This window comes from Pieris napi, chromosome 13 (assembly GCF_905475465.1).
Source record: "Pieris napi chromosome 13, ilPieNapi1.2, whole genome shotgun sequence".
Lineage (NCBI taxonomy): Eukaryota > Metazoa > Arthropoda > Insecta > Lepidoptera > Pieridae > Pieris > Pieris napi.
In genome coordinates, this window is record NC_062246.1 from 898,312 (window position 1) to 1,019,640 (window position 121,329).

Sequence of the window (121,329 nt, forward strand, 5' to 3'; positions counted from 1 at the left end):
CAGTAACCAATACGGACCCCCGTTCGATTGGCCGTGCTGAATATGTTTCTACCGATGTTTCCCCTTATTTTATACATGTTCAACGTATTCAAAGTTCACCTGACGATGGGACTATTCTCCATCCAATAACATTTGGCAATTTTTTAAAGCAGAACAAATTTAATAATATTATTCCCGGAAGTGTAAAGCGTATAGGAAGAAACAGGTGCGTAGTTGGCTTTTCCGATTATAAAGACGCCAATAATTTTCTTAACTGCAATCTTTTGGAAACGAAAAAGTTAAAAGCCTTCATTCCCACTTTCAGCGTAACAAGAATGGGTCTAGTTCGCGGGGTCCCTGTAGATTGGAGTGTAGAGGAAGTTCAACAAAATGTATCCGTACCTATAGGCTGCGGCAAAATACTTAAAATAAGACGTTTGAATCGCAAGGTAAAAATTAATGACTCGGTTTCTTGGAAACCCTCTGAATCAGTTGTATTAACATTTGATGGGCAAGTTTTACCAAAAAGGATTTTCATGTGTTATAATGCTCTTCCAGTAGAAATATATATTTATCCTACCATACAATGCTATAAATGCTGCCGTTATGGTCATACCAAAGTTCAATGTCGTTCTAAGACTCCAATATGTTATAACTGTGGAGGTCAACATGCAGGTGTATCATGTGACAGGTCAGATAAAGATCCTCTGTACTGTGTAATGTGTGAAGTCGAAGGGTCCCATTCAGCGATAGATAAGTCATGTCCAGAATTTGTGAGACAGACAGAAATCAAAGTTAAAATGGCTCAGAGCTGCATGTCTTATGCCGAAGCCAGTAAATATTTTTCTTCTATTAAGCCTTCATACGCAGATGCATTAAGTTCAACAATTCCGGAAGTACCAAAACCCGTATATTCTTCCGCATCGAAGTCTGTATCTCGTGATAATTCTACTAATGCCTCAAATAAAAAGACAATATTCTTAAAACCTCGCTCTCCTCGTAAACCACAACATGGTTATGATCGTGTTGCTCATTATAATGTTTTAAAAGATTTCCAAGTTCCAGAGCCTAAAAATGGCAGTGCTCTGGTTGGACACAAAAATAAAGAAGAAGAAAAATCTGATGTATTAGAAATGATACTAGCATTATTAACTAGTTTAATAAACTCAAACTTATTGAAACCGTCCCACGTTGCCTCTATTAATGAAAAAATTAAATCAGTTAATGTTATTAAAAATAATGGATTCCAAGATAATTCAATGGAATTGCAGGAGTGTTGTTCCAAAGAAACATGATTTGATATATTTGATAAATAAACATTCTCCCGTTGTTGTTGCGTTATCTGAAACGTGGTTGAAGCCAGGGTACCTATTAAGGATCCCAGGATATACCTGCTTGCGTGATGATAGATTTGATGGCCATGGTGGCGTAGCGTTACTTGTCAGGAACTCAATTAATTTTTCTGAAATAGCGTTTTCTTCATTAATCTCTAATGAAGCCATTAATATTGTCGGCATAAAAATTGATAATATTTCTATAGTTTCCATTTACCTAGCTCGTTCCTCTTTTGTTATTCTCAATAGCGTTAATAATTTACTTTCTTCACTTAGTCGTCCATTCCTTCTATTGGGTGACTTTAACTCTCATCACCAAATGTTTGGTTGTGGCACTACTGACTCCAATGGTGTACGTTTAGTTGAAATATTAGATTTACATAATTTGTGTTTACTTAATACTGGCTCACCAACCAGACGTACAAAGCCTAATGAAAAGCTTAGCGCGGTTGACTTATCAATTTGTACTCCAGATCTTGCTTCTTCTCGTTCTTGGTACACTTCATCATCTACTTTTGGCAGTGATCATTTCCCGATTATCATATCCTCACCTATTAGACGCTCTCCTTATCAAAAACGACAACCTCGTGTGAAATATAAATTAAATAATGCTGATTGGCTTGCATTTAAAATCCTTGTCGAATCTAAAATAAATGATTTGCCTGAATTAGTTAGCGGTGGTGAGACCAATTCCTCTAAAGCTTTGGCTACATGTTTAATAGAATCTGCCGATCAGATTTTTTCTGTCAAACGAAATCCGTCTAATAAGATTCCTTTTCCTCCATGGTGGGATAGAGAATGTATGGTTGCTGTAAGCAGAAGAAAGGAAGCTGAGAGAGTCTATGCTGAGGACATGTCCAATGAAAATTTAGATATTCTCAATGAAGTTATTAGTACCACACGTAAATTCCTCAGAGATAAAAAGCAGGCAGGCTGGAAAAATTTTTGTACTTCTTTATCTCCTTCTACGTGCCCTTCAGAAGTTTGGACAAGTATTAAACGTTTTCGATCTGCTTTCAAAGAATCTTTATCATCGTCTTCACTTCCCCCTTTTTTAACAAATGCCTTTTTAGACAGATTAGCTCCTCCATCAGCTGCTGAATCGATCTACTTTCCTTTTGAATCGTCTTTGATAGATGACAGTTCCTCTTTAAACTCTCCTTTTTCATTACATGAATTGAAAGGTGTGCTTTCACATGTTAAAGATTCATCTCCTGGTCAGGATGGTATTATGTACTCATTTTTATCTCATCTTGGTGATACTGCCTTAATGTATTTTTTAAATTTAATAAACTCCGTCATGGTCACAGGTAATATTCCTGAAACATGGAAGTCTCAAGAAGTTATAGCGATTAAAAAACCTAACAAACCTACCAATGATGTTGCCTCATATAGACCTATTGCGTTGTCCTCCGTTTTAACTAAAATTGCTGAACATCTTGTGAAGAATCGTTTGGAATGGTTTATAGAAAACAATAATTTAATAGCCAATAGTCAATACGGTTTTCGGAAGTCAAAATCTACAATAGACAATTTAGCTATATTGACCACAGATATTCGCATAGCTTTTTCGCGTGATGAAGATATTGTTGCTGCCTTTTTGGACATCTCTGCCGCCTATGATAATGTGAACATTTCTATTCTACAACGCAAATTATTAGAGCTACAGGTTCCTACGTTATTAATACGTTTTATCATCAATTTACTATCATGCAGATACATATCATTAATCGTTCAGAAAGATGGTAATATTACCGAGTTAAAGCGTACAGTTTTTAAAGGCATTCCCCAAGGTTCGGTACTAAGCCCACTTTTATATAATATTTACACGTATGATTTAGAATTATCTATAAATTCCCATATAAATGTGCTACAATATGCAGATGATCTTCTTTTTTATTCCGTTGATAAATCTGTGGTTAAGGCTTGCAATTCCATGTCTAGTTCACTTAATTGTCTTAATATCTGGTTAGTTAAAAATGGCCTAGATCTATCAGTTTCCAAAAGTTCTATAGTCGTATTTTCCAAAAAACGCACAACTCCTATAATAAATGTGACCTTCAATGGTCAATCTTTGCCACTCCAAACAAAAATTAAATTTTTAGGAGTTATATTGGATTCAAAATTGTCTGGACTTGCCCATTATGAACATGTTGTTATGAAATGTGCACAGCTGCTTAACATCATGAAATGCCTTTCAGGTGTATGGTGGGGTGCTCATCCGTTTTCTATGAAACTTGTGTATAACGCTCTTATAAGATCTGTTTTAGATTATGGCACATTTCTCTTAGATGGAGGAAGTGTCTTGGGAAGTAAAAAACTTGATGTCATTCAGTCAAAAGCTTTGAGAATTGTGACAGGAGTAATGAAATCAAGCCCATCCAATGCTTTACAAGTAGAATGCTGCGATCCTCCTTTAAAATTAAGAAGGCAATTTTTAAGTGATCGATTCTTGTTCAAATCTATGCAGTTTTCTAACCACCCTCTACATGGAAGGCTGCATGAATTGAACAATATTATTTATACATCCCGTTACTGGCGTCACAAATCATTACCATGTCTAATAATAAGCTTTCGTAAATTTTTAACATTACACAGCCGCATTCATCGATCTCCATCATTACCCATATTTATGACACAATTCAATTCTTTAATTCTTGATCCGGATATAAGATATAATATAGGCGTCCGTAAGCAAGATATTCTGGAAACAAATATTCGTTTCATGAGTAGCGTTGAGGAACAAAATTGGGAAGGTTGGGATTATATTTTTACAGATGCCTCTAAAATCTCTGTTGATGATTGTGTTGGAGTTGGTCTAATTCATTGGCAACATAAAATAATTCAAAAGATTAAACTTCCTCCTGAATCCTCGGTTTTTACTGGAGAGTGTTTTGCTCTTTTAAAAGCTTTAGAACTAGTTATTTTATTAAAATCTAAAAGTACAATCATATTTTCAGACTCAAAAAGTGCACTACAATCTCTTGAAAAATTTCCTTTCCAAATGAAACTTTGTTATCCTATTATTTGCGAAATACGTGATAAGCTTTTAATATGTTCTCAAAGAAATTACACCGTTATCTTTGCATGGATTCCAAGTCACAGTGGAATTAAAGGAAACGAGAAAGCCGATGAGCTTGCTAAAGAAGCTATAAAGGATGGAGACATAGTCCCATACATTAATTATTGTCATGATTTAGCTGCTCTCCCGAAAACCCATCTTTGGGAGTCATGGAATGATGTTTGGTTGAGAAGCAGCAAGTTCAAAGGCAAACATTATGCTGAAATTCAACCCAGGATCCCCAGTAGACCATGGTTCTTTGAGATTAAAAGTTCTAAAACTGTCACTTCTATCATTTCCAGAATGCGTTTAGGACATGTTTGTACACCTCATCATTTAGCAAGGCTTCGTATTATTGATAGTAATATTTGTGAGTGTGGAGAAGATATTGGTGACCTTGACCATATTTTCTTTTCTTGTTCCCAATATGACCGTACCTCCTTTCTGAATTCTTTACAATCACTTCATGTTCCGTTTCCGACTAAAATCTCCTGCCTTTTGCTTTATCCTTTATTGTATTATAATGTATTATCTTCTTTCATAATCTATAATAATATTAAGATGTAATATGTTTATGTACATATTTTATTTTTAACCAGCTTATCCCTTTATTTCCTTCTGATGTCTTTGTTTATTTTTTTTCGCGTGTAGTTTCCCAACCTTTTACTTGAAACTGGCATAAAGTTGAAGCTGTTGCCATAATATTAAAAAAAAAAAAAAAAAAAAACGTTAGTCCATTTGACATTGACATATGAATAAATTCTGTAATTTCTAGTTTCTGCTTTCTGGCCGCCGCTGAATTCCAAACTTTGGCAGAGTTTAGTGTTAACTCAATTATTATTTTTATGCGAAAACAACTTAGATACTGTGATAAGATAACAATTATTCGTGTCCCGATAAGTTTATAATCCTTAAATCGGGACCACGCCTTCGCTTCAATTAGTTTACAATCAGCTGTTGAAGTTTACGAGCGTCCTAAGTTTTTATTCATAAGAAATATTATTTATTTTCGACTGATAATTTATAAAATTTGTGCTAAGAATGTCAGTGTTGAATAATTTTACTGTGTCGATTGCGAAAGGATTGCGCCGTAAGTATTATCAATTTAGTATCTATTTCAAAGTCGCCAAGTGTTTACAAAGTAAATAACTTAAACTTACTGACCATGTCTATATGCACCTATAACTACATATTTAGTTTTAATGCTTTATCTTCTTTATAATTTTACATCCTAAAAACATATCTCAGGTTATTTTTGTATTTGTAAAACCTTGTGCTGCATCTGTACTAACTATTATGTTGACAATGCCAGAATGGACAAGAAAATTAAATAAAGTGTAACAACTTTTTCTTGTACTCTAATTAAAATTCTGGGTTTTATCGCATTTAACTGGTTTGTTATTCTTCATGTTTTATCTGCACTTAAGATATATGAAAAACAACCCCTTTATCATTTTATATCTAAATAAATAAAAATTTTTTTAATGAACCAATTATTTTTATTAAAACAGTAAGTTTATTTATTGCTTATTATCCTGGAAAATGTTAGAATTTTAGATCAAGCATTACTGGTTAACCAATATTTTTAATTAATTATTAAATGTATTAATGAAAATGACCTCTTTTTCCCATTCATTATGATAATAAAAATGACATTGTTTTCATAAAATGGTCTTATTATTTCAGATAAATTATTACATATGACTTGCTAATATCCAGTCACCTTACTGACCTTATGAGAAGATCATACCAATAATTACTTCTATGCTTCTATTAATAATTTACGTTTTAATAATATTAACAGAAATCATACATTTGCTTATCAATTAATGTGTTAATAACATATTTCCTGTAACCTACTGCATATCTTAGAATTTTCATAACATCATAATAATTAGTCAATAACAATATGCATTTTTATCAAATGCAATCTACTATTATCCTTCACATCTTTGTTTTCGTAGTGGTGATTGATTTTTTTTTTTCTAGAATATACATTGGTTTTATGTCGACAGAGCACTGCATGTAAGGCTTAACTTACATTCAATATAAATTGTATATATATTATATTGGTAAATGTTTCTACTAAAACCAAACAAAGTTGGTTTTAAATATCGACATCAATTTTATAGATTCATAAAACACTTTAAAAACTGGACCTTATTTCAGGAATCCTTCATTAAAATAAAATAAGTTGACCTTTTCATACAAAACAACTGTCCATTCAAGTGAAATGTAGAATATCAACAAACCTGTTATCTATCGCTAAAAATAAAGACACATACAATGTAGTTTATCAAGATGCATTCCATTGACATTGCAGCCTATAAATTTATATAAATAGACAGTGGTTATTTCATAGCCCTAGAATAGTTTGTGACATTGCCTGTATACAAGAAAAATAAATGTTTAATATATTTCTATATACATATCAAATTTCATAATTGGTTGTGTAATTATAGGTACATAATAGAAATGTATTAACGCAGTATTCATAATAAGTTAAGATTGAATTTTAGAAAGATGAGAATCTGAAAGCATCCACGACAAAATAGAACCGTGTGAACAGAAAACTTATATTTTGCCATGTTACGCATATCTTAGAATTTCTAGATTGTTCATTAATCATTAAAACATGATGTTATAATCGCGTGAATGTGCATGAACTGATTAAATACACAATAGATAAAATAGATTAAATTAGGGTACAAACTTTGATACAAATATTGATTGATAACTTATCTTTATTATACTGACTTTGACCAAGAAATTTGTTATGAAAGAAAAGTATTTTTATTCAAACTTAAATTAGACTTGTCTAACTAAATTCTGGTACAAAATTCATCTTTTGTAAGAGTATGTACAGTGACGTACCCTATTTAACATAATTTTAAATTTATCCGACGTTTCGCGTCCGTTACAGCGTGCGTGGTCACGGTGACTGAAGACAAAAGATGTTGGATGTCAAAAAGTAACGCGAAACGTCGGATAAATTTAAAATTATGTTAAATAGTTGTAAATTTATAATAATACATAACTTCAATCCGGTTAAACAGTTTTTTCTTTAAATGTGTAAAGGTTATGTAAATCAAAGACAATACTAGGTTTCTTATTAATTAACCTTAAATTTAAAATAAAGAATCTCCAGTGAATCGAAACTGAGATAGAGAAATGAAACTTTATGCTTTCCACAATATCAAGGTGACTAGATCATATGATGTTGGAATTGACATTAGAATGAACAAAGATAGAATCAACTATAAGAGAAAGGTCTTAAAATATCCTTATATTTGATGGTTATCTTCATCAGCAGTTTTCCAATATCAGACAATAACCACAAAATGTTCCCTCATCGCTGTCCCACTGACCGTATGCTATCGTGTGTAAATTTCCACGAGGCCCTTTTACTAAATCAAGTTATAAGTGGTAAGAATCCACGGAGGGCAGAGTTGGATGATAACAACTGGAATAACACTTGTGTGATAATGCACTATAACAATTATTTAACTTCGAATATAGATTAAATATTATTTAATTTTATCGCTCTCTGTTGTGACGTTTTTCAAATCTCACAAAACAAACTAGTTGAGTTTAATACTATTGAAACAGCATTTATCAGGTATATTGTAAGTAAATAAAACTTCGTGTATATATAAATACAATTTATTACATTATAAGTCGACGTTTCGAGTGACAAGAAGTCTTGGTCAGCGAACGAACTCTGTAAAGAATAACTTTATGCAGCCATCTGAATGCACAATCGTCTTAGACAGGCACGGCAACTACTACACTACCATCCGGCTTTCCTCATATTAAAGAAGATTTCCGCGAGAGAACTGTCAATGTTGGGTATTGATTATAGTAAAAATATTAATATAACTAACATTTAAAGATTAACCTCCTTATTCATTAAAAATCAATAAGTCTAATTTGAATTAAAAAAGGGTAAAATATTTCGTAAAAATCGAAAACAACTGACAATAAGTTTCATACTTATAACATTCTATCGTAAAACATCGTGAATGTATCAATGAATTCATTGATTCCAGGGCTAAGAAGCAAAGAAGTACCAGCCCGTCGTCAGCATGCATCTAAAGAACAAAAGCTCAAAATGGAAAAATGCCTCATTGTTTCAAAGGTCACGAGATATGAATATGAAAAGTATGTTGTATTTGGTGTTCAGTTTGTGTTTATATCTATAACGCTTTATATTGGTTGGGCTGTTCAAGTATTACGTAAACAGATTTACTGCAATTTATTCCTCTTGTCAGCAAAAGTAAGAAAGAAAAATAATAGTACATAAACGTATTAATTGTTTGTAGGAATCCTCGAAAATTCATTTCGTTTCAAGCATTGCCTATGCTATGTGTGGGTAATATGTGTAAAAAAAGTAATGTTACTGTTGACGTAATCTCCAAATAAGTAAATCAAAGTTCTCCCCCCTCACCCCCCTATAGTGCTTGCGTATTATTTGAACGGCCCTTAGTGGAATTTTTAATAGTGTCTTAAATAGTTAATGATACTGTCTAAAATTAACAAATTTTTAATTATTTTCGATAATGTTCTTGCTACCAGGAAACCGCTTCAAATAAAAAAAAAGAATTAAGGGCTACTTTTTCTCCTGGTGATATTACATCTTGTATGTAAAATATATAAAAATAAAATATATTATAAATTATAAATTTATAATATTAAAATTATATATAAAATTCTCGTGTCGCGGTGTTTGTGGTTAAACACCTCCGAAACGACTTGACCGATGCTGTTAACGGTAGTCCAACCCTAGTTTTTCTTTTTAATTTTTAGATAATTTATTTTTATTTTTTTATGATACAACATTAAAAAATACATACAACCCCTAATTTTCACCCCTATACGATCAACCCCTATTTTTTATTATAAATGATAAACATGGAAAAACGACGTTTGCCGGATCAGCTAGTATACTATATGTATTGTATATTTTATATTTAATTTCAGGCACAGCCACGACAACATATCGAATTGGGAGCTAGAGAAGATACTACGAAATCGTGGATCCGACTATGACTCTATGGTATCGAATCATAAAGAACAGAAATCCTTTGAAGAGGGAGTGGCCAAGGCGTTAAAAGAAATGGGAGTTAAAGTTGAAATGGCTAGTAGGTACGTGTTATATTGTCTTTGGGAGGGTTCAAGTATTACGTAACGAATATTTTTCCTTCTGTAAAACGTTACGATGCGGGGCGAGGATTGAATTACGCGTTATTGTTAATATTATTTTCTACTTACACCACATAATAGTAACTAAAGAGTCACTAGGTGGTCATGAAACGTTTTACTAGACTTGGGTACAGTACTGTACTTGGGTACTGAAAAACGTTACGGCGAGTTCATGGGGGGGGGGGGGTCAATAATCCCGTATACATAGAGCGCGCGCGCGCGCTAATGTTCGATGGTTTGCCGCGCTTAGTTTATACGCACCTTTAGATTAGTTCTGTTGCGAGTATTATACTGGTGAAAGTCACCATTTGTTTTAAAATCGTTTTTATTTTTTTTTACATACAACGAGCCTTCAAAAATATATTGACCAGATAGTGTCATAATATTTAATTCCTTAAAATTATCAGTACGAAGTGAGCACGATCAATTGAAACAATAAACATTTATAACACAAGTTAATGGACAAGGTCACCGCGTGTTTGTTCACGATAACACAGTGATATAGATTTTGCAATATCAATTTGCTATTTTTTTATCAAATACCTCTTATTATCAGTTAAATCGTCTTTATTAACGCACTGTAATTGGTGCTATTTCGTGTATATATGACCTATATTATATAAATAAAAGTGGATATATTTTTGCTATCGCAATATATATCAATTACGCGTCACGTTGTTTGTCCGCTATGGACTCCTAAACTATTTAACCGATTTCAATCAAATTTTCATACCGTGTGCTGGTCTAACTTAAAAGATAGGATAGCTTACACATATGTATAATTCTACTGTATGTGTGTATGTAACTCCTCTTAAACGGCTGGACCGATTTGAATTATTTTTGTATGCGTTTGGGTGGAGCACTGGATGGTTTAGATTCACAAATCAGCCCGTCAGATGGCGCTGCAGTCGGTACTTTCATACTTTGTTTATTATCCTAATCGCTTGAAATATCATGCAGGAAAATATACTATAGGCTTCAGAAGACTGGACATTTATTTTATTTCAAAGTAAATATAGCCCTGTAAAACCCAAATAATGTAGTATTTTAATTAACAAAATACAAATTTTCCTTCTAATCAAAGTATAGATATAAATAAAAACATTTATTCGAGTATAATAAGTATTACATAGAGTTAATGTTATTATTGAATTTAATATTAGTATTCTTCCAGTTGTCTCTTATATTCGCTACTATTTTCCCATCTTTCTTCGCTATTTCTTTTATTTCATCATCTCAGGGTTCCGGTGGCCGTCCTCTTTTTTTCTTTCCACTGGGCATGTTAAGTAAGAGTCTTTTTGAGCCATCTGTCATAACAAACGCGGGCAATGTGACTGACCTATTTCCACTTTAAGGACCTACCCGGCCGCCAAACTCCAAAAAATTACATTGTGTCTTTCCATTTTTCGTCCTCGTTTCTTGAAGTAGGGCGAATGGAAAAAATATATGGTGGAGTTGAGTAGTTAATGTATCCATTTTGAAAGATCGATTCACGATTTAAATACCTTCGCTCGATAGAAAAAAAATCCAAACAGCCAATTTTGGACACTTCAAATCCATTTTATGACGAAAATGTATATAGAACATGATTTTGAAATTTTATACGATATATTTTATCGCAAGCCAAATAATCCATTTCAGAAAAAAAATTTGATAAAATTACATTAATTTAATATTTAACATAACTAATTGTTATTACGGGCCGGCGCGCCTCAGTGCTCCAGCTCTCCACTGCGCCCCGCAGTCCACCCCGAGACACTGACACAGCTATTCGTGCTGGGATAGGGCCTTAACTTTTTTGAGTGTTACGACGTGTTATTTTTGTAAGGTTTCGTTGTTTTGTTTTCTCTTTGTCTTTTCAACCGAAGAATAGAACGCCCCATTTGGCATACTCCAATCTTCTTTATCAGCCCCTTATTATAACAACAACTACGAACTACGTAATTTTACTGCGTAATTTATAGATAGATGATAAATTTGCGATTATTCGATTAATTTTAATATCACCATTATCATCATTACAGTTAATTTACCGCGCATACATCTTATATAGATTTTCAAAGTGGCGTAAAAGGCCAGCAACGCATTCGCGAGCCTACTGGCATTGAGAGTGTCCATGGGTGGCGGTATCCTCATACGTTTACTTACTAGCGTTTGGCCCCTGTTCTATATAAAAAAAGCCGCAATGTTGTAATAAATTGGCAAAATTTCATATAAAATACTTTCACAATTCTAGAATCTAAATTTATTTTGATTACTGACAAAGGCAGCTATATTGGGGTCTGTTCAGACTTACTACTGTATTACTGGGATAGAGTTAGCTACCGATTGACTTGAATCATGTCTTATTTTAGGTTAACATATAACGAAGAAATGATAAATTGGTGCGACGCAGTTGTTCCGTGTGGTGGTGATGGGACCTTCCTACTCGCCGCTTCAAGGGTCAGGGACGCTAAGTAAGTCTTATCTAATGATATAGTATTTATGTAATCATATATCGTACACATTAACAATAGTTTGTAGTAAACGTCGTATCAAATTTAAATTTAAATCTATTTTTTGCCAATTTTTTTTGTAAAGACTAGATGTCTTTTATTAATAATTTATTAGGTTACCGACGAAGTTTTTTTAGCAGCCTATTTTTAGGATTTCTAAAGCTAAACGGCAGTATAGGTATAATATCAAATTAAATCAAAATTGTTTATTCACATGGGTAACACATTCATAAGTCTACTTGTTTACTTATATGAATAAAGTACTTTTGAGTTTGAGTTACAATGTACTCTTATGAACGTCAAAAATAGAAATACATATTAAATGCTTCTAATTTTACATTTACTGCCAGTTCTCTAACCACGGACGAGAAGAAATGGCAATAAACTCTCCGCCACTCTTTTTAATCGCCAACGCTTGTAAGGAGCTGCAACTATTACACCATGTTCCACATGACATAATAAATAATAATAAAATAAATTAAAAACAAAGAGCTCTATCAGCAGGAGGCATGGTGAAATAGGAGCACGAACTTACATTCTCGTGGGAACAACACGCAACATTACAATACATTGGGAGGTCCCAGTGCAATTTTTGCTTCATCATTTCTTTTTTTCTTCGTGTGTAGATTACAGTCAGTAGTTTTATTATTAAAAAAATAATTATTTGTGAGGGGTTCAAGTGAACAGGCGCTAAGTTAGCACCTGGTAGATAGTACATATCCCCAGAGCTAGAGCTTTCTTCGCTCAACGATTAACTATCGCAATACAGTGAGGAAATGCTGCCAGCTATAAGTGTGCACTACTACAGGGATCAAAATTTTTAATGGTTTTATCAATACTATGTTCTATTTTTATATTTATAATATAAAATATATTTAAAAATGGTTGTCCTTTAGTAAATACAACTTGAATGTTTTCAGTAAACCAGTGATAGGTTTCAACAGCGCGCCGCATAAGTCCGTGGGACGCCTGTGCCTGCCCACCTGGTGTTCCAATGATCTCAAGGGTGCGCTACAAGCTTTAAAGGAGGTCAGATTTTTTATACTTTTAGAATTGTTTGGCCGTTGCATTCAATAAAGTCAGTTATTAATTGTTAATAAATGAGAACGCACCCATCATATATTTTCGTGTTGTCAAACTGTCAATGTTAATTTTCTTATGTCGTCTCTCTCTTGTGTTGTGATTTTTCTGTGTGTCATTACGTAAATTGTGTGTTTTTTAATTCATGCATTCAATTCTAGCCTAGCTTAAGACTAATAAGTAGTTTAGTCTAACCTAATTTACTAATAAGGAGAAAGGTAAATTGTGTGTGATTACGTACGTTTATAATTTAGCTAATTGAGAATCTATTAAACTGAAATCATTTGTTAAAATGATAACTTAATATATTTCAGGGCAAGTTTCGTTGGATGCGTCGTTCTCGGATACGTACGACGATCACGAGCGACCAGAAACTGTTGGATTCGATCACGCCCGTTGATTTGCACACTCTGCACTTTTGTAGGTGAGTATTTCAAATTAAATATTGTTGTTACTTATTTATTAAATACTTTTTTATATAGAAAAATGATGATTTTATCTGATTAGACACAGTGGTACAAACTTCCCAGAGTTTTAAATATAATATTTTGAATGGGCATTTTTATCGCTTTTAAATGTGTCAAGTTAAAATTTCGTTCGTTCGTTCGTTACAGAAAAACCTTAAAAACGGACCGCCATCTGAAAAGAAAAGACAAGATAGTACTAGTACTTAGTGTTCGCTTTGTAATCTATGACACAAAATTATAAAATATACTTGAAGAAGTAGAACTTCCAAATTTACTATTATAATCTAGAGTTTAAAAGAAGGTTTTAACTGTAACTTTAAGTTAGATAACTCCACATAGGAAATAATTAATATTTTGACGAAATTTATTTTAACTTCGGTTTCAATTCAAGAAACGGACGAAAAGAGTTGGAAAAATAAACTCTTTTTTTTAAAAGTTAAAATTTTTCATATCAAAATATATATAACTCAAGGAAACATCGTTTCGTCTTAATATGATTTATTTCTTAGCCTACCTTTTTAGTAGCTACATACCAACATATGGAACATATTGCTATGCTATCCCATGCAAACTGTTCGCTTTCCGAAAATCTAAGTACTATGTGATATAAAATTTTATATTTTTCAAATTTTTCTCTACACAAATAAATTTAAAAAAAATTTGATTGTTCTAGCCGTCTTTAAGTGTCGCGATTAGCAACATATTTCGTGATTTATTTATATTTATATAAATTAAAATTGATAATTCCAGATATCCACCCGTGTCCAACCAAGAAGACAGTCACGAAGCGGCGACGAGACTTAAAGACCCTCAGGAGGAGAGTAAATGTAGTTTAGCCACAAAGGTGCTGCCGTTTTTAGCTCTAAATGAGGTAAATTTATTATAGCTGTACTATTAATAATTTAATTAAATCTCAAATAAATAAATGACTTAAATTTAATCTTATTCAATTTTATAATATTGAGAATGTTAATTACAATATAATAATAATATAGCCTTTATATTTCGAAACTGTGATCTTTGATCTTTAATATATTTTCACTCCAGTAGATCTCGGAGTCCGGAGTGCCTCTTAGTACTCTCCTCTAACCCTTTCCACTGTTCTCTTTGTGACTCTTCTCCAGTTGTAGCCTGCTGTTCATTTGAGTTCATCCTCCCATCTTTTGCGTTGTCTCTTCTTCGTTTTCCGTCTCTATATTTTGCTCCATTTCATTTGCTCTATCTTAGAATGTCACACTCGTTCTAGCTCTTATGTCTGTGTTTCTATGCTTGTCTTATTTTCTTATTCTGAGCATGCTTCTTTTTTTGGTCTTTGGCAAGGTAGAATACAGGTGTTGAAGACTTTGTTCTTTATGTTTTTGTTGAAATCTGTTGTTTTCAGTGACCAATATCTTTTCCATCCATTTGCTATTCTTCTTTTGATCTCTTTGGTTATATCAGTTGGAGAGATTTGCCTATACAATATAGCTTAAGAATGGGCTTTTAATGAAAATTAATTATCATGCATAGTGTTTGGTAACAATATTAATAAATGATGTGTGGTGAAGGTACCACTAGTCTAAGCCCCTAATTAGGTTCCAATTTGAGCCTATGAACTCAACTTCTAGTGAATTATTATTTCCGTTAGTTGTTTTTTCATATTAGATTTGATTATTTGTTAAGACCATTTATTTAAAACATTTAGATATGATTTTTGATACAAAATGCGTTCTACTGAGACACGTGGTGCCTACTGATTTATAGATATTCTACAGGTATTTATAGGGGAGAGTGTGACGTCACGGGTGTCTCTTCTCCGCCTGAAGATAGATGATGGGAAATGGGCTCATACTAAGAGTTCCGGACTCTGCGTTACAACCGGAACCGGAAGTACGTCGTGGCATTACAGGTACGTTTCAATTTGAAGTTCTTGTTTCATGATTTCGTCAATACATATATTTCTAAATGAATCAGTGGCGCTAAAACCTTTTTAATTCTAGGCCTCAGTCTGTACGATGTTCATACTGTTCACGATCATTTGTCAATGTAATAGGCAAGTAAGTGATCAGCCTCCTGTGCCTGACACAAGCCGTCGACTTTTGGGTCTTAGGCAAGTCGGTTTTCTCACGATGATTTCCTTCACCTTTCGAGAGAATGTTAAATGCGCACATAGAAAGTTCATCAGTGCACAGCCGGGGATCAAACCTACGACCTCAGGGATAATAGTCCCAGGCTAAACCCAGGTCAACGCTGCTCATTCAAATATTTAAAAGTATCAAAAGTTAACTTTTCTATAGAACTAATACAAAATTATATATCTCAAATTAATTTTAATATTTAAATGGCTTTATTGTGTTGTGCTAAATGATTTTTATAGAAACACATTTTCAGCCTAAAACATTAATTAAAATGAGTATTTTTTTATCTCTCTCTCTTTCGTATCCAATAATTAATATTGGTTAAATTTAAACGTAAAGTGTTTAAAAAAAGCTTCCCTAGGTATAAAATAAGAATGTATTTATAGTATAGAATAGTATATTTCATTACGAGTGCGGAAAGCTTGTCATTGCAAAGAGTTCCGACAAATGTCTACCCGAGCCGAGGCGCAGCCGAAGGTGAGGGTTGACAGTCGGAACAAGTTGCAATGATGGTTCCGCACGTGTACTGAACGACTATTTTTAATACAGTTGCGAAAAAATTAAGCAATTTAATAAAATAATAAAAACACAATAAACTCAACTAACTAATCATTTATTTCTTATAAAAGTTATAATTCACATATACATTGAAATTGGTACAGTTTTTTATACTAACTGGGGAAGTTTTAGGTTGCATATTTACTGTTTGAGACAAACTATTATTAATTTCGTATGATTGTTCATGTATGTTTGTCAAAGGTGTTATACAATGGCGTTTGCTAGTTGATGGAATTGGATCTGATAAATTATCATTATCAACGAAGGTAGATGGACGAACGTTCTCTTCAGTATTGTCATGTGAAGGAGATTGACTGGACTTTAAATTAATGGATTGTGTGATTTTTTTCCCAGTTTCTAGTTTGTTGTTTAATGAATCAGCAATATAGCCTTCTGCAACTTTGTCTGACTTCCAACCTCCTAGTCGCTTTAAGGACGTCAAATTGGCTCCTGAATCCGCCAATAATGTAGCAGAGGTCCTCCTGAAGCTGTGCCCAGTATAATACTCAGCATCCGGCAGACCAAGAAACGTAGCTATTTCTTTTGGCATATTACCAAATTTGTTAAATATCTATATAAATAAAATATCGTCGAAATTACTCATTTTGTACAACAAACAACTAAACTCGCAAGAACAATTTTGGAAAATGGCGCCAACCGTAAAAGAATATAATCAGAGTTTTTTTTTTTCACCCATTCTGGGTAGGCAAAGGGAACTATGCCCATACAGCCAAATCTTCAGTAGAATTTTTTTATTGATATGAAATGAAAATGAAATTTAAACAGATGAAATGAAATGAAACCCAACCTAACTCATTGAATCAAATCATTAAATCAGATATTGAAACAAATTAGTAGCTTCTTTAAAGAAATATATGCATGAATCATACACACTTCTATGTTTTTTTTTAGTAAAAACTTCGTGGTTGGTTTTTTCTTTTTAATAGACATTATTTTGACAGTTGGGAAAGAGAACGCACGAGTTCGGAAATGGTAAAGAAAAAGCACGAGTGTGTAATAGCCCACATCCCGAACGCTATACGTCCCTGCAATACGCCACTTTTTGAGCAACTGTATTAAAAAAATGTTTTCAGCATAAACTGCCTCAGAACCCACTCAGTACTGGAGTTGATGAAGATCCTCCACGAAGAGTACGGAGTCGATCTTGACACGTCTCTGGAGAAGGCTCGCGAGGTCACCGAGAAGTACAACACCAAGTTAATGTTTCCCCCAGGTTGCTTTGTTTTTTCATTAAAATTATTGAAGTGAAACTTCTTTAGGAGCGTGAGGGTAAATTTTTATGTGCAGCGTTTTCGTCGAAGAAAAGGAAGAGAGCGATTGACAGAGAGTGAGAAGGGTGAAAACCTTATAAAAATTATATTTTTAAAATTAAAATTTCGTAAAGAGAATTTTTGAAATATTAGTTATTTTATGCAAAATAATTGATTGAAATCGTAAATGACGAATTGTAAATTATAATGCCGCGTGTTTTTATTATCGAAGAAATAAATTTAAAATTAAATTTATTATTTTTTTTTAAAAATTCGACACTTAATATTTTCATGAAATTCATGAAATTCCTAACATATCTTCCTTTTCCTCCTCTCTCTAAGTCTCGGAAATCTAAAGTTTTAGATTTGTATAATTATGAACAAGACTTTAAAAAGTTGCCAAAGAAGTTTCACTTCTGACATGTGTGCTTTGTATGCACGCATTTTTTTCACTATATACTAGTTTTTATTTAGTAATTACTTAATTAAAAATAACTCTTGGCAAACTTTCCACGAATGTTAGGGTTAGGTACCCGATAGTTGCTAATATATGTATATGTAAATTAAAAAATACATAATAAAAAAGCTTTAAATATATACCTAGATGTACAGAACCTCTAATTTTGTAATCATTTTGATTGCACATTAAATAATACTCGTCAACCGGAAAAATACATTCCATATAATTGTTAAACAGATTTATAAATATTTTTTTCTCTTTCGAATCCCAGACTCCGAGCAATTAGCGTACTCCGTCCGCGAGTACATAACCTTCGAGGAATGGCCAGCCCCTCGAGGCCTCCGGGTCAGGGACAGGGCCGAAGCCGTCACCGTTCGGAGCCACTGCACTGATGCCGGTGAGTTTAATATTTAAAACCAAAATAACTTAATATATATTATACTTAATTAATATAATAACGTATAGGTATGTTAACTAAAGCTGGCGGCTTCAACACATTTACACTTTGTGCTTGTGTAGTGTCTGTGAATAAGCGCGAGACGTGATGTCAAACTGAAATACAAACATAAATACATCATGAATAGACTGTCCGTCGTGTATGAGTGGACTAAAATGTATAGCATGGCTAAAAAATCATATTTTGAAACATACTGTTATTATTATTATTATTATACTGTATGTGAAATTGCATTAGTGTGAGTACTGTGAACCCGCCAGCTTACGATAACCGACCTATATAATATTGATATTTAAAATTTATTTTTAGGCTTGGTAATAGATGGGAGCGTATCATTCCCATTCAACGACGGCACTCAAGCGCTGTTGGAGATTCATCCCGAAGACTCGCTCATGACAGTTCAAATGGATGACGCGTTGCCTTTTTAATTTATTACATTTAATATATGTAAATCAAAAATCTATCTTTAATACCGAGCTGTAGCAAAAACTATACGTACAATCGAATAGTTAACGCATTTTTGCAATTAAACTGACGTACAAGATGTGAGTATTTATTAATATTCATAAAGAATCAATATAGAATATCGTATGGAAGTATACGAACACATGCTAACGGAAAACTATCATGTGTACAAAAATGTACGTTAGTGTATTTCGAATAGTGTTCTAATACTATTCGAAAACGAATGTCATGTTTTAGATGCACATAAACTTACATAGCTGCGTTAACTATGCAAATATTATTATTTTGTCACATTAAAAAGGGTTTAGAATAATTGTTGGAAGATATCTTTGAATCAAGGTGGTTCCAGATTATAACAATTATTATTATTTCCAATGTGACTGACTACAATAAAAGTAGTTCAAAAGTTAAAAAGCTTTGCTTTCAAAAATTAAATAAATTAGTTTCTAAATTATCTTGTGATATTGTTTTTCGAGCTTCTGAATTGTATTAATTCTAAGGACTGTTAATACTTACCTAGTGTTGAACTATGCAGTAAGACTGAGTTTTTTATTTCTCTTAGGTATAAGTAAATAGTTAATCAAGATGAATGTTGATCAAACGTTAGTTATTTTATATATTAAATAAAAGCAAGTAATATTGTTATCCATTTATCATAGATTTTATTATTCTATATGAAAAACATTTATATGTGGGTACATTAATAAATATGTTGTCTACCCACTTAGATTACATGATAGTCTTTATATACTTGATAATTTCCGTCGAATCTTGTACCTTTGAGAATCATAATGCAGCATTATTTTATTTAAGAATTTATTTATAAATAGTGTATCAAAAATAAGATCTTGCAATTATTTATTTATAAATTATTTTTCAGTATATTGTTTTATATGCGAAATAAATATACGTAAAAGTTTGTTTATATTTTCTCCCCATTTTTCCTAAAAAATGCTCAATTTTTCAGTTTATTTTTAAAATAAACAGCGTGCACAAGTACAAAAAAAGTTTCTTTTTTAAATTTCTATATTTGGTTTACTTCGTTCGGCTTTTATGCAAGAGCGTTTAATAAATATAACTACAACTAGTATCTTTAAAGGGACAAAATGTATTTAATATTGTATTGATGTATAAAATAGTACCTTAAATTAAAGTACAAAGCTGAATTTTTAATATTTTATTAGGGATAACTTTAGAAATCTCGCCATCCACTTACGACAGTTGGTACCCCCTGCCAGACCCCCCTAAACTTTAATAAATGATAATTATACTTTCGTTATAGTTAATCTAAATTTTTGGGAAAATGTTACTTGGGGACCTATGAAAAAATGTTACCTCAATAGCCGGACAGTTTTAATGGTTTTAACACCTTGCCAGATACATTGAAAGTCCGCTGTAGGTGCGAGCGCGAGTACTTAATTGATTGCTATCTTTAAAAATATTCAATAAAAAAAAATTATGATGGCCATTTTTTATAATACGATAGTCGAACTTTTAGAAAAACTCATTTGAAATTTTTACTTCCGGTTTTGGACGTCAAATTTTTTTATTTTTCAAAATTTATTTTCTAATCAAGAAGGGAAAAGAAAGATCTATACGAATTGCAAAGCGTGATATAAAAAAATCTAAATTTAAATTAGTAATATTTTTAAAGGCCCATAACTTGAAAAATAAACATTAAAAAATGTCAGATATTTGCGTTAAGGTGGGAACTGACCAACGTTACGAGGTGTAATGTAACATGTAATGTAATGTTACACAGCGAGCATTCGTGCAGTCAGTACGTCGTGTTAAGGTCGATTTACATCAAACGAGCGAATGCTCATTCTATCCCCACTACATCAAATTCTTCTAGTGTAAACAGGCGTAGAGCATTCTTTCGTTGTTCTTAGTGCGTTCGCAAAGATTCTATAGAATATTCTAAGAGTGCTCGTTCGCTTGATGTAAACGGCGCAAGAGCGCGTGAACAGTTGCTTAGAGCGTTCTAGCGTGTTCGGACGTGCTCGCGCCACTGAGCGGTCTTTTCAAAGCGTTCTTGTGTTCTAGCGATTATTTACGTATCTTATCGATTAAATTATGGATTGGTCTCAAGAAAAATGTTTATTAATGATAGAAGCCTACCGCAATTTCAGATGCCTGTGGGATCCGACGTATGAAAACTATAAAAATACAACTTACAAACAAGATGCTTGGCGGGAAATCGCAAAAAAACTGGAATGTAATGTTGAAGAGTTAAAAAAAAAGATGGACTCGCTTCTTGCATCTTACCGCCGGGAAAGGCAAAAAACAATGAGTACGAAGTCAGGCAGCAGTGCCGATTGTATTTATAATTCTAAATGGTTTGCATTTAAAAGCATGCACTTTTTGATGGACAAATATAAACCGAGGAAAACAATTGATTTTGATTCTTTTATTTTTGAGTTTTCGCGACAAAATAATAAATGCAGCACTTGCAATAATGATATCGCTGTCAGAGTCAGACATAACGAAGCACTACCAATACTAACCACAGAATTGGCACGAATGAGCAAAGAACATTCGATCTAGCTTTTGTTTACACTAAAAGATTACGAAAGAATGCTCTTCTTCTAGCTCTATGTTCGTTTGATGTAAATCGATACCTCTAGCTTTCGTTTACACTAAAAGATTACGAAAGAATGCTCTTGTTCTAGCTCTATGTTCGTTTGATGTAAATCGATACCTCTAGCTTTCGTTTACACTAAAAGATTACGAAAGAATGCTCTTGTTCTAGCTCTAGCTCTATGTTCGTTTGATGTAAATCGATACCTCTAGCTGTCGTTTACACTAAAAGATTACGAAAGAATGCTCTTGTTCTAGCTCTATGTTCGTTTGATGTAAATCGATACCTCTAGCTTTCGTTTACACTAAAAGATTACGAAAGAATGCTCTTGTTCTAGCTCTAGCTCTATGTTCGTTTGATGTAAATCGATACCTCTAGCTTTCGTTTACACTAAAAGATTACGAAAGAATGCTCTTGTTCTAGCTCTATGTTCGTTTGATGTAAATCGATACCTCTAGCTTTCGTTTACACTAAAAGATTACGAAAGAATGCTCTTCTTCTAGCTCTAGCTCTATGTTCGTTTGATGTAAATCGATACCTCTAGCTTTCGTTTACACTAAAAGATTACGAAAGAATGCTCTTGTTCTAGCTCTAGCTCTATGTTCGTTTGATGTAAATCGATACCTCTAGCTTTCGTTTACACTAAAAGATTACGAAAGAATGCTCTTCTTCTAGCTCTAGCTCTATGTTCGTTTGATGTAAATCGATACCTCTAGCTTTCGTTTACACTAAAAGATTACGAAAGAATGCTCTTGTTCTAGCTCTATGTTCGTTTGATGTAAATCGATACCTCTAGCTTTCGTTTACACTAAAAGATTACGAAAGAATGCTCTTCTTCTAGCTCTAGCTCTATGTTCGTTTGATGTAAATCGATACCTCTAGCTTTCGTTTACACTAAAAGATTACGAAAGAATGCTCTTGTTCTAGCTCTATGTTCGTTTGATGTAAATCGATACCTCTAGCTTTCGTTTACACTAAAAGATTACGAAAGAATGCTCTTCTTCTAGCTCTAGCTCTATGTTCGTTTGATGTAAATCGATACCTCTAGCTTTCGTTTACACTAAAAGATTACGAAAGAATGCTCTTGTTCTAGCTCTATGTTCGTTTGATGTAAATCGATACCTCTAGCTTTCGTTTACACTAAAAGATTACGAAAGAATGCTCTTCTTCTAGCTCTAGCTCTATGTTCGTTTGATGTAAATCGATACCTCTAGCTTTCGTTTACACTAAAAGATTACGAAAGAATGCTCTTGTTCTAGCTCTAGCTCTATGTTCGTTTGATGTAAATCGATACCTCTAGCTTTCGTTTACACTAAAAGATTACGAAAGAATGCTCTTCTTCTAGCTCTATGTTCGTTTGATGTAAATCGATACCTCTAGCTTTCGTTTACACTAAAAGATTACGAAAGAATGCTCTTGTTCTAGCTCTAGCTCTATGTTCGTTTGATGTAAATCGATACCTCTAGCTTTCGTTTACACTAAAAGATTACGAAAGAATGCTCTTCTTCTAGCTCTAGCTCTATGTTCGTTTGATGTAAATCGATACCTCTAGCTTTCGTTTACACTAAAAGATTACGAAAGAATGCTCTTGTTCTAGCTCTATGTTCGTTTGATGTAAATCGATACCTCTAGCTTTCGTTTACACTAAAAGATTACGAAAGAATGCTCTTGTTCTAGCTCTAGCTCTATGTTCGTTTGATGTAAATCGATACCTCTAGCTTTCGTTTACACTAATAGATTACGAAAGAATGCTCTTGTTCTAGCTCTCGCTCTATATTCGTTTGATGTAAATCGACCTTTACGGGGAAACCAGCGAGCAACGAGCCGCTCGTTGCTCGCTTTGAGTGCTCCACCCGGCTGTCGGTTTTTTGGCGAATCCTTTGACTGTTACGCGGTTCAGTAATTACGCGTCGCACGACGCGAGTGATCATGATTATCATTTTCTATAAATTGTGTCTTTTTTAAAGTACTTTTGGTCCAATAAAATACAACAGTTCTTCAAAATTGAGACCTGCGTACAAAGTTTTTATACTGTCCAGTAATCATTTGGTTTTTAATATTGCAATCAATAACAAACCACTTCATACGCCTGTGTTTTTAAATAAGTTTTATGTCCAGTAACATTTTTTCTTCTTCTTAATTTGGATGAAACAATAATTAAATAGAATTAAAGATATCAACGTTATCACTATCACATCTCGTGAACACCGGCAGCGAAAGTGGAGCACAGAGTTTTGACGAGCATGTTACGCCGATTTTAGAACACAGCGTAACATGCTCGATGCGAATGCTACATTACACCTCGTAACTTTGGTCAGTTCCCACCTTTAGAGGTATAACAACCCGAATATAAACAAAATCTACGACCTCAATTTTTTTTCGCCGCCCGCTGCCCCATCATAAACCAGTTTCAAACAGGATACTGAGAAGATCCCTTCTGATAGTCATGTTAATAAACTTTGTTCAGAGAAAGGGGATTTATTTTATGAGTTAGTCAAATAAAATGAGTTTTTTTCTAAATGTTTTATTGTAATATCATAAGCAGATTAAGCAGATTCAGTCTTAGGAAAAAGTCCTCTAATACTCAGGTCATAAACCACTTCCTCTATTTTCTTTACATCATACTTGAGAGCGTCGAAGCGCTTGCGCAGGTGATCATTCTTCAAATTTAATAACCTGTCAAATAAATTTACTGGATAAAAGCAAGTTATAATAATAAACTTATGCTTAAAATACCTTGACTGTATCTTAGTAAACTGAACAATTCATTTTTCCTCAAGGGTATTTCAAAGTATTACAATAAAAAACTTGCGTTATTCATTATTCAACTATTGACATGTAAAGTATATACTTTAAGCTAAATTTCTTACCTGAATCCAGCATTAAGTTCCATAACAAATTTTGATATCTGTATTGGCTTGTTGTAGTCCCCACGGGTTACCGAGTTCACAGCCAACCGTGACTATAATTGATACATTTTTAGTTCATTTAATCGTCTATAATAAGAGAGATATACATACTTTCATATGTTGCACACAATTAACATTTTCTGTTACTCATTGAATATGTACTGATACTCTATTTTATTTTTTAAACATCACATGAAAAATGAATATACAAATCAAGTACATAGAAGATCGTATGATCAAACTTTTAAAGTGGCACCAACTTTGGAGATATATTTTTAAATTTGTAGTTGAAAATGAATTGTGCACTTACCAATTCAGTACATAGATTAAGAAGTCCCACTAAATAATCATCAATGTCTAAATGAAAGCCATTCTTTGACTCCTCTGCACTTACTAAAAAAAAAAATTTATTGTTAAAAACATTCTTTTTTGCAACAAGGCTTTTATTGAAAAAAAGAATAACATTAATTTTATTTATCTGGTACTTACTACCCAATACAGAAGCCACAGTCTCGAGGGTTGCCAATATACCCTTCTCCAACCAAATTGTGAGAGAAATAAGATAGCAGTAACGTTGTGTCATGTAGCGCCAGTGATCATGGTATCTGGAAGAATTAGAAGTATACTTTGATTTCAATTGCTACCAAAAATAATTTAATTAGTGTTCCTAAACTGATTCATATGAACATATCCTTCACTTTAGATATTGTGTTCATGCTATGATGAATTTAGGTGCAGTTTTGTTAGTTATAGCAGTGTAAGTAGATTTAGTCTTTAAAAATAATGAAACATTGCTATTCTTAAAAAATATTCAAATTCCTTCTAAGTACAATGTTTATTTAAAGTAATAGTTAGAAAAACAAAATTAATGGGCATAGCTAGTAACAAACAAAAATAATTTAGATTTAATAACAACTAGCTGACCTGGCTAACTTCGTTCCGTCCTACAACCTTATAATATCGTTGTTACTTTAATTTAACTTATTTTAGGATTTTATTAATGTTAAGTATTACATTAATACAACTCTTTTGCAAATACAGAAATGTTTTATTGCTTGCCATTGCGAAAGAAGAATGGCAGTTTTACACATTAGGGCATCTTCTCTCTATAGTATAGCGGCACTTTCTGATATCCAACATCTTTTGATCAGGATCAAAGCATGGTTATGCATCTCCTCATTCACCTCAAGATCGGAATTTCTTGAACTGACACGAATTCGACGTAAAATGATGCGTAGTTTTGTCAACAGATGGCACCATATGATTTTTGCATTCGTAATTTAGTTAATTAATTAATTGTTATTCGATAACTTATCCGATATTTTATTGCTTATTCTGCTATTCGGGACGGAAACAAATCCAACAAATCAAAAACCATGGCAATCGGTCCAGCCGTTCTCGAGTTATAAGTGTTGTAACAAACACGACTTTCTTTTATATATATAGATATCTGTTCTTCCACAGCCATTCAATTTTATAATAAAACTAGCAGACCAGCCAAGCGTGGCTAAGGTTGTTGTTATATTATATAGTAGTAAACTATTCAAGGGAAATGGTAGGAGAACTTAAGTGAAAGGTAGATAGCTTATGTGAAACGTATGTACTTTTAACACAGCACCATTTGTTAGAATTGTATCAAATAATAAACAAATATTTGCAATAAAATAATATTGCGGGTATAAATTGAGATGTAAGCTATCCTATCTTTTAAGTTAGATCAAACTACACACGGTGTGCAAATTTGATTGATATCGGTTCGGTAGTTTAGGAGTGACACGTAATATATATATTAAGATGTAAGTGTACATAGTAGCAGTTGTTTTTACAAGCTTTTAAACAAAAATATCTCAATTTAAAAGAATAATACATACTTATAGTAATCCCCTGATGGAACCACTTCCTTCAACTTGCTGTAGCCAGTATTTGCCTTTTCAAATAACTTACGAGCTATTAAACATGCTGCAGAAACTACAACAATAATAGGTTATTAAAAAAAATTTTAATAAGCCAAGCGGTTGAGTTTATATTTACCATTGCTCAGGTTGTGAATAATAGATAAGTTAGTAAATAAGATAAATAAAACTATTAAAAAATTTGAGACCAGAACTATTGATAATAAAGGTATTAAGAATACCTTTGAACAGTAGCAAGTACTTGAGTACAATACAATATAAATTTAATTGACTTACTGGCAGACTCATCATGGTGTATCACTTGCAATACTGTTGTGATTTCCCTTGATACTTGGTCCACATCTTTGCAGATATTGCGGATTTTCTGCAAGTTATAATTATTTGGTAATAAATTTTTACTAAGGCGATAAGTGACTACTCTGTTAATGAAATAGTAACAAAGTAAATTTTCTACAAAATGCGCCGGCATAAAACGCAAGTATTATGAAATTACAACTAACTTCACGTATTTCTTGTTCTTCATCTAGACTTTTTTGGAAATCACCGAATATGGTATTTATTATGTCCCGTGAGCTCATTGTTTTGACTTCTAGGTTCTTCAAATAATTACAAATAATTTATTTGTAATGAATTTAGAATTATGATTATTTGGAGCTCTAGAGTCTATACTCTATATTCTATAAGTCTATAGTCGTATTTTTAATTAGACGAAGCCAACCAGTGTTGCCAACTCGGATTTTGAAAATTACGTAGGTCAGATTAAACAATTACGTAGATTTAGCAAAAATTGTATAGGAAAAGTTCGTAGATCTACGTACTTTTTTTTATGAGTGAAATGAAGAGGGTAGGGTTGGTAAAACTGAATAAAAAGAGTGTTATTTTTTTGAAATGGAAATAAAAAAAAATATATTCATTATTATTTTCTGGTAAATTAAATTTGTACATGTTTTTATTAAAAAGTTTAATATGATCTTGCGTTGGCCCAGGATTACTTTTCAGATCACTTTTTGTAAAATGTAACCCTGTGAGGGTTTCAGTAGACTGAGGTCCGTTTCTGATGTTAGTTTTCATCAAGTTTATTAAAGAAAAACGTCGTTCAACATTTGCGCTACTATGAGGTAATGTTAATAACTTTTGTGTAAATTGGGCTAGGAGGGGAAACTGCTGAGTTGCATCTCATTTTTTTTATTTTGGCAATATGACGCCAAAAGTCATCTGCTTTGAATATCTGATCCTCTTGAAATGGTAGATTTGTGTTTCTTAAAGTTCTCCATTCCCGGTCTGATTGTTTTTAACTTTTTTTTTTCGAAAGTAATAGATATTATGCCTATTCAGCCTAATGAATTTGGATATTGTGCAAAATTTTCAATTTGATTAAAAATACGTAGATTCTGTGACTGAAGTTCGTAGGTTTTCAGAAAAGGCCTAAAATACGTAGATCTACGTAAAAAGACGTAGAGTTGGCAACGCTGAAGCCAACGCCTAACTGACACTTGACAGTAGCTAATGTCACTTTGTAAAATAATGTTGCCATATTTAAAGTAATAGTGATGCGTTCAGTTCTTGTTCAATCAGATGAATGAACAATGAGTGTGAATAGTCAATCATTTTAAACAATAAAAAAATATTATTTCTATTTTAAAATTGTATAAAAGTGCTCTGATATAAGTTAGGTACTAGTACTATGTAACTACAATCAGTTTTTTGACGTCTTATTACAAAGCGCGGCGCGGCGACTAGTGCCATCACCGATCATTAATTCAGGGTTTTTACTTTGTCACAACACTATTTTTATTTCATTAAAAACTGACAACACCGTAAACGTCAGTTAACTTCGTCTAAAGGCCGATTTACATTATCTTAGTGTTTAGGAGAGTGCTTTAGTTGAAACATGTAAACGCTACTTGCTTTAGTAAACGCTACGCTAAAGAACTTGCCTTTCAAAGCACTCTCCTAAACACTAAGATAATGTAAATCGGCCTTAATTAAAAATTCGACTATAGACTCTAGCCTCTAAATTCTAACAGCTAACTTGAAATGAAAGTTGAAACTTCTGCTTTTGGCAATTGGCATACCGCACAGGGCACAAGCTAGAAACTAGAAAGATTTTTGACTTCTTGACAGAGATTTACTTACATCCTTTTTTGGACCTTATATTTATAATTTGTATTTACAATTTTCAAACAACACAACAAAATATATATTTTTAAATAATTAAAATTATTAAAAAGAAAATTAAAACAAATTTTAAAAGTTTGGTCACTGTGGCAGTGTACAAGTGAACGCTGGCAGCATTTCCTCGCATTACTTATTTGTTGACCCAGGAAAGCACCAGTTCTAGGGTCACCACTCACCAGTATTATCTACCAGGCGCCAACTTAAATCTTTAATTAACGCTTGCGCACTTGAACCCCTCAAGTGTCCCTACTCCAAAGGGAATAAAATCGAAGGTGGAGGAAAACTTATATTTGTGCCGTTTATTAGTTTCTACCTACTCTGCGGCCGCCCCAGCTATTTTGCTTGTCCGAAGTATGTGAGACGGGGCAAACGTGTCCACACAAGTAGCATCCCATACTAAAGCCCGTCCCATCTTCAAAGGGATCAACAACATTCCATCCAGCCACTTGCCATCGTCTCTTGCGATGCCGGTTGGCTCCAACATTGCTGGAACATTGTCGAAGGCAAGAGAGCGGCGTCGGCGTATAATGTCGTTAAACAATCTGTATTGTACCTATCTGTATTCTGTTCGAAGAAGAATGTCATCAATAATCGCCATATTTATGTAAGATATATCATATCAATTGTCAAATGTCAAGGACTATTTTCTCTTATGACATAGCTGGTGTCGGTGATATTCGATATAATATGTCATAGAGATTTTAAAAATAAAATGGCCGGCGAAGTAGAACTTGCTAAAACTGCAGCTCCTGGAGGCGATACTATATTTGGAAAAATTTTGAGAAAGGAAATCCCTGCCAAATTTGTTTATGAAGATGATCAGGTACATATTTAATATTTTGCGTTCTTTCAGTTCAGTGAAAAATCTATTTGGGAAAGACATTCATAACTTATTAACATTCTAGAGTTATCTTATTAAAATAAAACTAAAGTAAAACAACGTGTCATTTATCCTGTGTGTAATCTGTGAATTAAATAACCAGTGACGATACAACCTTTTTTTTAAAATACTTTAACTTGAGATTTCTGTGCCTTGATCATTTGTTTTTCTATTTTGATAAAGGACTTCTTGGGTCTTAGACGTGCCGGTTTCCTTACCATGTTTTCCTTCACCGTTCGAATGAGTGTTAAATGCTCACATAGACAGAAAGTGTATTGGTGCACACCCGGAATTCGAACCTACGATCTCCGGTAGATCAACATCATACTATATACATCTCATCTACAGGAGAGTCGGAAGCCACTAGGCAAACACTGTTTAAATTGTGTGAATTCAGTACTTTTATAATAGCCTTTTTTGACAGTGTGTAGCATTCCACGATGTGAACCCGCAGGCACCCACACACATACTAGTTATTCCCCGAAAACCAATCACGCAGCTGTCACAGGCAGAAGATAGCGATGAGCAACTACTTGGTAATTTTGTACTAATTATTTAAAAAAATTAATAGCAGGCAGGCAGTTTTGGCTATAAAGTCGAGCCAACCTTAAAACAATATAGATTCTTTGTTGCATTCAATCTTAATTTAAGGCTTTTTGGTATGAGATGTCATATCAGAAAAATACATAAGGTTTCTATTTAAATAATATAAAGTTAGTCTAAACAAAAGCATTTTAACTAGTCTCATTGCAATAACTATAATTAGTATTGTTTTTGTCAGGTCATCTCCTGACAACGGCGCGTAAAGTTGCTGCTCAGGAAGGCCTTGACAAAGCTGGATTCCGACTTGTCATCAATGATGGCAAAAATGGTGCACAGAGTGTATACCATTTGCATGTGCATATCTTAGGAGGAAGGCAGATGCACTGGCCCCCTGGATAATTGTGTTAAATAAAGTTTTATTAATCTAGTTTATTATTATTTTTTAAATGCCTTACAATATAGCTAGTTTTTTTAATTTTCTGTGGTATTTTTTACCTAAATAATTTTGGTTTGCAAAGTACATCATACTGTAAATCTAATTATGTTTAGATTGATGGCCAATTTTTGGAAAATATATTTTTATGATACAATATATAGTTCTGGCTAAAGGAAACCGACTATGAAAGGCTTATAAACATTGAGATATTTTATACAAAAGTTAAATCAAACAAATATTTATACAGTAGAACCTCGATAAGCTAAAGTCCAAGGGAAACACAAAATATTTTAAGTTATAGAGGTTTTAAGTTATCAAGGTTTCCATTCTTGGCAGACTGATTTGCTAACGCTCGCACTTTCGCCGCATATTTAAAGGCTAAATCATACCGTTTCTTAAAATTATGTAACCAGCCATTGCTGGGTTTAAAATTTTTGATTTTCAGAGAATTAGCGAACTCTTCAGCTTTTTCTTTCAGTATGGGTCCACTAACACTGATGTTTTTGTTTCGACACTGTTTAAACCACGTAAACAAACATTGTTCTAAATTAGGGAATTCGGCAATTTTTCGTCTTTTACATTGAAGACTTTCTCCTGATTCTTGTTTCTTCAAGATTTCAGCTTCTTTTTTAATGATGATAGACAATGTACTCTCATGTATTCCAAACTGAGCCGCAACTTCTTTCCTTTTCAATCCATTTTTCACTGCTTCTATAGCTTTTAATTTATCAGCGTAGGTGAGGGTTGTTAGTTTTCTTTTTGGACTCATTTTAAGACAGTTTTATCACACAGTAAGTAAAGCGATGTTTCCAGGACAACGATCAAAAAACTTATGATGCAAGTAAGTCGTTGTCACAAAGCTAACCGCCGCAAAGCTTTGAAGAATTTAGATAAAGCAAACAATAGGTAATGTATTGTTTACGTTAACAATACATAGTAAACACGTGCAAGCAATAAATACCGAAACCATTTGTTTTGACACTCTTTCAAAATGACTCAATCACAAACAATTTTATGTTATAGAGGTTGTGGAAACATTTCTTTTAGTTACTGAGGGCCTATACAGAGATTATTTATTTAAGTTATAGAGGTTGCGTATTTTAAGTTATAGAGGTTTTGGGCTCTGATGGGAAGGGAACATAGTATTTTTTGAAGTAACAGAGGTTTTTATGTTACCGAGGTTTAAGTTATCGAGGTTCTACTGTATATTGAGTAATTTTAGAAAGGGTTTCTCCTAGTAAATCATGTTAGAAAAGAAAGAAATAAAAGTGCAAGTAGTTATCAAATTAGGTATATTTCAAAAAAACAATATTTACAGTTAGGCGAAAAAACAAGAATCTCATTTTTACCCACTGCAATTTAACACAAAAGATAGACAACGATATAAGAAACAATTTTAAGTACTAGAAAGGAAAATTTGTACTAGGAATAAAAAAAATAACTTATCACAAAATACTGATTTTAGACGCAAAATACAAATCAGATAAAACTATTTTGTAATGGTGAATTAGCAGACATATACAGCCTTGTTACATTAACTACAATAAATAAAATAAAACCTTTTTTACAAAATCAAATCCTTCACAGATAATCTTAAATTGAAATTCATTATACATAATATTCAGTTTGTATATTATATTACAAATGAGAATATCTACAGTATGTAAATATAGTTTTGACAACTAGCCCGCTTTAAAATTAAAATGCAATATATTATTAATTTATATACAATACACATCACAGTCTTTATTATATTAATATACATTTAGTAAATCGTCAAAGGATTGCTTTATTAATTACTTAACAGTATGTTTAACATTTAAAAAATGCATTCTGGCATTTCATGGTTTTGGTGCATTATAACTATTCAGGAGTAGCTTTTATTTACCATAAACAATAAGGATATATTTTTATTTTTGCTTTTGAAAGCCAAGAAAATTAAAAAATCAAATTGTACATATTATAATTAATTCTAGAAGTCCTATTCACATGAAGTTTATTTACTACAAACACACCTAAGATGTGTTTGACAAGGACTGGCATTTTTGCGCTTGTTTACACCAGACTACTGGATTTTTTTCTTGAGTTTATGGCCTGGTATCTAGATTTACTGGAAATTAAACTAGGACTTCCACAGAGTAAGTTATATGTCATAACATGGTGATACAAATTTAAATGTCAGCTGCTCGAATCATGACGTGAACGTCATTCTAACGCGAATGTAGTTAAAACAATACTTCATTTAAATAGCTTGATGGAATGTTATTTAAAAAAATGCATAAATCTAAAAAAAACAATTTTTATAAATTACAATTTCCAAATAACCCGCGATTATTTCCGGAAGTGGTCCATCATCACACTGTACTATTAAGTTCCTGACACATTTGATTGGCCTGTATATTCTGATATACATTTAAGTTTAAAAGGCTCAATAGATCATTTTATCAATAAATGATGAGCCGTTACCAGTGTTAGCCCCAATTTGGGTCGTATTTTGTCCATTCATAGCTCGGGGCCAAATATACACGACGTCCTTTAATAAAACATGTCACAATACCACGGTAAGCCGTCCGAGGTATTCCGCTCTGAAACAAATTTTGATATAAATATACAATAATAGACCAGTGCCGATAATTTTTGAAACCAAAAAAAATTACAGTAGGATGAAACCCATTAGAAAAGGAGGGGAATATGATCAAAATGAAAGGAAAAATAAATTACGGTCGATCTGAGGTCGGGAAGGGGTAGGGGGGGGGAGGTTTAAGGGTAAAAAACGGTTTATCTCGATTTCCGGCAAAACTAAAAGTCCTATCGAAGAAAGTTAAATGGCAAAGTTGGAGGTAATAAAAAGATCTAAAACTTTTGTATTCACACATTTTTCACATAACCTCAAAATTTATGTGAAAAATTCAAAAAACCAAGTTTTTGGTTTTTTATTTTTATCTTTAACAAAAATAATTTTTTTTTAACGAAATTTGGTGAAAACTTACCTTTCTATCTCTCAAATACACTGTAATTTATTTGATTAAAAATATTTATTTGTTCACCTTATTTTGAATTAATATCGAAAAAATACCCTAATTTTCAATCGAAAATTCTGACGTCAAAATTTCAGCTTTTTTCAAAAAGTTGGTGTGCTTTCAGTTCGTTGTTAGTTAGGTAAGTTTTCACCAAATTTCGTTAAAAAAAAAATATTTTTGTTAAAGATAAAAATAAAAAACCAAAAACTTGGTTTTTTGAATTTTTCACATAAATTTTGAGGTTATGTGAAAAATGTGTGAATACAAAAGTTTTAGATCTTTTTATTACCTCCAACTTTGCCATTTAACTTTCTTCGATAGGACTTTTAGTTTTGCCGGAAATCGAGATAAACCGTTTTTTACCCTTAAACCTCCCCCCCCCTACCCCTTCCCGACCTCAGATCGACCGTAATTTATTTTTCCTTTCATTTTGATCATATTCCCCTCCTTTTCTAATGGGTTTCATCCTACTGTGATTTTTTTCACTTTTTATTTATTTTAAAGGCTATCTGCACTGGTCTATAAGTAATAATACCCTTATAAAAACCTCTTTTACGTAAAAAAAACATAAAAAGACATACCCTAAAATCGTCCATCAACCCAAGTTTCTTAGCTGCTCGCTGGTAACTCTTAGCGTTACTGTACACGACCCGAACTGGACCAGTTCCATAGCCCATTATCACATCCTCGGCTGTGGACTCCGGCAGTGACGCAACCAGTGATGTTAGGTTGTCGTCGTATACGTCCTAAAATAACAAAAATGAAAGCTTAACTGATTTTTGATGAGCAGACTTAATGTTGTTGCTAATTAAACATTTATCAAAAACAAAAAAAACTTGTTATAAATTGTTCGCGTTACCGCGAAGACATCAAAAGAGGAATCGTGTGGCGTGGTACTACAACTCTTCTGAGGGAAAAATATATTTAGTTATGTCTATACTAATATTATAAAGATTAAAGGTTTGATTTTTTGTTTGTTTGAAATGAATAGGCTCCGAAACTACTTGACCGATTTCAAAAATTCTTTCACCGTTGGCAAGCTACACTATTCCCGAATGACATAGGCTATGTTTCATTTTCAAAAAAATTAGGGTTGCTTACTTGAATAAAACTTGAATAATCTAACCCAAGGTGTAAAAAAATAAACAAAAAACTTCCTTCAATCGTGTGCGCTGCGAAAACTATTAATGATAGAACAAAATTATGTATTACAAATTTCAGGACACATCACTATCTATTAAAATGTCGCGACAGCATGTATCTATCTTTTATAGTTACGTCACAATAAGCCTCCTGTTATTATTTTTTTTCTATTAAAATACCACCGCTAGAAAAGGCTCTTTATTCGTACCTAGGTATTGATCCTTATCAAAATAAATACCAACGTTTCACATAAGCTACAATTTAATGGCATAACCACCAAAAAAGCATGGTGGATTGGTGTTCCCCTGCCGTTTCTCTTGAATAGTTTAATACTATGTAATATAACAAAAATCTTGGCCACAGCAACGCTTGGCCGAGTCAACTAGTATTGTATAAGTAGCGATCAATGAAAGGGAGATATGTCTATTTCCTATGAGATTCCAATCTGTTTACTTACTTTATATAAAATGTTTACTTACTTTGATGAGATAAGTCAGGTTCAATTTTGTAAATTCGACAAATTCGCCATTAAGCTGCATATATCGCAAGTGGAGATCGAAGAATAGACCTTTACTCACTCCAACCTGTTTACACGAGAAGAAAACATTTAAGGATATCTTAAAATTCATACATTTTTCTAAGACAACATTGTGTTTTCGAAGAGTTTTTGTTTTCTGAAATATTTGTATTTTAATTCTAATTATACTGTTAAATGTGCTCAGTATCTCCTTTCATCACAGCGTAAACACGATTAGATAGAAAGAGACGGGAGTAATTTTAAGAGTGGAACTAGACTGTTTCAGTTTTTATGAATTGAGTTAATCTGATTTTTTTTTATACAGTACTAGACAGACATTTAGGCACAATCCTGCTGTTAAATGAGATGCGACCTACAAAAATATTCCACACAGCAAAATCCCTCGTAAAGTAAAGGTACAAACACTTTGTGTGGTTTCTGAATAAAGTTTTTACATTCATTATGGTTTCATGTAAATTAACTAAAAAAATCATTGCAAAGGATCGCCAAAATAAACCCACATTGGCTATAAAAATAATTCCTTATTTAATCTAATAACCACCGGGTAGTCTATTTATTAGCCTTCTCTCACTCACAACACTCGCAAACTTTTTCGTTGTCTTAACCCCTAAAGTGCTTACATACTACTTGAAGGGCCCCTTACACACTCACAACCACTCAAGCTTTAAATTAATTTTGTTTATTACTTTAGTTTAGTCACAGTATGTTATATTTTGTATATTTTCTATCCGCGATGAAAGATGGGGGCTTCTACACTCCTATTATGGAAGCAGCTTCAAACAAAGATACTCAATATCTGCAGCACGTCAATCAGCCAGTGAAAAGGCCAAGAAATGAATCGTTCTTATTGACGTTATTTGGTCTCGATGTATACGTATAGAGCCGAACTTGTACGTCATGCTCAACTGGTTTTTATTGTCAAACGAAAAAAGTGCTCCAATAGAAGATATTTTGTTTTGTTTTTTGCAATGTATATCACACACATCCTGTATATACTCATATATTTTAATAAATTAATGAAATACCTTTCCAAACGAGTAAGTCCTCGACACTTCGGGTCTAATACACGATCGACCTTCGGTATTCCGCGGATCTCTGAGCCAGTCGTCAAAAAACCTGAAAATAAATAATATTATATTAGCGTGAGTTAAGTTCGGCGGCGGTTGTGCAGGAATGTTCAAAAATGAAACACTTTGGTCCAAGCTATGTGTGTACTGTCTTTAATTGTTTAAAAACGTGAATATTTAAAGACCGGCAACGCACTCGCTTGTTCTGGCAGTGAATCACTTACATCACCTAGCCTAGTCACAAAAATTTTAAACTTACGCCTCAGGCCATTTAGTTTCCAACTGGTCCCAGGTCTCACTCCTCAGTATCCAGCCCAGCCCCGGGAAGAAATCAGTTCTGTGAAGGAGTTCTGGACGATTTATATCTATCAATTCCTTCTTTCCATTGTCGTTCCATGCTGATATACACCTGAAAATATTTCTTGGATTTTACATTTCTACACCGACTTCACAAAATGGAGACTAATAAATGTATGTAGAACTTGATTGGAGCATTGTTGGAGACCCAAAAAGTCTACGGCGTGTCAGCATCAGGCTGATCACCTATTTGCCTAATAGATTGACAATTGTTCATTGTTTTTTTTTTTGTAAAATTTGATACTTGTAGCTTCTGAGTGTATGTACGAATTACGAATTTTGAAAACTAAGTCATATCTATTTGTTTTTTTTTAAATTAGGTATATTCCAAGATTAGGAAGAGATTAAACTTTTCTTTTGATTTTGAAAACTTTGTTTTTAGAGTCGCCTATCCATTAAAAACAGTTAACGGTAATAAATTAGCACAAGGGGGGGTTGTGTGTGTTGTAATGTAAGGTAGGTCAACTCACCATATACTTGGATCTCTTAATAATAACGGATAGGTCCCGAGAAAATATTCAAAAAAGTCCGGTGATATATCCAAATCATCTGTAAAAAAAATTACTCAATAACCATGGGTGAACACGGTAGAAAATTTAAAATAAATTATTTACAGATTATCGACTAGATATTGACGTTGACTTGTATTCGAACTCCACGTTTAAGAATAAAAAAAAAATAATAACATTTCTCTCTCCTTATATATTGTATTATCTACTTCGTTCTGCTGTCATGTTTGTATATAATTGTTTCCAAAACAATCCAAATAAATAAACCACTTAACGGTTTTGACGTATTTGACTTTGATGTTATTAAATTATAATGACAATGACGGCTGACACTAACACCATTGCTCGTACATTAATAATAAATTGATATTACTATCAAATAGTCTGTTAATTTGTAGATCTATTAATATTGGTAAATCTAATAATCCACAAAAAAGTTTTGAACTAATTTGACTTAGATGTTATTAAATTAATTACAATGGAAGCTGATACCATCGCCATTTTTCCTGCTATTTTTTTTTAATTTACTCTGAGTTTATTACCTTCAACAATAATCACAGCTTCGTGTCCCAAATGTCGGAATATGTAATTCAAGGCGAATCGGTAATGGCGCGCAATTTTAAAATACCCTTTGAATTTAGCTTTGGCTCGTGTCAGCGGTATTTCTGAGAGGTCCGGCTGCTGCACCACCGATATCGTTGGGTCCAAATCTGTGTAAGACTTTATCATTTGGTACGTCGCATTGTGACCGCAATCCTGGAATTTTTGATCGTTTTTCTTTAGACAGAACATAACTAAGGGTGAGATCTATAGAGCGCACTTAGACTTTGCTCAGACTTAACTATAACCATCTTTACTTTTTTAAAGGATAATAAAGAAGGTATTGCATGAAATGAAACATCAATTTCTGTCTTAGCTTGAGCTTAGCTTAATCTCACCGTTAAAATGTCTATAAATATACTAAATCATAGTCTAACCTTAGTGTTTTTCGTAAGTAAAGTCTGAGCAAAGTCCAAGTGCGCACTATAGATCTCACCCTAAATATATAAAACATGAAATAAATTACAATTAATCGTCCCTAATCATTTTTTAATTTATTAAAACTTATAAGAACATAACATTGCATTAATAAGAATTAGGGATGCATCCGATACCGATACCGATACCGATATATCGGCGATACTTTGGATTTGCCGATATATCGGTATCGGCGATATTTTAATTGCCGATACAACGATACTTTTCAAATTTCGCGCTTTAAAAAAAGTAATGTAAAAGCGCATCTTGTTTGATCTGGGGCGTGGGAAACGAGGCACGGACTATCTATGCCCCTCACACCCGCTTAGTCTCCGCGTATTGCATTTCGCTAGACACTTTAGTTGGTTTTTAAGTGCTATCGCGCGAAGTATTTTTTCAATACCAAATTAAATAAAATACAGAATTACAAAAATCTTATCAATGTTAATTTTAATTATTAACAGTTATTTATTTTAATTTAACTATTACTCTTAATTTTATTTACTAAACCTTTAATCTTATTCAAAGTTTATAACTGTTTATATTTTATAATATATATTAAAAACTTTAACCAGACTTGATATATTTTACCTTAATTTAATTTGAATTCAATAAGCATTAGTATCGGTATCGGTATCGGAATCGGCGATATTTCTATAAGAGTATCGGTATCGGTATCGTATCGGCAAAAAGGCGTATCGATGCATCCCTAATAAGAATCAATAAATAAGTTTTGGCTAGGGCCACAGGTCTCGTCACTGTATCTTTCTTTAAATATAATCTACTATAGAGATGATTTTCAAGATCAGACTAACGTTAACGGGCGTAACACTTCAGGTTTTAAATTTATATTCTTATTAATATATTTATATAATTTATTGTCTGTGTTGAATTCAACTTTGAAGTCGTGTATTCGATCCCAGCTTTGCTAATGAATTTTTCTTTTCCACATTTTCGCTTATACCGAGAAGAATGTTACTAAGTGTTAACTAAGTGTTAGTTTCAAAAGGCTTAGCCCTAACACGATAAGACTCATTTATCAAGGATTCTGTATAAAATAAGAACATACTTAGCGAAGATAAATGATAGATGAAAAAAAGGTGATTTTAAATTTTTTCATTTAAAATTGTGTAACATACCTGACTAACTATAATTGGGAAAGTTTCTTTATCCGGTCTAAATTTAACTAAATTATCTAAACACCGCTTCACCGTTATTCTGTCACAAGCAATCACTAATACTGGAAGGATTGGATTTAAACCTGAAAAAAAAACAATATATGAAATGTGTTAGAAGTTATACTTCTTTGGCGTAACAAGATAAAAATGGTTTCGAAAATTGTATTCTACGTTTGTTATAAGATAAAACTAAAATGTTGACTATAGCTAGCTTCAGGGTGTCGGTTTATTGTGATTGTGACTGACATAATTTCTCCCTTACGCGGCAAAAGAAGTATAACTTCAATAATTAATCTAATCAGTTTCGCTGACTATGACTACTGTAAAGCACTCGAAACGTCAAGTTATTTCTTCACAGTTAAATATTACGTAATTACTGTAACAAATTCACTTTTGTATATAGAAGTTCTATGTAAATATGTAGTACATACTTTAATAATTCATCTCTCTACCCAGCTAAAACTCAATTAGAAAAATTTATTGGGTAAATAGGACGATTACGATTTGATTGTTTTGTACACGTGTGTACACTTTAATTAGCGAACGCCTTAGAAAATTTCCACATTGAATTTTGTATGAATTATTATATTTAAGATAACATTCTTTGTATAAATTCAAAAAACTCATATCGAAGGGAATAAAGTCACCTATTAAAAAGTGTGGCAACTACGTGTAAGCTTACTCTGTAACCTGGATAGCTATTTCAATAATAAGTTTTCGCACCACGTAATTTCAAGTTGAAATAACTACATGGACTATTATGACATAATTATTTTTTCCCAATTCCAGCTGATTGAACTAATCATTAATAATCGCTACCCGATTTATAGAGTAGCAGGTTGTGAATGTTGTTTCGAGAGGTAAATAAATTTTAATAAAGATCATGAGGAAAAGTATCAAATAAATAGTTTATGGGCGACAAATACTTGAAATTCGGTATTTCAGTCTGGATACAGGGATTTCCAGTACCAGTACCACACTATTTCATACAAACTGTACAGCAATAACTTTATAGTAAGAGCAAATACTCATTACAACCATGTTTTGCAATTCAGTATAAATTTATTAGTAAACATCTTTTATTTAAACAGGTGAAAAATTTAACAAATTTCAATTGTTTTTATCAATACCTATAGAACAATTTTAACTTATTACTTTTTCTGATAATTTATTTCTTATCTCTATGACTAATGAAAATTGTAACATATTGGGGTGATAAACTGTAAAGGTAATGTAAGAAAGTGGATTTTAGAACATATATACAGAAATGTTTTCATAAAATATTAGGCATATTTAAAACAGATGAGCAAACATTCAATTTGTATGGACAATGACCTGCATAAAACTGATGGACTAAACTATTAACATCTATGATATAACAAACTACATAGTGCTGATTATATTACTATACTCCTCTACAAAATCAGAGACCAGATTACTTGTCTCTCATAAATTTTAAACACATTAATGCAGGTATATGATAGCTGTACAGAGTCAGAGATATAGCAAAATATAAACACAATCAAGGGAAGTTTATATTGTAATTTCCTTAGTTAAATTCCGAGTCAATTTTGATTAATTGAATAGTAAAAACAATAGCATTGTTTCTAAGGATGTGTAAAGTGCTCATTTTGTAAGCATTATTGTCAGTCTAATAGTAATAGGCTAAAAGTTTAGAGATAGATTATACGGTTGGTGACGTACATCTTTCAAGTACTGCAAACATTAAAATAATAAGGACTGGCAATTAGCAAGTTGTTTTAAGAACCAAGCAATAGTAAAAAGATACATTGATCAATAATATAGCAGGAATATATGCTATTAATAACCCAAAAAACATTTTAATTTTGGAAATATCTAATCTAGATAAATATAAATTTTGTTTTATCTACCGCATGTTATCTCTTCAATTGATTAATAAATATCACCCCATATAAATAGATAATATTTATAATACCTATACATAACATTGATATTCAAAAAAATGTAACTATTTATGATAAAGCTATTGAATGTACAATTTTTTTTTAACTGATCTCAGGCTAAAAATATTTAAGTATGTATTTTATGTGATTCAACATCTTCTAATTATAACACTCTGTGCATGAATGAAAACTATTATTATAATTGTATACATATAGTATTTAAATAAAGTTATAAATACCAAAAAGCAGGATAAAAATGCTTACTAAACCTGCACATATGTGATAAATTTCATAATTATATGTATTGAATAAAAATACTTATGCTGCAGTTGAGGATCAAGATAGTGGTACTGTGATAATATCAAATATAATTGGGGCAATGTGGTGTTACAGTGATAAAATAGTTTTAAGTACCCAAATCAACACTAAATTTGTTATTGATACTAATGTACACATCTTATCAATATTTGTTTTATTTTGGCAAGATCAGGTCTGTTTACCAACTGGCGATTATGAAAAATAGCCATATAACAGACACTTTAAATGTGCAATGCTTCAAATAAAAATCATGAATTCTTGTATGAAAGATATCATCTACAATTCAATGACTCCAAATTGGAGTATCAGTTTTGATAAACCCTAGCTTTTCATTACTTGAAAATAAAATTATACTTACTTTTAATGTCAATACTACTATCCTGTTCAACCACAAATTGTTTTTCATTTTGCTTTTTCAAATGATTTTTCATTTTATTTAATAATTTGTTACTCCAACTCACATCATTATCTAACTGTACTTGTAATTTTTCCAGTTTAGTTTCCAATTCAACTAATGATTTTTTAGAACTGACTTTAGGAACCGAAAAATATGAAAGTATATAGGTAGTGTATGAAAACAGAAGCCAAGCACATATTACACATATGCCGATAATTAAAAATTTGCGTAAGTTTACACGCATTGTACACGTTTTTCTAATTATTTCAGATAAGCGTTAGAAGTTATAAACGTCCGTGTTTTGCGATATCGACACTCAATGTGGTAAATAATTATCAACATTTCACGAAAAAATATTTATCTAGGAATAGCCACATTTATTCTATTGTCTGTATATGACGATCCGATAGTTGAAATAGCACTGATATTATACACTTTTTGTGAATTTATTTTAAATATTTTTCCTACAAAATTTAAAGTTACAACCCACAAGCAAAAAAATTAATTAAACAAAATATCATTCATCACAATTCACAACACAACAATCAAAATTTGACAGCTTGCATCTCAATTCACAATTCAAATTTCAATGTTCACGAGTGACACCTAACTACTTAACTCTCAGCAATGAAAGTTGACGTCTGACAATGACACTGCCGAGTGCCGACGGCTCCCGAGCTATATAATATACGCCTAGGGATAAATTAATCATCATCATCGATATAATATACAAAAGACTTTTTGCAAAAATAAAAATGAATTCCACGTAGATCGCAATAATTATTTATATTATCTTACTTAATAGGTTAGGTGATAGATAATTTTATTATACGAAACACACCTTTCAGCAAAGCATCCTTCCTTTGTTTCCCATAGGGAAACACGGTCCAAGAACAGACTATCACTCTACAAAGACGACGATGTCATTCACAAAAATCACGAACAGAATGGAGCGTATAATATAGTACAATGTCCACCATTAAATTCCCTAATGACGCTCCCTACAATCCCGCAATGGATGAAACTGGCGGCCTAACGCCACTTTGATTAAACACATCCCAAGCCAGTGGTGCGTAAAAGCACTATTCCCGACAACGAAGACTCTCTATAGTAACTACGAAAGGAATTTGTATGAGAATCATTAGGACGTCAGATCACGTTTTGTCACGAAGACCATTTTCACACACGGTACACATTATCATTTATTAGCCATGCAACTCCAATGAAGGTTAATGGTGGCTTTAAGAAGATACGCAGTGTCCCTTGTTATTTTAAATGTTTGTTCGGTACGTAAGGTTTAATGCTAAAATGAGTGAAGTATGTCTAAACTCTCAAGTGGTTTGGTATTAATTACTATAAAAAGTCTCAAAAAATGTGGAACGCTTCACGATTTTGCGTGTCATCCTTGCGCAGGGGCCATGCTAATCTTCTCTGTATCGTTCCAATTTTAGTATATGTACTGCCGAAGCGAGTACAACATCTTATATAATGTTGTTGTATATAACGTTAAAGTATCAAATAACTCTGATAGCGCGTTTCAGAATGTAACACGCCATCTAGTTTTTACTTTAAACAAATGTTATACTAAGTCAAACCAAGCTAGTTATCCTTTACTTCGCTAGACAGCGCGATTAACACTTTAAATAATTGGAATTCACGATATGATAAATAAATTAAGATATCTTATATATTGAAAATTATTTTACATAAGGTACAAGGGCTCTATTGTCATTCAAATATACCATTTATGTACCTATAAAAACTTTAAAAAGTTTTTGCAATTTTTAACAAATATTATACAAGTTTTATTTTATATATTGTGTACTTAATGCGACGTCATTAGATATAATTATCTTAATGCTTGTTTATCATAACGCACATTCAATATTCACCACTTGTAATACCAGTTCAGTCGGTAATTGGCCACAAAGCAGGCCGATCGTGCGCATCACTGCATAAAAATGTTAAAAAATCCAAAATATGTGTACGGGGAGAGCGATCGACAGATTATCGCAACGCTCCATTTCGGAGAATATGTTTTAAAGAAAATTTGGGAACATAAGGATAATGTTGCTATGGTATGTTTTGATTTGTTTGTTGTAGATATCACTTTAGAGTTCAGACTACTGCGGTCTCTAGTTACCACACTCTAATCACTAATGTCCGGTTTTGCCGTTACGTAGGCTTTTTTGTACTTTTTGTGTACGTTGAAATACGTAAAAAGAACCATAGATTAAAAGTTTATTATTACGCGCCCTACCGTCTTCAAGATAAATTAAAAAGTTCGACCCTGCACTTTATAGCAAATATACTGATGTTTATATGTTACTACTATAGTGAATGATATTGAAGTTATTTATTTATAGTAAACATTGTTATTGTTGTCATTGTTTATTCATTCATCATCATTCATTCTTCAATCACCTTCAGATGGATACCATCTTGTAATCTAAGTTTAAATATTGTTAAAAATGGTCTTTATAAACTCTTGATTACATATTTAATGTATTATATAAAATACTATAGTCTTAGGGTCTGTTTCACAATGTACGGATAAGTTCTACATAAGTTCCAAATTAGCTATTTTTACTTATTGGTAGGATAAACACTATTGTTGCGTTTCACGTCTGTCAGATAGCGCTATTCGTCACGTAAAGTCCATCATAAGTTATGAGTCCAATGAAGTGTCAAATAGCACAATTTATCTTCCAAATAATTTATGTGTTGCATAGCTTATAAGCTTTGGTACTTTATCCATACATTGTGAAACAGACCCTTAATAAATATAAATTACGCGTCACGTTGTTAGTCCGCTATGGACTCCTAAAATACTTGACCGATTTTAATCAAATTTGCACACCGTGTGTAGTTTGATCTAACTTAAAAGATAGGATAGCTTACATATATAATTCTACTGTACTTGTGTATGTACACTGAACTCCTCTTAAACGGCTGCACCAATTTAAATGATTTTTTGTATGCGTTTGGGTGGAGCTCGGTTGTAGATTCACAAATCAGTCCGGCAGATGGCGCTGCAGTCGGTATGTCGGTCATAATTTGTTTAATATCCTAATCTTTGAATATCATGCAGGAAAACGTCTGTCGGGTTCGCTAGTTATTATATATATCCCATTTCTCATAATTACATGTATTCTTATTTTACACGATTCAATTATTTATTAACCCAAGCAGTGGCGGATTTATAGATTTGCCGCCCGTAGGCTATTAAATTTTTGCCGCCTCTAAATTTTGATATCTTAGTCCACAATCATATCAATTTTCTATCAATAAAATTCCAACTTTATAATTTGTGCTCCATCATCCTCGTTACATCAACTTTTCCCATGTAGTTATTATTATTGAGAACTATGTATGTCCTTGATTATTTTTACAGCAAAGAATTATCAAAAAATATTATTTTAAGGAAAAAATATATAAAAAATTGCAGCTGAGTACTGTTTTATCTTATTATAATTAATGCCTTTCGATTGGCATTTTCTGAAAAAGTTGGCTTTGCGAAAAAGTTATCAAATGATACTGATGTAAACATTTAATTTAAATAATTCGTGTACGAGATGAGCGCTTAAGGCCTGCTCATTTGGATTTTCCAAACTTTTTCTTACTGAAAATAAAATATTTAACTGATAAAATGTATCAATTTTCTAATGAGCAAATTGTCTCAGTTCATATTTTGTGGAGGGATTTTTTTTATTGTCAAGTCACAGTCGTCCAACTATCAGTTATTTGATTAATATGATCTCTATAAGATATTGAACTAGTTTTTTATTTAATAAAAATTAGGCCATTTTAGTCAGTATTTTTATTAGACCATCGATATTATATCGATTGAATTGGGTAAGCAGATCTCATAATTATTAGGTACACGGAGAAAAAATTATAGCAGTTATCAGTGAAGAATAATAATGTAAAAATTAGTAAATTTCGATTATAATATCGAATCGCGATATTCTAAAAGTTCATAATCATTAATGTATAATTAGTAAAGCGTTTAGGAATTGTTCATGCAGGGATGTTGAAATATTTATTAATTAGCACTGTATATGAGAATATTTAGATTTTTGTTAAATATTTTAATTTCTCTCCAATTTTCGAAAATCGTATTATGTGTGTGTATAATAATTTTTTTTTTAAATTTGTCAAATCCGAAATAAAAAAATTATGAACTAAATTTGCCGCCCCTTAAAATTTGCCGCCCTAGGCTCCAGCCTACTCACTACTCAGCCTGCTGGTAAATCCGCCACTGATTACCCAAGCATAAAAAATGCTATTGAATGCAACTTCTGTAGAGTGACAGTTTTGTCTATACACATACTTAGGCTGCTTAATATAAGTTTAACTTAAAGTATCCAACAAATAAAACGTAAACTAACCTAGCAACCGTTTGTAGGTTACTAAATACCCGTCGAATTTATAACGTCCTCCCTCTTTCGAGCTTTTTAGTCACTTAAAAGATACGCTTGTTTGAGCATTAAAGACTACTACACTTATAATATTCCTTGAAAATAGATACCATAGTTAAGATGTTATATTTTTTATCAATTTAATGTCATACTAATAAGAGGATTATAGATATTAAGTGCACGATAAGCGCGAAGGGCCAAGATACAGTTAACTGCAGTAAACACTCTACAAAGATATAAGTTGTGGTTGTGGTGTACTCTAACATAAAGGGAGACTTGACCACTGACTGGATCTGGGCTGGACTGGAGTAATTAGATCACCCGGATTGTTAAGACGTATAGTTTTTTGTCGGGAAGGAGTAATAATCTATGCTTTTACGCACCAACGGGTAGGGATGATGTTTAGCCTTGTCAGAGTGGCGTGTGGACACCAAATTCTTCCATTGGGCTATTGTAATGACTAATGAGCTCCAGGTCGTTGTGGAGATCGACGTTTCTCACATAGAAGGGTGCGCCGCTCTATAGCGTAATTTGTTATATAATTTTGAAATTGTTTATAGTTTTTGTGAACATATTTTCATTGCAAAACGGATTACACCACATAATTAAAAACGTTAATTATCTTGTTAGTTCGTAATTGATGCCAGTTAATATGACAAGAAAGGCAAGTGGAACGATAACCTCCATTATCACTTATCAATTATGGAACAAGTTAATATTTATTCATTTCGTAATCCTACAGCTAACATATATACCAAAAAACAATTATACTAAAGATATGATAAGATAGAATACATAATGTGTATACAAAAGGTTCAAACATTTACAAAAGGTATATCAATAACAATTACAGTGGAATCTCTGTAACTCGAACCTCAGAAAGTCGAAAAAAATCGCCATTCCCTTGCGCTGAACCCTTAAGTATCTCGAATTATTTAGACTTTGTAACTCGAACAAAATGTCATTTCTCTACGAAGTATTTATAATACATAATATTTATACTCTATAACTCGAATTTCAAAACGGAGACTCCGTAATTCGTAGTTAGTAAAATATAATGACGTCTTACTTGGAATTCCCTGAAATAATGGCAATAAAATCTGAAGTGAATTTTCGGGCTTGGGGCTCCTAATCTATTGTGTTTGATTTGATTGCAATTAATGAATACATTCAAACATTTTTAGAGTACAGTTTAATTAATAAATATTTAATTCTTTTTAATATGTAAAAAATATAAACAAAAAAACTTAAGTTGAATTGTTATTCAAAGTCGAATATTCAACAGTTAAATCATATGTATCTCGAAGGTCTCGTTAAGTCGAATTTTTTCGCATTTCTCTTGACATTCGAGTTATCGAGATTCTGTATTAAATACATTTAACTAAATAATACCTATTTTGGCTATGTGTGCTGGAGTACGTGAGGGTGTGAATGTGGGGTGTGCTAATGATACAGGTGATTTAGCGCTATGGATATTCTTAATAGCAAAGCTATTCTTAAGTATGCTTCCGCGATAGCTTAAACAATTCCTTATGCATGTGATACAGAACATCATAAGTAATTAATTAGCCTCTTTTGAAAGAAAATTGTCGAGACGGATAAATACCTATTATGTGTACATACTCGTATCTATATTATGTAATTAAGAAACTACCCGATCGGGGAAATTATGAATTAAATTCTTGCGTTTTTTTTTATCAAACTCTCATTAATTTGGATATGGCTGAAAAAAATATATTTTTCTTATTTTATTTCGATCACAATTTGAATTTCATCTTATTATTTGCCAGTAGCAATTAACCCTTTTTTCTAAAATAAAAAACGGGCAGGAGGCTAACCTGATGCTAAGTGATACCGCCGCCCATAGACTCTCATTGCCAGAGGGCTCGCGAGTGCGTTGCCGGCCTATTAAGAATTGGTACGCTATTTTCTTGAAGGACCCTAAATCGAATTGGTTCAGAAATACTTCAGTGAATGATCAGAGTTTTCATACCAATATAACACTATTATAATCTGAACTCGTGTTTATATTCCAGATAAATGCTTTAACAGATGAACCACTCATCTTCAGTCAAATTGCGCAGGAGGCTTTAAACATCGCTGTCTCACTCATGCGTATGGGCGTTAAAAAGGGAGACGTGATTGCAATATGCTCAGAGAACAGAGGGGAATTTTGGAGTACAGCGATTGGTATTTTTTGTACTGGAGCTGTTGTTACTACGATAAATACTATGTATACTAAAGGTAGATTTTCATTTTCATACATTGCTTTTTATATTAAAAGACTTGGGGTTTTGTGAGCAACCTAAGTGTTCTTGAAGAACTGGTCGATCTTAAAAACCGCGTACTTTAAGTTCGTACGTCTATCACCCACTTACTACGCATGCGAGTGCCACGCATTCACTCTCGCTCTGTCTCCTTCTATTCCCCCTCCCAAGAGCTTTAAACGTTTAACGCAACCTTGCTGGAAGTCGCATTAGAAGTTTCACTTCAATACAAGAAAAATCCAAACTTAGACATTTTTTAAAAGAACTTTGAACCTAACTTTATCAGCGTTTTTAATTATCGTCATTTATTGTTTACTACTTTAATCTGGGCAAATTGTTCCAATGATAACGATTGTTTTAATTGATAAGGCAACTTGACCTGTCTTTGGTTTGAAGCAAGGACACGTTCGTGTGCGTAAAATATTATCACTACATAGTATAAAACAAAGTCGCTTTCTCTGTCCCTATATTCATATGTATGCTTAAACCTTTCAAACTACGCAACGGATTTTGATGCAGGTTCTTTTTAATAGATAGAGTGATTAAAGAGGAATGTTTATATGTATAATAACATCCATTAAATAGTGCAGTAATACTGTTATTTTTGAGGTTTCTAATGTGATGACGGAAATAATTAATTTTTTTCCGCTTACATTGCACACGCCGGCTGAACCCTACGAGATTTATTAAAATAATGTACTAAGTATTATTACTATTGTATTATATATACTATTGTACACATTGAAAAGGTCTACGGAAAACTCCGCGATGGTATATGTCTATCTCTTATGGCTATCACACAATAATATTTTTTTGCCATTTACTTTTTACGACGAATAAAGGCTTAAATTTTCGAAGCGATTTTAACCTATACAGCATTAATCCTTACCAAATTAAATACCTTAAATATTTTGTTGATTTAATATAGATCTATATGGCCCTTTACACATCGTATGATTTAAATTAATATTTTCGGAGGCCGCGGTTCTCCCTATAGCACTTTGAATTTAGTATCAGTATTGCACCCGTGCGAAGCCGGAATAAATTGAAGATTTTTTTTACATAAAATATACATTTCGCGTGTATAAAAAAGCGGACGCGCATGTGTTCATATTATGTATTAATATAATCCATGTCCTTTTCAGATGAAATCAAACATGTGTTGGGAATCTCAAAACCTAAATATGTCTTTTGTTCGCCATTCACATACAAGAGGAACGGCAAAAGTTTCAAAATGCTGGAAAAAATATTTCTCTTCGGCAACGAGAGTGAAAGAAATACAATCCCTTACGACCATTTAGCAAAGCCTAGCAATATGTTGGCTGAGAATGTTCAGTTCGAGGATTTTGTTTGCGCTGATGTAACTGGACAGACAGACACAGCCTTAATTCTATATTCTTCTGGTACCACAGGACTACCTAAAGGTGTTATGTTGACACATCTCAATGTGATAACAGCTTGTACGTAAGTATTTTTTAAGCCATTGCATAGATTTTATCGCGGGCTTTGAGCGCGGCGCACGAATCAAGAAAATCCGTAACGAAAACCGGTACGCGTTAGAGTGAGACAGACTATATAGGCGTTTTAGTCTGAGTCTGGTAGAGTGGTAGATTGGAATAATATCAAAGAAAAAACTTGAATTAATATCAAAGAAAAACAAATACTGCATAAATAAAAAATAAATAATTATAACTGCATAAGTTGATAAAAAATGCTATGCAATAGCTTTACTTGTTTTTTTTAAGTTTTGACAAAGAGCACAACATCAACAAAGAGTATACTGTATAACATCATTACATCAAGACCATCAACCGTGGCACAAATCAATGATTTCCGAATCCACCGTATTCTCCAGATTTAGCCTCCAGCAACATTTCCCTGTTCTCAAAGCTCAAGAGAATGATCGCTGGGCAGAAATTTTGTGCTTAAAGTCGTAGGTTCGAGCCACGGCTGTGCACCAATAGATTTTCTTTCTATGTGCGCATTTAACATTCGCTCGAAAGGTGAAGGAAATCATCAGAAAACCGTCTTGCCTTAGACCAAAAATGTCGACGCCGTGTGTCAGGCACAGGATACTGATCACCTACTTGCCTATTAGATTGACAAATGATCATGAAACAGATATAGAAATATGAGGCCCATACCTAAAAAATATTTTTATTTTTTTATAATATTTAAGTGTTATTTATGATAGGACCCACTGTAAGCAACTCGACAAATCGTTTCTTTGTATTTATAATAATTATTTTTAACATTTCAAAGGCTGAAGGATTTCCAATTATTTAAAAGTAGTACTGTTGTTATACTAAAAAATATTTCCCAGACCGTTCGAGGTTAGTGTGCCGACCGTTAGTTTAACCATAACACCATGGTATCACAGTATGGGTTTGATTACTGGTATGAGGACTTTAATACTGGGATCAAAGGTCGTTTTCCTTCCAAAGTTTGACGTACAAACATATTTTAAAACTATAGAAAAGTATCAGGTATGTTATAAGCGTATTTAATTTGATTGATTTCGCGAGATTTGAGAAAATATTTTTTAGTTGAAAAATTAATTTAATTTGTATCTTGCTTAGACGCTTATGCAGTTGCTATGAATATGTCACAGCCAACTAGCTTAATTAGCCGGTCAATTAACAGCCTAGCCTTTTAACTAAATGGCGCCGTTAACTAGCGGCCAGAAAGATATTCAGCCGTAGCGTTTGTTACAACATTTAATAAACTGGCTGGCTAATGCTTAGGCCATTCGTATGATAGAGTCATTATTTGGCAGAAATAAAAAAGATGAAACATATGACATAAAAATGTTTCTTTTAAAATTTAATTGCTCTATTTGAGTCAAATTCTGATTATTATTGGGACTACACTCTTCCATTTTCTTCCGTTTTTGTTTTTCATTAAAATTTTTGAACACCATCAAAGTTGTGGTTTGCCGACGCCATATTGACAGTTTGAAGAGTTTCGTTTCGAGTTTGAGAGTGGCAGAAAGTGGAATTTAATTTAAATTAACAGTCAACAGGCTAGGCAAGTAATGTACGTTATCGATCCAAGTCATTTGCCTAGCTTTTTGATCAAGTAGCTGAATATCTTTCAGGCCGCTAGTTAAACGGCGCTGTTTAGTTAAAAGGCTAGGCTGTTTATTGAACGGCTTATTAAGCTAGTTGGCTGCGACAGGTATATAAATTATACATGTTACAGAGCCAGAAGTCGTATGCGTTCCACGAATAATATAGAAATTGGCCATCGTAGTGGAAAAGTATCAATTCATTTTTATATAGACAAATAAAAACCATTGTTTTAAGCAACACATCGTTTCATCATTAACTAAACAAATTGTGTGGAAAGTCGATATTTTTACAACTTAAATTATCGTATTAATTCTTGACAAACGTCGGGAAATTTTCTATTAATAATACTTCTCTCAAAAATCACGATATCATAAGTTAAAATTCCTATAATTTTCAAATGTTTTAGGTAAAAATTACTTGAATTATGAGCTCATTGTATTCACAGGTGAAATCCTTGTCCGTCGTTCCCCCAGTACTGGTAGCTTTGAGTAAAGTAAAGGAGAAATACAACACAAGCTCTGTGATCTCTTTGTCTTGCGGTGCTGCACCGTTGTACGAAGAGACTGCTAACATGGCTATGAATATGTAAGTTGTATTTAAAGTGGTTTTACATAGGAATATAAATTATAATTTGGTACAAGTCTGATGCAAGTGTGGAGACCAGCCCTGCGATTCTGTAACTCACTTCACGAACTCACACAGCGGTTATCGCATCGGCGGTCGCTCTCAAAGCAGCCGTGAAGCAGTAATTTTATGATTTGGCATTCTGAAAAGGTGGGAGCTTGTAGTTAATTGTTTATCAGAACAATCAGCTCGGCTGGGCGAGCGAGTAGTGTTTCATTCGCCTCAAACTGACCACACCACACGCCGAACGTCACCGTTTCCGTAGCTGCACACATTTATTGATAAAAATTTATTAAACATAGCAAGTAAAAGAACAAACAAATATATATATTGACATCGCTAATCGCGGGTTAAGTGGGCTTCATGTGGGTAAAGTGTGAGCACAAAAGACGCGAATAATTATCGTACAGTATTTAATTTAGATTGATTCCTTTTAACACTACAAATAACACTTTTAGTTTAAATTATGACGAGCAGCGGGTCCAAAGCAAACATATAACTTTTAATCACAATCTACTAGACCCTAGGTCCAGCCTCTTATAACCACAATGCTGGAATACTCAAACAGAACTGCGTTCACGCATCGGCCAAGGTGAAGATGGCGTTTGACCTATATTATATAAAACTGAAACACTATAAAATTGCTATGTGGCAGAATACCTGAAATAATCTCCGCCTGGCACAAACTATGATAAAAAAAGGATTGTGTGGTTTTATGAAACCACGGTAAAAGTGAAACTTTTTTTCACATTATAGACATTTAACTAAATTATTTTAAAATAATATTCCATTAAGGGTAAAAAAATCCCTTTATCAATCTTAATTTTATACTTGGAAAATTGGAATGATAATGGGAAATAATAAAAGTAGACTAAGACTCCAACTAATATTTTTATTGAACTCTGTATCTTAGAGAGTATGACATACTTATTACTTAACAATTATTTAGATTATATACACATATTAAATAATAGTCTATACACTACACGGCCAGCTGCTGCGAACTATAGGCGCCGCCATGTTGGCCTTGGCTATGACAAGCGACTTTCACTTTATCCCCACTCCGCGGCCGACCGTCACGCGACATGCAACACACAGTCGACAAAGAGACGATGTAATAAAAGTTTCACTTGTTTCACTTTAAAAAGGAACGCATCTTAAAATCAATAGTGTTTATATGATCTTTTAAATTCACACAATAGTGCAGCGCAATAATTCAACTACACATCTATATTTTCCAATTACTTTCAGTTTTCCTAATATTCAAGGAGTGTTCCAAGGTTATGGTATGACTGAATCTACTCTGCTTTTAACGATGAATCTTAATACAGAGAAAATTGGTAGCGTGGGAACAGTTTATCATAACACAATTTTAAAGGTAATTGAGGCATTCATTCAGATTCTAAATTAATATTGATAAGACCAGGCGCAGACATTTTTAAAATTAATTAAATATGTTAAATATTTTAGATCGTAGATCCGGACACGAAAAAAGTACTAGGACCTAATGAAAGGGGAGAGATTTATGCAAAGGGTTTATCTATTATGAAGGGATATATCGGAAAAGGAAGAGAGGACTTTGATGATGAAGGATTCTTCAAAACTGGTGATGTGGGGTATTATGATGACGAGAAGTACTTCTATATTGTTGACCGGTTGAAGGAGTTGATTAAATATAAAGGGTATCAGGTAAGGATTGAATTATTTATAACATTTATAAGTTTTATATTATTTAACATACAATTTTATTTTGCGATAATTTGAAATAATTAAGTTTATCTGCTAGTTTTAATGGTCGAGTGAATAAGCTATCACGCTCTTACAACTTAATTACTAACATTGATGAGAATATTGATATATTTTACAACAATCTTCCAACTTACCGTAATTCTGTGTATCCGTAATCTTTATGAGGTATAAGTTTCTATTTAGTTTCAGTTATTTGTTATTTTTTATTTTGTGGTTGATTATTCAGTTTTTTTTATAATTGATGTGTGAACAATTTGTGATGTCATATTTTCTTGTATGTTTTAAGCTAACATGTTGTTTTAGGACTTATAAATAAATATGATTGGGTCCCTCGATTATACTTCAGTATTATTTTACATTTATATATTATATAAATGCTCTTTCAAATATAGGTTCCACCAGCAGAAATAGAGGCTATATTACTACAGCACAGTGGTATCCGAGAAGCAGGCGTCGTGGGTCTACCCAATGTCTCAGCTGGAGAGTTACCTTTAGCTTTCGTGGTACTACAACCTGGCGTGCAGCTGACGGAGAAGGAGATCCAGGACTTTGTGGCTGAGAGAGTGAGTTTCGTCCTACAACTGTTTATAGTAGACATATCTGTTTAATTATATCTTTTACAAATATCTTTGCTTTACTATAAACAAAATTAAAATTCAAAATATAGTTCATAATTAAACAATTGACAATCAGAATAAAATGGATTGAGAGATATGAAAATTCTTCTTTTCAGCTGTCAAATCCTAAACATCTTCGAGGTGGAGTTAGGTTTATTCCAGAATTACCGAAGAATCAAACAGGAAAGATACTACGAAAGGAGCTTCGTAAAATGCTCAAAAGTACGAAAAGCAAGATTTAATTAATGTTTAAAGATATTTTTAAAGAAATATTTTGAGTATTCGTTAATTATTATTATTTGAATATGTGATATTAATATTGGTTAACTGTTATTTGATTTATAAAAAGTTAATAAATGAAATAAAACATGGTGATTGTTTATTTTATTTACCTCGGAAAATATAAAAACAACAACTATATTTGCTCAAATTTTTTATCAGGCGTTAAAAAATATTTCCCAAAAAAGCGCCATAAGCCTGAGTCGTGTTATGTAAGCTTACTTTGTCGTGTTAACATCATTTTTCGTCACTTAACAACCAACATCCGGTGAGAGAACTTTCGCTTTCAACATTTAAAGGCATAGAAATTTAGTATTAATAAAGTATTTAATTTGTTCGGCAGTTTTAATTCGGGGTAAAAGTGTCAATGGACATTAACAGAATAAGCTTACAAAATGGAAGTAGTTTTTAAAATACTTTTAATTATCAAAATATGGACAGTGACAGCCGAAATTGATTTAAACAATGTGAACATTTCAAAAGATATATTAAGTGAAAACAATAGTGCGCTATTAAGACTTATAAACGAGAGACGGTTCGATGAGAATTTAATCAAAAATGTCGAAAAAAACACTGGTATAGTTAATAATTATGAAGAAATAACGGTGTTAGAGGACGGTGAATTGAAAAGCTTAAAGTACAAGACCGCTAGACCGATGATACCAGTGAAATTAATAGTGCGTAATGAAAGTGATGTGACAGAAAGTGAAATGACAAAAAATCACGACAAACTGGACAAAACTAAATCAAAGTTTTTTGAGGAGCTTGGTTGTAAGTACTTACATTTAATAGGCACAATTTATATTTGTCTCGAAAGAGATTCTTAAACAGTTATTATGAATCAGTAAAAGCGATTGAGAACGAAAGTCCTCACGAACGTAATAATAACACCACTTTTATCTGTATCACTTAAATCTAAAAAAAAGCTAGGTAGCTCTGCTGTGCCGCTGTAATCTTCGCCATGCGATGATGATGGAGCAACAGCTGCTGCTTTACTTTATGTGAGTAGAGTTCTGTCCCCGGGGACATTTTGTTTGTTTGTAATAAGATTTCTTATTGCGTATCCAGGGAAATTATTGTAACGTTTATGTTTTGTGTTATTTTGTAGGAGACGCAGGAGCGTTGAAGTCTTTTACACAGCCGTAGTCTTTTAGGCAAATGATATACAAACAATAATTTACATATACTAAAACAGTTCCATAGTATAAATCAGTTTTTAAAGATTCTTTAGCTTAAATTCATTTTCAATCGCCTTAAAATAACCTTCAGTTATAAAAGCAATACACTACAAGATTACCATCTCTATTTTAATCAACCGTTACGCCCGACAATGACCCCCTTCCTTATACGCTTAAACGCCTCTTAAAGAGAGATATTAGCTACAGTGATTTTTGTAATCACTCGATTTAGCATCAAAGTTGCGAAGAGGCAATTTATCTTTTATAAATAAGATCTGTTTTATGTTAAATTAAATAGAATTCCTGGCAGCTTGTGCTCCGGGGTCGAGGCGCTACCGGGCGACTTCCCTCTTCCACATAGGATGAATCCTTCCTAAGGTACAAAAATACGTGGACGTCGTACCTACCAGTTAGAACATAACTATTAACATATAGCAAATTAAAGTTACTACTAGTAACTAGACTTATTGAAGGGTTCGTAGACTGTGACTCTCTCTCTGCAGTCAGAAGCTCATGTCTGAGCGTCGTGGTCTGCCAGGAAACATCTGGAGCGGACAATCTGCTTCCACCGGTTCCTGTCCAGCGCCTCTCTTATAACAGTGTATAGTTTTGAGCACTGAGTCTTTCATTTGATCGATCCATCTAGTTTTTGAACGGCCACGCGATCTTTGGCCTACTGTGTTACCAACCACAGTATGGCCGAAATAAGATATAATTCGCTGTCGGCATATGGTAGACAGGCGAGTTGGGTAGATGAATTGGTGCGCTTCGCAGTCCACGGTATTTATAGCATTTGCCTCCATCACCACATATCAAAGGCATGAATCCTTTTCCTTTCTCGAGGCAAGATAGCCTGTATGAGTCTGATTTTCGTTTTGATACCAATTCCTCTGTTCTTCCAGATGTTGCCTAAACATGTCATGGCATCTTTAGAATGTGACGGAGTATGGATAAAATTTTGATAAGTTATGCAATATTTTAATAGGTAAAGGTTGAACAATAAACAAAATCGATTAGTCATACTTACTTTATAATTGGCCAGGAAGTGTTACACAACGTGAAAGTGTGTTAGTCATCTTTGGCGATGCGAGCGTATACATGAATGCTTCGAGCTATTTTTCTAATATAGAAATATTTACCAAGAAAAACAAACGTTTTTTTTCCTTTCCTTGAAGGCACTTGTAAGTCCTCAAACGTTGAAGGTCTATTAGCACTTTATTTAATGTCCATAAACAAAAATTTGTTGATGTATGAAAATAGATTACTCATATTAATCTTCGTTTATGATATTTCTTACAAATAAAGTAATACATTAAAATAATAAAATGCTTAAACATAAGAGTCTCTCCTCCAACTTTGATTTTGATTCTTTTGACTCTTGGGCCGTGGGGTTCAAGTGCACAGGCGCTAATTAAAGATTTAAGTTGGCGTCTGGTAGATAGTACTGCTGACCCTAGAGCTGGTGCTTTCCTCGCTCGACGAATAAGTATCGCAATACAGTAAGGAAATGCTGCCAGCGTTAAAGGTACACTGCCACAGGATCCAAATTTTAAAATTTGTTATAATTTCTAATTTTTAAATTTATTACTTTTATTACTATGTAGATTAAGAATATTGGAAATACATTAACTATGTTACTATAAAAAAACAATGATGCTTTTATACAATAAACAACTCCTATTTTTGACGTCAAACAATAATAATAGATAATATAACACGCCATAGACAAGATGACGTTTACATTTTCGAAAAAGGAATTCTTTTTAATTAGTAATTGTTTGACTTATGGCTGGATACACGTCAATTGTCCTAGATACGTAGCCTAGATCGATACCCAAAACCTAGTTTAGTGACGTTTGACGTTCTAAATATAAAAATTAAAAGTAAAACCGGAGGTGGCTTTCAAACAGCTCTCGCCGACACCTCTCTCTAAGCGCCAGCGTGGGTTGCCAACCTTTTTTATTTCTTGCCTTTTATTTATTTATTAACACTTTGCAGATGTACAGTACAATTAAAATAATTGAAAAAAATCTCAACCATTCAATACATAAATAAATGATATTATTTATGTATTGAATGAAAACGTGCAATGAATTGAAAACGTGGAAATAATTTCATAATTTTGAATCCATATAAAGAATTGTACATTTATATTATATGCTATGATATTTTGGATAATCTATAAGAAAGATCTTTATATAAATCAGAATCATGTTGACTTTCACTTCCATCTCTGAGGTCGTACCCCGGTGCACAAATAAAATTTTCTGCCTATGCGCGCATTTAACACCAGTTCGCACGGTAAAGAAAACATCGTGAGAAACCCGGAATACCTATGACCCAAATTTCGACGTAGTGTGTCAGGCACTAGTCAAGGCTGATCACATACTTACATCCCTTGGGGTAGCGTAGAAACTTGGGGTCTTTCTGCATCTTCTACTGCATTTATGGAGAGTGTGCAGCTGAGTTTCATCGAACATCGAAGCAGAATACAAAATTCCACCCTTATCACCTCGACGTGATACTCAACAACTGAGCGTTTTTTAAAGCAGTTTTTGCCATGCATCACCACTATGTGGAACTAGTCGCACACTGAAGTGCGAAGAAAAGAGCGTATCTATCCTAAATGGCCGGCAACGCACTTGCAAGCCCTCTGGCATTGAGAGTGTCCATGGGTTCTCAATATCACGTAACATCAGGTGAGGCTACCGCCCGTTTGCTAAAAAAACTTGCCTAATAAAAACATTACCGTTAATGTTTTTTTAATAATATATGTATATCTAAATTTACTCTTGTCAATATTAGTTAATATAATATATTTAAATAAGAAAAATGTTGAGTACCTCTTACCAACAAGTGACCGTCCAACGGGTAAGATGCGACAGTACCGTGGTAATGCTATTTTCAATAGCACGCGTAAATAATTAAAATACACATTAAAAATAAATAAAAAAGTGCTATAGTGGTAAGTGGGAAAAAACGTCGAAAATGTTTTATGAATCTAAAAGTTTTTTCACACCAAAAATAACTTCCTTAAAAATATATAATTAGGTGCCTTTAAATTATTTGATAATTAAAATATTTATTTGAATTGTCTTCTAAAAATATTTTTTGTATGTTTGTAATATTTGTGATGTTTATTTTTGTTTCTAAAATTGTAAATAAAATAGTCGACACGAAACACATTCAAAAATAAACTATTAATAATTTAAACTAACTATTCATATTAAGATTTTTTTTGAAAATATTTATATATAATATTCATATATATAATCGCAGCGCAACTTGTGACTTGGTATATATAACGTCTATACACAAATTTACAATATCTCTTCAGTCTTCGTTACCTAAACCCTGATTCTCCTTTACAGCTCTGAAATACACAGCCTTTTATGCATACATCGTATTTCTTTATATAAGTGCTTTAGTGAAGAATAAAATTAAATATTGTTATAGTTACAGTATAACACTTTAAAATGGTTACAACAAATAACTTTGAAAGTTATAAGTTAAATTGTTTTTTCATCATATTTACTCAAAGAGAACTAGATTATGTCAAGAAACGGGGCTACGTTTTTATCCGTAGGCATATTCCGTAATCACAGAGATCGATCATAAACAGTAGAATCATAATAAACTGTCAAAAATTAATGTGCGCGGACCAAAACAACAATGAAGTGAAACGAAACGCTTTTTTTGTAGTGTTCAAATATCGAATTAAAAATCACACGTCGAATAAAATAAAATAGTCAATATTAATCATTTTTAATTATTTTACCCTTTGAAACATGTTTAAAAAATTAAAAAAAAAAATGGTGTCGAAAAGTTACCTGAAATCATACAATTTGTAATATTGCTTTAATATTTCGTTCTACGTAACAATGCAATGATTAGAATATAGCAATTGTCTCTACATCCGCAAAAGAATTGTTCGTCTTAAGTTACGACAGTTTATATGTAAAACTGTTGCGTTCTGTTTCACACGAATCTTTTGAGTGACCTCAAATCGTGACTTAAAAATCACATATTTTTATCGTTTTTAATAGCGCATGAGTCGCTCTATTGCTTATGTAGATTATTCGCATGTAAAGTTTGGATTTGTACACGATACGGAATTGTATTTATTTGTATATTTTACAGCTAACATACGTATTATAAAACACTTAGACAATGAACAAAATAGACAAAAATATTTAAAAAAAAGTGCGTGCGTACAAAGTACACATGTCAGAAATGGCAAAGTAATTTTTAACTCTTGTTCATACATATATACAAATCTAAAAAAATGATTTCTTCGACAAAAGCGCTGCACATCTTCGTGACGTTCCGTAAAAATTTTATCCTCATACCTAAAGAAGTTTCACTTCAATAAAAGAAAATTGAAATTTAACATTAAACGAACGTCAACTAATTCTTAATACTTCAAATAAAAAACTAGATTGTTACTGCTCAACAAATTCAAAGTCTTCCCGCCCTTTCCTTACATCGTCTTTGGTGAGGTGGGAAAGATATAAATTCTATTATTAATCGGAGTCTGAGTTAGTTTTTATGGCTTTAGGTCAAGTTAATCCAGTCTTCTAACAATAACGTTACATAATTACGGCCTAAAAAGAAAGCGCACACGTAATTGATGTATAGCGCGGACCATCTTCGCGATTCGCTTTCATTTTGCGAGACGTAATATCTACGCCATTATGCCTATGTAGTCCCGTTATCTCACTGAGATGCATTGCTTATAAATAAATAAAGCCTCAGATTTCTGTATCTGTTTCACGATCATTTGTCAATCTAATAGACAAGACGGTGATCAGCCTGACACACGCTGTCGACTTTTTGGCCCGGATTTCTCGTCGAGCGAATGTTAAATGCGCACATGGAAAATCCATTGGTGCACAGTTAGGGATCGAACCTACAACCTCAGGGCTTAGAGTAGCACGCTGAAGCGCTTTGCAGTGTTATTCTAATTTTTTTTAAATAATAAAACGAACTTTCATTATTATTCAGAGACTCATGCAATTTTATTTTATTAAAAGCAATCCTGATGACACTTGCATACATTATTCCAGTAGTTGAATAAAATAAATTAGTGGCCCTTTTAGGTCTAGGCCTCAGATATCTGTTTCATGATCACTTCTTTATCTAATAGGCAAGTAGATGATCAGCCTCCTGTGCATGACACACGCCTACTTTGTGGGTCTATGGCAAGCCGGTTACACGATGTTTTCCTTTACCGTTCGAGTGAATGTTGCGCACATAGACAGAAAGTCCATTGGTGCACAGCCGGGGATTGAATCTACGATTTTAGGGTTGAGAATAGCACGTTATAGCCACTAGGCCAACACTATGTCGCATCAACTAATAGGTTTTTTAAATTATGCCAAGAGAAAACCCTATCAGTTGTGTATTTGTTATCTTTGTTTCTTTGACATTAACTCGTTTAGTTACAGCAATTAATCCAATATCAACATGCGTTTAAAACGCAATGCACGACAGTAATAGATTATAGAATATATTATATTGTCTATGGTTTAAAGATAAAGCAAACAGCTTGTAATTATTTCATGTGTACATTTGTTAAATATGTTTTAATTAGAGAGTATTGGTATCTGTATAAATAATTTATAGGTTGTATTTATATGATAGCAACTAATTTGTAAAAAAAAAATGATATATTATAACATACTAGTGGCCCGTCCCGGCTTCGCACAGATGGACATTTACTTTTTAAAGATTTTTGTAGATATTGATATGTTCTTTAATATTGTGGAACATTTTTTTGTTCTATCATCAATAGTTTTCGCAGCGCAGGCGATGAAAGATATTTTATATGCATTTTTTACACATTAAGTAACATAATTGTAGTTTTAGTAGGGATTATTTTTATTTTCTTGCGATTAAACCCTATATTAATCAGTGATAATGTTCGTTCTTTTAAATGATATGTGACGTTTGTCAGCGACTTAAAAACTTATTTTGTGACTTTATATATTTGGGATTAGGACGTTGCAAATAGTATTTTTAAATGACTCCTTTCACTGACCTCTTAATGAAAAATATAATATATCCACTATATTAAAAAATTTGAATACCACATTGTTTTATAGTTTTTTAATTATTTTCTCTATTGTAACCTAATTTCAGCCTTTTTACATAAGATAATAATATGCCGTAATACTACGTGTTAATAAAATAAATTGCGTTTAAGTAAACTGATTTTCAACTGTTAAAAAAGTTTACAAATGGGGTTTAATATGGAAAGGCGTGTGTGATTCGCAAAAACTTATTCGTTATTCCACCACAATGAACACAAAACATCATCCACTTGTGACGTTTTATTGTAAGCTATACCTATTTAAAACATGTCCAGCCTTAGACAACTTTCAAGGCAATTTAAAGATTTCCACACCCTTAAGATCAATTTACATATCATTTAAATGAAATAATCGTTAACCTACTGTACACTCAAACATAAACTTTATTACATAGTAATAAGGCCAGTTCCAGGATAAACCCAAGACGTGTTTAGGTTCTTTTGACTTTCGTACGCTTTCGAAAGTCAAGGGAAAGTTCTATCCAAAGAGGTTAAACCTTATCTAATTGTTTTATTTACGTGATTTAAGGTTGATACAATTTATTATGTAATAATGGTTGTTATTAAAACAGAAATTTACCAAGTTACTTTCACAAGCACTTTATAGTATGTTTACGACCATTTTAAGTTAAAGTCAAAATTTCATTTTGAGAATTGTCAAGTTCACTTCACACGCAAAAAATCTTTGACGGATCTCAAAACTATATTTTGATTAACCTAAAGAAGTAAGTATTTATTATGTACTAATAAGTGATAGAATGTAACTTAAAAAAAAGGATAACCAAGTGTAAAAAAACATTTAAAAGCGACATAAAAAATACTATACAACATATTTTCATGAATACTAACCAATTTATTTTGGCACGATAGTTGGATAGCAGGTAATATAATTTAATTGACAAACATAAGTATGGTTTTGACTACATTCGCAACAATTATATTTTGGGTCTAAGCTCTAAATATGGTCTCATGCCTGTAAAATGTCACACGAGTGTCCTGTGTCAGTTGCAGCTTGTACCTATGCTTTAGTTCTACTAATTTAAATGCTCTATGGTATCATTTTATTCAAAAAAGAACCTGAAGAATTGTATGAAATACATTTCAAATACTATAAGAAGTATGATCATATTTTAATTGAAGTTTATAAAAGTTTAACATAACATAATATGAAAAACTCCTTAAAAGAAAAACGTAATAGATTCATAAAACAATTCCGCGTTGCCATAACAAAAGGTAAAAACACAAACATAAATAATTGAAATGTGAAATTGTGTCATAATTAATCCAATCCGCAGATAATGAAAAACATTGCGTAATACATTAGCACAGAATAAATAAAACATTAACACGTAACAGAGAAAATGAAACGAAAGTGAATCACGTTACTTCCGAATTGGGCGCGAACGCTTCAAGACGTCAGTGTTGCTATGCATAAAATTGTGTCAAAGTGAAATGTGTGTGCGGAGCGCGCGAAATTTCAAAATTCGAAGAAGAATGTTGTGTTTTATTTTTTTTATGGTGGCTGTGGTGAGTTGCTCGGACACAGATAATGACGTTTTTTCCATGGACGACAGTTTAGAAATGTCAGATAGGCGGCGGCCCGCGAATGGTCAGGAAAAGGACATTTTATTATTAGACGCGTTGGGGAGACGAAAGGGATCATATAATAATGGATACAGCTCGTCACAAGAAGAGGAATCGATAATGGACTTGTTGGGAAAGAGTAAGTATATATAATAATATGATATGAGGCACAGAACACTCTCACTGTATTTTACTCTTAAATTTGGAGCATATAGGGTATTTTGTGTAGGTGAGTAGGTAATATACGTTAAATGATAAATTTTAATTTCAATATTTAATTTTTTTGAAGCTTAATTACATTAAGCATTAATTACTTAAAAAAATCATCCGGATTTTGACTGATAGAGACGTTGCTTACCCATAATATTTATATATTGTCAGGTGAACGACCCCAATGTCAATATATCATTTTCACTGATTTTATTCACCGTTCATTATCTGTAGACACGCGATCTTAAATCAATTATGTTCTCAGTAAACATAACATTGATAAATAATTACTATCAAGCATATCCATTATAGAAAATCCATTATACATATAGGAGTGCGTACGTTCTATGAAATTTTGTTTGTCACACCTTTACGGCTTAAGTTTTAATTTATATATGAAAAATACATAAAAGTACATAGGTTAAATAGCTCATTTTTACTAATCGCACTAGATTCGTACACTCAACACAAACAATACTTAACATTTCAATACCATTTTGTCGGATAATAATAAGCGCAGAACTTTAAAATTCCCACACAGGCGAAAAGAAAAATTTCCGTAAAGACAAGCTTTGTTCCGTTAATATTTACTGTTTAAAAAAGTATTGACGTTGTTCCTCCAATGAACTGCATTCTCTTTATCTCTGACGAAAAATGCACAGCTCCTGTGATTTTCAGTGTTTTTCAGCTAGAATGGAACATTAAGATTCAATACAATCCTACATTGATACTAAACTGATACTTAAACTTTAATGTTGGAAGGTGAGTCGAGTATCTGAACAAACAGAAAACCTCCGCAAGAATCTTTTTCTTGCCACCAGGTTGTGGACTCAAAGAGAAGATTCTGACGTCCGCCATTCGGTGCACATGTCCCAACCTTTTAAGCCTGTTCCGTTGAATCGGACAAGGTTGGGAAAAGGTTTGGTAATTTTAAAGAACGGTTTTTTATAAGAAAGGTTTAGTTATTTATAAAATAGTGTAAATTCTTAAACTCCTAGGTTTCATTTTCGGGTTAGTAAAATATGATATTTTATTCACGTATCATCTAAAATAACTAGTCTAGAAGAGCTAAATAGTCAGCAAATATTTTAGCCAAATAAACAAAAATTTATTATTTTGTAAAAAAACTGGATTGAAAAGAGTTCCCAGTTCTTCTGCTCTGCGCTTGATTTGACAAAGTAAATGGAAATTTAAATCATACGTGTACATTAACTTACCTAAATAAATAAATGATATTTTGATTTTGATTAAAAACTAAGAGTGAGAAGTGATAGAAAGTCAAACTTTTGATCCTTTGAACTTACCAACAAACGAAACAGAACAGTTTGCTTAAAATCCTTTTTTGATAAACACAGTCCCTTTTTATTTTCAACCATGTATCTCCCGTTTAATTTCTACAATTTGATACCCTTATAGATTATACAAAATTATGTTGTAGTATAATCCAATACAAAACGGAAAAAGAACAATAGCTAGATATTTTAATTAAAACTGAACTAATACAATGCGGCGTAAATATTTCATTGAATAATTAAGCGTACAGCCGGAGGTGCTGTAATATGTCGTAAACCACACCCAGTCGCTGACTAAGTCTTCTGCTGCAAGCGAATATATAATAGATTTGCTATAGTCAAGTTATGTGTCATAAAACGTTTAATTAATAGTCAAAGTCATAGTAGAGCTACTGCCTTGCGATTCTGTAACTGACTTTTCGAACTCACACAGCGGTTTTCGCATCGGCGGTCGCTCTCAAATCAGTCGTGAAGCAGTCATTTTATGATTTGGCATTCTGATAAACAATAAACTACAAGCTCCCACCATTTCAGAGCAGGGCTGTAGTGAGAGTAGAAATAGCTTTTCATTAACAAAACAAACATTGAAATGTAATTAATTGTAAAAGGAATTGCAGTAAACGTACCTACACTGGGGTCAAAATTTTAAATTTATTATGGTGTAACCTATTATTATTAATATGTGAATAAGCAGAATTGAGCAGTGTTGGCCTAGTGGTTTCAACGTACGACTCTCAAACCCGGAGTCGTAAGTACGAATCCCGACTGTGTACTAATGGACTCTCTATGTGCGAAGGAAAACGAAAGAAACCGGTTTGCCTTAGACCCAAAAAGTCGACGGCGTGTGTCAGGCACAGGAGGCACCTACTTGCCTATTAGATTGACAAATGATTATGAAACAGTAACATCTGAGGCTCAAACCTTAAAAGGTAGTAGCGCCACTGGTACACATTATATGTACATAATTTAAAGACAATTTTACTAATATTTGTATTTATTAGAAATAGATCTTGAGACATCAATAATAACCCTAACAAATGACCTTAGTGGCTTAGTTCTTGGGTTGAAGTTTTGTCGCATTCGTTCCTGCTCATGATCACTGAAACAAACACAGAAGTTCGCCTATCTCATACTCTTTAAAATTTCAAATAACGCAATAATAAAAAACAATTTTCTTCCAAATTTAAGCTTTACGAGAATTTTTATTCATGAAAATGACCAAAAACAAGATAAATTAGTGTATCATTGTTACAGTGATACCACAGACCTGTCGCTATCGAGGAGCCAGGTACTCGTGTGGCCTGAGCATATCCTGTGTCCTGGGAGGTGGGAAACCTCTGGACTTGTGTTCTGGAGGGATGATCTGGGCCTGCTGCGTCGACCGGGACACCACTGAAAAGCCCACGGAGATCGCACCAATCGTACATAACGCCAGTAAGTGTTTAACTTAATACAATCTGTGAATTAGTAACCGAGAAATTTTGTTGCATGCGGGCAATTGTCAATTCTGGATGTCAACAATTTATTAGATTATGATACACAGGTCACATAGTTAGCGCTATGACACGACTTTTTTAATGGAACTGGAGGTAAACGATCAGGAAGCTCACACGATGTTAAGTGAAACCGCTGCCCATGGACCCTGACATTACCAGAAGGCTCGAGTGCGTTGCCGGACTGTTAATAATTTATATTTTAACCACTGAATCTTACCTTAAGGTTGTTCGAACCATGGCTACAATAGATTTACTATTAATTTCAATAAATACCTCTCTTAAGACATTGCGTTGAATAATGGTTTAGTTCACCTTTTATTAGTTTAAAAAGACTTAAAACTAAAAAACTTAATTTAAGACAACAATACAGCTTAATTGTCTTAAAAGCTTTGTAAGAGATTAAACCTAAAGCCTACTTAGGAAATTTTAGGTTGCTATGGTGATATTAGAAGATCAGCGATTCGATTCTTGGCTTTTTGTTCGTCGTAATATTGTACCAATAAATTGTCACTAATTTTTGTCATTATTAAAATTAACTTTGTAGCTAACCCCTGTTAATATTGAATAAATATGCATATTAACTTGTGATAACCACCATCATTTTTTAAATGTACAGTACCATATTAAGACAGAATTATAAAATTCGGCGACTGTCTCAATTGATAATGTATTTAGCAGTATAGTGCGTATACCATGGTAGAAGTTGTTATAAATAATATCGGGAATGTCTATATGAAAATAATATTCACACCAATACTTGCACATAGCATAGCATGAATAGAAGAAAAAAAATCGCTACAAGTATATTGTAGGGAACAACTTTTATTTAAATGTTATTTGAAAATGGCAACCCTGAGTAGTTCCAGTGAATGGCCGTTAATTGAGTGAGCGTTAATCTGAGTTTTCCCTCTGATATAACTCTCGTAACCAGAGCATCAATAGATCGGAAAGCGAAAATTACTAAGTGAAATTGAGAGAAAGTCGCCGGTCGACCGTTAACACAATAAGATGTAAGTGACATGTAATTAGGAATTGTTTCTCGAAAGTAAATTATAGGTGTTTAAAATTGGGGGTTCGTTGAAAATTGCGACACGCATGAGCGGCTTATAAGATGGTCATAATTTTAATAAAAAAAGTCAAAAGTCAAAAACATTTATTCATATAGGTAACAATGTACACTTATGAACGTCAAAAAAGAAATATACATTAAATGCTTCTAATTTTATATTTCCTACCAGTTTTCAAATCAAGGGCGTAGAACGGAAGAGAAGAAGTGGCAATAAACTCTCCGCCACTCTTTTTAATCGCCAAGTTCTTTGTTTTACACAACGTTTGTAAGGAGCTGCAACCATTACAGCATGTTTTACATGACATCTTAAGTAAATAATAATAATAAAATAAATTAAAAACAACGCTTTGTCCTCTATCAGCAGGAGGCATAGTGAAATAGGAGCAGGCACTTACATTCTCGTGGGAACAACACGCAAATACATAGTAGATTCTGTGCCCTCAAGTCACACTTTGTTGGAATGAAAAGAGCGTTTAGAAATATATTTCTCCCTACCCTGTTGTCCCCATCAAGGCGGTTGGGGCTGGAAACTGGATAGTTTGTGTTTATTTGTGCTAAAATCAAATCCAAAAATGATTTAATGTGCATTTTCAACGAAATTGTATTGTTGGATTAAAAAATATTCTTGGACATGACAATTGTAGGCAAGGGCGGCAAAAACTTCACAGCTTTGAAAATTTGTTAATCCGCCAAAAAAAATTTAATTCCTGTTTCATAAATTATCTGTCTATCAAAGTTAGAAATTGAAATAACTAATAACCTAATCAACAAGAAACCAAATTTCTCTCACGTAACTAGCTATGTAATGTTATTGAATAACGCAATTACATAGAGAATCATTAATCATTATGTTTTCTACGTAATGGCCAATCGATGATGGTATACGGGTAATCATTTCCGATGTAATTGTGATGTAATGATTAGTTGAGTTATTTATTCTTATATAGAAAGTTTATGGCTTTATAATTTCGGTTCATTACGACGAATGTTAATTACATTTTTCAATCTTTATCTTTTAACTCTATCATACTAACTTCATTCGATCAATACTTATATTATAAAGAAGGATTTGATGTTTTGTTCGTAATAGATTTTCTATAACAAATAAATTTTGAATTTGTAGTAGAAATATAAATAGCGCAGCGACCAAGAGTCCGATCGGGAAGCGGTTGCTCGCGTTATGCTGGCGTTCCCAAATTTCGGAGACCAAGGCTCATTATTAAATATTAAGCTACATTATCAGCGATCAGCTTTTATTTTTTTTGTTTGGACCACAAAATTAGGACAAACACATGATATAAACATAGAAAAATAAAAAAGCGGTGCCGTCCCTATAACATGTGGACACGACCAACCAGAAGTAATGATCAGCTTAAATGAAGAATATTGAGAAAGCGGGAAAAAAGTGCTTGTGAGCTTCCCAGTTTATTTGGTACAACGCGCTGTATTAATATGGATTTCTGGAACTATAGGTCCCTAAAAAGATTCCTGTTGTAAGGTGTGTAGGTCATGATCGAAAAAGTCTATATTATAATGTAACGACGAAACTCGCAGAGGACAGTTTTTTTTATAAGATTATAAACATAGATTAAATTAAAAAATTACATTGTAACACTGAGTTGAAGAATCCAGTGATTATAGAAAATTCAAAACATTTCATAAGTATATTAATATGTACTTATTTCTAAAACTATGTTGTTCTATAACCCCATTTATTATCCGGCGTTTTACGTTACAAAAATATCTGATTTTCTTTTATACAAAAAAGCAAATGTATAATTCTAATCACACTAGAAAATTGTCCATAACTCTATAGAAAAGACAACAGATTTACTTATATGATATGTTCACCACGCAACAATCAGACCATACTACCAACATTACCTACTCATTTTTCACACCAGGCGACCTGATAGAAATCATCGGTTCGTTCCCTCACGACACATACGAAACAAACCAATTCGAAGACCCAATCATCATATACACGGATACCCGGCCACACAAACCGGTTATGGAACCGGATAGACCGAAACCGGATTGGAATTACTTTCATGTGAAACCTTCGTATCACGAAACCACAACGGTTTACCCGGGTTACGAAAGTGGTGATGATTATGTACCCGTGCATGTAGCAAGACCCAGTTACCCGGGTATGTTTTGTTTGTTTAATGAGGTGATTTGGTTTTTCGATGTGACAACACTTTAACTGTTCATTTGTTTTTGGTACATTTAAGTAAGACGTGTTTGCTGGATATCTTTGTTTTTTGCAACTGGTAACATTTACTCTACATACTTTCTTTACACCACGTCTATAAAAGCGGTATTAAGTTTATTAAACTCTTTTAAAGAGTTGTCACTCGTACCTTCCTTATGCCTTATAAGGAATAATCGACTGAACATCGAATTACCTCGTAAATCTTTTTCTATCGCTTTTTCAGCACTGCGTTTTCATAATCATCATGCACTTTTGTTTAGAACACGCTTTTGCACCGCGTTTTCTTTGTTATGCTTTAATGGCGGATATTTGGTATTATAGCTATATTTTACGTACATTTTGGGTACCCTCAATATCAAGCCTTACATAGGACGATTCATAAGACATGAGTGAAGTATGTAAATATTTTAGCTAAAAAAATACGCCTTGTTAAATAATAAAGCAATGTTACATAGATTCACTTGCTATCTTTTTCAGGCTGCGGAGAGCATTTCACTCGTTCCAATCGCATCGTTGGAGGGCATTCGACTGGTTTCGGCTCACATCCTTGGCAGGCTGCGTTGATCAAGTCAGGGTTTCTGAGCAAGAAGCTCGCATGTGGTGGCGCTCTTATATCTGATCGATGGGTCATCACAGCAGCTCATTGTGTCGCTACGTAAGTGATTTTATTGTTAACATATTACCACAGAATACGTAAATAAACAGTGGTGTATTTCAATAGAAACTAATATATTTTACATTGAATGGTTGGAGTCTAAGGGTATTAAGAAACGATATTTAGCGCTAAAATGCATTAGATTTTGACATACGTCATCATATCATCAATCATAGTTCGCGCTAGCTTTCTTTTCACCCTCAAAGCCATTCACAGACGAGGGCGCATTTAAAATCTGCTTCAGGAGCGAGAGAGACTCACAGCCAACTTTAAATGTTTATAAATGAGATCATCTACTTGTATACATCAATAACAAATAAGATAGAGCTAGACCAAAGTGGTACCATGACACCAGACCTGTCTTAAATTCAGCAAAAACGCAAAGTAATTAATTATTAATGATTTGTATATATCAATTGCAGCACTCCAAATTCCCAACTGCGCGTGCGACTCGGCGAATGGGACGTACGTGACACAGGTGAACGATATTCACACGAAGAGTTCTCAGTACAACGGAAGGAAGTGCATCCGGCATATGAGCCTGCTGACTTCAGGAACGATGTGGCGTTGGTCCAATTGGATAGAGGCGTCGTGTTCAAACAACATATCTTACCTGTAAGTAGTTTGTTTATTATTGGATTAATGACTGAAAATTTAGTCTGTCTCGGCTCTGTCGAAGGTTCTGTAGATAATTATCAAGTTGATTAAATTTACAATATAGGGAACCATTCAACACCTAATAATAATATAAACGCTCGGGTTGCCTTGGTCAAAAAAAAGAAAACATAGAAAATATAAATAGAATAAAAATATAGAATAGATTTTTTAAATATAAAAAAAAAATTAACCGTGCTGTACACGTCTAACGATTTGATTAATTCATATCGTTATTTAAAACTGGGTTGCCACATTTTTTATTAAAGTGATTGGTTTTGTTGTCCTGCTTTATATAAAAATAAATATATTTTCCCATAGGAAGTCTATTTTTCTTATAGAATTTAATGCATCACATTAATTTGCATTTCAACTACTTTAAGTCTATACACAAAAAAAAATTATTTAATGACAATCAATATATTGAAAAAATTTGATTTTAAGGTCTGTCTTCCACAAAAACAAATGAAGTTAGTGGGCAAGATGGCCACCGTCGCTGGATGGGGACGAACAAGGCATGGACAGAGTACTGTGCCATCTGTGTTGCAGGTTTGTTTTGAAATATCTAACACTTTGAATGACAAAAAGCAATTTGTATTCCAAAGAAAAGAACTTTGATATTTAAAATATTTTTTATTAATCTCTTAAAACTAACTAACATTACACAGAATAAAAGATTCTTTCTGTGTTTAACTTAATTTTCTTTTAAACTAGTTTGGTCTAATTGTTATGTCTTAAGTAACATAAACTTAAAGAAAAAGTATCTATATGATGAAATTCATTTAAATAATACTTATTATGGTAACCAACTGGCTTAGTGGCTCATGGCTGGTTCTGGGTTTGATTCCCAACATCAGAATCCTTTCGAATTGTTAGATACAGGCTGATTACCTGCTTGCATATTATGTTAAGTCATTTGAGCTTTTAAAACTAGTGTAACTACTCACTAGTGTTTAAATAGTATTGGATAAACTATAAAAAGGGCGTAACTGACATAGAAATTTATATATATTTATGTTTATATGCTCATAACAAAATCATTGCTTTCTATAGAATCGCCATACTCAAAAGAATTATGATTTTGAATATAGATTTTTTTTAAATACAGCAAGCTGAAAAGATCTATTGTCATGTAGTTAAACATGAAATACAAGAAAATAAAGTATTTAGTATTGGTATATTCTATTATAATATTTTTGTAAGAAATGGTAATACATATTTGTTTTCAAAATATTCATTGTAGAAATATAGAAATCAAAGTAATCCTGAAGTTTGCAAATTAAATAAACTTAAGTGAGTATATCATACATATAAATTCATAGGACTTCATCCTATAAATAGGGTTCCCTTCCTAGGGACTAATGAAAGAGAGAATTTCCTGTACCGTTCCTTATGTTGTATTTCCAGTATATTTTAATAATTGACCTTCACATACAAGAATGTGATTACCGTTCTGTGTCTTCCATCAAACTCGAAACCAGTTTAAAAAATTAATCATCCCCAAAGCAGTTCATTATTTCGGGGACATATTTGTTCAGTTTTGTGACACAGCTTTTGCTCAGTGAGTTCTTAAAGGCATAACAGGTTTAATATCTGTTAGTCATGGGCACAACTTTATTTGTAGTTTGTTTGCTCTATTTCAGCTGGAATAGAGAAGTTGCATATTTTTTTTAATTATTTCAATATAAATAAATATAACAGAAAACAAATAGAATAGATTTCTTAAACTGATAAAATTAAGGAATTAGAAACAAATTTGTTTTAGTTAAATGCTTAAGTGAATGCTATACAATTTCTTATTTATTACTTGCAAACCTAACTCCGACTCCAGCTTCATGTTAATAGTTACTTAGTAGCAAAAGTTCAGACTATTATTAAAAGACCTTTTTATCTAACTAGCCTTGCTTATAACTGATGAAGGGTGCCTTTTGTGAAAGTTGGTTTTTATCTACTGCCTCCAACTATATTTAATTTAATATATAATTTTTATAAGAAAACTTAGACATTAGAAGATGGTTATAATATGGTAGCCTTACATTTATTAAACTGCTGGTTGTATATTAGCTCAGCTAAATCTGCCTTTGCCTTAGCCTCTCTTAACCGTTCCTTTAAAATGTGCATTTCTATTTCATGCTTTTCATTCTTTCTACATTCTTCCTGTTGATCCCTATAGTTAAAAGTTTGTAACTCATTGATACCCTTTTCTAGTAACTCAACTCTCAAAGGATCCTCATTCTGTGTACCATTCAGTTCAGGTTCTTTTTTTAGAATTATTGTTTGTCGTTTGGCTTTGCTCCTTTGTTTCAAATTGAGCCATAATCGTCTTAACTGTTTTGGTGTTGCCTGAAAGTGCCCATGAATAAACATTAAGAAACTAGCAACTAATAATAGCATAAACATTCTCTTTATAAAACTTTAATGAAAAATTGTTCTTTTGGGACAATATATCCATAAACTTGTAACCACAGAATTTTATATACACCAAAACCGGCAAACACGAAGTCGTAACAAACAAACTTTTAATAGATTTAAGTTAGGATTTATTGTAAGTTAAAACAAGCTATATCATATTTTAATGGAAGTAAATTTTTATTGTAAATTACTTACATGGAATGACACGTGTGGACAAGCGTTGTATTCTTCACCAATTTGTTGCCAAGTTGCATTCTTTTGCCTTACGGCTTCGGTGTGAATATCCTTATTTTCTACAATAGCATAGTATTTCTTTACAATATCACGTAAACATTTCTTCTCATTATAAGTAAATATGTGTTTTGTTGTTTCCATTTTTACTAACTACTGTTTCTTTATTTCATTTTTTTTATACGAAATAATAAAACATAAACATCAACATTATACAATCGCAAGTCGCAACTCGCAACTCGACTCCAAAGTCAAATGATAAATTTGACATACTGTCACAGGTCACTGTACAATTTTATGACAGCGGCCTGCGGCATCATATACCGGCTCTTCGTTACGTTCTCCGCAAAAAATGACGACAGAATAAAATTTTACTAGTTATATACTACAATTTCAAAACAGTATAAATTATTAATTTTAATGTTTTGAAATAATATATTAAGTTTTTTGTATAGTAGTACTAAAGTCCTCTTTTTCAATTTTCAGGAGGTGGATGTAGAAGTTATACCAAACGAAAGATGTCAGCGATGGTTCCGTGCTGCTGGTCGGCGGGAAACTATTCATGATGTTTTTCTTTGCGCTGGATACAAAGAGGTTGGTCATATTTCTGCACAACGAATGATAATCCCGGAATAGCGAGATGTTTTTTTACTCCACCAAACAATCTGGTTGTGTTTATAATTAGAAACCGCCGTTATTTTGTTTATGTAGACGCTAAACGAAAACAATAATTCTTATTCTATTTGTTCAAGGAGTTGAACAAAAACTGCACAACATTTCACCTGTCATTTATACTCTAATTAAATAAAATATGTTTAATCGTTTCATTTAACTCACATTTGTAATTTATGTTTTACGAACGAATTTTTACAAAGTTATTATAAAAAAATATTCGCTTCAATAGTGAAATGATAATTTCTGTTTCAGGGTGGCAGAGACTCTTGTCAAGGGGACTCCGGTGGACCTTTAACTATGAAATTCGAGGGGCGAAGTACCCTCATTGGCTTAGTTTCTTGGGGAATCGGTTGCGGTCGTGAACACCTTCCCGGAGTGTACACTAATATACAGAAATTTGTACCATGGATAGATAAGCTTGTAACTACATAAAGTAAATAGTGTCAGTATTATTGTTAGCTTTTTCATGCAATTTCCATAATTGTAAGAATTTCGAATCGAAAAATACATTGTATTGTGAAATTTCTAATTAAAACTTTGTGTAAAGCTTCGTATGTGATAATAATAACTAAATATTAATACAATTTGGTATTTTATCAGGAGATTAATGAATTTTTAAATTAAATGTTAGGCTTATTTATTTCCTAGATACAATATAGGATTTTTCATTTTTTATAAAAGATCTCGAAGTGAACTTTTGCGTACGTAATTTCATTTAATGATAATATTTGTAAATAAATAGATAAGAAATATAAATCATTATATTGTATTATTATTTTTATAATAATCCTAAATTATTCTTAGGATATTACCATGTGGTACATACTTTTAGCTTGTCTATTTATTAATTTTTATTTAAATAAAAAGTTGAAAATAATATTATTTTTATTTACAGCCTTGCGATTCTGTAACTCACTTTTAAACAATAAACTACAAGCTCCCTACTTATCTAGTCATAGCATGCGATTCTTAGTCCTGAGTCGTGCGTTCAACTTTCGTGCGACCTTCACTATATCTCATTTAACTCGAAGCCACCAAAGCAGAAGCCCACAGTAGTCATCAATGCTCGCTCATGCATTTATTATAGACTGGAGTGCTTTGTACGACTCTACTTTTCTTGACAAAGTTCAGTTATTCACTTCTTCTGCTACCAAACTCCTTGGTAAGCCCCAGTAAACCTGTTAAACTCAAATATTTTCCTAGCTCTCTGATGCAATCAAAATATTAACCAAAAAAAGCCAGAACCATTCCAAAAATGATAACTGCCGTTTCTGATGCGGAGCGCGGAAAATATAACGGTGCTTATTCTTCCTTTCTTGCTGTTCTTCAACTTATTACTCACATTTTCAATTATTTGGTTACTAATGGAAAATAGACAGACGACTCCATAACAGATAATTTTTAAGACAATGTATTAACTAAACATTATTTACATGTTTGTAATTTGAATGGCAAAAATACCTATGAAAACAATTATCATTAGAAGCCAAAAAGTAATATAAAGAGATAGAACGGCGTATTAACATGAGCTGAAAAAGTTTTGGTCCGTGAAGGTAAATTTTCCCTTTACTTAAAGAATATTGTCTTGGACAACTGAATTTTACCTACACGTCTGTCAACCGTGGACTTACAATTCAAACAAAAAAAATGTGTGCGTGTACTAAGTGTACACACGTAAGAAGTGAAACTTCTTTATGACCTTATTTTTCGATATTCGATTTCGATTAAAATGATCTACTATATGCAACTTAACGAAATTGGTTAAATAAAGTTTAACAATAGGCTTATTATCATAGACATGAATACAAATACAATTATTTCATTTTACCTTATTACTACTAAGATTATTACAGAATTTCATTAATTGTACTAGAATTATTACTATAATTGTTATCGTTATTATATATTTTTGTTATTAATGGCTTCGAATCTCTTCGGATCAACCGTGGTAGGGACAAGAAAAAGATGGCGCGTAACTGAAAAACGTGACGTTTTGCTACAAAATTTCTCCCATACGTCGATAAAAAATTCATTCTAACGCCGATAAAGAAGTTTGACTTCAAAGAGCAACATGGCGCGTAACCGAAAAACGTGACGATTTGCTACAAAATTTCTCCCATACGTCGATAAAGAACTTCATTCCAACACCGATAAAGAAGTTTGACTTCAAAAAGCAACATGGCGCGTAACCGAAAAATGTGACGCGTAACGAAAAAATGTTACACTAAATTTTTTTCCAACCCCGATAAAGAAGTTTCACTTCAATAACTATACCAGTAGTATTGAACGAGCCAAGGTTGTATCTACATTTTGCTCATGCTTTCTTAGTTTTATAAGCGATTTCCTAAGTGGTACGCCTACGTCTCAAGAGTGTAGCCAGACATAGGCACTCTCTTCGACTGTTACATTGCATTCATTCGTTACTTAGCAATTAACATTTCAGTATTTCGCTTATATTCTATTGTTGTACGCGATTGGTTAGAGTAAAACTAAAATCCTCTATTATTTAAAGCACCCCGATGACCCGGGAACCGTACAAGTATGTTAGAGAGCAATGGACATAAACACTAAAAATAAGAAGAATACCAATAATAAATGAGACGAAAATCAAAAGTTATAGACGTCTTACATTGTGCCCTAAAACAGAAGTGGCAGTGCACGAGGCTTATAGCAAGATGTGCAGATAAGAGCTGGACTTCAAAAAACTTTATGGAAAGGACCAAGGGAAGTAGGAGAAGAGGGTGATATCGAAAAGGAAGGGAATGGAGAAAGAAAGCCATGATAGTGCTTTGAAAAAAGCTGACGGTGGCCTTTTCCCAAGAAGAGTTTCCGCTGGAACTAAAGGAAATTACTATAACGAGTAATAAACAATATATAAATATAATAAGTTGTGTACTGCAAATAATTGTTTAGATTGGGAATAAATGGAATAATTTTTATATATCTGAGTAGGTATGTAGATAAAAATAAAGCTAGAGATAAAGTTTAACAGCTGATCCATCATCATCATCATTTAGCCTGTAGGGCCTCGACAGGTTGTGGACTTACCTCCTCATGTATAACGCTGATAATCTTTTTACGCAATGAAATACATATAAACAATGGGCAATGAAGCAATACGACTGCCCCATACCCGCTTAAGACGTTGTGCTAAGTGGTGTGTGATTTTCGTATTAAATCACGAAAGACCAAATAATGTAAATAGGCTAAGATAGGCATTAAGAGAACTAATTAAGGTCGCGTAATCTATATCAATTAAAATATAATAAAATTATACTAATCGCTATATAAATATGGATTATATGCGCAGTTATATTATCACTACTATAATATTATTAGAATTATTAATTAAAAGTACAGTTTCTTTACATTTGAATGAATAAACGTGCTTTGAAAAAAAAGTCTGACCAAAGAATAAAGTTTGAATATAAATTTTGACTGGTCATTACAATAATTAAAAAAAAACATCAACATGTTTTTGATTTATGCAAATTGCGAATATTACATCTGTATGAACGCGATAAACTAAAAACTACCAAACAAAACAATTTATAAATAGCTAGTGTGATTCCTGAGGAAGGTTTATAGACATATATATGTAGGATTTTAGGCGCGTACGGCGGTACAGGCGCCGTCATATACATATCATTTATTACAAACAAAAACACACACACATAAACACACAAAATAACAATAAACAAAGAAAAAAATTAAATAGAAGATATAATGAGAGATATACATTTTTTTTTCTTTTCCCATTCGGTTCGTTTCAACTATGTAATGCGTGTGTGCTGTGGCTGTAATTGGCGCTGGCTCAGCATTGTGCTGAGAACAAGAATGTTCCACAGCGTTGGTCATTCTGCCAGAGACCACATCAGCTAGTTTGCGCCTCAATCGTATCGCCTCAGTAAAAGTTAGCAGTGTAAGTAATGAAGTCTTGTGTAATGTGGTGTGAAGTAAATAAAATAAAATTAAAAGTTAAAAATAAGAATAATTGTTAAGAATTAGATACATTTTTTAGGCGGATTAAAAACTAGATTTAGATGCAAAGCAAATGTGGTTTTCTGTAAATTGTAGAAAATATCCCAAAATACTCGCCAGAATACACGAAACCCACACATGTGCACCTATAGGTGTTGGCATTGTGGCTTCAGCGAGCTACTCTAATCCCTGAGGTCGTTGTTTCGATCCCGGCTGTGCACTAATGGACTTTCTGTCTATGTGTGCATTTAACATTCGCTCGAACGGTGAAGGAAAACATCGTGAGGGAACCAGCTTGCCTCAGACCCAAAAAGTCGACGGCGTGTGATAGGGACAGGAGGGTGATCACCTACTTGCCTATTAGATTGACAAATTATGAAACAAGTACAGAAATCTGAGGCCCAGACCTAAAAAGCGCCACTAATTTATTTTATTTAACTACTCTAATAATGTATTCAAAAGTCACGACGATTGCTTTTAATAAAATAAAATTATTCTGAATAATAATAATCAAACCATAAAACTGCAGATTTCAAAACACTCAGTCCAGAGAGGGCAGCATGTTTAGGTACAGCTGCTCTGAATGAATTTAATTTTTTTTGTCTATACCACTTTACTAAAAAAATACACATACCGGAATTTTGCCATGTTTGCCATAGAGCGTTCGTTTTATTATTTAAAAAAAATATTTGTATAAAAAGACTGCTAAGCGCGTTTGCGTACATAATGCCCTCAAGTGTATTTATCTTATTATAGCTTATTTAATATATATTTCCATATTGCAATTAAAATATACTTAAAATCAAACTTACCGAGCGAGTTTCAATCCTGACATCATCTTTATAAATCGAATTATAAAAAAATACAACCTTTTTGCTGAGACCGGTTCGAAGTTCGAACTTCGAATCGCTGACGCCAGTTGGCCAAGAACATGCGAAGCGCGCGGTCGCCATGACAACGAACGAATGATATAAAATAAAAAATAACGAATTCGCGGGAAAATCTGTCAAAATTTTCAACTAATCTTTGCATTTCGATTTAATTGTGTAATGTGGTTGTGTATGGAAATGTGGTTTTAATGTGAGTGGTTAAACGGTCGAGTTTTCTCAGTTGCAGTAAGACCTTGGTTGTTTTTTAAAAGGTAAGTTTGCAATCTTGGAATGACTTTTAAAAAGCTTTGCTTCGATGCGTTTTGTTTTTATTCGTGAGAAGACAAAAATAGCAAGGTTCTGTCAATACGTATGAATTAAATATGAACAATATGTTTCGTATATGGTCTTTTAACTGTAGCTCATTTGCACTTTTTAAATATAAAGATTTATTTGAGATAAACCTTATTAAAAAGTTTTATGTAGTAATTAAGAGCACTAAAATATAAGAATTCGTGAATAAGAAAAACAAAAGATTAAAGTTAAGGACAATTATTTTATAAAATTAAAATGTTAAACAATTAATATATACATATATATATTTAAGAAGTGGATTAAATTGTTTAAACCACATCTTAATAAATTAAATTCCAGGCCTCAATTATAATGTATATGTAACGGGTTATTTCAAGGCAACCAATCAAGCATTGTGTTTATTTTGGAGGCTTTTGATCGATTGTTAAATATGAACATAAAGGTCGACAAATTATATGTATGCTATTGCTAACAGAAGATATATTGTGTAGCGTCTGTTGACTTCTCAATGGGGGTCAGTTTTCTGGGTCTAATTGAGTTATTTATCGGAAAAATAATTATTAAATACCCAGGAGCAAAACTTGTACGCACGGAGGAAGTATTATATTCTTACGTATAAGAATAATCAAACCATAGTAATAGCTAACACCATTTTATTTATATAACCTCCTCCTGATTTGTATTAACAATAATAATTTATAATAAATAAAAAACAGAACAGCAGGGGTCTTTTGTACTTCCGCATTATTTTGTTACACCGACAATTGCTATACTCTCCACCAATTGGACGGAGCTTAAAGTTAATAAATAAAGTGAATTGACTCCTAAGCGAATTTATATTTTGTAAACAATTTAAATACAAATTTTCCTTAATGATGTCATATTTCTTGACGATATTTTAGTTCCTTCGCGAAGATGCTTTAACTTACGACAAAAATGAAGCAAAAACTCTGTAATTATCTGTGGTTTATATAAAAACCAGGAGCCGTGTGATGCCTTTTATGGGTAATGAGGCATGTTGACTTTTTACGTTGGATAGCTTACTAGCAAACTATTTTTATAGGTGTCGAATATAAAATTATTTTTGCGATATTTGTAGTTTGAAGATAGATAATAATTTAATACCTGTGAAAGCCTATATTTCACTATATTCACTTTCAACACTGTTTTGATTTTTTTTTTAATAAACAAGTCCTTCTGTGCCTGACCATTGTCGATTTTGTATTCCTACAGCTTAAATTATATATATAACAAAAAACTGTACTAATGATATAGCACAAGACGGAATACATAATATATACAAAAAGGTTCATTTACCACTTCACTTAGACAGGAAAAAATGTATTAAAAATATTTAACTAAATATTTCCTAATTCGGCTGTGATGTGTGATGGTATGAAAGTGAGGATATATACGTGAGAGTGTGGGATGTGGTTAAGATGCAGGTTATTAAGCGCTATGGATATTCTGTATCCTTAAGCATATTCCGCGATAGCTTAATCAAGTCAACGTTTGTTGTGGTCTTTGTATGTCCGGACTGCGCGATACAATACTGAGGTCTTTGTATAGTTGGTGTTGATGTGAGAAACGTTAAACAAAGCACTATTTCAAGTCTGGCAGGCGGAAACATTTTAGACATATTGGTTGTCTTAGAAGGTCTAATTTTACTGTAGAAACAGCGACTTTTGTAGTGATTCGAAAGCACGACCTCAAAATCGAGAGTTGACACTAGTGTATCAGTATAAAATTTATATTATAATATAAAATTTTCGTTTTGCCTTCCTAGTTTCAGAGTTAAAATACAGTTTTGCGTTTTAACCAGTGTAGTATGCAGTTCCAGTATATCAGACACATCCCTAAGGATTAGACTTCAACGGTACCGCAGCTGCTTGAAACCGCATCAGACTTTTATTAGCATTGAATGACAATAACCTTATATTTATATATCCTTTAAAAAAATATTTGTTATATATATAACACGAGTTAATTTAATTTTAAATATTGTTGTCTGACAGAGAATTTAATTATTACGATGACCAGCTTAGTTTTGGTAAGTTTTGGTATATATTGAAACGCAACGCAAACGACCTACCATTTTTAATAACTTCTAAAAATATTTATGGATTATTCTGATTTAATATTAGATGACAATAAATAATAAATTTAATTATTTTCTAACATGTTGTTTATATGTAAGCAAGCAGGTTAGTTATCTACTAGAGCGAGACATTTATCTGTCACTTGGAAATTGATACTTTGACCTTTAAAGGTACAAGAACTGATTAATAATCATTATGTCTAGAATTTACAACTTAACAATCTGGCAATACAAAATACTATCCGTATCACCTCGACGTCCGTCGTTCCACAACTGAGCGATTTTTAAGATAGTTTTGTCGCGCACCATCGCTATGTGGAACCAGCTGCCCACTGAAGCATATCCGAACCAATTCGACATGGGGACTTACTTCAAGAAAAGAGCGTACCAATTCTTAAAAGGCCGGCAATGCACTTGCGAGACTTCTGGCAATGTAAGTGTCCATGGGCAGCGGTATCACTTAACATCAGGTGAGCCTCCTGCCCGTTTACCTCCTATAACATAAGAAAAATCTGTCAAAATTAGTGGGTTTTTCTAGGTTAGACCTGTTTGATTAATAAAACACACATAAATATGGGCAAAAACTGTGCGCGGGTTACGGTATAACACTTAATTAATCCATGAAAACGTCAAAGTTAGCACTAAAAATCTGTATTTTATATTACATTTTTTGTTTAACATATTATACTCTTTATATTTTTTTATTATTTTAACTGTTGGAATCCTTGGAATATAATAGAGAATAAATGAATATATTTGTTTTTGATATAAAAAAAATAATTTTATCCATAAAATAGTGTTACCCAAGCTTAAAGCATGTGGACTCTATCGACCTAAATTCCAAAAGTGTAGTCATTGCTTAACTACATGTTACCTAAATAACTTAAATTGTTACATTACTTGTTAATATAGGTACCGTTATTAATTAGTAACTGTTCTATTTGTCAGCCTTTGTCTTTTGACTTTAAATGGTTAAATAAAAATTAAATATTAAGCAAACACTCATACTCAAACTCAAAATAATAGTAAAATAATACTCATATAGGTAATCAAGTACACTTATGAACGTCAACAGAAAATATGTTAAATTTATTTTAATATTATATTTACTACCAGTTTTGAAAACGGACTGTTTTTGTCAACTAATCCTTTGAATTCGTTTTTTAATAACTACTGATTTACTCCTGACATACGCAAAAATCTTTTTTATATATTGTAATATATATTATATATCTATTTAATTATAAGTAATCTTAAAGGTAACATACATATGATAAAAAAAACACTTAGACAATACGGAAAGCCAAAACAGTTTACATATATAAACAATATATATATGAAACAGAAAACAAGTAAGTATATTAATAGACAATAATATAATACAACTAAAGAAAACTGAAATTTAACATTTGAAACAACAAATAATACTTAATATTTCAAATTACTGCTTAAACAAATTATTAAGCATGTCTGATCTTTGAATATCTCTTACAAAATATTGCATACGTTTGTTTGACAGGAAATTACATATAAGGCTGTAATGCTATAATGTGACTTATTGAGTATAAAAATTACTTAGCATGATTACAGCCAGTCACGACTCAAGGCTGTGTGCCCACGAATCACCCACGCGTGACGTCACTACCGGAACCTGACTCGAACATAATATAACACACCTATTATTTTATATTATAGATTAAAACTAAGGTATATGATGATAGTGTAGTCCTTTATAAGTGCGAGACAACAGAAGTAAAGTAATACTTATTACCTATAGAGGATTTTCGTTTATGTTATTGTTATGGCTCTTGAACACGTGCGTAACGTAAATATATATAGAAAACCAGCAGGTTGTAGGTCCAAAAAATAATAGAATGCGCAGATCACTGTATAGTGTATAGAACATTAAAACATAATCACATCATCAAATATATAAAAAGTAAAGGTCTACGAATCATCTCTTTAATGGTCCATTAGGTGTGAAATTTTAGTTTACATACACATGTATTTGTCACAAAACATAGATGTTAGGTAATTTTACATATAATAATGTTATATATTATGTATATTGCACTGTTTTATCTACTTAATCTTTTGTCCCTTTCCATCAAGTTGTATTTTTTTATATAAAGAAAAGAGATCGCTGATTGTTCGTTTTTATAAGCGTTGAAATGTATTTTTGGAAAAACAATACATTCATATAATTTCAAATTAATCTGTAGGATTGAGGTTATCCAAACGTCGCGTCGCCCGCGCACGCCCTTGTGCGCCGTATCAGGATCATTGAGTAACGTTTCGAAATGGATCTTCGTAAGGTATTCCAACCTCGTTGGAGATTTTTATTTATTACTTGCAAATCCTTAGGTAACATCTGACATACATAGAGAAATTTATGACAGAATTTATATATATTAAGATTCAATGATTTAGATTATAATACTAAGGGTCTGTTTCACAATGTATGGATAAAGTACCAAATAGCTATGCAACACATAAATTATTTGGAAGATAAATTGTGCTATTTGACATTCATCGGACTCATAGCTTATGATGGACTTTATGTGACGAATAGCGCTATCTGACAGTCGTGAAACGCAACAATAGTGTTTATCCTACCAATAAGTAATAAATAGCTAATTTGGAACTTATGTAGAACTTATCCGTACATTGTGAAACAGACCCTAAATACATTTTGTTAAAGTAATTGCTTTGTTAATATTCCTGAGAACGCACTTGCAGGCCCTGGAAACATCAGGTAAGCCTCATAACCGTTTGCAGGGGTAACACAAAATAAAACAAATGTGTTGAAGTTATAAGACTACAGTTTCAGAAAAATAATGGCGGCCATTATCTTGGATAGATGCTGTGAACTCGCCTTCGCCGTTCCTGGTATCTCTGGCTAAAGCTGGAAAAACCTTATCAATAGAACTTTTCGTACTTTATTGTATGATCTACAAAATGTTTATCAAAATCCTGGCCGTTTGCCTCTGTTACATAAAATATTGTTACGTTGAGAATGTAAAACGATCGGTTATTGAATTTAGTGTGAATCTGATTAGTTAAATCCCCCCATGATTATTAAGCTTAAAAAAAGGATTAGAAACTCTGGAACACCTGCCACAGTGGACTGCACAATCCACCTGTCACAAGTTAAATCTCGTCTAATTATTTTCTACTTAGTAGAATTTGTTTTACTGAGTACCTTTCAGGAATGTAAGTGAGCAGCTTATTTTAAAGTACGGAAAATATATTGAACTCAAGACCTCCGCGTTAGACGCATAACAGGAACTATTTACTTGAACACTTGCAAGTTAAAAAGTTAAGTTTGTCCAAAGATGAAAAATGTTTATACAATAAATTTCCTAAGCGTTTTATTAAGAAATTAAGCAATCCTCCCACGTTTATTCGTTTATAAATTTATCAATATGGTGTAAAATTCAATTTTAATAGCGATACATATATGGTTGTTGAGTAATAGTTGTTTCGCCTTTCTCGATCGCGTTAAATGTTAATATCTAATATAAACAAGGAGTTTTCTAATTTGATTCCTGTCATATTGAAATCTAGTATAATTTATAACAATAATTTATTTAAATTCGTATATACAAAGAAAGTATTATTGTTACTGCATCTCCATTAAAACATAAACTCAAAATAACTTTCTTCATATAGGTAACCAAGTACACTTATGATCGGCAACAGAAAAGATGTTTAATTTATTATAAATTTACATTTACTACTAGTTCGCAATTCAAGAGCGTAGAGCGGGCAAGAAAAACTGGCAGGAAACTCTCCGCCGCTCTTGTTAATCGCCAAGTTTTGAGTCATACAAATTGTTTGAACTGGAGCAAATCAATCCCAAGGATTAGGATCATTTAAATAATCGCCAAATTTATAAAAAGCTTTATTGATTAATTTACGTTTAACGAGAGTTTTGAATTTATTCAGTTTCCATTCGTATTCGTATGCTAAGATTAGTTCTGTTTCGAGTATTATACTGGTGAAAGTCAAGGCTTCAAGAATATATTGACCAGATAGTGTTATGACACTATCTGGTCATATTTAATTCCTTAAACTTATTCCGTACTGATTCCATAAACTTAGTTCTCAAGCTAGCAACGCGTAAAACAACTATATTTTTAATTTAATAAAACAAGGCTAAGATATACAATTATATAAATACCACTTTAAACAAAGTGAAGGGTTACTAGTGAAAGAATATTTTGTCACCTTCAATTATTTGAGACATGCCACGAGAGTGATAAAGACAAGAGATTCAATGAATGATATTTGTGAATAAGGATGTTAAACTCGATAACATTTTGCTTTGATAATAATTAAGTAGCACTAATTTTTTTCATAGAGTCAGTCAGTCAGTTTCGTCACGATGTTTGCCTTCACTGTTCCTACAGTGAAGGCAAACATCGAATTGAAACAACAAGAACAAGAAAGAATTGCGTACATAGAAAAAAAGACATATCCATGGTGCAAAGCCGTGATTCGAACGCAACACCTCAGGGCTTGTGCCTACTTGGAGAAGACTACTACATAGAGACGGCTTGGTATAGAGAAAAAAACTAGTTTAAATAAATACAAAATTTTGGGCGTCTATAAAACACAAATGGTGCGCAAAATTCACTTTACCTAGACTGGCTATGACGTAAAGCCTATCTGATAAGTGACTTTCTCTCGTTGTGTAAGCCCTTCTGTTTGTTTTATATATGTTTGTATCTTGTTACGTTTCAGCTCTTATCTTGGCTCAGATATTTGTTTCAAACAAAAGTTATGACAAATCTCGCAAATACCTACTTGAATTCTTTCTCATGGCCTGATTTACGCATGTCTTTACTAATATTTATTTCTCAAATTCAAAAAGATTAGAATATATTATCAAAAACATACAAGAACTTTTAAAAGTGTTTTATTTTAGTGAAAACGTTCCATTCAGTCTATGGAATAAAAAAATGGTTGGATTACGCATCTTACGCATATTTTGTCTCGATTTTAACCAGCAACATCTCCGTAGCTTAGTTTTTAACGCAGGCATATAACCCGATGATCCTATGTTAAATTCCAGATGTAAATCCTTTAAAAATACAACAATATCAGACGCAGAAAGCCTCAGCTTGTCCCATTCCTCATTGCTGGAAAAATTTGTCCAGTCTGAGCCCTCTCCACGCAGCCAAAACTGCGCTACCTAGCTGTATCAATCCAACTCACATAAAATATGACCTTTTAAAGGTGACATGTGAGAAGAATTTACAATTAACCTCAACATATAGACATTACGTACATCCGTCAATTACCCACCTGCAACAAAAACTAAACATATTATTATTATCAAATAATTACGTGGATTCTTCGAGCATCTCTGTCACGCCTCGTGGGCTCTAGTCATTTCCGGGTAACAGACATAAAAATTTACTTAATAACATTAACGTGGTTACGGTATGTAGCTGTGTTCAACGACTTTAAAATTTAAATACGAAAACTAATTGCTTGCATTATTTTAAATAATTGTGACTTGTTTTCTGACGTATTATGAAATTGTTAAACTGATAATATGTATAATTTAGGCATTTAAGTGTATGGAAAAACATACAATATTTTAAAGAAAATATGCAAGATATATCCTACATTATGTGTAGGTACTATTACTTTAATTATGCTGGTATTTTCCGAATACTAACAGCCTATACGCTTGGTATATAATAAATAAATGCTTCGATGATTAGTTCTTTACTATATATAGTACATTTTGATAGAAACAATTTTATAATTGTCACAAAAAGGCTTCAGATTTATTACGTTACTCAAACTCAAAATAACTTTATTTATATAGGTAAACAAGTACACTTATGAACGTCAGAAAAGAAGTTAATTTAATTCTGAATTTACATTTACTACCAGTTCGCAAGTCAAGGGCGTAGAGCGGGGCAAGAAGAACTGGCAAGAAACTCTCTGCCACTCTTTTTAATCTCTAAGTTTTCAGTCATACAAATCGTTTGAACTGGAGTAAATCAATCCCAAGGATTAGGATCATTTAAACTATACTACATGGCCAGTCTATACTATATATGGTTAGCTAGACAAGTCGATATTTTTTTGTACAGAACTGGACAGATGTTTGGATACAATCAAATCCCACCTGATGTTAAGTGAGTTGTGGCCACACCTGTCCAGGAGATGCCCGTTTAACGGCCGCTTTAATCTACTACTAATCGTATTAATACGATCCCTTACTCTGCGACTTCCAATAGCCATACCGACAGGGATCCCGATTACTAGAACGAGTTTCTGTACCGCGCTATATGAAGGTTGCGACATCAGCGGTACGGATATTTGGAGAACTATATTGAACTTATGGAGCAGTGTTGGCCTATTAGCTTCAGCTTGCGACTCTCATACTTGAGGTATCGATCCCCGGCTGTGCACCAATGGACTTTCTTTCTATGTGCGCATTTAACATTTGCTCGAACGGTGAAGGAAAATATCGTGAGGAATCGTGACTTAGACCCAAAAAGTCGACGGCATGTGTCAGTCACTGGAGGCTGATCACCGACTTGCCTATTAGATTTAAAAATGATCATGAAACAGATAGAAATCTGAGGCCAAGACCTAAAGAGGTGGTAGCGCTACTGATTTATTTTTTATATTGAACTTATAAGACCGGCCATATGACAGTGTTTAAGTTATCGAAAGATGTCCGAAATACGTAATTGTTTAAATAACCTCTTGTGAAAATGGGCCACACAGCCACTATAGGTAAGGTGAAGGTGGTCCACCAACGTTCATTAATGAAAACCCATACTGAATCATTATTTCACACATAACCAGTAAAAGTGTGTCAATGAGATGTAACATTATGTAATGATGAATGCAAAATACATCTCATATTGTTCGAACTTTATCTTATGACAGGTTTATGCAGAGGAAATATAGTTTGTATTACGAAAATAATTTAAGAGATTCATTATACTCAGACCGTGGAGGCTTCACTTCGACAGGAAAATTCGAGGGACCAAGGATAACATTCAGTGTCAAACTGAGCGCGAACTAAAACTTCCGTGTACCGACATACTTAGCGCTACGGACACTGCACGGGATGCGTCAATAAGGCTTCACCGCCGAATAAATTCAATAAGAGAGGTCACTAAACAAAAATGTATAGCAGTGTTGGCCAATTGGTCCGATTGTTGGTTCGATCCTGGATGTGTACCAATGGACTTTCTGTCTATGTCTAATCTAGAGAGAAGGAAAACTTCGTTAGGAAACCAGCGTGTCTCATATACATTAATCGACGACGACGATGTGTCAGACAGAAAGATTACATATTTGTCTATGAAATAGAATGATCAAGAAACGAATGCGTTCTGTAGAATACTTACCAACGAGCTTGACCCGATATTGTAATTTGTATGGGAATGATTATATAATTTAGTATTTATAAGTTTATGCAGTTCAAGAGAAGTATTTAAGGAATGTCGTATTATAGGATCATAATAAATCTTTCTATGCCTGCGTTGATATAGGAATAATAATATATGGAGCGCTTTCTGAGATGGTAAACGCACGTATTGTAAAACCCGAACTGCTTATTATAAAAAGAATGGGGACAGTTTATAGTAGCGAATTGTCGAACACAGACTTATATGTAAAAAATGTTAATTATAGCTTAACTTTAAGGTTTCGTTATGTACCTGGCACATAAATTTGATAAACGTTTATATATAACACTGTCATGTAATACATTGTTATATACTTAAGTCAGCAGCCCACACAGGCAGCATTAATATCAATGTTGCGATCTGTATTTTAAAAGAGCGGCTACTGTGACCTTCATATATCATAGAAATAATACAGAAATTAATTATAAATTGAATTAACTGTCTTACGGAATAAATAAATAAGTTTGACTGGGTTGGAAATAATTTGGTACCCGCATTAATACATATGCAAAAACGTATAGTATTTACAATATTCTTAAGTTTGATAGTAAGATTAAAATGGATAAATAGAAAATAAAAATTTAATGCTGGCAGCATTTCCTAACTGTATTACGATACTTATTCGTTGAGCAAGGAAAGCACCATCTCTACGGTCACCGGTACTATCTACCAGGCGCCAACTTAAATCTTTAATTAGTGCCTATAAACTTGAACGCCACGGATTCAGGGTCCAAAAGGATGCCATGCTACAACCCACTGCCACCAATCTTGCAAACGTAATTGAGAACTAAATTAAAAACTAATATAATCATTCATTTTTTATTAGCGTAGTGAACGTCTAATTTTGTGCGGAAAAACTAAGATTCATATTTCATAGACCATAGCAAATCTATGGTAACAAAGCGTGTTGTCATTTTACAGTTTTGTTCCTTAAAAAAGCAAATATTTTAAAGTCCAGTCCAACGGTAAATTATGTACGTCATCATGTCCCTAATCTTGAACGAGGTTCCGTTAGATAAAGCTGGTTTCACGATGACATAACATGATCAGCTGTTTTGATACGAATGTTCAATTGTATTGCGTAAAATATAAAACTATCTTGAAGTTATCAAGTCATACTTAAAATTAATTAAGATTAACTAGTACCTAATCCTAATATACAAAGTAACGTATGCTTTTTTTTCAACGTGCCTTTTAAATGTGATGTTTATAAGCGCCTGAGAAATAACATCTAGCATATTTATTTTTATGTCATTAATTAATCTTTATAAATTAATTAAGACAACTTTATTTATTCCTAATTATATTTTCTATATAACCCAATTGTTTTTTATATAAGTTTTGCGCTTATTATATTTAGTAGGTCTTTTAAAATACAATTTATTATATATATATATATATTTTATATAATATTGTCTATTGCAATAACAGTAAAGTCACAAAATTCTCGCCATGGAAGCTTTAATGATTTAAAGAAATTTAAATATAATTAAGAAGGTTCTATCTTAGAAAATGTTCGTCTATAAATTCTAAGAATGCCGCCTCTTCCATACATGACCGCATCGGTAATGACCTTAAGACCTTGCCGCTTGGAATAATATAAAATCAATCGTATGTTTACATTATAAAGCACATTTTGGCTTGCATGATTTTATTTCCGATTATTAGTACATATTCCCAGAGCTGAGAATCTTAAATCAAATAGATTTTTTTGTCTAAGATACGGTATTTTTTGCTTGAATCATTTATGTACAATACATTAAAAAATAATTATATATTATATTTACGCGAGTTGCGTAGATTATTTTTTTGCATTTTAGATCATTATCTCCCAAGCTTAAAATTAGGCTCCATTACAATCGAGTGTGTTAAAATGTGGGCAATTTGTTGGCAAAAAATTATTAGTAATTATTTAATCGATATAATATAATAAAATAAGGTAGATAGATAAAGAAATACTATACATATAGGTACCTTCGAAACATAATTTATTTTCGTTGATATTTTAAGAAAGGATCTTATCGTATTCGTCTAGAACCATATATATGTGATTTGACTCTCGATATAAATTAAATGATGTATACAACATTACTATTACTTTTCAATTGAAGATGATCATCTAAATAGATCTTTACAAACATGACAAAATATTCCTCAACCATTTTGCACATGTCATGTAAATTCTTATGTCCTTGGTGTGTTTGTGGTCTCATTTGATACTCATATGCTGCTTTTGGGTTTGATGTCCAGGGAAATAGTCGATATTCCAGTTCTAAAGGGGTGCACGCATTATGTATAAAACGGACGAAAATACACAATTCTTACGATTAGTTTAAAATCTAAATATATTGTAAAAAACATCAGTTGTGCTTAGCACACATTTCATAGCAATTTACATGTAAACTCCATATTTGAATAATTACATAATAACACCAGTTGTTACAAAGCGGTATTCTAAACATAATAAGTGCAATTTCATAATTTTCCCATAACCAAGTGGCTGAGAAACTGAGAACGTTTTCGCAAATACAATTGCATTACTTCGGGTAAGATGTGGTTACTTGTGGGGTTATACTATAGCTAATACTAGTTGATCTATAAAAGGCCTAGTTTCAAGGTATTATGAATCTAAATAAATTAAAGTATGCATTCTTCACATATATATAAAGTGATGGTGAGGAACATGAAAATATATTTTTTGACATAGTAGAAACGATTTTATATTGTATTTATGTATTTATGACTTAACCAATCTATCGAACACATTAAGATTATTGCTTTATGTATAGTATATACTTGTGGCAGCTATGTTAAATGTTTTAAATGATATACATTATCAAATAATGCGATCTTTTCCAAGTCTGCTGTTAATCGATTTAAAAAAAAACCGAAAGAAGAAATATCAAATTGACGTGTAATTTTTTTGAAACAAATAATTGTATTTTAAATAAAACATATTTATCTGACAAGAACAAAACCTATCAGTTCTGATAATACATTACATGGTTTGATATAACAAATATCAGTGAAAAACTGAATAACGTGCGCTACGCGTCCGGTTAACGAGAATTCGTTTACTTAAAATTTTATATATTCCTTAAGATGAGAACAATAGATTACAATTTTACTTTGGTAAATCAAGGCCAAACTTCCATTTGAAATTTGTACTATACATTATTTTTTATGCTTCCGAAAGCATACAATAGCTAGTTTATACACATTAAAACATACAAAATAATTAATAAAATACATGTGTTGCTTTCTCAAGTTCTGACCAAGTCTCAAATATGGTTAAAGAACGGGAGTCTTTTCTGCTATCTTACTCTGTCTGAACTCTCATTACAAATTACAACATTGTCCAATATTGCGTATGCATATTGGTCAACCTTGAACAATAAAAGGTAGAGGTGAGACGTGACTAATGGCCTGTGAACGCCTATCTAAATATTAACAATCCGTTCAAGGATTCATTATCTGTAGCAAATAATTATTTTTTATTGTAATACGATATTTAAATGTATTTTAGTATTAAAACACTAGCGCTAAAGGAAATCCAACCAAGCCAAGATAGTCTAGAATTGATTTCTGGCAAAACAAAGTCATTGCTTAAAGAGGAGGTCAGAAATTTTAAGAGGTTGAAAGGAAATATCTACCTGTAAAAAATATTAGTCAAATATTAGTAAATATCTTTAAATGTGGGTTGGCTAGATTTTGATTCTTAGTATGAGTTATTCTTAGAACCAAAATATGTGATATAACCTTTCACCCAACAAAATTGCCACTTACAAGGAAGATGTTGAATGTCGCAACTTTTTAAGATTCATTGAAACTAGTATAAGTTGATCTATGGCTGTATTTTTTTGCGCCAATCTGGCAGGAGCCACAGATGATGTTATAGACACTCTCAATGCCAGAGTGCTCGCGAGTGCGTTGGCGACATTTTAAAAACTGCTACGCTCTTTTCTTGAAGCCTCATGGATGAATTGGTTATGAAGTACCTCACTGGGCAGCTGGTTCTAGATAGTGGTGGTGCGTGGCAAAAACGTCCTTAAATAACGCTTAGTTGTGGAACGAAGGACGTCGAGGTGATATGGATGGAATTTCTTATCCTGTCTCGACGACGATGAAACTCATGTACAGGTGTTTAACTGGTTTCCGCCAAATTAGTGAATAGTCATATATCCAGTAAGACATAGCGTAATAAAATATATATATATACATATATCCACTGGTTTTGGTACACCATTCATCTGGAGACTGCCCCACAGATGGTCAAAAATGGTTTGATGAATAGAGGTGAAGTCTATGAGGGGCGACCCACATATTACCCCTCCAACGTTAAAACTGTTATACAAAAGTTTCAAACCATAGAGTATGTTTGATAGACAGATGAAATTATTAAACAACAAAATCACACATCAATTATTAATAAAAATTAACCTAAGTTTTATTAGGTTCACCGTTCAAGTCCTAGTTAAATTTTATAGAAATATTATTTTAACTTTCATATATTTTTACACTTTAAACAATCTAAACATTATATAATGTCCAATACATACACTTGCTAATGATTACATAAGTCATGTAACAATTTGACATAAGGTCGAGTGGTGAATAGGCGAGGTTGCATTTTTAACCAGTGTATCTTGAACTCTGCATTTTTATTAAAGGTAGATTGACATGAACTGATTTACTAAGCTCTTGAATTAAGGACATACCTATATTTGGTGTACCGTAATATTCTATTAAAATGATTTAATTTTTAAAATTAGTGGTAGTATCAATGTATTGGAGTTTCTTTCTAATGATATAAAGTCCTGCTTAACATATTCCTTTCTAGATACTGAGGTTTTAGAGTTTTCTCATTACGATTATTCCACGAAACATCTGAATAACTAAGTTTGGAAATTACCGTTGTTAGAACGAGTGCGTAAAGCTGTAAATAACGTAAGCTGTAAGTACTTAGCTGGCCAGTCTCAATAGAGATTAGCCAACCTACCCAAGTCGATCTGAAGAACATTATGTAATTAACTTAAGACTTTTGTAAAAAAAATTACATACTCGTGAATGGGTGCTACTTGTGGTGACTGGTCGGACTTGAATTCGTGTATGCGGTGATGTTAGTTATATTTTCGACTATGTATTTGCGTGTTGTTCACACGAGAATGTAAGTGCGTGCTCCTATTTCACCATGCCTCCTGCTGATATAGGTAGATAGACTAATCGTTGTTTTTTTTTTTAATTATTAATTAACGATTGATTACTTAAAATGTCATGTGGAACATGGTGTAATGATTGCAGCTACTTACAAACATTGTGTAAAACAAAAACCTTGGCGATTAAAAAGAGTGCTGGAGTGTTTTTCCCGTCCCTTGATTTGAGAACAGGCAGTAAATGAAAAATAGAAGCATTTAAAATGTATTTCTTTATTGACGTTCATAAGTGTACATTGTGTTACCTAAATGATTTTGACTTTGACTTTATAAAAACAATAAATTTAGTGAAACAATACTTTAAACTAGGTTTACGCGTAATTGTTGACGGACTTACTATGTGCATACAATTAATTTGATACATTGAATGTGCACAGTACATAGCAGGAAGGTTGTGTGGGTGACGTCACTAAATGACATCATTACATAAGGTTACAACACAATGGTTAACATTGAGTTATATTGCCCATAGTGGGTGTAGTTCACTTATTTACTAAGTTTGTTAAATAGCCAATTTTACATTGTAAACTGTTTCATATAACAAAATAAAACATTGTAAGATACGCTTGCGATGTCTACTTTAGGTATACGGTGCCTCCATCTATAAACCTCTTTTACAAGCTATAAAACTATGGAGCATCAGACAAATATCCTATCGAATATATTTCTTTTTAATACACGTAATTATTCGAGAAATCAAACCAGGAATTTACCTGTAAAACTGAATTTATTAAAAAAAAATGGCGATTAAAAAGAGTGGCAGAGATTTATTGCCAGTTCTCTTCCGTTCTACGCTCTTGATTTGAGAACTGGCAGTAAATGTAAAATTAGAAGCATTTAATATGTATTTCTTTTTTGACGTTCATAAGTGTACATAGTGTAACCCATATGAATAAATGATTTTGATTTAATTTGACAACTGGGTTAAGAAGTTTAAAACTGATATAAATACGAGACGAAGAATTCAAAGGATTAATTTTATAGTTAATTTAAATATTCGTGAGACATTTTTAATGAATCATTATATTTTAATTTCTTGCGGCCTTCAACAGCCTCCTTAGATGGTGGAGATATAATAGAAGGCCAGCGATCTATGTCAAGTATTTATTCTAAGATAATTTACTGAACAAGTGATCAGTCTGCTGTGCTCAATCCGAAATATTTATAGTATTATCCTAGTTTCGTAAGGGCGACTTTTATATGAGAAAAATAAAAGCTTCTTCGACTTTGGTTTCGATAGATTAGTCTTTATAGGTATTTTAACGTTTACGAACGAATTAGGTCGTTTTAATTCATAAAATTCAAGATTTATTTCACTTATTTATCAGCAAAAAATATATTTACAATAATCTTAACATGCATAGAAGTAATAGAACACTAATCAAACAGTTCGGTCCCTGTGGCAGAGTACGCTAAATGGCAGTATTTTCTCGCTGTATTGCGATACTTATTCGTCGAGCGAGGAAAGCACCAGCTCTGTTGTCACCGATTTAATCTATATTACCTACCTGTAATTCTTTATAGTAATAACTTTTTCATAGTCAGTTTAATTAAAGGTTAGTCATAAACATTTAATATAGAGACTGGTTCCATTTCACGCAATTTCGCTGTGTTGTTGTAATATCCGTAGTTTTGATGTCGCGGGATCGTGTGTTACAAAAACCGACCAATAAAGTCGTATATGTATTTAGAATTACATAATGGTGACAGAGTCCCAAGTTCTGCAAACTTGGAATAAATTATTATGTGATTGCTCGAAAGCGATAACACCGCCCGTTGCTCTCCTTGTTACTTAGTTATTATAATTTGTAAATAAATAGTGTAAGGATATTATTGCAAAAACTTATCAAAGTTTGACAGAATTGGCAATATAATGATATAATCTGTGAGAAGCATTTCAAGTAATGAGGTCCGTTCGCCTCAAGCAAGTTGTGTCAATAACTTGGTTAAATTGTTACGCAATATGTTAAAGGGACACTACACATTTATACGGATTGAGTTAAATGCCTTTCTGTAAGAATACTTTACCGTTCAATTTAATGTGTTCGTTTTGTATATAATTACTTCCGTAAGCATGCAATTAATTTTTTTGATATTTATTCAAGTAATTTCCTGCTTAAGAATTTTGTATTCATCAAGTTAATACAAAATTCTTTAGCAGGATTCACCATTTTAATATTCTTTAAAACAAATTAATGTGTTTTAATTTAGTTATTGTATAAATTCAGATTTAATATTATAATAAACTGATCTATGTGGCCGCTACATCTACGTGGCGATGGGCAGGCTACACAGCGCGCATGGACAAGAACCTATGAACCCGCAGTCTCCTTGACACCTCGGCAGATTAAAAGACTGCGCGGCCGCCCACCAACTAGGTGGCCTGACGACATCATCAAGGAGGTTGGGTTCCAGTGCATACAGCGAGGCCAGTACAGGGCGTACTGGAGAAAGATGGATGAGGCCTATGTCCAGATATGGACAAGAGAGGTTGATGATGATGTTTATGCCTTTGCGAGACCTCTGTCAATACCTATGGGCGGCGGTATCACTTAACATCAGGTGAGGTGAGCTCGTTTGCCCCCTGTTCTATTAATATCTCTATCTATCTATCTACATTAGTAAGATCTTGTAACATATAGGAGATAGAGCATTATATATGACGTGGGGAACTCTAATAATTAAATAAATAAAACTAAGGAGTTTATGGAAACGGACAATATACACCAATTAAACTTTCGTAACTGGAATAATTTAATTTCGTAATTGAGGAGAAATGTATCTAGTCCCTCTCACAAGTGCGTTCTACTTTCATTTAAGCTGTTCAAACATAGTTTATTTTAATGTAATTGGTTTGTTATTTTAAATATTATTGGGTCACTCGTACTTCCTTTACTATACTAAATTGATAGAAGCACTTCAGTTTTATTTGCTTAGATTCTTAATTGTGTAATATACCTACTGCCGCCGTTCATACTACCTACCATTAAAAATATACTGTTTTCTTTAACTGCGGTTCTCTAGAAGAGATTGCTTTGTATAAGGCAGCCCGTTGCACCACAATTTAAGTTTATTGTTAATATTATTATTTAATTCTTGAATAGAAAATTCTCTAACGCCGGCATTTTCCTTTGTTATTTTTTTTATTAAAATTGTTAAATTGTACAGTATATTTGTGTTTTGGAAATAAACTCTTTAATTCTTGTGCAATTAACTATAGAGAGATAATAGCCTGTAGAGACCTGGGAAGAGATTTGGTTTGATGCGAAAGAGGACCTTAACTCTTGGGTTCGCTTCAAATCAAATCACGAGGGATGTCCAAAAAGGGCAGTATCACCCATTTTAGTGAGTGCGTTACATACTTATCAAATCAATATAACAAACTAGAAGATTCTAAATATACATTACCATTTTCAATTTTATAATAATCATTTAATAAATGATTGTGGACGAAGACCTTGTCTAATATTTATTCACAGATGACTTCACTTCCTCGTAATGCAAAGAACATGTGAAGGATTTCTAGTTTTCTCGATTCTAATTAACTCATTATGTCATCACTAGGACTGACACGTGACTTTACTTATAACTATGAGCTGAGAAAGTAGACTCTTAAATACCTGTGCTAATACCCTAAATTTGGCAGGGGTGGGCAGGAAACCTACAGTACCAGAAGGCTGCCTTGCCAGCATTTTAAGAATTGGTACGGTCCTATCTTAAAGGACCCTAAGTCGAATTAGTACGGTCCTATCTTGAAGGACCCTAAGTCGAATTGGTACGGTCCTATCTTGAAGGACCCTAAGTCGAATTGGTACGGTCCTATCTTGAAGGACCCTAAGTCGAATTAGTACGGTCCTATCTTGAAGGACCCTACGTCGAATTGGTACGGTTGTATCTTGAAAGACGTACGGAAGTACTTCATTGGCTAGTTTAGTCAAACATAGTGGTGGTGCATTGCAAAAAATGCCATAAAAATCGTCCAGTGTGGACCGACGGATGTCGAGGTGATACGGGTGGTATTTCGTATTCTGCCTCGACGTGCGATTATGTCATATGGCCATTCGATGTCATGTTACCGATTTTAAATTCGAGGAAGTATAATATTAACACAGAGTAAAAATAGTTAATTATTATAAAATAATTACATTATTTAGTAGTGTATTAATCTGTTGACTGATAATTCCATCTCAACCATAGCCCTTCGAAGTTAAAGTAAATTGTTGATAAAAAACATATGCAAATAGACTTAAGTAATATGTAAAGATATATTTAACACGGCCTTTTACCAAGGTCATATGTAATCGCCCGTATAGTGTCTACGGTCTAACAATAAAGAATATGTATTAAAAGAATGTCATTTAAACATAACTTGTAAAAAAACCAAGACACGCAACGCAGTTCTTCTACCGTAAAAAGTTGTGAGATCCATGTAATACCAAGTCGGTCAATTTATTCAGTTTCTACTTAAGGACCTTTTGTGTTAAGTTATTACGTAATTAGCTAGCCTAACTACATGTCATAGTGACCATATCAATATTACAAATCTTTTGTTTTAAATAAATACACTGACTTTTATCCACAACGAAGGCCTGAATTGTTTCGAGAAAAAGAGAGTACGGCCGCTTTTTAACTCGACTTGGCGGACACACTGCCGTGCCCTCAGATTATCACCTAACATGGTTTACGTGCGAACAGTATTAGAAAATTATGAACATCAACAACGCGGTAATTAATAGGCAAAACACTTGCAGACCTCCTGGTTTTGCCAATAAGACCATGGGCAGTAAACAGTGAAAAGTGTTTGTGTGTGCGTGTATCAATTGAAATGTTGCGAGGTATCTTCTCTTGTTGTTAAAGAATTTATAAAAAAATACGGCTTACTTATATGAATAATTATTTTCTATTTTTATTTGACTCATTTGCTGGTGAAAATTACTGGAGATATTTCAATCCTCTTTATACCGTTTTTATTACTGTTAAATAAACACTATCGTAAATAAATACTTACATTCATCAGCAATATTGATTAAGTGAATTTCACGTGCGAATCCCTCCTTCTGGTTTCTTCTATCTGTTTGCCATAGTCATTTTTTATGGTGATTTGATATTTTAAAAGAGTACCAAAATTTTCTGTTTCCGGCGGCTTTTTCTCTCGGTCTACACCCTCTGTCTTCTTTGCCGATGAGTAGGGATGTCTACCGATACAAATTTACTGACGTGGAATAAGTCTCTAATGACGTGGAATAATAAAAAATATGTTTATTATAGAAAATACCTATCAATATATATGTTCATTATTGGTATCTTCTATAATAACCATATTTTATTTTACTCTCAGCCCTGAAATAGTAGGTTCGAACCCCTGTACCTACTTCTGTCTATGGGTGCATTTAACACTCGCTCGTATTGTAAAAGAAAACATCGTGAGGAGACCGAAATGCCGAACGAAAAATTGACGGCTCTGTCAGGCACAAGCTGGTCTTCTACTTGCCTATTAGAAAAATAAATCACGAAACAGATACGGAAATCTGAAGATATTACTGTTTTTTTTATTAATAAACTTCAATTTTATTGTTTCAGATGTGGTCCCTTGTGGTGGTAGCGGCATTGTTCGCGACCGCGCGGTCCAAACAATTACCACACAGTGCAGGTAATTTCATAATGTTTATATTAATAATCCGTCTGTGGTCAACTCAGACGCATTGCTACATCTATGGTCTTCCAAACTTCATACTATATTAAAAGCAAAAAGTGAACCTGTATAATTTGGATAACCTCTATGTTTATGGATGTGTTTACTCTGTATCCCTGTATTAGGATTCCTGTCACAATAATGAGTTTTTGTACTCCATCCCAAAGTTGCGACATCAATAACCGTAATTGAGAGAATTACATCCAAATTTAAAAAAGGTCGGCCGCTATTTGGAGGTACATTACGGGCGATCTTCCTTACCTCGCGATTATGGGATATTCCCAAAGAAGTTGATTGCATAGATTACAATTTGTTATAGTAAAACGTTTGATAATCTTAATTTTATATATAAAAGGGTGAGGTGTAAGTTAGCAGTGGCGGATTTACAAATTTTCAAGGTATAGGCTGTGATGTAGTCCTTGCTTGTACAATCCAAGAATTTCGTTAAAATTGCACGTTACATAATTTTGGGTTTGATTACACAAAATTACACAAACCATCCAGTTCGCAGAATCCAACCAGTACCAGGACTGACATGTATGTGATGAGAAGAGAAAGGGAGAAGAAGGAAAAACATTTTCTGCAATTTCGCTCTTTTCACTCATACAAAGTGTGAGCTGAGGTCGTCGTCGATTACTGGTTCCGCACAAGCTGGTTTACTCTAGAATATGGAAGTTTGCTACTCCGAATGTACAATGACAACTAAGAGGGTAAAATCATCGACAAATAAAACATCGAAAAACCGTCATGCAGAAATCTTTTTGATTTCTATGAAGTACAAAAAAAAATTCGGTTCCCAAATGCCGCCCCAAAATTCTTCCGCCCTAGGCTCCAGCCCCCTCAGCCTGCTGGTAAATCCGCCAGTAAGTAAGTAAGTGTAAGTTAGATTTCAAAATAATATATTTTCTTAAAGTATGTAAAAATGAATGTTTAAACCAAAGCTCTTAAGTACATTGTCACAGCGTTTATGTTGTTACCTACTTTGAATGTCGTCTCAAACAAACTCAACCTGTTTCTTCTAGACAAAATGGTCTATTATACACAAATAGACACAAAAAGCCCTCATTGTGATATTCCAATAGCTGGACGCGAGGCCGATGAACCCGAGGCGCCAAGAATTTATCGGGCTCGGTTTTAGATACGCGGAGCGGAATCGCCATAATTGTCAAAAATCGCTTATGATTGTCAAAACGTAAAAAAATATCGCTGGCCGAATGCCACTTGCGCTTGTCTTGGAGATGTCAAAGACCGACCCGGTCGTATGTACTTCACTCAGTATATTATATTAACTGAAAATTTGCTACAAAAAAATCCTTTACGAAAAGCAGAACTTACTTGGCGCGCTAAAAAGTATTAAATAACAATATTTCTTATTTAAATCGACTGGTCGTATGGACTAAGAGAATGTAAACGATAATTTAGTTATTTTTATACAGGGTATAAAGATCGTATAGGTTTATTTTTGGAAGTCTGTCTATGTGTATCTTATCGCTACAAATACGAATAGTTTACGCCTCATTTCTCCAGATCGGGCCACAGATGCTTTAAGATTCTGACGCAAAAATTTAAGTTTACGCGTTAAATTGATAACCTCCTCCATTGCTTTTTTTAAATTCGGTTAAAAGAAACGTTTCTTTAGACAAGTGGTATAATTAAAATATATTAAATATATTTAAATATGTAGTCGCCATAAGTTCATAAATCGCTTACAAAATCAACGTGACCTTTCCCAAATCCAGACATGGCTATTTCATATTCCCGCCTTGTATTTTTGTTTATCACGACTTGAAATCGTTTTATGCGCATACGCAGCATACTGGTTGTACCGTTGACCGATCCTGTAGGGCGCTTGCCCGTAATTATATTAGTGCATTCAACTTTTATATGGATGTTCTATACTAATAAATTTAAAACAGATTCTAATTAAGACTAAATGCGGTACCACCGTAGGATTTTAACATGATTTATTTTTATTAGTACTAACTTGTATGTATCAGACCCACAATTAATAATTGCGTAAGCCTTTTAACGAAGGTTTAAATAAGTTCACCATTGACTCAAAGGGAACTAAGAAAAGGGACTATAAGAATATATTTCACAGTCCAAACGATTATTACGTAGCGTTTGACAAAATCGCGGAAAAACTACCACATTTGCTGTAGAAAAAAGTGTTGTTTCATCAAGACATTGCACCGTGGCACAAATCAATGAAAACATAGCAAACTTCTTAAATTGGGCTTCGTTCTTTTCGCATCCGTGGTTAATTTTGGTTAATCATACTAACCAACCATTTGAAGAGCTGTGTTGGCCTAGTGGCTTCAGCATGAGACTCTCATCCCTGAGGTCGTAGATTCAATCCCCGGCTGTGCACCAATGTAATTTATATTCGCGCATTTAACATGGTGAAGGGAAACATCGTGAGGAAACTGACTTGCCTTAGACCCAAAAAGTCGACGTCGTGTGTCAGGCACTCTTTTTCCACAATTTTTTTCAATATCCATTTAACCAATTTGTTAAACATACCCAAGACGTGGTTACTTTAGTTACTAAATTGTATCTCTGCGTTTAATGTTTTAAACGAAGAGACACAATTTCACACTAAGTCGTAGTAGTAGTTAATTTAGTTAAACAGAAACTTATAATTATAGTGGTCATTACCAATTTTCAGATTTACCAAATACAGCGGTGGCTACAGTTACCGAATCCGACTCGGAATGGCCGGAAGCGCTCGCACCACTTGACACCCTCGCCGTCGCGTGCGAGAGGGACAACATGCACGTCACTATATCGCTCTCAACTAGTCATGCTAACAGGTAATTTATTATTTTTTTATAATCCCCACAAAGGTTCATTCTTCCTTCAGTGATAATTTTTCATACGTAATACCACAAGAGCTTCAAAATTATCGGGTATTTCCCGATAGGTTCGTTGCAAACAATTAATATGGTCGTCATGACGACTATACCAGATAATTTTGAAGCTCGAGTGGTATTCGGGGGATTATTTTTCCGACCCAAATGTCGGCCAATAGAATTGCACCATGAGACGAAATGTACAGTTAACAAATAAGAATTTCATAATGAATAAAACAACTACTTAATACTTTTCTTGAAGCAACGACCAGAGAAAATTTTCACAAAAAATTTTCAGTATAATACCGTGTAGGTTGTACCACGTGACGTCGAATGGTGCAATTCTATTGGCCAACATTAGGGTCGGAAAAATAATCAAAGTAATTTTTTTTACCTAATGTAAAAATTATAACCCTTTTTTTTTCCTGCGGCTATTTGCAATCAGCCCTAAGGCTATTTGTTTTGTGGTGCTCTCATGTGGAGTAACTTCCCATTGGAAGCATCTACTCATCTTCTGCCTAGAGCTACTGCCGGTCTTCTAGCTCTAGAATATGGTGACGTTTTAGTCAACTCATATACTGTCTCATGGTGAGTTGGCGAGCAAGCTCGTTCGACTCTTTGTATTTAGCTGCCAGTCTCCGTATTTCCTCTTCCATAGTTCTCATTTTTAGGTGTTTGTGAACTTCGTTGTTGGTTACGTACCATGGTACTTTTGCAACTGCTCTTAGGGTCTTGTTCTGTTCTCGAAATTATAACCCTAATAAAATTATAATTACTTTGCTTTTCATTGTAACATAAAAGCAAAGTAATTAATAATAGTGGAAGTTGGCTAGATGTAGATTGTAGGTAATGTCTCGATTCGTACTTGGCCATAATATCTAGCACTAAAAAAGACTTAGGGTCCTTCAAGAAAGGAGCGTACCAATTCCTGAAAGGCCGGCAGTGTACTCTGGCATTGAGAGTGTCCATAGGCGGCTGTATCACTTAACATCAGAAGAGACTTCTTCCCCTGTTCTATAAAAAAAACAATTGCCAATCTTTGGTTCTTATTTCCAGTGTCTACGACTCATTCAACGGCATAGTCTACCCAGCTGGGCTGGGCAGCAACTCAACATGTCTCCGAGAATTCGTTTCCGCCCGAGGTGATCTCCAGTACACGCTTCCACTGAAGGGCTGTAACACAATGTCTACTGATAATGTGAGTACACAAAATAATTCAGTTTTGTCGACGCAGAACACTTACCTCCTTGATAGTGCATTCATAAATTAAATATAAAAATGGATAAATAGAAACTTTAAACAAATTTTATAAAGCCCCTATGGCAGTGTATGTGTGTGTAGTAAGTGTTGCCCCTTAGCAATTCCTCGTTGTATTGCGATACTTATTGGTTGAGCGAGGAAAGCACCAGCTCTGGGGTCCGGTAACTAATTAGATATTAATTTTAATAAATGATACGTAATAGTCAGAAGAAGAGCAGTGATAGCCTAGTGGCTTTAGCGTGCGACTCTGATCCCTGGGGTTGTATGTTCGATCCCCGGCTGTACGCCATCGGACTTACTGTCTATGTGCGCATTTAACACTCACTCGTACCGAGAAGGAAAATATCGCGAGGAAACCGGCATGCCTTGACCATGACCCAGAAGTCGACGGTGTGTGTCAAAGAAGTTTGATCACCTATTAGAAATTATCACGAAACATACAGAAATCCGAGTTCCAGACATAACAAATAATTTACTACCATTGGTATACATATATAGGTATTGGAAATCACTATAAAATAACGCACGTACTGTTGAAATTATTCCACGTGTCTGTTAGAACGGGACAGAGGAATTGCAAAGAATTTTTACAAAAAAACCACTCGAAAATAGTTAATATAAGTTCTATTAAGTCCCAGGTAAAATGGTACCTCAGCAAAAGAGTACCGTTACTAATATTGGTTTATTAGGACCGCTGATTTCCTTGACTGACAGACGAACATTATTCATTCATATCACGCGTTTCCTTGTGCGTTTGCGCAATGTCCCTTGGTGCTGACCAATTTCATCTCAATCTATATTGTCGATAATTGTATCGATTTTACCACGCATTCTTGAAATAAAATGTCTGACATTTTTAGATGACATTTATTCTATTGCATTTTAACCTTTTCTAATATTATTGTTTAGTAATTTTAATTATTACATTATAAGGATAGTTTGTATTTACAATTTTTTAACCTACAAAGTAATAATAAAAATAATTAAAATGTATAAAAAGAAAATTAAAACAAATTTAATAAGTTTGGTCCCTGTGGCAATGTACCTTTAACTCTGGCAGCATTTCCTTACTGTGTTGCGATACTTATTCGCGTAGCGAGGAAAGCACCAGCTCTGGGGTCACCGGTACTATCTATTATTAGATATTATTTTTATTTATAGTTTGGAAACTCTCTTCAAAAATTCTCCAATAACATGTTTTCCAATCATCTTTACCAATACGTATAGTAATATTCGATGCTATTTCATCGGAATTGGTAAGGAAAAAGAAAAAGTATACTTCTTTATGGGATATTTGTTTATGTATTGTCCTTCCTTAAACATTTACGTAACACCTCTTTGTAAGGTGTGTTGTGTTAAGAAGGTTGATCCTAAACAAACAACTTTGAATGTTTGTTGCCATAAATCTTCAAGTTTGATTAAATAAAAACCTTTTAAGCGAGCTATTGCAGTGGTTATAAAATATGCAGGAAATGTCCAAGAAAAATGTTCGAGGAACAACGTTCTTGGCTCGATTTTGATTGGTCAAACAATGAGACCAGAAGTCTGTGATTTGACTAGAAACTTTTAACAATTTCTAGTGATATCTTTCGTTTTAGGAAGTTCAGGCCAAAGGTTTAATAAGTATGGAATGTATGTACGTAAAGGACAGCTTTTACATATGAGCGAAAAGTTTTAGGCAAAGCTTATAAATGGAATAGTAAATATAATTGACATATGAAATAAAGATACCGATTAGTCTCAATGCGACCTCAATTAAAGGTAACCCAATTACACGCTTGAAATTAATATACTTAGATTGTACAGTAACCTCCCTATAATGCGGTAGACCCGGACCGCGTTATATGAAATCGCGTTGTAAGTAATATTCTATTCAAAAACTGGGAACACGAATTTAATAAAGTTATTTAGTTTAATTTTATATACAATTGAGACAGGTGCAATGGTACGCAAAACAAATTATTGACTTTACAAATAATTATAAAATCCACACTACAGACAGTATAACTTGAGAAACCTCCGCGTTATATGGAAAATACCGTGTTATATGTAGGATGGAAATCGCTTTATACTAGAGGATACTGCACTTGCCAAAACAAAACCTAAAAAATCCTATAGAAACTAAAATGTGTATCTAGCTTTGCTATATACTTACTTTGGCTTAAAATACAGTACAGTGTTTGTTACTCTCTCACTCACTCACTCAGCTGGTTCTGCGACCCAAATAGTGATTTGGCCTCGGAAATCTTCCACCAGGTTCCAGAAGATAAACCTCCTTATATGGAAATTGTATTCGTTTTTATAACAAACTCCCAAGCGAAATTACAGATTATCACTAAATAAATTCAAAGCCCTCTTTAAACGTAAATTAATCAATAAAGCTTTTTATAAATTTGACGATTATTTAAAAGATCCTAATTCTTGGGATTGATTTGCTGCAGTTCAAACAATTTGTGTGACTCAAAAATTGGCGATTAAAAAGAGTGGCGGAAAGTTTCTTGCCAGTTCTTCTTGCCCCCCCTACGCCCATGACTTGCGAACTGGTAGTAAATGTAAATTTACAATTTATTTAAAATAAAGTTATTTTGAGTTTCCAACGTCCTGTGCCATCTGTCAATTGCTGGATTTTAGCTGCAGCAGGTTCTGAACTCTGTCGATTCATCGATAGGCCAAATACTGGTGTTAGTTATCTTAAATAAAGCCACAAACATGACGTTCGTATGTTGAAATCCAATACATTTTTGACGCTCACGAGTCAGTCAAGTTTTTGAATCTACGAGAAATTAAATTATTCAAGAAACGAACAGAAATCCTCTTTAATCCTTCATATTTCAGCTTTAAGCATTTAAAATCGGAAAGTCGGATTAACCATTCTAAAAAGTATTATTTAATCACATTGAAAGCCCAAACTGGTTATTTATTGTGACCATTGGGCCCGCCTCCGCTGTGAAGCAAGGTTATACTAAAGGTCTCTTGGAACATTAAAATTTTCTGTAATGTGGTTTTAAAATAGGGAGTATGGGGTTACTGGGGACCCAAAACATAAACTTGTTACTAAATCTTTGTTTATTAAATTATAAAATGTTTTAAACAATAAAATAAATCGCTCTACAAACTTTTCAGGTCTGGGCCTCAGATTTTTAAATCTGTTTCATGATCATTTTTCAATCTAATCGGCAAGTAGGCTATCAGCCTTCTGTGCCTGACACACGTCGACTTTTTGGGTCTAAGACATGTCGGTATCCTCACGATGTTTTCCTTCACCGTTCGAGCGAATGTTAAATGCGCACATAGAGAGAAAGTCCATTGGTGCACAGCCGGGGATCGAACCTACGACCTCAGGGATGAAAGACGCACGCTAAAGCCACTAGGCCAACACTGCTCATAAAATAATAAAATGTTTTTAGTTTTTTTTTTTTTTAAATATTCGTCTTGTTTTTTATTTGAATTGACCTTTACGAAAATGTAAACCAATCTTTCAACATGTATGTTAATCAACATTGTCTATGCGCTAGAGGTTTAAGGTGTAAATATATTAACTTTTCGTATTAAACATTTACTATTTAATTTTACACTATCTCCACTCGAATCTATACCATTCACTTAAAGATCAATATCTACATTACAAATTCACATCAGCCCGCCATTTCCGACCAAATACTTGGAACCGGACGTTACGTCACCTCCCCTCATTGTTAGGACCCGAAATTGACCCTAATGGAGTATTATTAGTTATTTATTTCTACGAGCATTATAATGCACTTTTTGCATATGTTTCTTATGTCTATCGGTTAAGTGCTATTAAATTGTTGCCTCGATTGACAAAATAATTCTACTAAGTAAATTCGAGCACACTTCGTAACATGGTTTGTTAAGAGCGTCTGAAAGCACTTGATAGGTGATTAAGAGAAACCTATAAAATCCTTACTGGCCACTATAATGTTACAGGAATTGAGAAGCTCTTTATATTACATAACCATAACATTTGAAGGGTAGTTCTTCAAAACAGAAGACCACTCAATATAATACAATTTCCCTAAAAAACTTTCTCCCAAACTGAGTAGTGACTCAGTGGAATAGGCTTCCGGAAATTGTAATTAGAGCACCCTCTTCGAACTCTGTTAAAAAAAAGGTTAGATAATTACTCCAACCCCGCAAATACGCACGCATCAGCTTATTAACGTGCTAGTGTGTTTATCTAGATAATAATAATAATAATAATAATGCGCACATCTATTTATGCCAAGTGAAACAGTATCGTGTTGAATTTAAGTTTTCTTTCAGTTATAAATGTATGGAAACTTTAGAATTTGTATCCAAAGACTCTGTCCACATCATCTGTATGCATCCATAGCTCATTTGATTTCATCTTTATCAACATTGATCGCGTTTTGGGCTTACTTCTATGCTTGGTTTGGAAGGCATAAAGGACCGACAAGATCTTTTATGCCGTACTTATTAAGATCCGACCTGCCATTGTTGTTCAAATTTAAAAAAAATTCCAGGAGGACGGAACAGTGGAATATTACAACAATATAATAGTGCAACCACATTTGCGCCTTGTGACTGGTCAAGGTCGGGGCTACCACGTCAGGTGTCGCTACCGTAGGCGAGACCTCACGCTTTTCCATCTGCACAGACCACACGCTGACAGACTCACTTCCAGGACTGATGTACGGTAAGTGGCACATTATAGAATTAATTTACATAATTGGATAGTATACTACTCCACATCCGGTGGTGGATCCTCAACTATTCTAATCACTGATAAGCCCAGGTCAAGAAGATGTGTGTTAGTCGGAGTAACTAACAAAAATTACTAGAAAAAAATTGCATTTGGCCATCCGAAAAGTATAATATGGGGTAAAAAGCATATTGTATGGTGTTTAAAAAGTATATAATATGGGGTAAAATAAGTATATATAAAAATGTTATTAAAGAAGTATATAATGAAGGTTGATAGCTGCGCGGTCCGAGTACCAATGTAGATGATCGAGGTGTAAAATTATTTGGTTGCAGCAAATATGTCTCATAGCGGAGTTCGGAAAAATAGCCTATTATGATCTTCAATAGTAAATCTTAGTATCACATGACAAATTGTTAAGAAATATTGTTTTTAATATTTTTTGGAAGAGGTTCTATTTTATTTTTTTTATTTCAGAGATGAGTACGACGAGGAATCCGGTCTATTACCCTCTGTAACTATGAAAATCTTTAAAGGTGACCCCGAAGAAAAACAGGTATTTTACAATCCTTATATCTTTATTAAGTAAATTTTTCATTAAAATTTTAGAAAGATTAAAGAGTTTACAACGTTCATTAGGTTAGCTATTCTAGCTTTAATAAATAAATTGTAATAATTAACGAGAAATAAAGTTTTAATCAAAATTGGAGAAAGGACCCATTATTAATTTAAAAAAGTATATCTCTTTTTATCACAGCATACACTTAATTTGACAAAAAGAGAAGGAGTAGTTTTAAGGAGGAATTAGTTTTTATGAATGAAGTTGGAGAATTAAGACCATCGAGGGAATTGTTTCTATCCATGAAATAATAACACCTCGCTCAGTGTATAGGCCTAGTGGCTTCAGTTTTCCACTCTCGTCCCAGTAGTAGGTTTGAACCTCGGCTGTGCACCAATGGATCCTTTGTTTATATGTGTGTTGAACAGTCAGCCAGCTCTTACGTGGAGGAAAACAAAATTAGAAAACCGTCTACTTGCCTATTAGAAAACCCAACGAAACAGACAGCTGAATCCCAGACCTAAAACATCGTAGCGCAACTGCGGTTTTTGTCCAAAAATGCCTCATTTTTTTGTACATTTCAGGTGGCGTCAAACGTTCGCATAGGTGACACGCTCACGTTAGTTGTGTCATTAGAAAAACAGAGGAAGTACGGCCTTCTGGTCTCCGAGTGCTCAGTGCGGGACGGACTGGGATGGGCTGAACAGAGTTTGATCGCTGATGATGGGTATAAATATTAGTTTTAAAGTTTTTTCCAAATTCCATCGACTATAGATACCGGCAAACTTCTTGAGCATTAAACAAGGGAGAGGAGGAAGGTTTGCGCATCGTACACACACAAACGTCAACTGATTTATCAATCACGTGATCGACACGTCAGCCTCCCTCCCAGTGACACCTAAAAATAGCTTCTGCGCAGGCAAGGACATTTGTTCAAGATGTTTGCCGGTATCAACACGTTGGTTGGGGCAATGGGCCAAGATCAGGCGGTGAAGGCTTACCTGGGCTGGCCTAGTAGCCAGTACTTGGTACCACTGGATCGACTGAGACGAGGACCTGCTACAGCTGAAGGCCAGAAATTGGAAGATTCTCATTTGACACAAAAATAAATCGGACCGATTGTTTTTTTGTATGGCTCTTTTATTGATTCTTCAGAATACAGACTACAGATTACAGAATACAATCTTAGATTGAATTCTGTAATAAAAACGACCCCATTACAGCATCTGTATAAATATATCCAATCTCCAATGGGGCCCACACATAGAGACTCTTTCGAATAGGCTGAGCTCTGCAGCATATGCAGTAAAGAAAATCCGACAGTTTACTGATGAGGACACGGCTAAAATTGTGTATCATAGCTACTTTCATAGCGTTATGTCGTACGGCATTTTATTGTGGGGTGCTGCTGCAGAGGTTCAATCCATATTTGTGCTGCAGAAGCGGGCTGTTCGGGGTATTTGTTGTGTTTCTCCGAGGGAGTCGGTACGGAATAAGTTTAAGGAATTAAATATTATGACACTATCTGGTCAATATATTCTTGAAGCCTTGTTGTATGTCCAAAAAAATATAAACGATTTTAAAACAAATGGTGACTTTCACCAGTATAATACGCGAAATAGAACTAATTTGAGTGTACGACCAACCAGGCTCCAAAAGATAAATCACTCCTTATATGGAAATTGTATTCGTTTCTACAACAAACTCCCAAGCGCAATTAGAGAATTATCACTAAATAAATTCAAAGTCCTCGTTAAACGAAAATTAATCAACAAAGCTTTTTATAAATTTGAGGACTACTTAAATGATCCTAATCCTTGGGATTGAATTGCTCCAGTTCAAACAATTTGTATGACAATACTTGGCGATTAAAAAGAGTGGCGGAAAGTTTCTTGCCAGTTCTTCTTACCCGCTCTACGCCCTTGACTTGCGAACTGGTAGTAAATGTAAATTTACGATTAACTTGACTATTCAAAAGTGTACTTAGTTACCTACTTGAATAAAGATAGTTTGAGTTTGAGTTTATATCCATATCTCAAAAACTACTGAATCCATTTTTATGGGTTGTTCCCTACATTCAAATATACCTGATTCGAAGAAATAGATCATCTCGATATGACTGCTAGTTTTCGAAAATTTTGTGGTCTGCATACGATACTTAGCAGCAGTGTTGGCCTAGGGGCTTCAGCGTGCGACTCAAATCCCTGAGGTCGTAGGTTCGATCCCCGGCTGTACACCAATGGAATCTCTATGTGCGCATGTAACATTCGGTCGTACGAAGGAAAACATTGTGAGGAAACCGGCTTGCCTTAGACCCAAAGAGTCGACGGCGTATGTCAAGCACAGAAGGCTGATCATCTACTTGCCTATTAGATTAACAAATGATCATGAAACAGATCATTTGTTATCATCTCATCAGACTGAAATCTGAAGCCCAGACCTAAAAAGGTTCTAGCGCCATTGATTTTTTTTAATACGATGTTTAGCGCAGGTGGAAGTCTTAATGAGAAATAATTTCCAGCTGCCCATTAGACGGCGAAATAATGGGCCTCTTCCAGTACAGCGTGGAGAAGCAAGAGGCGAAGGTTTCATTCCCAGCTCACAAGTTCCCTTACACGGCCAGCGTCTACTACACGTGTGAGGTCAAACTGTGCGATCTCAATCATCCCACAGATTGTGTAAGTTTCATAGTTATTTTCTTCAACCAATAATCATTATATTTCAGTCAATTTACAACCGTACAACTGTACAAAAATCCGTTCGTTCTGTACATTAATTTTATTAATCGATCAAGTCGTAAATAGTTATTTATTCACTAAAATACTTACACTATTCTTAAGATTAATACGATAATGTCCAAAAAAAATAAAATTAGAATAAAATACATAATTTACACAATATCGCTACTGTGAATTCACTCTGCGAACATATAAATATGTCAATAGTGCCGGAGATAGCATTCAGTAGGCGCAACTTCTTTGATAACAGGTATCTCACTGGGTGTGTGCGTGCGTGCGTCCGAGTTCTTGGAGCACACTTGGGTTGCCATAAAGTATAAAGAGTATACTGAAATTTCACGTTGTATTCACTTTAGGAGCCATGTTCTCACAAGAAGCGCGTGCGTCGTGACACGGAGGAAGGATCGCCCGCAACAGTCGAAGTTTTCTCCGGACTTTACGTCAACGAAGCAGATTCGCTGGACAACGATGACGTTGTTAGCAAGAAGGTTGGTATTGACTCATCAATGTGTCCCCCATAATATTCCATTTGACAGTTCACAATCGTTTGTGCACTGTCAAATGTCAAACTTCAAATTTATTTGACAAAGAACGTTGTTTGTGCGCTGCCGGCTTTAAAGTACATATATCTGATCTTTCTTCTCATTTTTTTCCTTTCGGAATCTCCACTAGAATTCGTTCTCCAGGCATTTTTATTAACTTAATACGTTACGAAAATATAACGCCTTATAAAAAATACTTAGCCTTTTCCTCACTGGGGTTGACTGAAAGATCTTTTTTTACAGAAAGAAGACGAAATATGCATTTCCCAACGCAACTTTGCCATTGGAATATGTATAGCCGGTGTGATTTTAATGATTTGCGTCATAGCAGCTATAGCCTTTATTCTAGCACGACGAAGGAACCCTAAAACTTATTCTAGAACTGGCAGTTCCCTATACAGTGGCCCGTATACCAACACTGGCTATTCGCATACAAGTTAAATCTGTAATAATGAACCATAGAATTACTAAGACTCTAGAAATGGCTGCGAGTCACAGTTCGCCTCCAGTCGAAAAGATTTTGTCTCAAGCCAATGCTTGTTTTATTCTTACCCTGAATCTAAATGTTAAAGAAAACTTAACGATATTTTTATACGGAAAACTTGAGCAGTATTTGGGACCTGTCAAATGTCAAATGCTTTCGATCTGTCAAAAACTGACATTATCGTAAAGAATTCGACGTATACATGACATAAAGTACTCTATAATACATAGCGCCATTTCTAGTGTCTTACTGCTATATAATTCTATAAAAAAATACTGAAAGAAACAGATGTCCGTCCATTTTGTTTAGCTGCCAATGTCAAGTTACAGACAATATTTATTGGTTAGTTAGTGTTAAACAACGAATAACATTGCACTCAGTGCCATGGGCCATTTCTGTGTAATTGTTGTGTTCATTCACAACGAAACAGTCATAATTTAAGTTTAATTTAAGTATTACACATGGTATTTTTATAGTTGTTTAATTGCCCAATTGATTGAATTCGGTGGGGTTTTAATAGTTAATTCTGTTGTTTGAAATTAAGGTTTATATTAACAGATTATTCTGATAAAGAAAATGACAATTATTTTAAAAATATCGTAAAATCTAGTTGACTATAACTTTCAATTAATAAATTCAGATGAATTAAAATACCATGTGTACGAGAACCTTAATATTTATATGGATAATTTGTGATAATTTTCCGTCCGTTAAGTATAGATTAAGTTCAATAGATGGTGACCTTGCATTACGTAATTATATTAAAATGATCATTTATTAATGAAGCAGTTTTTGTGATGTCTTTTTAAGTTTGTGCTATTATTATGTAGAGTAACTTAATTTAAAAAACTGCAGCAAATGTCTTTAAAAAAATAATAAGTGTACCAATAGAAAACTAAAAAAAAAGAATGAATCGGGCATTACGTATCTGTTGAACATTATAAATCTTAGAGATAATTTAATCGACGACTGTGACCGCTTTATAATTGAAGTTACTCTACTTAATAAACTATTTTAAGCAATTAATATTGTTTTACACCAAAACCCAGGCATAATTCTGGTGAAGGGAATGCAATTATTGAATTAGAAAGTTCCTTTTTGACTTATAAAATGTCCAAGATTTTTACTTAAGAAAGCTTTGGCAAAAGTTAATCAATAAGAAAAATAAAATTTCTTCATCATCACTTTAAATTAAAATGAACTTTAATTGCGTTTTAGTTTTAATGCTTTGAAACCCATATTTGACATTTTACATAAAGTTTAACATACTCTGTGGTGAAACAATATATTTCCCGCCTTGTTTTTACTATTTTGTTGGTAGGTCATTAATCAAATTTATTGTATTGCCATACTTAATCCGTCCAACGTCGGTGCTATATTTAATACCGCTTTTGCTTTAAGATAGGTACATTTGTAAACATTTTTAATTATTCTCAGTAGTTCTTCAAATTATTATTGAATAGTAATTTAAGTCTATTTTATTAACAGAGAACGCAATAAATAAAATAATGCTGAATTCAGTCTATATCGACTTTTGAATTATTGTCGTTGGATTTTGGACTGAGTGTAGAAGATTCGTTGACTAGAGTTTTAGAATTAAGTTAAATGTTTACAAATGTATATTATAGATTTATGCAACGAATTTTCGATATAAGTTTCATACACTCCATTGATTGTGTATATTACAATGGGGTTCTGGAACTGTATCGCTATGTATTACGAATTTTTAACAAATAAACTGACTAAGAAGATTTGTGTTTTTTTTACAACCCCAAAATACAGTGTTGGCCTAGTGGCTTCAGCGTACAACTCTTATACCTTAACTTAGCGAATGGGTCGCATAATAATCAATATTTAAACTTATTTCATACAAATTTGTAATAATATTTTTAAACCAGTACTGATAATACTGGTGAAGCTTTGCTAAGTCATAGATTTAAAAAAAAATCGTATGCAGATTACTTAAAATGAGCTCTGAGTATCTCGTTGTTCTTCCCTCGAAAATAATGCATTTATTTTCCAACCTCAACAAAGTCGGTCTCAAATTCTTAACTCATCAATTTCGGACTCACTACATACGATCATTATTCTTGTTTTTGTCTTATAGTCTTTTTCACATCAGCAGTTTCTCCGTTGTCTTTGGTGATTCTGAAAAGAAAAAACACTATTAAATAAATAAAAAAAACGATAAATTATAATACAGACAGAATTAAAACTATCAATTTTTATCGTATGATAAAAGCAGTTGCTAATAAAATTAATTAATTATAATTATAGATATTATCAACATAGATTTATCAAAATCCTTGTTCTTGTCACCAATACAATGCGACATAATTATTATTATTACGAATATACTACGAGAAGCGACCATTTTGTCCCATTATCTCCCAGTTGCCCGACACATTACTGCGTTGTATCCCTGTATATGAGTAATACGATACAACACGTGACGCTGTCAGGAACAGAAGGCTGATCAAATAGGTGAACAGGGGGCAAACGGGAGGCTCACCTGATGTTAAGTGATACCGCCGCCCATGGACACTCTCAATGCCAGATGGCGAGTGCGTTGCCGGCCTTTTAAGTCCTTAACAGTACGAGTATCAGTATTGTATTAAATAACAATTAAAAACATAATATAAAAATAATATTAAAGTCGTTTTATAGTAAAGACTTTTTTAAATCTATAGGGTAAACTGTTTACTAGTTTGTGAGTACAGTCAAGTTTGAGTCGCAGAAAGTGGAATTAAATTTAAATGAACAGTCAACAGGCTAGGCAAGTAATGAAACGTGATCGATCCAAGTAATTTGCCTAGCTGTTTAATCAACTGGCTGAAAATCTTTCAGGCCGCTAGTTAAACGGCGTCGTTAAGTTAAACGGCTAGGCTGTTAATGGCTAATTAAGCTAGTTGGCTGCAACATATACATATCTTTAATATATTATGATAATTTTAAGATTATTACAATTTAATGTCATGTACATTCAAAAACATTTAAAAAAAATTCAAAAACCTGTACGATAGTGATATCGACAGTTGTATAATTACGCTCAATTAATTTAAAATTCAGCATTTAACGTGCTTAATAAGAATAATTTTTCATTATTAAAACCTATTTAATAAAAAAAACTAGAGTTTTATGAACGCTAAATGCACAGACGTTATAATGTGACCAATTAAAATTAAAATCTAATTGATAACTAATCAGAATTAAAAATCACTAAGATATCATATCGACCGTATTTAACCTAAATCGATCACTTTCAAAATGTGGTTGCTCGTGGTCGCACTTCTTTTGGTTGTCCTTTACTATGTTGGGACCAAAAATTTCGACTATTGGAAGAAACGGGGAGTTAAATACGACGAACCCATTATCTTCTTTGGAAGCAACCTAACCCATATCATCAAGAAACACAGCTTATCAGAAAGATTTGCCGAGCTTCACAACAGATTTCCTAACGAAAAATATGTGGGCTACTTCGAGGCGAACAAGCCGGCACTGCTGGTTAGAGACCCCGAGTTAATTAAAGCCATTCTTGTCACTGACTTCAAACACTTCTACCGAAGGGGAATAAGCCCGCATAAGGAAGACATTGAACCTCTAATGAAGAATATATTTACGGTAGACGGAGACGCCTGGAAGCTCTTGCGACAAAGGATGACTACAGCTTTCTCTAGTGCTAAGCTAAAAGCAATGTTTCCTTTAATTGTTGAGAGAACTGAAAAGCTCATAACGATTGCAGAGCAAATTGCCGATTCTGGAGAAGAAGTTGACGTTAGAAATCTTATGGCGAGATACACAACTGATTTTATTGGTGCATGTGGATTTGGTATTGACTCGAAAACGTTAGATGATGACACAAATGATTTTCGTCAGTTAGGAAGACGTATTTTCACAGTAACTAAACGCGATATCTTAGTTAATTTGTTGAAACGCACGTTCTCAAATGTGGAACTTTTCAAATATATACATTTCTTCTCTCCTGAAGTTGAAAGAAAAAACTTATCATTGGTGAGACAAATTATGAGCCAGCGTGATTACAAACCATCGGGGAGAAATGATTTTATCGACATGATGTTAGAATTAAAACAAAAAGGAAAAATGGTGGGTGAGTCCATAGAAAAGGTGAATCCAGATGGATCACCTAAAATTGTGGAACTCGAATTAAATGATGAGTTGATAGCCGCACAGGTATTCGTTTTCTTTGCTGCTGGTTTTGAAACATCGTCATCATCCAGTAGTTTTCTTCTACACCAGCTGGCTTACCATCCCGAAGAACAAAAGCTAGTTCAGAAGGAAATCGATGAGGTGTTAGCCAAATTTGATGGAAAACTTTCCTATGATGCCGTCAAGGACATGAAATATCTGGAAATGGCGTTCAAGTAAGTATAACATTTCAGTAACTAATTTCTATTGAGACAAAAAAACTAGTTATTAATAATAAAAGAGAGATTATGAGGACTAAATTTATATACTTATGTATTTTCTTTAATTACAGAGAAAGCAATCGCGTCTTTGCTTCTCCCGGTTTTCTGGTCCGCAAAACTGTTGGAAAATACACTTTTCCCGGAACAGATTTAACGTTGGACGATAGAACTGGCGTGGTTATATCCACACAGGCTTTGTACGCTGACGAAAGATATTTCGATGATCCTAAGACCTTTAAGCCGATGAGATTCCACCCTGATAATATACATAAGATGAATAAGAATGTGTACTTACCATTTGGGGATGGACCGAGAGCTTGTATAGGTAAGTTCCACTCTCATCCCTCAGGTCGTAAGTTCGATACCGGCTGTGCATAAATAGACTTTCTGTCTATGTGCGCATTTAACATTAGCTCGAGTGGTGAAGGAAAACATCGTGAGGAAATCGGATAGCATTAGGCCCAAAAAGTCGGCGTGCGTCAGGTACAGGCTGATCACCTACTTGCCTATTAGATTGACAAAATATGATCATGAAACAGATACAGAAATCTGAGACCAAGACCTAAAAAGATTGTAGAGCCACTGATTTATTTTATACTACACATTTGTTGTAATTATAGGTACTACAATAGTCTATGACTAATTCATTAGAAAATTCGTAGGATTTTACCGATTTTATCTAAATGTCGCTGTAATTATTTTACTCTTTTTCTTATTTTATATTGTATATATATATATATATATATACTATAGGCCTAGGGGCTATTTGAATTTTACCTTATCTTTCACACAGCAATTTTCGTTCTCCCGAAACAAAAAAATGCCATTATTTGAGCTGAATTTGAATATTAGACGTTTTTATAATGTGACCTTTTTAGGGGAACGTCTTGGTATCATGCAGTCTTTGGCCGGTGTAGCTGCCGTACTTCATGTTTTCTCAGTGGCGCCATCTAAGAGTACCAAACGTTATCCACCAATCGACCCAAGTTCCACCATCATACAGAACGTGTTGGGTGGATTGCCTTTAGCGTTACAGAGGAGGAAGAAACAATAAACATATTTCAGTTTAAAATAATTTATTTCTTACGTACATTTAAATAAAATTGTTAATAGATTTTTTGTTATTTATTATTAACACTTCGTTGCATGCAAAAATATACCTAATACAATAAGCATAATTAAATGAAAAGGTGGGAAACTGGCGGCCTTATCGCTTTCAAGCGATCTTTTCCAACCACTGTGAGAAAAAAATTGATAAGACGTGAAATACATAATACATAATATAGTTATTTAGACAAAACTAAAACAAAACAGGAACACATAAACCAAACTAAAAAAAAGGACACATGAAAAATAATAAGTACACATGAATCCAGTGGCGTAGCTACCAAGGGGCTAGGCGGGGCAGTGCCCCGGGGCCCTCAAGCTCAAGGGGCCCTCGAATCCTCACCAGAAATCTCGATCGTTCTGTACTTTTGGAAATTTCTCCCATTTTCAAAATAAATATGACAGGTTGCAACCCCACTTTAATCAAGACATTATTTTGAGAGAAATTCAAAAGTTATGCCTAGGGAATTCCCCTAAATTCTTTCTGTAGGTTGGCAGTGTTGTCAATTTGACGGATAGTGATATGTGCATTTTATTATTCATCAATGTGCGTTTTATTGTGAATTCGAGTTAAGATTTTTTTTTGAGAACAAAACCGCATCAAGCCTGGATTTAAACGAAGTCATTGATACTTTTGCGAAAACTAAAGCTAGGAAAAAATTGTAAATAAAATTGTTATTTAGTCAGTTGGTAGGCCCGACCTTTATATAATAAACCCGTGAATCTTCTGTATTTCATTTTATTCGCCAAACCTACACCAAGTATTAATTGTAATTTATGTTGTTACTGTTTAATAGTTGTAATACCTGCCCTGCACAAAAAAGAGCTTAAGTAGCTTAGCATTTTTAAAGTATTTGTATTTTTCATATTTTTATATGATAAAACCTAATCAGTTTACATAGCAGTGGGGCCCCATTTTTTAATTTGCCCCAGGGCCCTTGGTCACCTAGCTACGCCACTGCATGAATCACTATAATTTTAGATCAGTTTAGTCAGGAAAGTAAGGGATACGATGTGGACAGGTAAGTTTGTACAGTAGAGATTTAAAGAAAGGTATAATAACAGTTATATGTTAACCCAATCGTATGCCTAAATAACTATTGTCAAATACAACTTTGATACCTACTAATAAAATGTGTTTTTGTTTATATAATATTTAAAAAAATATAAAGTGACATTTTTAGGTCAATTTATTATAAAATATGTGTGAATATATTACAACACGAATTTTAATTTATACTATCGTAATTTATTAATTAGGCCATGAAAGTGTTAATTACTTTTGATAAAAAACACACCGGCTGATAAAAAATAACAGAGTTTAACCTTTATCGATATACTTATTAACACACACTTGTAGAGACATATAGAAACGCAAATCCATAGTTCATTTGAATGGAAAGTGTTTTTTTTAATAAACGGGCAGGTGGCTCATCTGATGTTAAGGACCTATCCTATCGCCAAACTCCAAAAAAGTATATTGTTTCTTTCCATTTTTCGTCATCGTTTCTTGTAGTAGGGCGAATGGAAAAAATATGGTGGAGTTGAGGAGTTTATGTATCCATTTTGAAAGATCGATACACGATTTAAATAACTTGGCTCGATAGAAAAAAAATCCAAACATAGCCAATTTTTAACACTTTGAATTCATTTTATGACGAAAATGTATATAGAACATAATTTTGAAATTTACACGATATATTTAATCGCAAGCCAAGTAATCCATTTCAGAAAAAAAAAATGATAAAATTACATTAATTTAATGTTTTAAATAACTAATTGTTATTACGGGCCGACGCGACGCGCCTCTCCACTGCGCACCGCAGTCCACCCCGAGACACTGACACAGCAATTCTTGCTGGGATAGGGCCTTAAGTAATAACATGCCTATAGACACTTAAGCTGCGTATACATTAAGCGCGGCAAACCATCGAACATTGGCGCGCGCGGCGGCCGCGCTCTATGTAGACGGGATCGCCGCGCGCGGCGACTCGAACATTGCCGCGCTCGAACGTGCCGCGGGTCGATCCGCTCGCTGTCGGTTTTTGAGACGGCATCAAAGGAGCTTCAGTCGTTGGCTCGCGCGCAGTTGGGACGGTTATGATATGACGGATATGAATACGTAAAAATGGGTGCGTACATATACAGTTGTACATATATAAAGTTGGATTTAAATATTGATGACAAAGCTATAAGTTATAAAGTAACTAATATAACAATTATATATTAATTACATACAAAAAAATGGGTGCGTGTACTTATGTACGCGCGTAAGAAGTTATACTTCTCTGGCATTATTAAAAATAGTTTTTGATTGCATGCAAATAATTAATTACATACAATTAAATAATCAAAGACTGGAAAAGGAGTCAATATAGTCAATAAAGTTCAGTTTACATTTGAAAAATTAAATAA

The 121,329-nt window shown here is 33.3% G+C and overlaps 9 protein-coding genes and 1 non-coding gene across 14 annotated transcripts; 6 read left to right on the forward strand and 4 right to left on the reverse strand.

Annotated features, from left to right (window-relative positions):
* Positions 1–5,144: 5,144 nt before the first annotated feature.
* On the forward strand, positions 5,145–19,840 carry LOC125055191 (NAD kinase 2, mitochondrial). 2 transcript variants are annotated; one of them, XM_047657518.1, is made up of 11 exons: positions 5,145–5,464; positions 8,424–8,535; positions 9,355–9,519; positions 11,931–12,032; positions 12,992–13,100; positions 13,466–13,575; positions 14,369–14,489; positions 15,373–15,506; positions 17,388–17,527; positions 18,296–18,421; positions 18,791–19,840. In XM_047657518.1, exons 1-11 carry the CDS (start codon positions 5,416–5,418, stop codon positions 18,907–18,909), a joined length of 1,287 nt encoding a protein of 428 aa, XP_047513474.1. In that variant the 5' UTR covers positions 5,145–5,415; the 3' UTR covers positions 18,910–19,840. The 2 variants fall into 2 exon arrangements, with proteins under 2 accessions (XP_047513474.1, XP_047513473.1); XM_047657517.1 differs by lacking the exon at positions 5,145–5,464 and adding an exon at positions 7,538–8,223.
* Positions 19,841–23,914: 4,074 nt separating this feature from the next.
* LOC125055494 (translin) lies at positions 23,915–27,018 on the reverse strand. Its single transcript, XM_047657956.1, has 7 exons — positions 26,850–27,018; positions 26,626–26,713; positions 26,308–26,404; positions 24,926–25,041; positions 24,747–24,829; positions 24,398–24,489; positions 23,915–24,203 (listed from the first exon to the last, which is right to left on the reverse strand). Exons 1-7 carry the CDS (start codon positions 26,925–26,927, stop codon positions 24,074–24,076), a joined length of 684 nt encoding a protein of 227 aa, XP_047513912.1. The 5' UTR covers positions 26,928–27,018; the 3' UTR covers positions 23,915–24,073.
* A 2,172-nt stretch (positions 27,019–29,190) lies between these two features.
* Positions 29,191–30,377, forward strand: LOC125055518 (adenosine 5'-monophosphoramidase HINT1). Its single transcript, XM_047657983.1, has 3 exons — positions 29,191–29,350; positions 29,832–29,943; positions 30,189–30,377. Exons 1-3 carry the CDS (start codon positions 29,240–29,242, stop codon positions 30,347–30,349), a joined length of 384 nt encoding a protein of 127 aa, XP_047513939.1. The 5' UTR covers positions 29,191–29,239; the 3' UTR covers positions 30,350–30,377.
* A 1,284-nt stretch (positions 30,378–31,661) lies between these two features.
* Positions 31,662–42,388, reverse strand: LOC125055379 (alpha-1,3-mannosyl-glycoprotein 2-beta-N-acetylglucosaminyltransferase). Its single transcript, XM_047657822.1, has 9 exons — positions 41,817–42,388; positions 39,177–39,298; positions 37,563–37,776; positions 36,982–37,060; positions 36,414–36,563; positions 36,113–36,203; positions 35,029–35,133; positions 33,988–34,152; positions 31,662–32,971 (listed from the first exon to the last, which is right to left on the reverse strand). The coding sequence occupies exons 1-9, from the start codon at positions 42,097–42,099 to the stop codon at positions 32,858–32,860; spliced, it is 1,323 nt and encodes a 440-aa protein (XP_047513778.1). The 5' UTR covers positions 42,100–42,388; the 3' UTR covers positions 31,662–32,857.
* An 835-nt stretch (positions 42,389–43,223) lies between these two features.
* Positions 43,224–43,330, reverse strand: LOC125055660. The gene has a single exon (XR_007117949.1). It is a non-coding gene; the product is annotated as a U6 spliceosomal RNA (small nuclear RNA).
* A 421-nt stretch (positions 43,331–43,751) lies between these two features.
* On the forward strand, positions 43,752–54,979 carry LOC125055388 (4-coumarate--CoA ligase 1-like). Its single transcript, XM_047657836.1, has 9 exons — positions 43,752–43,933; positions 48,313–48,520; positions 49,689–50,007; positions 50,867–51,029; positions 52,060–52,199; positions 53,490–53,616; positions 53,709–53,927; positions 54,380–54,550; positions 54,721–54,979. The coding sequence occupies exons 1-9, from the start codon at positions 43,817–43,819 to the stop codon at positions 54,844–54,846; spliced, it is 1,590 nt and encodes a 529-aa protein (XP_047513792.1). The 5' UTR covers positions 43,752–43,816; the 3' UTR covers positions 54,847–54,979.
* A 321-nt stretch (positions 54,980–55,300) lies between these two features.
* Positions 55,301–75,411, forward strand: LOC125055500 (serine proteinase stubble). 4 transcript variants are annotated; one of them, XM_047657962.1, is made up of 9 exons: positions 58,949–59,026; positions 63,448–63,875; positions 66,493–66,672; positions 69,708–69,953; positions 70,496–70,673; positions 71,096–71,288; positions 71,772–71,876; positions 74,457–74,564; positions 74,898–75,399. In XM_047657962.1, exons 2-9 carry the CDS (start codon positions 63,605–63,607, stop codon positions 75,075–75,077), a joined length of 1,461 nt encoding a protein of 486 aa, XP_047513918.1. In that variant the 5' UTR covers positions 58,949–59,026; positions 63,448–63,604; the 3' UTR covers positions 75,078–75,399. The 4 variants fall into 4 exon arrangements, with proteins under 4 accessions (XP_047513917.1, XP_047513919.1, XP_047513918.1 ...); XM_047657961.1 differs by lacking the exons at positions 58,949–59,026; positions 63,448–63,875 and adding an exon at positions 55,301–55,654 and having other exon boundaries at positions 74,898–75,411; XM_047657964.1 differs by lacking the exon at positions 69,708–69,953 and having other exon boundaries at positions 74,898–75,384.
* On the reverse strand, positions 72,663–74,228 carry LOC125055501 (myb/SANT-like DNA-binding domain-containing protein 3). The gene is made up of 3 exons (XM_047657965.1): positions 73,935–74,228; positions 73,364–73,670; positions 72,663–72,970 (listed from the first exon to the last, which is right to left on the reverse strand). The coding sequence occupies exons 1-3, from the start codon at positions 74,112–74,114 to the stop codon at positions 72,942–72,944; spliced, it is 516 nt and encodes a 171-aa protein (XP_047513921.1). The 5' UTR covers positions 74,115–74,228; the 3' UTR covers positions 72,663–72,941.
* Positions 75,412–79,524: 4,113 nt separating the features above from the next.
* LOC125055076 (cuticlin-4) lies at positions 79,525–115,129 on the forward strand. The gene is made up of 10 exons (XM_047657287.1): positions 79,525–79,767; positions 100,150–100,219; positions 102,930–103,074; positions 104,170–104,311; positions 108,879–109,051; positions 109,535–109,613; positions 110,201–110,343; positions 112,138–112,294; positions 112,711–112,842; positions 113,140–115,129. Exons 2-10 carry the CDS (start codon positions 100,150–100,152, stop codon positions 113,335–113,337), a joined length of 1,239 nt encoding a protein of 412 aa, XP_047513243.1. The 5' UTR covers positions 79,525–79,767; the 3' UTR covers positions 113,338–115,129.
* Positions 115,130–116,421: 1,292 nt separating this feature from the next.
* LOC125055075 (cytochrome P450 6B7-like) lies at positions 116,422–118,922 on the forward strand. Its single transcript, XM_047657286.1, has 3 exons — positions 116,422–117,762; positions 117,879–118,132; positions 118,686–118,922. The coding sequence occupies exons 1-3, from the start codon at positions 116,648–116,650 to the stop codon at positions 118,859–118,861; spliced, it is 1,545 nt and encodes a 514-aa protein (XP_047513242.1). The 5' UTR covers positions 116,422–116,647; the 3' UTR covers positions 118,862–118,922.
* Positions 118,923–121,329: the final 2,407 nt, after the last annotated feature.

Bases quoted from the DNA above. Each gene is read 5' to 3' on its own strand.
- LOC125055379 (XM_047657822.1), bottom strand. From the start codon at position 42,099: ATGCGTGTAAACTTACGCAAATTTTTAATTATCGGCATATGTGTAATA. The intron at 39,299-41,816 runs GTAAGTATAATT...TTTTTTTTTCAG, and splicing joins TAGTAGTATTGACATTAAAA to GTTTAAATCCAATCCTTCCA. The intron at 37,777-39,176 runs GTATGTTACACA...CAAAAATTCCAG, and splicing joins TCCCAATTATAGTTAGTCAG to GATTGCGGTCACAATGCGAC.
- LOC125055191 (XM_047657517.1), top strand. From the start codon at position 8,127: ATGCACAATCGTCTTAGACAGGCACGGCAACTACTACACTACCATCCG. The intron at 8,224-8,423 runs GTATTGATTATA...CATTGATTCCAG, and splicing joins GAGAGAACTGTCAATGTTGG to GGCTAAGAAGCAAAGAAGTA. The intron at 9,520-11,930 runs GTACGTGTTATA...GTCTTATTTTAG, and splicing joins AAAGTTGAAATGGCTAGTAG to GTTAACATATAACGAAGAAA.
- LOC125055388 (XM_047657836.1), top strand. From the start codon at position 43,817: ATGTTAAAAAATCCAAAATATGTGTACGGGGAGAGCGATCGACAGATT. The intron at 51,030-52,059 runs GTATGTTATAAG...TTGTATTCACAG, and splicing joins AAACTATAGAAAAGTATCAG to GTGAAATCCTTGTCCGTCGT. The intron at 53,617-53,708 runs GTAATTGAGGCA...TAAATATTTTAG, and splicing joins ATCATAACACAATTTTAAAG to ATCGTAGATCCGGACACGAA.
- LOC125055075 (XM_047657286.1), top strand. From the start codon at position 116,648: ATGTGGTTGCTCGTGGTCGCACTTCTTTTGGTTGTCCTTTACTATGTT. The intron at 117,763-117,878 runs GTAAGTATAACA...CTTTAATTACAG, and splicing joins TATCTGGAAATGGCGTTCAA to AGAAAGCAATCGCGTCTTTG. The intron at 118,133-118,685 runs GTAAGTTCCACT...TGACCTTTTTAG, and splicing joins TGGACCGAGAGCTTGTATAG to GGGAACGTCTTGGTATCATG.
- LOC125055494 (XM_047657956.1), bottom strand. From the start codon at position 26,927: ATGAGCTCACGGGACATAATAAATACCATATTCGGTGATTTCCAAAAA. The intron at 26,714-26,849 runs GTTAGTTGTAAT...TATAACTTGCAG, and splicing joins AAGAACAAGAAATACGTGAA to AAAATCCGCAATATCTGCAA. The intron at 24,490-24,746 runs GTAAGTGCACAA...TATCAATTATAG, and splicing joins TTAATCTATGTACTGAATTG to TCACGGTTGGCTGTGAACTC.
- LOC125055518 (XM_047657983.1), top strand. From the start codon at position 29,240: ATGGCCGGCGAAGTAGAACTTGCTAAAACTGCAGCTCCTGGAGGCGAT. The intron at 29,351-29,831 runs GTACATATTTAA...CTTTTTTGACAG, and splicing joins TTGTTTATGAAGATGATCAG to TGTGTAGCATTCCACGATGT. The intron at 29,944-30,188 runs GTAATTTTGTAC...TGTTTTTGTCAG, and splicing joins TAGCGATGAGCAACTACTTG to GTCATCTCCTGACAACGGCG.
- LOC125055500 (XM_047657962.1), top strand. From the start codon at position 63,605: ATGTGTGTGCGGAGCGCGCGAAATTTCAAAATTCGAAGAAGAATGTTG. The intron at 66,673-69,707 runs GTAAGTGTTTAA...TTTTCACACCAG, and splicing joins ACCAATCGTACATAACGCCA to GCGACCTGATAGAAATCATC. The intron at 69,954-70,495 runs GTATGTTTTGTT...TATCTTTTTCAG, and splicing joins AGCAAGACCCAGTTACCCGG to GCTGCGGAGAGCATTTCACT.
- LOC125055076 (XM_047657287.1), top strand. From the start codon at position 100,150: ATGTGGTCCCTTGTGGTGGTAGCGGCATTGTTCGCGACCGCGCGGTCC. The intron at 103,075-104,169 runs GTAATTTATTAT...TCTTATTTCCAG, and splicing joins TCAACTAGTCATGCTAACAG to TGTCTACGACTCATTCAACG. The intron at 110,344-112,137 runs GTATAAATATTA...AATAATTTCCAG, and splicing joins AGTTTGATCGCTGATGATGG to CTGCCCATTAGACGGCGAAA.
- LOC125055501 (XM_047657965.1), bottom strand. From the start codon at position 74,114: ATGGAAACAACAAAACACATATTTACTTATAATGAGAAGAAATGTTTA. The intron at 73,671-73,934 runs GTAAGTAATTTA...GGGCACTTTCAG, and splicing joins GTCCACACGTGTCATTCCAT to GCAACACCAAAACAGTTAAG. The intron at 72,971-73,363 runs GTAAGGCTACCA...TCTCTATTCCAG, and splicing joins CAACCAGCAGTTTAATAAAT to CTGAAATAGAGCAAACAAAC.